At 33.9% G+C, this 144,179-nt stretch overlaps 8 protein-coding genes, 3 long non-coding RNA genes, 1 other non-coding gene and 3 pseudogenes across 23 annotated transcripts; 6 read left to right on the top strand and 9 right to left on the bottom strand.

Annotated features, from left to right (window-relative positions):
* Positions 1–22,008: 22,008 nt before the first annotated feature.
* LOC148763998 (uncharacterized) lies at positions 22,009–23,634 on the bottom strand. The gene is made up of 3 exons (XR_016024766.1): positions 23,291–23,634; positions 22,546–22,634; positions 22,009–22,377 (listed from the first exon to the last, which is right to left on the bottom strand). It is a non-coding gene; the product is annotated as an uncharacterized LOC148763998 (long non-coding RNA).
* Positions 23,635–25,926: 2,292 nt separating this feature from the next.
* LOC108660631 (cytochrome P450 81Q32-like) lies at positions 25,927–28,276 on the bottom strand (annotated as a pseudogene).
* A 4,450-nt stretch (positions 28,277–32,726) lies between these two features.
* LOC148763997 (cytochrome P450 81Q32 pseudogene) lies at positions 32,727–34,420 on the bottom strand (annotated as a pseudogene).
* Positions 34,421–37,891: 3,471 nt separating this feature from the next.
* On the bottom strand, positions 37,892–39,030 carry LOC18608542 (GLABROUS1 enhancer-binding protein-like; annotated as a pseudogene).
* Positions 39,031–41,846: 2,816 nt separating this feature from the next.
* LOC18608541 (formin-like protein 3) lies at positions 41,847–48,580 on the bottom strand. Of its 3 annotated transcripts, XM_088804098.1 has the most exons (8): positions 48,267–48,580; positions 47,923–48,110; positions 46,322–47,132; positions 45,755–46,226; positions 45,455–45,654; positions 44,375–44,610; positions 43,208–44,108; positions 41,847–42,383 (listed from the first exon to the last, which is right to left on the bottom strand). In XM_088804098.1, the coding sequence occupies exons 2-7, from the start codon at positions 48,073–48,075 to the stop codon at positions 43,224–43,226; spliced, it is 2,757 nt and encodes a 918-aa protein (XP_088660224.1). In that variant the 5' UTR covers positions 48,076–48,110; positions 48,267–48,580; the 3' UTR covers positions 41,847–42,383; positions 43,208–43,223. The 3 variants fall into 3 exon arrangements, with proteins under 3 accessions (XP_088660224.1, XP_017971234.2, XP_088660223.1); XM_018115745.2 differs by having other exon boundaries at positions 47,923–48,580; XM_088804097.1 differs by lacking the exons at positions 41,847–42,383; positions 48,267–48,580 and having other exon boundaries at positions 42,913–44,108; positions 47,923–48,090.
* Positions 48,581–49,838: 1,258 nt separating this feature from the next.
* On the bottom strand, positions 49,839–53,993 carry LOC18608540 (agamous-like MADS-box protein AGL66). 5 transcript variants are annotated; one of them, XM_088804079.1, is made up of 12 exons: positions 53,733–53,991; positions 52,432–52,556; positions 51,914–52,150; positions 51,748–51,798; positions 51,588–51,606; positions 51,434–51,495; positions 51,265–51,271; positions 51,110–51,171; positions 50,845–50,944; positions 50,717–50,770; positions 50,529–50,596; positions 49,839–50,372 (listed from the first exon to the last, which is right to left on the bottom strand). In XM_088804079.1, exons 1-12 carry the CDS (start codon positions 53,853–53,855, stop codon positions 50,231–50,233), a joined length of 1,050 nt encoding a protein of 349 aa, XP_088660205.1. In that variant the 5' UTR covers positions 53,856–53,991; the 3' UTR covers positions 49,839–50,230. The 5 variants fall into 5 exon arrangements, with proteins under 5 accessions (XP_088660205.1, XP_088660206.1, XP_088660208.1 ...); XM_088804080.1 differs by lacking the exon at positions 51,914–52,150 and having other exon boundaries at positions 53,733–53,993; XM_088804082.1 differs by having other exon boundaries at positions 51,914–52,540; positions 53,686–53,816.
* TRNAA-AGC (transfer RNA alanine (anticodon AGC)) lies at positions 53,947–54,019 on the top strand. The gene has a single exon. It is a non-coding gene; the product is annotated as a tRNA-Ala (tRNA).
* Positions 54,020–72,410: 18,391 nt separating this feature from the next.
* On the bottom strand, positions 72,411–79,574 carry BAM5 (beta-amylase 5). Its single transcript, XM_018115761.2, is given in 9 exon segments — positions 72,411–72,614; positions 72,726–72,965; positions 73,309–73,346; positions 77,307–77,478; positions 77,567–77,830; positions 77,954–78,118; positions 78,830–79,018; positions 79,020–79,229; positions 79,324–79,574. Coding segments are annotated over 9 exon segments (1,557 nt in total). The 5' UTR covers positions 79,399–79,574.
* Positions 79,575–81,099: 1,525 nt separating this feature from the next.
* Positions 81,100–82,386, top strand: LOC18608536 (proline-rich family protein). The gene has a single exon (XM_018114881.2). It carries the CDS (start codon positions 81,623–81,625, stop codon positions 82,115–82,117), a length of 495 nt encoding a protein of 164 aa, XP_017970370.2. The 5' UTR covers positions 81,100–81,622; the 3' UTR covers positions 82,118–82,386.
* A 6,576-nt stretch (positions 82,387–88,962) lies between these two features.
* LOC148763996 (uncharacterized) lies at positions 88,963–91,117 on the top strand. Its single transcript, XR_016024739.1, has 3 exons — positions 88,963–89,330; positions 89,980–90,063; positions 90,919–91,117. It is a non-coding gene; the product is annotated as an uncharacterized LOC148763996 (long non-coding RNA).
* A 5,682-nt stretch (positions 91,118–96,799) lies between these two features.
* On the top strand, positions 96,800–99,014 carry LOC148763995 (uncharacterized). The gene is made up of 3 exons (XR_016024712.1): positions 96,800–96,968; positions 97,618–97,701; positions 98,557–99,014. It is a non-coding gene; the product is annotated as an uncharacterized LOC148763995 (long non-coding RNA).
* Positions 99,015–104,003: 4,989 nt separating this feature from the next.
* On the top strand, positions 104,004–105,966 carry LOC18608535 (transcription factor ILR3-like). The gene is made up of 5 exons (XM_007043291.3): positions 104,004–104,283; positions 104,714–104,776; positions 104,909–104,986; positions 105,068–105,230; positions 105,482–105,966. Exons 1-5 carry the CDS (start codon positions 104,159–104,161, stop codon positions 105,746–105,748), a joined length of 696 nt encoding a protein of 231 aa, XP_007043353.3. The 5' UTR covers positions 104,004–104,158; the 3' UTR covers positions 105,749–105,966.
* Positions 105,967–106,153: 187 nt separating this feature from the next.
* UCC1 (uclacyanin 1) lies at positions 106,154–107,185 on the bottom strand. The gene is made up of 2 exons (XM_007043290.3): positions 106,934–107,185; positions 106,154–106,767 (listed from the first exon to the last, which is right to left on the bottom strand). The coding sequence occupies exons 1-2, from the start codon at positions 107,097–107,099 to the stop codon at positions 106,301–106,303; spliced, it is 633 nt and encodes a 210-aa protein (XP_007043352.3). The 5' UTR covers positions 107,100–107,185; the 3' UTR covers positions 106,154–106,300.
* Positions 107,186–130,924: 23,739 nt separating this feature from the next.
* On the top strand, positions 130,925–131,858 carry BBX31 (B-box type zinc finger family protein). Its single transcript, XM_088803469.1, has one exon. The coding sequence runs from the start codon at positions 131,017–131,019 to the stop codon at positions 131,392–131,394; it is 378 nt and encodes a 125-aa protein (XP_088659595.1). The 5' UTR covers positions 130,925–131,016; the 3' UTR covers positions 131,395–131,858.
* Positions 131,859–132,592: 734 nt separating this feature from the next.
* On the bottom strand, positions 132,593–138,447 carry BBX10 (B-box type zinc finger protein with CCT domain-containing protein). 6 transcript variants are annotated; one of them, XM_018115779.2, is made up of 8 exons: positions 137,198–138,447; positions 136,770–136,994; positions 135,727–136,073; positions 134,947–135,107; positions 134,030–134,104; positions 133,797–133,917; positions 133,391–133,643; positions 132,593–133,296 (listed from the first exon to the last, which is right to left on the bottom strand). In XM_018115779.2, exons 1-4 carry the CDS (start codon positions 137,783–137,785, stop codon positions 134,981–134,983), a joined length of 1,287 nt encoding a protein of 428 aa, XP_017971268.1. In that variant the 5' UTR covers positions 137,786–138,447; the 3' UTR covers positions 132,593–133,296; positions 133,391–133,643; positions 133,797–133,917; positions 134,030–134,104; positions 134,947–134,980. The 6 variants fall into 6 exon arrangements, with proteins under 6 accessions (XP_017971268.1, XP_017971269.1, XP_088659593.1 ...); XM_018115780.2 differs by having other exon boundaries at positions 132,593–133,290; XM_088803467.1 differs by having other exon boundaries at positions 133,579–133,643.
* Between the last annotated feature and the right edge of the window lie 5,732 nt (positions 138,448–144,179).

The following is a 144,179-nucleotide window of genomic DNA, read 5'->3' as shown; positions in this document are numbered from 1 at the left end:
CATTGTGATGTTGGAAGGTGACACTGCGCCGTTCGAGGATAATACTGCATGTGATAAGGGAAATGAGGATTTGTTCCTTGCTAGTGAAGATAGATTTAATGACAATTCGGATGATAGGCCTAATGAATGGCATGATGAGAGTGTAGGCGAGGACTAGCTTTATGACAATGACATTCCAATTTACAATAATGTTGAAGGCGAAACGGAACTTGTTGGAGGTGTTGATGTAGGAGATGTTCAGTGTGATGACCCCATATACAATAACCCCATCGCTGATGAGAACGGGATTCGTTCCCCTGGTACATTGCTCCATGATAGTTTTCAAGAAAGGGGAAATGCAAGGATATCTCGTACATGGGTAATTCCAGGTGCAGAAAGGTTCTCCTTCCAAACAATTGCAATTGAAGAGTCGACATATGCCGATGATTGCTTATACAAAGGAAGAATATTTTCCTCAAAGGTCAAGTTGAAACAAGCTTTGACATTTTGGCTTTAAACTCTAAAAGAGCAGTTTGGGATAAGAGTAAAAAGGTCATGTAAAGCTCGTTATGAGGTTGGTTGCAAGGACAAGGCATGCAAGTTCAATGTGCGTGCAAGAAAGTTACCTGAATGAGGAGAATATTGGCAAGTTCGGACGTTCCACAAAATATATACATGTATTGTCGATGGTTTGCAAAGGCAATTTGTAACCGCGAGTGCGAAGATAATTGGTGAACTTATGTCACACAAGTTTCAAGCTAATGGAGTAGCATTGAGACCTAAGGATATAATTGGTGAAATAAGGGTTTAGTGGGGATTGGAGTGCTTGTATGGTAAGGCTTGGCAAACGAAGGAGTATGCGGAGAGGCTTGCTTTCGGTCCCCTAGAGGAGTCATTTCAACTACTACTTTTATATTTTTATATGTTGAAACAAGAAAATCCTGGCACAGTCACTGCATGGCTACTGATGAGGCAGAAAGATTCAAATGTTGTTTCTGGGCATATGGGGCTTGTATTTAGGGGTTTAGGGATGTAATGCGTCATACGGTTGCAATTGATGCGACACATCTGAAAGGTAGGTTCAAGGGTGTTTTATTTGTCGTTGTATGCAAAGATGCGATCGAGTGCGTATATCCAGTTGCATTTGGCATCAACCATGTTGAGCACGAAGACTCGTGGACGTGGTTTCTTAGCAAGTTGCGTGATGCGATAGGTTGTCTTGAAAACACTATGTTCATTTTTGATCAGCATCTCGGCATTACGAAAGCAATTCAAAATGCATACCCTAAAGCGCACCATGGTTTATGCGGGTACCACTTGAAGAAAAACTTTAAAAACAAGTTCAAACGTGACGACGTTTCTATGATTTTCACCCTTGCTCAAGATTGCTATAAGGTTTCTGATTTCAACAGACATATGAACCAGCTTAAGTAGATTCACGCGGGAGCCCACGCTGACCTTATGAGAATAGGCCCTGAGAGATGGGCACATGCCTATTCATCGACAAGGCGATACCAAATGATGACATCCAACATTGCAGAATGTGTTAACTCATGGTTGAAGCATGCAAGATAAATGCCAATCACTATTTTGATCAAGTTCATCAGAGACATGTTCGAGCGTTGGTTCCATGACCTGTACGAGGAGGCTGTCAAGGTGACCACGCCCCTCAACCCTTGGGTTACGAGGCAGTTGAGCAAACAGTTCAATGATGCACATCGCTTTGTGGTTAAACCTATCAATCGAGTGGAGTTCGAAATTAAAGACGGGAAGATGGACAGACTTGTAAACCTGTCCACGAAGACGTGTTCATGTTGTGAGTTCCAAACAAATTGACTACCATGCAGCCATGCCATTACAGAAATAAGGTAAGAATATCTTTATTTTTTATTTGAACCCTAATTGACATAGTATTTACATTGTGCTTGAAGATTGAGTTCATTGTATTTTTCAGTAAATGCAAACGTGAAGCCATTGAAATCTGCGCTGACTACTACAAGACAACCGTTTTGGTGGAGGGTTATATGGGGTCTATTCGCCCAATAAGCCATCCTAGTGAGTGGGACATCCCCCCTCATGTGAAACAAATTGCCGTCTTGCCACCACCTTGGCGAGGCCAAGCGGGAAGACCTAGGAGGAGAAGGATTCCATCGGTCGGTGAAGGCAGTCGAGCATTGAGATGTTCTCAATGCAAGAGGTATGACCATAACAGACAGAATTACCCATCACCATTTGCAGTTCCATCCACAAATTTGGCACCATCTCCAAGTCAATCGGCGCCTCCACAAGTGCGCCAACAGAAAACATGTTCAAGTTGCAGACAAACTGGTCACACACGCAACAAATGTCCAATACGAAGGACAATGTCTAAAAATGTAGGGTGCCTTGTGGATGAAGACAGCTTGTCGGCCTAACTAAATGTGTAACTCATGTGCAATACCTTTGTCACAATTTGCTCTTGCAATATCTTACATTCATTCATATTTGGATTTTGTGTTTGTTAGTTTCCTGTTGTAAATGAGTCTTTATTTTTTTCATTAATTTTGTAGATATATTATTTTATTATTTATTTCATTTTGTCCATAGTTTTGAACACTTAATAGACTTGCGAAGTCCCTATATTGTTACCTCCATATAAAACTTTAAGCCAATCAATTAATAAAATAATAATAATAATATTATACCAAGGAGTTTACTTTAAAGGATGCAAGTCTAGAAAGAGAAAATTTTGGACTCATTAAAAACATATGATATGAAATTTAAGATTAAAACACATGACTTGACCAAACAAATCATCCAATCAAATTTGATCTATGAATCATAATAATTAATTTTTATTAAATTAAAACATTTAAAAAATAAAATTGAAATATAAGGACAAAAATTCCTAAAAATATATTTTGCTAAGCTAACACTCTGAGTGCATGCAGATTTTTGTGGTGACACACTAACTTCTTGCAGTATTGTTGGGTGACACGGCACGCCCCATCTTGTGATGACACGCTGAATGGAACCAGATTGTTGACATGACACGCTGAGGGCATGCAGATTTATGTGGTGACATGTTGACCTCTTGCAGTATTGTAGGGTGACACAGCACGCCCCATCTTGTGGTGACACGCTGAGTTGAACCAGATACTTGGCATGACACATTGAGTGCATCCAGATTTCTGTGGTGACACGCTGAATGGAACCAGATACTTGGCATCACACGCTGAGTGCATGCAGATTTCTGTAGTGACATGCTGACTTCTTGCTATATTTTACGGTGACACGGCACGCCCCATCTTGTGGTGACACGCTTCAACCGTTATGCTTTTTACATCCCGACGGCTCACTGAGGGGTTGATGTATGGGCTTGGTTTGTATTTGCTCGCCATTTTCACTCGAGCCTACTCAGTTGGGTTTGAAATTTCTACTGCACGATGATGGACATCAGATGACTCTAGTGACGACAACCGGGAGCCACTGGCTTCAGGAGTGCTCTAAAGAATATGGTCCCCTCCTGCTGCTGGCTCCACTAATGCATCGGCTTGAGGAAGATCCTCTTCTTTCGCCACGACTGAGTGAAAGTCCTCCTTCCCTCCTATAGATGCATCGATAACCGGATCGACCTCAGGAACAAGGTCTCCCTTAACACTAGCAACGTCATCATGAATGTGCACACCAGGTTCATCATCGTGCCTATCATCAGCATCATTGTGGTTCTCACCAGCACTGCCAGATGAAGTACCGCCCTACATAACGAGACAAATGGAAAAATTCGTTAGCTCATTTAATACCACAAACCATAAACCGAGAATAAAAAATAGAACTACACCTACTAAACGTAAACGACCAATATATGAGCGAAGATAGAATAACGTACTTGTGATTTGAAGCTGTTTAGAATTCAAGCAACGACACGGTCCTCAAACATTTGCATCACCAAAGTCAACGACTAAATTGAAGCCTTCAGCTCTGACATGTCTTTTCATATTGGTGCATGATTCGTCGCAGCTGACGTTTTGTGACTACTCCGTCATTGACTCTTGTCAACTAGGTCAACTGTAATAACATATATTATTGTGTTATTCAATAATCATATATGAAATTGTTGAACATTACTCGTTAGAACTTTAATATCCTTACCAGCGGCTCATTACCACTTTGCGGTTGAGCAGGACCGATTGGTGGTCGAGGAGCTATCATCGCATCGTCCAACTGCAAACACAGATATGTTATTGGATAATCACATATGAAATTTTTGAACACAAACCGTTAAAACCATCCTTACCGGCTCCTCACTAGCACCGTGAGTTTGAGGAGGATCTATCGGTGGTTGTGGAGCTGTCGTCGCATGGTCCAACTGCAAACACAGATATATTATTCAATAATCACATATGAAATTATTGAACATAAACCTTTAAAATCGTTCTTATCGGCTCTTCATTGCCATTTCCATGGTCGTCACCTTCCCCCATCAACTCAAGGACCGAAAGCTCATCGACGATAGCAGAGGCGGTGCGTCTCCGCTTCATGAAACCAGTAGCTCTTTTGTGCTTCAAGTTTCTCCTATTTTCCCTAGCACCTAAGCCCCAATTCGCCAGATCCTCCATGTGCCCTATTGGCACGTATTGGCGGCCCTTAGATAACGGGACATCAATGTCCACAAAATAATCCTGATTGGCCTCATCCAGGGTGGGCTCCAAGGTCTCCATTGCCCACAACTGCAAAATAGGGATTGTGATTAAATTTTAGGAAAAATTATTATACAAATTCATAGCAAAAATTAGTAGTTGTTCACTCACTTGCTGAGATGACTCCAACATCTCAACTGCCTTATAGAAGTCTTTTGGCTTCTGGTTGCATTGCCATCTGCACATGCATGGGTAGACATCCTTTGGAACAGAAGGGGCAACTATCTTTCGCAAGGCCGGAATTACCTTCATTGCCCAGAACTTCAAGTCAAATGTAACCATTATCAGACCGTAAATGATAAACGATTGCAACCATAAATTATTATGTCAAAAGAAAAATAAAAAATGTTACGTGGCAATACCTGTATCACCCACGCAAATCCGTAAATGTTATACTGTAAACGAGCTTTCTGCACGTTCGAGGAAGGCACTTCGAACCCCTTCAAAAGGTAGTCCAAAGTTAGCCTCCAAATGTAGTGACCCCATGGGAAGACATTCCAAGCGTCGATATCCTCCACCAACGTGAAGAGCCAAGGCATCACCTTTCTACGGTAGTCTTGACTAAACAAAATATTATTCGCGATCAAGATGAGTGCCATTTTGGTCGTGTCTCCCAATTGTTGAAAGTTGCCTCCGCAATACGTATCAAGTAAGGCCTACAGCTTAACGTTCTATTGCCCATTCTAATATCGAGCATGAATTTAGTCCGCAATAACCTCATACGGTTGTGTGAACACATCAGGCATTCGACCAAACTTTAGTCCGGTGATAAGGTAGAACTCCTGCTTTGATATCGCAAACCATAGCTCATGCTCCATTGAATCTGTCACAGTGATTCGACGGATCATGATGTTGTGCAGGAGACCAACGGAGAAGTAGCCTTGCCGATATAAGTTCAGCAGCAACCCGAAGCACATACGCTTCACTACATCATACTCCCCTTTTTCTTGTAGGGTCTTATTGATGTAATGAAGTTGGGACCACTTACAATGGGTGTTAATAGCGACATTGAATGCCCACTTCTCCCTCAGCACAATAATCAAACTGTCAAGATCCTCATACTGTTTGGACTGCATCGACAAAACATGGCACACATGCACGAGTGAGTTAACCCATAATGTGGCAACACGTCTTGCATATAACGTAAAATGTGGTAACATGCCATGCATATAACGTAAACTGTGGTAACACGCCATGCATATAACGCAAACTGTGGTAACACGCCATGCATATAACACAAACTGTGTTAACACGTCATGCATATAATGTGTCACACACTCTAAACCCTGCCGTGTCATGGATCTCCATGGAGTCTGACAAACTCTGAACACTGACGTGTCACAGATTTCCTCCATGGCGTGTCACGACTCTGAATGCTGACGTTTCACAGATTTCCTCTGTGGCGTGTCACTAACTTTGAACGCTGACGTGTCACAGATTCCTTCCATGGTGTGTCACCAACTCTGAACTCTAGCGTGTCACAGATTCCCTCCATGGCATGTCACCAACTTTGAACGCTGACGTGTCACAACTATGTCACACATTCCCACCATGGCGTGTCATAAACTCTAAACCCTGCCGTGTCACAACCGTGTCACACATTCCAACCATGTCGTGTCACAAATTTTAAACCCTACCATGTCACAGCCTTGCCACACATTCCCACCATGTTGTGTGTCATATTCCCAACATGTCGTTTCACAAATGCTAAACCTTGCCCTGCCACAGCCGTCTCACATATGGCCTGCTGTAGCATGACCATTTCGTGCCTTGGATTCACATCTTTCTCCTTTCGATTCACCACTGTATCACGGATTTTTGGTTTCACATCATTCTCCAAGCTTTCTATTCATCATGACCGGTTCCTCGCTCGATTTAATATCATTCTTTTCCTATTATCTGAATGTCATATCCAAAATCTCTGAAAAATCATTTCATACAACATTATTTTGTTTTGTACAAGCTTCGCGAAAAAAAATGGATATTTTTAAGGAAAATAATTATCTGTGTTTACAGTTGAACGATAATTCAAAAGATGGCTCAAAGAAGATGGCTCATTAAGGGCATTTTTGTCCAAAAATCTATTCTTTTGGCTAAAAACAGTTAAAATTATCTGAAGGCTTATTTACAAAAACACGTTATTTTTAAGGTCTAAAAAAAAAATTTCCCCTTTTTTCTTTTGTAAAGTTTGACTGACATGGGTTAAGAGATTGAAAATGTGACCATTGTCCTAACAATCTCTTGAAGTTGAACAATTTTGCCAATTTTATCAAACTTAATTTTAATGAAGAAGAAGAAAGGGAGAAGAATATAAAGGAGTTAGAGAAAGATAAAAAAAAAAATAATCAAAAAACATTGTGAGGCAGATAAAGAGAGAAAAAAAGATTTTTTTTTTGTTTTTAATTTAACTACTTATTAAAAACTTTTTACTATTTAAATTTAAGTCCTTAAAATTTTTAGGTTTATTTAATTAATGAGATGTCAGCATGTGGTAAACTAACAATGTATAGAATATATACATTGTTAGTGCATCAAATATTAATCTTAATTTCATTGTTAGTCAAGATCAATTAAATTGATTGGTGACTGATGGTTGGTGGAAAGATTAATTATAATGTGACTAGTAGGCTCATGTAATATAATTGATAATTGTATTATACATGTTTATACATGATAATTGTAGGTTGCCTGTTGGTTTTTCTAGTTAAATTATACAATTAGTCTTTATACCTTATAAAAGATATGAATTTAGTTTCTGTATAATAATTTGTGTAAATTGGGTTTTTATACTTTGTCAATTTGTTAATTTCAGTCCCTAACTTTAATATCGTTAAATTTCACGATTAATTATGTTGATGTGACATTTTGATTAAGCTGACGTGGTATCTCTTGCTGGCATGGCAAAATGCTGATATAGCATTGTTGATGGACAAACCCTGAATTTTAATCCCTAAAACACCCTAATCTTAAGACAAAAAGAATACATTTAACACATACGAACAAAAAAGTTAAGAGAGAAAGAATACTTTGAAGAGTTAACTCGCTCTCTTTTTGAATATTCAATTGGTTTTCAGTGAATTAAGTTTGGTTTTAAATTAGCATTTGTCCTATGAAAATTCAATTGAAAAGTAAAAAGATTTTTTTCTTTATTTTTGAAGGGTAGAGTGGTTTTGAAGATTTTGTGCTCTCTTTTTGCAAACACCATCCTAATTCCTACCTTATTGGAAGCTTCTACATTAGGTTTTGACCTTTGTGTTAAGGTTAGAAAAGTAAGTTAAGTATTTGAGATGAAGAAATATGATGTAGAATGTCCAGCATATACTTTCTTGGAGCAAGCTAAACGTCAAAAGCCAAAACAAAAAGCCCAAAAGTCATAAATGGGCATATTTATAATTTTAATATTTTTCTTATTTAATTAGAATCTTACATAGGAATTATAGGTAGAATTTCTTTTTTATTTAATTTACTTGTATTAGGACTTGAGGATAGTCATGTTCTAATTAGGAATAAAGCATTTATTTTATTTAAATCTTTTATTAATTATTCTAGTTATACTAGATAACTAGAGGTAGAGTTTTGTTAGGACTTGGGACTTGGGCCTATAATACTATAAATAGGACCCTTAGGCTTATTTTTTGAATCATCGAGTAATATTCTGAGTTCTCTTATCAAAACTTGAGTTCAAAGTTTCAATATTTGAAACTTGGTTATTAACCTTAAAGGCATAATCAGGTGCTAGCCTTTATTTCCATGCTAACTTGCTATGTCAGTTGGTATTAGAACAGGAAAAACTCGTCCAATGTAATGGCAAGTGACCAGTTATGGCAAGCGGCGGTTCTCATGGCGAAGATCAGGGAGCTGAGACCCTACGATCTACAATGCAAGATTAAGGGGTGGCGTTGAGGGCTTTGGAGCAATGAATGGATTTCAGATTCTAGTGTTTAGAACGACGCTTTGAAGAAATTATAGATCCACTTGATGCTCTGGGCATAGATGCCAACAAAAATTGGAATGACGAGAGGCCACATACCGAAAATGATGTAGCTCTCGGACAACCTGTCGGCAGACCTGTTCTTGCAAACATGAGTAAACCACAAGTCTACATGGAAGATTCAGAAGAGAAAGATGATTATGTTACAGAAAGATATGCTAGATATGGAAGGAATGATTATGGTGACAGAGATGCTCGCTATTTCAGATTAAAGGTAGATATTCCTTACTTTAATGGGAGTTTGAATATTGAAGATTTTTTAGATTGGATTACGAAAATAGAAAGATTTTTCGAATATATGGAAATTTCAGAAAGAAAAATGGTAAAACTTGTTGCTTATAGATTGAAAGGTGGGGCTTCTGCATGGTGGGAAAGGTTACAATCTAAAAGGAATCGTGAAGGGAAAACACTAGTTAGAAGTTGGTATAGGATGAAGTAATTGTTACAGAAAGATTTTCTTCCTCCTGATTATGAGCAGATTTTATTCTAGCAATACCAAAGGTGCCATCAAGGTAAAAAAACTATACATGAATATACTACAGAATTTATGAGATTAGCAGAGCAGAATGATCTGAAAGAGACTGAAAAATAATAGGTTGCCAAGTATCTAGAAGGGTTAAAGCCAGTTATCAAATACAAGATAGGGGTGTAGGTATTACGAAATTTATTTGAAGCACGAAATATTGCCTTAAAGGTTGAATTGAAGTTGCTGGAAAAGAACAGACTTGATTATTCTCGCAAAAGTTACAACAGGGATAATTATAGAGTATTCAAAGACAAAAATAAATCAGTTCATGATAGTCCTGCACGCAATGACTGGTACAAGGAAGAGAAGGCAGTTGGAAAATAGAAAGTGACAGATGCGAAAAAAGGGCACAAACCTACAAATCCTTATGCTAAACCAAATCCAAGGAAGTGTTTCAAATGCAATCAACCTGGTCATAGATCTAGTGGCTATTCTCTCAAGAAAGTAGTCCATATGGTGGAACGAGAAAAAGAAGATGATGAGATTTGTTGTGGTCCAGATGGGGATAATGACGAGTATGAGGATGATGAAGATGGCTAGAACTATGTGGTGAGAAGAATGATGCTGTCTCCAAAACAAAAGGATAATACTCATCGACATTAATTATTTCGAACTAGGTGCACCATCACCAATCATTTATTTGACGTGATCATTGATAGTGGTAGTTGCGAAAATATTATTGGTAAGGATGCTGTGGAAAGTTTGGGATTTAATGTAGAGAAACACCCTAATCCATGCACTATTGGCTGGATTAAGATAGTAGAAAAGATTTATGTAACAGAACGGTGTAAGGTGCCTTTTTCCATTGGTAAATACAGGGACGAGGTATATTTTGATATTGTAGATATGGATGCTTGTCACTTATTACTTGGTAGACCTTGGCAATTTGATGTTGCAGCGTAGCATGATGGAAGGGAAAACACCTATAAATTGAAAAAAGATGGCATAAAGTTTACTTTATTACCAATGAAAAGAAGTGCCAAAACTAAAGTTTCTAAAGTGGAAGGGCGTACTTTCTTTACCCTTGCTTATTTAAAGAATGATATAAAAACTACTTTGAAGGAGTCAAAAGATGTTCACACTCTCAGTGTGAAATGTGTATTGTTAATTGAAGAGGATCATAAAATAGTAAAGCATCCAAAAGTAGTCAAACCATTACTAGCAGAATTCAGTGAGGTGATGCCAAAAGATTTACTGGCTGCTTTACCACCCATAAGAGATATTCAGCACCATATTGACTTGATTCCTAGTGCTAATTTGCCAAACTTGCCTCATTATAGGATGAGCCCAGAGGAGAGTGAGATTCTCAAAGAAAAAGTGGAGGAATTATTGCGTAAAAGATATATCTAAGAGAGTATGAGTCCATGTGCAGTTCCCGCCTTATTAACCCAAAAAAAAGATGGGAGTTGGAGGATGTGTGTGGATAGCCAAGCCATCAACAGAATTACTATTGGATACAAGTTCCCAATTCCTAGGCTAGATGACATACTTGATAGGTTACATGGGGCTAAGGTGTTCATAAAAATTGATCTCCGTAGTGCATACCACTAGATTTGAATTAGACCCGGGGATGAGTGGAAAACAGCTTTTAAAACAAAGATGGGGTTGTATGAATGGCTCGTGATGCTATTCGGGGTTGACCAATGCACCTAGTACCCTTTTACGATTGATGAATCAAGTACTGAAACCTTTTATTGGAAAATTCGTGGTGGTTTATTTTGATGATATCCTGATTTATAGTGGATTAGAAGAGGAGCACCTTTTGCACTTACACGAAGTATTAATGGTCTTACAAAAAAAATAAGTTGTATGTGAACTTGAAAAAGTGCAACTTAATCACAAATAAGTTATTATTCCTAGGCTATGTAATTAGTGTAGATGGAATTCAAGTGGAAAAAGAGAAGATTCAAGCTATTAAAGAATGGCCTACCCCAAAGACAATAAGAGAAGTAAGAAGTTTTCATGGGTTAGCAATATTCTATAGGTGTTTTATAAAAAAATTTAGTAGTATTGCAGCACCTATTACAAAATGCCTGAAGAAAGGGAAGTTTTAGTGGAGAGAAGAAGCTCCAACTAGTTTTGCTATGCTAAAGGAAAAGCTATGTATCGCTCCTATTTTAGCATTACCAGATTTTGATACATTATTTGAAGTTGAATGTGATGCTAGTGGTGTGGGAATAGGAGCTGTCCTTTCACAAAAGAAGAAACCAGTAGCTTATTTCAGTGAGAAGCTCAGTGATGCAATGCCCAAGTGGACCACGTATGACAAAGAATTATATTCTATTGTGTATGCTTTGAAGAATTGGGAGCATTACTTGGTTGGGCGAGAATTTGTTTTGTATATAGATCATGAGGCATTAAAGTACTTGAATAGTCAGAAACGGATCAGTAAAGACATACATGCCAAGTGGTTTCAGTTTTTGCAGAAGTTTCCTTTCAAGCTAAAGCACAAGGCTGAAGTACAGAATAAAGTAGCAGATGCATTAAGTAAACGTGTAGATCTGTTGGTGACAATGAGACAAGAAGTTATGGGTTTTGATAAAGTTAAGGAATTATATCATATAGATGAGGATTTTCATGATACATGGGAAAAATGTATCACAAAGCAACCTGTTGGGGATTTTTACGTTCATGATGGTTTTTTAATGAGAGGCAACCAACTTTTCATTCCTAGATCTTCACTGAGAGAAAAGTTGATTAGAGACTTGCATAGTGGAGGTCTTACTAGTCATTTAGACCATGATAAAACGATTGTTGCTGGTGGAGAGAGATATTATTGGCCACATCTAAAAAGGGATGTAACAAGATTTGTATAGCGATGTTACATATGCCAAACTGCAAAAGGGCAATCCCAAAATACTGGTTTGTATATGCCTTAACCTGTTCTAGAAAATATTTGGGAGGATTTATTTATGGATTTTGTGCTTGGATTACCTCGAACACAAAGGGGTATGGATTCTGTTTTTGTTATTGTGGATAGATTTTCTAAAATGGCCCACTTTATCCCTTGCAATAAGACTTTAGATGCAAGTGGAATAGCCTAATTGTTTTTCAAGGAGGTTGTTCGTTTACATGGTGTGCCTAAAACCATCACTTCAAATCGAGACAGTAAGTTTCTTGGTCATTTTTGGAGGACTTTGTGGAAGATGTTTGATTCATCCTTGAATTACAGTAGCACAGCTCATCCACAAACCAATGGCCAAACTAAATTGGTGAACAAAACCCTTAGTAATCTAATTTGCAGTATTTGTGGTGATAGACCGAAGTAATGGGACTTCGCATTGGCACAAGTAGAGTTTGCTTATAATAGTGTTGTTCATAGTGCCACAGGAAAATCTCCATTTCTATTGTGTACACAAAGTCACCATGGCATGCTTTTGACTTGGTTAAATTGCCTAAAGTTCTTGGATTTAATGTAGCTACGAAAAATATGGCTAATCAGTTGCAAGATATTCACGCAGAAGTGAAACAGAAATTAGAACAAGCTAATACCAAGTACAAAAAAGTCACAGATTTACACCGTAGGAAGCAGATTTTTGAAATGGGAGATCAAGTGATGGTGTTTCTGCGAAAAGAAAGGTTTCCAGTAGGGACTTATAGTAAGTTACAGCCTAAGAAGTACGAACCATACCAAATTTTGAAGAAGATCAATGATAATGCATATGTTGTGGATCTACTAGACATAATGGGAATTTCCAAAACATTCAACGTGGCGAATATTTACCCATTTCATTCATCAGATGAACCCTTGTATCTAGATATAAAAGTTAACTCGAGGTCGAGTTTTTCTCGATAGGAGGGGACTGACGTAGAACGTCTAGCAGATACTTTCTTGGAGCAGGCTAAACGTCAAAAGCCAAAACGAAAAACCTAAAAGTCATAAATGGGCATATTTATAATTTTAATATTTTTTTTATTTAATTAGGAGTCTTACATAGGAATTATAGGTATAATAGAATTTTTTTTATTTAATTTACTTGTATTAGGACTTTAGGATAGTCATGTTCTAATTAGAAATAAAACATTTATTTTATTTAAATCTCTTGTTAATTATTCTAGTTGTACTATACAGCTAGAGGTAGAATTTTGTTAGGACTTGGGCCTACAATACTATAAATAAGACTCTTAGGCTTAGTTTTTGAATCATTGAATAATATTCTAAGTTCTCTTCTCAAAACTTGAGTTTAAAGTTTCAATATTTGAAACTTGGTTATTAACCTTAAAGGCATAGTCAGGTGCTAGTCTTTATTTCCACACTAACTCGCTGTGTCAAAATAAGAGGACAGTATTTATATTTTGTTGTGTGTATAGGAATGAATATTAAAGTCTTTTGTTTTTTTTTTAATTCTTTAATGAGGAAGGACCATGAATCACACCAACATTAAACCTTTTCTTCAAGTGCAATAACTTTCTTTGTTAGAACACTCGAACGTTACTATATGATTGCTGGTAATTAGGATTGTTTTTGCTTACTTCTATTATATCTTAATTACAATTTTGAATCTCACATAGCATGACCATTTTTGTTCTCAGGCACAAAGAAAGAAAAAGATTGATAGAAATCATAAGGAAGCAAATGTGATATCTGCACAAATCTCAAAATAAGAAAGTGTTGCCAAGTACATTAATACTAGGAGAATTTTGACTGTGAGAATGTTATTACCAAGTACATTAATACTGCTGCGTTTTTTAATTTTCAACAATTCAAAATTGAAAATTATAGATATTTGATTTTTTGGTAGTACATAGATGTAGCTAATGGCGATTTCCTTAGTTTTGTTTTAATGGCCTCTAAAATGCATTGTGGTCCTCTTGTTTCTTAAATTTAATTATGCTCTTGTGCACTGTCTTTGATTTTGTTATTGACTGGTAAAACTACTTGGTATCATGTAAGAAGTTTAAACATCTCGAATACAAAGAGCAATAAGTACAAATATAGTCATTGTTTACTGACCAAATATATATATATATATATAGTCATTATTTAATTTACTAAGTTTGGTCATTAGGCTAATTATCATCACCTTGATTCCTGCATGTCAATATTTTTATAGGCTTATTTTACCATGTCAAGTTTAAAAGGAAAAAAAATGATGTTTCAATGTAAAATAGTGGTTGCAACTTGTAAGGTTGCTCTCGATTTTCCTTTTTGGGTTAAAAAAGTTTGCCACATTAGCAATTGTTAAGCCAACATTATATCACGTCAGCACATAGTCAATGCAACGTCAATTTGATCAAAATATCATATCAATATATTTAATGGTAATATTTAATGGGGTTAGAGTTAGGGATTGAAATTAACAAAAGTATAAGGATTTAATTTACACAAGTTATTGTATATAGATTAAATTTATATTTTTTTATAAAATATAAAAATTATTTATATAATTTAACTGTTTTATCTTTTATCTATAGTCGTAGTCTTTTTTTTTTATAATTTTAGTATAATTAAACATTAACAAGATATATCTATTTCTTATCATAAGTTACTTTCTTCCCGTTTTTTATCTGCAAAGCTAAGACATGGCTTGGCACTAGTATTATTTAGTGACACCTACACCCAAGAATCCAAGGTAGAGAATCTTTATTCTTGAAGCCTCCTCCCGACTTCCATTTTTGACTCAGCCGCTTCTATGGTTAAATGATGAAGGAAAACGAATAATAAATGTGGACTGTCTTTTGCTTATTTTACAATATTATTCATTGGTAGCCATAATACAGGGGCTATTTTATTGTTTATGTCATTGTTTATATATTTTCACTTTACAAAAAATATTAAAAACTTTTTTTAAAATATCATTCGATGAAATGATGAATAATGATTTATTGGTAGACGAAGAGTTGATACCTATTTGATTTGGTTTTGGGAATAGCTTTACTAAAAAAAAAATTATTGAAGTTGGTTTAAAGTTCAAACAAAAGTAGCTGATTGCCGTTGCTTGGCTTCTATGCAAAAGGGCTTTGAATTGATTGTGAAAGAGTGAAGTAATCTTGATCGGCCTAGCTTTCTCCCTGTTGTAATCCATGGTGAAAACAAGTTTCTGGGGCAGTCAATTACAACAGAACAAGGAAGAGTGGAGGGAGAAGTAACTAGCAGTTGTTTCATTGATGCGTTGATTTGGCTTATTTAGAAGCATTTTAGAGCAAACACGATTTCCATTCGTACACAAATTCGTCAAAAAGAAAAGTATACACTGTCAATTTTTAATTACTATATCATCTTATGTTGTAAGTGTTTTGGTTTTATTATTCTGAGTGCGAAATGCACTTTTGTTCTCTTGGTTTGGCTTATTGGTTGACAAAAATGAGATAATTTAAAATTTTATTTATTTTTTATTGTTTTTAGAGAGCAGATGAGATTATTTTTAGTTCTGAAATAGCAACGTGATGAGGGGCCTGCCGGTTGAGAATTGTCATGGTGCAGTTGCCATAAGTCAGCATGATTATGCTATGTCGGCCATTTAGACCAACTAGGCAAATTGTGCAAACTAGCAGATATTTCCTAATTTCTCCATGACGTTGAAACGGGCATCCAAGGCATTCCAGCTTCGTGGTGTTAAATGGCTCGAATGGCATCAGTTTGCTCGTGGAAGACTTCTTTGGGCATGTTTGCTGAGGGAAAAACTATAATAGTTGTGTGGCGGAGTTTCAAAGTGATTATGGGGCTATGAATCTTGGCATTTGGCAAGCTTGGCAAAGTTCTTATGAGGTTGGTCATCAAGCTAAAAGAGTTTCCCGAAAATTGGAATTGTGGCTGAACCTGGTGCATGAATGGAAGACTCGAACTAAGACCTAGAAGAACACAAAGCATGGTAGTAATTAACTAAGTAAAGAAATTCATCTTTGCTTGTCCTTATCAGCTTGGAGTCTTTCAGGATAAATTATCCTACATTTTTAGGGACTTCACCCTAATTCATCTCAAGTGTATTTGTATTTGTAAAGGGATTTCTTGTGATAGGAAAAGGAAGCATTGCAAGTAAGTAAAAGGATGCACTAAAGGTAGTGGAGAGGAAGATCAGAACAGTTTTTGAAGTACTAAGTATTATGGTAGGTAAAGATAATAAGAAAAGAATTAGAGAGAGAAGCTGTAGGAGGAAGAGAAGATCATGAATGAATTGTAAAGACTTTATATATACTGTCAAAAATTGTAGTTACAAGAAAAGGCTTTAATGCATGTAATGAATGACATTATTAAGAACAATTTTAATATTAGGTACTTGTTAATGGGAGTTAATGTCGAGTAATGGTTACAAATCCATTATGTGAGTATTGAAGTAATTAAGTGTAATAAGACTTGTTTCGAGTAGAAGGTAACAAAGAAGAGGGTATATGTAAAAAGGCACAAAAGAAAAAGCTGTACGTGAATAGGTACAAGAGAAGAAGTTGTATGTGAATAAGTGTTAGAGAAGGTGTATGTGAACTAGTAGACAAGAACAAGGTAAGAGGAAAAACACTTGTACTTCAAGAAAAAGTTAAGAAGAAGACTTCTTAATTACCTTCACATTTGAGCCATCAAGTCAAACTTTCCATAACATTTCAAGATGAAAGTAACTAGTGAATCCTACCACTTATTCCAAGTTGCTTTTACTGTTATTCGTGTGAAGTGGTTATTCCGTGCAAAGTAGTTGTTCACTAGTATTAGTTGTTTTGTATAAAGTGGTGCTCCACTTGCTTAGTTGTTCTGCATGAAGTAATGCTTCACTTGCTCTAGTTGTTCTGGTATGAAGTAGTTCTTCACTTGTTCTAATTGTTCTCATTATTCTCTATAAAACATTACGCTTAGTACAACCATAAAAAAGAATAAGTAGTAACCAAAATCAACTATTTAAATTTTACGCTCTGCATAAGAATTCATACTTAAAAACAATTCTTATGTATTGATTTAGAGAAAAGTTTTATTTTGTGCTATAACATCTTATGTTGTAACACTTTGTTTTGTAACAGTTTGCGCTGTAACACCTTCAGCAATAATAACTTAGGCAATAACACCTTAGACAGTAACGCCTTAGGCAATAATGTCTTATACAGTAACTTCTTAGGTAATAACACCTTAGAGAATAATGCGTTAAACAACAAAACCTTAAATAGTAAAACCTTAGGCAATGACATGCTATTGTCTTGTGTAATAATTGATTTGTAGCATAATAATATATTTTTTATGCATAAAATAGAAAAAGGATTTTCAAGATTTAAAAAGTAAATTAATTGTACAAGGAAAGTTAATATTTTTCATAAAGAAATCTTGATTTTCTGTGTCTATAAATAGTTGAGATTAAGTATTATTTTGTGTGTGGTACTATTTTACTACTTGAAATTTCATTTCATCTATTTTTTGTTTCTCAATTTTTGCTCCCTTTTAAAAAGAATGTAATTTTTTTTTTTTTGAAAAAGAATAACACAGCGAAGAGCACAACTTGTTGCCCCCTACATGAAAAAGTTTTTTTAATTGAAATATGAAATCAAAATCTTTTCATGCATGAGATAAACTTTTTTGATTGAAAGATGATTTTTTTTTTTATGAAAAACATTTTTATCGATCTAATGGCATAGAAATTGGGTCATCACAATGGAAGACAGGTGATATATGGTTTGATTTTTTATATCCATAAACCAAGAACAAAAGTTGCAGATCTGATCATTTCCAAGAGTAGTGGGTCAAGTAAAAGAGTAGCCATTGCCCATTGACATTCTCCCACTACATTTTGATCTGTGTCCTATTTGGAAGTAGGTAAAATTCTTATATATCCATTCTAGCTGTATAATTACATTTCTTTGTTTTTGTTTGTTCTGTACAAAGTTACGTCACTTAACCAGTGCCTTGCCTCGGATGCTTAAAAATGGGCACAGCCTTACCACTATAGAACAAACAAATGATAATCTAATAAAGTAGGGAGCTTTACACATTCTCAGACTACTTCTAATCTTTTGTAGTTTCCCTTCAAGTTGCATACTTTGGTTGCACTGTTTACTAACAAAATATTTTCTACTTTTCTTGTGATATTTGGTTTTATTCATTTTGGGAGTAGCTCCTCAGTTCCAATGGAGGAACTTCAATCTAGCGCCAGCTTGGTCAGTGCTTCTGCACAGTGTACAATAGAGCAAGAAGTGAAGGGAGAGAGTATTAAATGTCATTGCTAAGATTGCAGCTGAGTTGCAAAGAGGGAGAGAAAAAAATGCAGAGCTTATGAAGAGAATATCATCAATTGAAGCCCAAATACAAGAAAAGGATAAGGAATCTCTTCTAACCAATGAACAACTGAATCCAAGCAAAATTGCCACGCACTATATTGATTTATGAACAACATTACGCTTAATACAACTCTAAAGAAAGAATAAGGAATAATCAAGATCAACCATCTATAGTATTTAAAGTACGCATTCTATCTCAAAGAATATAAGTTCTACCCTTACTCCACCATTTCAGTTTCTATTAACTTAATGAAGTGCTGTGAATTTTATATCTATTTTACTTTTCCTAGATCAGAGAAGCAACAAAGTTATATTCAGTACTCCCTAGACAGAATCTAAACAAGTTAGGTAAAATAAATGGCAAAGGGTGGACCAAACACATGCATAGAAAAAGGAAAGAAAAAGAGGAAAGCGAGGGAGGGGAGTGACGACAGCAAGAGGGTTTGGTGGAGTCGTCGGCGTCGACAAGGCTAGGTGGACTGGGAGGAAGGTTGTTGTCTGATGGAAATTGATGGAAGATGGAGGAGAGCGGCAGAGGTTAGGGATTTTTCAAAATGGACTGCCTAAATCCCGAAAACATGATTTTTTTTATGTTTAAACAAAACAGAAATTCCAACGGAAAATGATTAATTGAATAAAAAATAGAAAATATTATATTTTTTCCTACAAAATTCTGACATTTGATTGGTAAACGTCTTTTTTGATGAAAAATTCATCAAAAACTTTGATGCAATTTTATTTCATTTGATAGCAAACGTAAATCCAACAAAAAGAAATTAATTTGTTGAAATGTTTCGTTGAAAATCCATCACTAATTGGGTGAGAAAAAAAATAATTGATTTGGTTGGAATCGAAAATCTGTCGATAAAGGGTTATCATCTCCAACGAAATGAATTTGGTAAAAAAACAAAAATCAATTTCTTTTATTACCGTAAGTAATTATTTTTTTTTTTTGGGATACGGATGATAGTAATTGTTATTTCAATAAGATCTTGCAACTCTCAAAGAATATATAATTAATAAAAAATAAATATTTTAATAATAATAAAATTATTAATGTGATAAATTATTAGAGATATTTAAATCAATCAAGTTAATTGATTTTTTTTAAAGAAAAGCAAAGAATGTTTTTTCATAAGAGGGAAGTAGATTAACTTAAAATAATTACATCATCCTTGGCCAAATAATACCAAACATATCTCTAAATAAAAGAGTAGAAATGCTAGGTGAGGGGCTACCAAATTCATGTAAGCCCAATGATAGATTATCATGATGCGTTGCCATCCAATCTACATACTGATTACCTTCACAATGTACGTAAGTCACAAAACAATCCTAGCTTCTCTGTAGCATGTCTTTGATCCTTCTCAGTATATTAGAATAGGGATCCAAATTTGAGATCTCCTTTGAAATTTTCTAAATCACCAGCAGAGAATCAGTTTCTACTAAAACCTTTCTATAACCTTTGTTCCAACATAATTCTAATCCTTGGTAGAAAGCCCACAATTTTGCTACTAGTGAAAAAAAGATCCCTATTTTATATGTAAACCCAGCAAGCCATTTTCATCTTTAACAATACCACCTGTAGCCGTTAAACATGGTTATCCTTGAGCACTACCGTCCACATTGAGTTTAACAAAAGATGGATTTGGCTTTGCCCAATTTAACAACACTTCATGCTTGATTTGGTCTCCTTGTTTCCCCAAGATGTCCCATGCTTTTTTTGCTTTTGTCCAAATTTGTTACCAATCATCATTTGGCCAAACAAAAGATTTATTGAACAAATGCAAATTTCGCTAGTACCGTAAAAGCCATACTCCATATATGAAAATGATGTTCCATGGTATACCTTCAACCTCTACAGTATTCAATGCATTAGACATCACCCACTGTTTCAACTCCATTTGGAAAAATCCGATCGAATGGATAAAGGCTTTGTGCGATTCCACAAGCTCTTTACACATCTGCAGTCTCTAACCGCATGTAAAATAGTTTCCTCATGGAGATCACATCTCGGACACATACTTGTAGAACTCATATTTCTTCTTGAAAGCCAAGACCCAGTTGGCAAAGAATTATGCAAGACCTTCCATATGAATAGACGTGCTTTCCTAGTATAAGGCAATTTCCAAACATTTTTCCAAAAAAAAAATTAATACCAATGCTTGTTGGCATTTATAAGCTGAGTTGACTATGAAAACCCTATTGCTTGTGAGTGTCCATATAGTAGCATCATCCTTGGCACTATTGGGGTCGATGAGCACTACTGCAATGCTAAGGACAATGTGGATGGGCAAAAGTTGGTTAAGGTACTCTAGATCCCGTTGTTCACTTTCATCACAAAAGCTTACAACTGGTAGGCTAGCTTCCATATTTGATATGTCCCTACTAGCATGATTAATCAAAGGTCCAAAATCAAGCCAAGAATCAACCCAGAATCTCATTGTCAACCATTATTGATAATCTTTCCCAAGCCTTTACCTAAGATAATTCTCCCTTTCAACATACTTCTCCTTGCATAAAAATTCGACAATTTAGCACACACTGTCATGAAGTTATCATCTCTTAGGTATTTCTTCTTTAAGATGTCCACCCAAAGATGATCTTTGTCCATTAACAGCCTCCACCCAAGTTTCACCAGTAATGTTAAGTTAAAGAATCTTAAGTTTCTAAGTTATAATCCTCTTTCCTCTTTAAATGAACAAAGTTTTTCCTAACTGACACCATGGCTCTTTTTGTTACCACCAAAATGTCCCCATACAAAATTTTTAGTCATCCTTTCAATCTATTGTGTCATGTCTTTTGGTAAAAACAAGGTTTGGATCAAATATGCAACCACTGAACTTGTTACAAACTGTACTAACACCACTCGACCTGCCATTGATAGCTCTTTATTACTCCAATGTTCAAGTTTAGCCTTTACTTTAGTGATAATTTCAGCATAAGTGTTCCTTGATACTCTATCGTGAAAAATTGGGGATCCAAGGTATTTTCCAAAATCCTTAGTCAATGAAATTTTCACATTGCTGCTCAAAACGCTTGCTTTTAACAAGGTAACATTCGAAGACACCTGCATTCTAGATTTCTCTAAATTGACTTTTTGACCTAAAGCTAAGTTAAACTTATCAAGGACTCTCCTTATAACTTGAACTTGCTTCATCGAAGCTACCCCAAATAGCATTAAACCATCCACAAAACAAATGTGCGAAAAGTGAAGACCATGGGTTGTCATTGCTAATGGCTTTCAACTTTCAAGTCTTACTTCTTCATTGATCAATTGTCAAAGTTTTTCCAAGCACAAGATGAAAAGATAAGGTGATAGATGATCTTCTTGTCTTATTCCTCTCATAGGATTAAAAGTTTCAGTTCACTACAAAAAATTGCCTATTTCCAATGGAATTTTCTGTTAGAAATAGGCTGATTTCCGTTGAAAATGTCTATTTCTGATGAATTTTCAACGAAAAATCCGTTGAAAACTCCGTCGGTAAAAGCCTCGTCAGTAATACTTTCCGTTGGAAAACACTGCAGAAAGAATTTCATTGAAAATTTCTAACGAAATTATTTAGGAAATGAGAGAAAATTAATTGTAAAGATGGCATCTAGAGATCAAAAAGCTTCATTAAAAGAGGAATCTTCTTCTCCAATTTTCTACAAATCAGTGGACATAACTTACGCTCTTCATCCATTACTAACCATGATTATAAGTACAGGTATCAAACTCAAGTAATAAACACATGGACAATGATTATAAATACACAAATAAAAGTCCAAGTATTAAACACAATTAGATTACACATCCAAATACAAGAAGGAAGTGTGACAAAATAGCATACATTTTCTTCCTTACGAGAATAGATCACTTCCCAATTTTCTCCTTCTGTAGCAAACCAAACTTTTATATTGCAGTCCAGTGAGCATGAAAACAAACACCCGTTACAGTGAAGAAGAGACATCACAGCATCCTCATGTCCATTCAAACTCTTAATGCACTGTAATGTGTCTGTATCCCAAACCTAATCAAGAGAAAAAAGAATAGCATATAATAAAACAGAAAAAGCAAAATTATTTATAAATTGTTCGAATTGCATAGCCCATGGAGCTGTGCAATGAGTCATTTAGTTCCAAAAGGATGATAATTTGTTTGCTATTAAAAAGTACCAAGTTTTAGCAAATCAGCTCACCCTTAAAGTGTGATCCACATAACCAGAATATAACTTTGTATCTCCAACAGCTAAACATAGCACAACACCAAAGTGGCCCTTGTAGACACCTATTCCCCAAATAAAAATATATATAATAAAAATTAATTCAAATAAATAAATAAAATAATTTAATAAAATTAACAAAAAGAGAAAAAATAAAAAAAACGTTTCAAAAAACTGACCTGTCAGGAATCAAAAAAACCAAATTCAAACAAAATAAAAAAAAAATCAGATCTTTCAAAACCAAAAAAAATCAAAAAACCAAAATATCATAATTTTCTACCAGCAGACTACCCTAACCACAATAAAACAAAATAAAAAATTACAACAAAAAAAAACAAAAAAAATGGAAGAGCCAGATCTTAAATTTTGTCATAGGAGTTAGTGGTAGGGAAGGAGAGTTGGAGGTCACGCTTTTGGGAGTTTGAGAGAGAGAGAGGGGGCGTGGATCGGTGGCTGGAGGTGAGAGAGAGGGAGAAGAGAGGAAGGAAAGTCAGTGCTGGCAATGAAGAGGGAGAAGAAAGGAAAAAGAACCAGAGAAGAAAGGTGCGGCGCCGGTGGGGGAAGAGAGAGAATGAAGGAAAAGAAAAAGAAAGAGAGGGAGAAAAGAAGAAGAAGAACGACCCCAGTGGGGAAAGAAAGAGAGAGAGAAGAGACACTGACCAAAGGAGAGAAAGAGAAAAAAAAAAAAGAAAGAGGAGTAGAGAGAAAGGAAAGGAACTACCTGAGAAAGAAAGCGAGGGAAGAAAGTGTTCTTGCCAGTCTTCTCATCTGGTGAAAGTACTTGATTAAAGTCACCCACAACCATCCATGCTAGATCATGCAGCTCACTAGCTAGTTTTAATGAATGCCACCACCATTTATGTTCTTCTAACTTCGGACTGCCATAAATTGCTATTAATAACCATTCATCATTATCTTACTTAACTGTCATATGCTAGCTGAGATGAATATGCCAAAATGTTTATCTCCACAGCTGCCGAATCCCATAATACCCATAGACCTCCTGAAAAACCTTCCGCCTCCAGTCGAAAGAACTTTGGTAACCTAATACGTTTGCAAGTTAAATCTGCCTTTTCCCCTACAATTCTCGGTTCCAAAATGATTACAATGTTCAATATATGGAATCGGATTAAGCTTTTAACATTCCTGACACATTTACGAAAGGAAGCTCTTCTCACATTCCAACTTAATATTTTCAGCATAATTATTAAATTGATAGTCTGGATATGAATATCAATACTCGCAGAGTTACATCTGCACAATTTTTGTCACTTCAACTTCCTGCTCTCTGTCATCATTGACATGAACAATATCCATTCCAAAAGAAAAATCTTCTTTCATACTAGTTGTGCCTTTCTCTCATGCCACCCCATTTACACCTACTCCCATTTGATCCATTTGACAATCTTGATTGTTTATTACAGTGCTGTTAACCAAATCATCTTGTTGGAATGGTTGGTGGATCCTAACATTTCTATCATCTGACCCCACATTGTGAATCTCCATTGCCAAATTCGTTTTCTTTATAGTTTTACCTGTGACTGCTCCATCCTTTTGTCTAATTAAAGGCTCCAAATAAACTACACGAACTGCACCTAACACCTTTCCTTTGCTCTTAGCACTAGATGAAGCTATATTTCTATTAGACACCTACACCGCACTCTGTAAACTCTTTTTCAAAGCTTATTTATTCTTACCCCTCACTACCTTCTGCCATGTTTTTGTCATATTATTTTCAGTTGATATATGCTCTAGTGTTTCAGGTACCACTTCTTCATTGTCTGCATTAAAGGTATTTTCTTCAGGGATTGTAAATCATGAACTAGAATTCTGCACCTTTTTTAGAGTCTCTTCCTGATCCACTATTATAACTCTTGAACTAGTTGCCTTTCGATAATTCTTTCTGGCAATCATCCACGGCCCAAATTTCAAGTTTTCATACTCCTCCCAAGTTTTGTTTTGCTCCACCATGTTTAATTCTTTATCTTCACTCTCATTTTCCTTATCCATTCTCTTAGCAGGGTAGACTTTGGTATTGTGACTTAATCACCCACATTGAAAACACACAATCCGAAGACCTTCATACTCAAGTCTCTGCCAACGTCCACCTATAAACACTTTGGTACCAATGGTTTTCTAAGGTCCACCTTTAAACATAACCATGCAAACTTACCTCTGGAAGGTTCAGATGTTGTGCGATCTATCTTCAATGTTCGGCCTACAGCATTTCTGATCCTTGCTAGTACAACGCGATCGTAAAACTCCAATGGCATTCCTAGCAAACGGATCCAAGCCGCAACTAAGTATACTGTTCCTTCTTTTAACCTAAATCTTGGAGACCACAGTTTAATGGTGAGGTAATGCCCTACAATGATCCATGGCCCATCAGTTAAAACATGAAAATAATTAGACTTGTTGCTGAACCGGAAGTAGTAATAGCCCTTGTCCAAGTCTACTGCTGGAAACTCTCCCTGCAATTACCATAATTGCCTGACTCTGTTACACAGATAGGTATAACTAATATCATGACCTAGCAGCTTCATAATCAATGTATGATTCCAGGGCTATCAGATACGTTTCTTTTCCTCATTGGTCAAGTAAATAAAGCATCCCTTTGATGCCAGATCCATAGCTTCATCATCAGAATCAAATTCACAAATAAACTCTTCATCCTCCTCAACATAATTGTTCTCCATGCCGAGGACATGACCTCCACTAACAAGCATATTACGATATGAAGATTTCACGTTTTCTTCTAATTCAATATGTGGATTTTGCCCAGCCTCTGCATTTTGGCCAGATTGTTCAGAGGTTTCTCCCATGCTCAATCGTACTCGTTTAAATCTTGCTTTCTCATTTGATAAGGAGTCATGAATACTGGCTAGCGAAGGAGAATCGCCTGCCAAATCAGCCTTCATGGAGGGATGGAGGTAGGGTTTTTCGTATAACAACATATTCTAGTGTATTTCCTTTATCATGTGCCTGAAGAGATATTAATGCTAAATTTAATGCAATAATTTAAAAAAAAATTAGAGAAAAGAGAAGATTTGAATTTAGTTTTTAAATTAAAAAAATAATATACATACATCTGTGTTGATAAAAATTTTGAATGTTTTGAATCCTATTTTTAAATAAAAAAATTCAGTGTAACAATTGTAAAATCAGGCCTAAAGTAGGCTCAGTGAGATTATTTATTCCTACAGTCAAATCTTGCCCAAAAGAAGTAACTAAACTTTAATAAAATTATGATTATAAAATGATAATCTATTGAACACAATATATACCTAAATTTTGAAGTATTGACACAAAATGTCACTAAAATAAATCAAGAAGAAGACATTTGTACAAGAAAACATTTTAAATAGCATCAGCTAGAACCTTGTTCATGATTGGGTGAGCTCTGCACATGGCCACTAATGTTTGAGCTTTGGGCGTTGTCAACTCATGTCCTTCAGTCATGTCAATTTCTTCATTACCGACTCTCTTCCAGTCAAAGCACTGAATCAAAGAACCCAAGGCCAAGCCCAGCACACACTGGGCATGACTTGCCCCTGGACACCCCTCCTTCCCAACCCAAACGGCATGAACTTGTAGCTCTTTGTTTCCCCATTCTCAAACCTTTCAGGTTTAAAAATGAGTAGCTCATCCCACGAGTTTGGATCCCTATGGCCCATGCATTTATTAATACAATTGTATTACGGGGCACATCGTATTCAGCAATGGTTCAGTCATGAGATGCCATGTGCAGAACTAAGAGTGGAGCAGCTGGATATAATCGGGAAGTCTCGGATATGATATTTTGAAGGTAAGGTAAGTTAGAGATGTGTTGTTCAGCAATCAAGATTTCTTCACCAACTTTAGCATCCAATTCATCTCTAGCCTTCTTTAACACACCAGGGTGATTAAGCAAAGCAGACAATGCTCATTCTAATGTGCTGCAGTTGTGTCAGTTCCTGCACGCACTAAAACCTGCACCATGGCCAAATTCATATACACTAGAAATATAAGCAATATGGATACGTGAAGGCAACTTATATCATATTAATGTAGTAATAATTTGCAATGGTGTGGGGTTCAAGGGGATATGGACAGGATCTTATGACTCCGAAAAATTTTATGTTCATTAATTCATTGGACATTATGATTTTTTTATTTTAAATTAGCAACATATTAAATGCAATGAAAAAGAATATTTGATTGCCCCTTTTCTTTTGGTGAATCGCTGGAGCCAAAATAAAAAAGTTATATATAGTAACTATAGACTTTTATTTCGAAAAACTGAAAACTAAAAAACATTATTAAATTAAATGCCAAATGGAAATAAAGAAAGAAATAAACTTAGACTAAACCAACTTTTTTCTTTCAAAAGAAGAAATAAAGCATTCCTATCTTTTTCTCTGTTTTATATTCCTATTAAGCTTTAATCTCTGTTAAATAATTAATTTATATATACGTTTTTCAATGATCTAGTGCAAATATATTCATCAATTAATGGAAATGTACATATTTTTCTGGGTTACAATATTTAGATATTGGTTTTAGGTTGATAATCACTGTATAAAATTGCTGACTCTGTCCATTTTCAAGCCTACCTTGATTTAACTATACATATATATATATATGCTTGCTTTTCTTCGAAGTAGAGTTATTTTTTTCGTTTGTTTTACGTCTATTTCAAGTTTAACCTCATGATTATTAATCGAGAGTACTTGTACTTCTTTTTCACAAGTAATATGATGGGGACATGCGCACGTTTATATCGAAAGAGAAAAGAGGATTTAATTAGTAATAAATAAAGATAGCCAAAGACGAATGAATTGATCTAACCAGTATAAGCCCTTTGGTTATCTGATCAGTGTAGTATTGAGTTGTGATTTTTGCAAAGGAAGTAGATGATCAATCATAGTGTTTCCTTCTTGCTTGCTTCGACTTTCATCAATCATTCTTTGCAAAAGCCCATCCATCGTCTTAGCAAGCCATTTCACTTTCTTTTCGTAATTCCCATTAATCCAATTGAATATGGGCACAAAATCCCCTGCATTGGTTGCTCCACTATACTCAAAAACCTCTGCTATAAGCTCTATAACTTGCCTTGCCTCTTCCTCATCAGCCACATCCTCCCCATAATGCCGCTTCCCTGCTACCATTCTTATGATATTGTTAAACCTCAAATCTCAAAGTGCTGACTTAAGCTCTACTTTGGCAAAGTCTTGAAGCGAATTGCGAGATAGTTTTTCCAACAACTGCCTGATTTCATCTTTTCTAACATTGGTGAACATATTCAGGCGGGTTAACGAGAAGATTTCAATGGCGCTGATGCAACAAAGGATGCGCCAATGGTGATCGTAGGGTGAGGCCACAATGTTTGTGTGGTTGTAGCCCAAGTGCTTGCCCATCAGTAACTGTGGACGGTTAGCCAGAACAATGTCATTCTTGGTGAAGAATTCTTCAACAGCTGATCGCGATGAAAAAATGACCACTAGTCGAGATCCAACTTGAGGGACATTATTGGACCGTGTTTTTTAGAAAGGTCGAGGAACGCGAGATGAACAGGCAGTTTTATGAGATGGAGGTGGCCAAGAATAGGAATAGAAGTTGGGGGTAGGGGGAGGTTTTTGTTGCCTGCTTTTGACTTGAACAAAAAGTTGAAAGAAACGAGTAATAGAATGGCTGACAGAGCTGAGTACAGGACTGTTATGTCTTCCATAGCTGACGAAGTTCAATTTCGTGGTGACTTGTCATGTTTCGGTTTTGCATGTATGATATATATATATAGGCGTCAGGTTTTGCTGGACGTATTGGGCAAGAAGCTAATGAGTAGCAGATTCTAGTTTCGTGGTTTTAATGGCTGATTGCCTCGTTTTGACATTAGTTATCATTGGCCAAATTCTTCTCCAGGAAAATTATATTTTATTCTCCACGAAATTATTTTGTTTGAACATTGACATGCACCAAGAGAAAAGGTAAAATCGCAGCTTTGTTTTAAATCTTGAGGTTACGTTTTAGTTGGCGGAATAAATAGGAATAGAATACAATAGTTATTATATAAAAATAAAATAAAATAGTTATTATTTAACTTGGTACAACAAAAGGAATAGGATAGGAATAATTATTATGACTTATTGTAGTGTTTGGTTGGTAACAATAATTTTAAAATAAAAAATAAAAAGACAAAAACACTCTTTATTATTTATATAACTATTTATTTTTATTAGATTTTTTAAATATTTATAATCTAGAATTTAATTAAAATATTAATAATTAATAATTTAAATATTAATATTTTATTTAATTTAAATATTATTATGATTAATATTTATCTTATTTTTAAAATATTAATAATTGATAATTTATTTAAAATATTAATAATTGATATTTTAAATATTATTATTTTATTTATAATTTAATTATTTATATTTTAAAATATTAATATTTAATTTAATTTAAATATTATTATGATCAATTATTTTATTTTATTTTATTTTTAAAAATTAATAATTGATTATTTATTTAAAATATTAATAATAGATAATTTAAATATTAATATTTTATAATTTAATCATTAATATATTATTTAATTTAAATATTATTATTATTAATTTTTTATTTTATTTTTTAAATATTAATAATTGGTAATTTATTTAAAATATTAATAATTGATTATTTAATTATTAATTTTTTATATATAATTTAAATGATATTATGCTTATTTATTTTTAATTTATTTTGTTATTAAATAGGAATAATTTATAATTTATTTTATTAATAATTGATAATTTAAATATTAATATTTTATTAAAAATTGGAATCAAAAGAGAAGAGAAGGAGAGAGAAAAATAGTATTTTAGACAAATAAAGTTGTAATTTTTCAAACTTATAAGAGGTATTTTAGTCTTTATTATTTTTTGAATTTATTCCTTAAACATGGAATAACTAATACCATAGGGGAGGGTGGTATTAGTTATTCCTTAGTTTTGGAGGATTTTGAAGAATAATCATTCCTATAGAATGGCTATTCCTTGGACTATTTCTCAACCAAATAAAGGAACCAAAATTCCTTGAGAATAAAGGGGGAATGGCTCTAACCAAACATGCTATAAGCATACACACACCGCGCTATTAATTATTGGCCTTTGGTAATGGATATAGTGAGGTGTTGCATGATGCAATGTCTCATTAAAGGTGTTTTGCGTCAGCACATGCGTCACTGAAAAGAAAAAAAACAAATGTACACTTTGTTTCTTTGTAAGAAGAACAGCTAGGAAGAAGAAAGATAATCAGTATCGACGAAATTCATGTTGTTGGGAATGCAATAGCTTTGGAGGCGGCCTGTCAATTCAAAAAGGATTGTTCAACTAATACTAATAGAGTTGATGAAGCACGCATACTATTCTTTGTTAAAAAACTATGTTAGAGCCTAATTGTTTTATACTTGTATCCTTCCAAAACCATCAGTCGTTTTTCTTTTTAAGATCCAAAACCAGTAGGTCTGGAATTTAAACAAATTAATGAAAGGGCGCTTAGTATTCTCTATTTTCGTTTACCCAACATGCACACACTTGCTTCGAATAGATTGCATAAACCTACAACGGCCTAATGCCATGGGTCTGTTTTCACTTGTCAGCATTGCTTTCAAAACTTCATAACATGTGGGCATCGGTCCGATTGGCCACTCAACCCAACTAGTTCAGTACAAGGATTGAGCTAGGCCCAACAATATGTCCATTCTGTTTGAAAAGGCCCTCGGCTATCATCTTGTTGTGAAATTATTGATACTTGTATGTAAAATCTTGTACTAAAAGAAATGTTGGAGTATTGTCTATAAAATCTTATACTTAAAGATATCCTTATTTGAAAAGAATAGTATTCGAATATATTTTTTTTCAAACTAAAAAAAAAAAGATATTATAAAAAAAAGGAAAAAAGGAAAAAAATTTAAAATCGCAATTGACGAAGCAAAATCATTAGTTCCCTCAGAAAACATAGAAATCCTTTTGATCACATGTGAGGTGGTTTTAGCCTGCTATACCAACTAAACTCAACTCTCCTTATTAGATGCAATTCTAATTTTTCAAATTTCTATATAGTTAGAATCAAAAGAGTTACAAAATTCTACCCTGATGTAATAATATATATATATATTGCTCAGCCAATCATAAGAATTTTATTAATAACATTTAAAGACAGTACATGGGAAACTCATGGGGTCCTATGAGTAGAAAATGCCTCCAAAATCACCTAGAGAGCCATATCGTTTTAGCTTACAAACCCCTACACATAAGCATACATAGGATCACGACAGAAAAGGACTACCATACATCATAGCACAAATACTCAAGCAAAACAGTGCATACGTATCACCACCAAGCTGAAAATGCAAATGCCTTATCCATACTCAATTTTGCTAAAAGATATGCGAAGTTGGCCTCTCTCAAGGTATGCATAAATGTGACCATAACAATCATCTGCTTTAAGACATCAATCTCAGTGAAAATGGACCATTTATCCCATGGGTTTTGATAATATTGTTCACTTAAGATAAAGCCACCATAGAGTTAGATTCAACAATTAAATTAGCTTCTACAAAAAGAAAGGATCAAAAAAATCTAAGAGCATGCAAAATTTCCATAATCTCTACATAGTTCGAATCTTGGATGCCTAAAGGCCCACAAAATACCCCAACAACATATCCATCAGAGTTTCGAAGCACTCCACCACATCTTGCTTGCCCAAGTTTACCTTTAGCATAACCATCAATATTAAATTTGAACTCCCCTTCACCCCGGGGCTGCCATGGAATACCAAATCTGTTATGCAATGGTATTCTTCTTGTGTTAGAACACCATGGATCCATGTACCAGCCAATATCATCAATTGAGGACTTACCCTCACAAGGATGAGATCCAAAACATAGAGCAAGTCTTAATAAGAAAAAAATATTTCAGTACCATTCCATACCTTATTGTTGAAAATGGACTCATTACATGCAAGCCATAACGACCATAAGGTTGCTCCACAGACAATCATCCACCTTGGGCGTAAGATCCTTGAGAAAGCATTATTAGCCCAAGATTGTAAAAAAGAAGGTATCGAACAAGGGTTGACCCATGAAAGCTTTCACCATTAAAGTACAAAGCACCATACAATCCAACTGAACTTGCAAGTAGAAGAATATGAGTACATGACTCCTCCTTTAACCCACACCACACACATCGTATCTAATCACTATTGAAATTGACGCCTCTTGAATGTAGAAAGCATTTTGTGGGAATGGAATCAAGAACTATTAACCAAAGGAAGCATTACACCTTAAGGGGGATAAAAATTTGCCACAAAGATGAGAACCATACATTTTGGTCACTGTCACTCGAATCAAGGTGTGAACAAAAAGATTTCACTGTGAAGGTCTCTTGAGGATCATGTCTCCATATGAGTTTGTCCATTTTATTCGAGACTAACATAATCCTTGCCAACATTTGGAGGAGTTCATTAAATGTTTCTCTCCTAAGAATAAAGTGCTCGTCTAAATGGAATTGTCCAAATGCCATTGTTAAATATGTCAAGAACTCTTACCTCTTTATCCACAGCTAAAGAGAAAAGACACAAATGCTATTAGCATAATGGCACATTGTCAAGAAGCCATGTGTCCATCCAAAAATATACAATGGCACCATTACTAATAAACCATCTACAAGCATCAAAGCCAACCAAGTTCTGTAAGCCACTACAAGAAGGGAGTTTGGCAATGTTACGCCATATCATGGACATTCTACTGGGTTAGATGTCGAAGGCAACCATGAAGTTAAGCTTGGGCCATACTTCTCTAATATTAATTTGCACTAGAGAGCATTTTCTTTATTACCATATCACCATCACCATTTACCTAGGAGAGCCAAATTCTTGTGACAAAGTGAAAAGATACCCAATACTTCATATATATATTCTTGTATCAAACATTAGACAAATATAATGAAAATTCAATCTTATAACAAAACATATAAAATGCATTACAATTATTACTACTAGTACTTTTCAAAATAATAATAATAATAATAATGATAATAATTACTATTAGTATCTAAAACATCATAAATATAGTGGCAATGGGCATTTTAAGTATCTTCATTGAAAATTATGTTCATGATAAGGTGAGCCTTTCACTTGACCACTAATGGCTTAACCTTTGGCATGATGAGTCCATCTCCTTCAGCCATGTCAATTACTTCTTCACTAACTTGCTTCCACTCAAAGCACTGGATCAATGACCCCAAGGTCAAGCTCACCATACATCGAAATAGATTTTCCCCAAGACAAGACCTCTTTCCAACTCTAAAAGGCAATAGCTTGTACTTGTAACTTTCTGTTTCTACATTCTCAAACCTTTTAAGCTTAAAATTTAATGGGTCATTCCAGAACTTTGGATCCCTGTGTCTAGCCCATGCATTGACCATTACGATGTGGTACATGGTATCCATTAATATTACAGTCCTCAGACGCCAAAAGTGAAACCAGAAGAGGAGTAGTAGGAAACAGTCAAAGGGTCTCAGATATGATATTTTGAAGATAAGGTAGCTGAGAAATGTGTAGTTCATTAATCAAGTTTTCTTAGCTAACTTTAGCATCCAATTCAGCTCTAGCCTTTTCAGCACATCGGGATGATTAAGCAAAGCAGACAATGCCCATTCTAATGTAATTGCAAATAAGTCAGTTCCTCCAAACACCATAGTTGCAGTGCAAATTGATTTCGTTAAGTTAATCAAAGTACTTTGTTTCTTCAAAATGGTCATTTCATATAGCTCTAGGGAAAAGCTGGGTAGATGTAACCTCTTAATAATTAAGTTGAACGAGCAAAAACAAGCTGACAAGGACGTACGTATTTCAACTTTTTTAAGACTCAATAATGATGCAACAAGCATATCAAAATAAACTAGGAGAATTTAAACAAATAATTAGAAGAATGAATTCAACTAACTAGTATAAGTCCTTCGATGATCTGATCAGTATAATAGTTAGGTTGTGATTCTTGTAAAGAGAGTAAATGATCAATCATAGTGTTTCCCATATGTTTTCTTCAATGTTCATCAATCAATCCTTGAAAAATTCCATTTAAAGTAACACCAAACCTTTTCAGTCTTTTCTCGTATCCATCGATCTAATTCAAAATGGGCACAAAATCGCCTAGATTGGTAGATCCAACACATTCAAAAACCTCTATTATAAGCTCGTTAAACTACCTTGCCTCTCCCTCATCAGCTACATCCTCTTTATAATATTGCTTCCAGCTACCATTCTCGTGATATTGTTAAATGCCAAATTCATAAGTCCCAATCTAAGTTCTACTTTTGCAAAGCCTTGATGTGAATCACACCATAATTTTAGAAGAAATCGCCTAATTTCATCTTTCCTAATGCTCAGGAACATGCTAAGGTGGTTTGATGATAAAATCTCCGTGGCACTGATGCGACGAAGGTTCCACCAATAGATCACCATAGGGTGAGACAGTCATGATTGTGTATTTGTACTCCAAGTGCTTGTCTATAAGGAACTTGGGATTGTTGGCTAGAACAATGTCGTTTATGGTGAAGCATTCATCGACACCTAATGGTGATGAAACTAAAACCACGAGGTGAGAGCCAAACCTAAGGGAGATTATTCAAACATATATTTTTGAAATGTTTAGGAAGGAACGGTGGATTGGAGGTTTTATAAGATGGAGGTGGCCAAGAATTAGAAAGGAATGTGGGCTTAGAGGGAGGTTTTTGTTGCTAGCTCTTGGTTTGAGCGAGAGCTTGAAACAAAGTAGCAAAATGATGGTTGAAAGAGTTGAGTAAACAACTGTGGTATCTTCCATATTGGTTTTCTTAGCTAAGTTTGATTGAATTTGACTTTATGGTGAGTACTGACTTTTAATACTGAACATATATGGATGACAACCTGATTTTGAGATGGTTGACTTAATATGGATGTTGTTTGTGGACTGTCTTTATCCTGGGTGTGGCTGTTAAGGTTATTGGTTCGCCTAACATGGTGTTTAAATGTGATTGTTTATTACAATGTCTTTTGTATAGTTTGTGTCAAAAGTCAAAAACCAGAGAACATTAATGTATATAGACTGGGGGTTTTTAAAGTATCTTGTTCTTATCAGGGCTATTGTCCAGGTTCTGTTCATACTGATTTTCTAAGTTTGGGATCTTTTTTTTATAGTTGGGAGTTGTTTTTTTATAAAAAGTAGGATCATTTCTTAAGAGAGGATTTTGACATGTTATTATCGAATTAAGGGAAAATAGGGCAAAATCATCTTGTTTTTTTCTAGAGAAGCATAATTGTTCCTTCTATAATAAATATATTTTGAATTTTCAAAAAAAATACTAAACATATATAATCTGTAAAGAAAATATTGGGAAAGTTTTTCTCGTGGTTATAAATACCGATAATTCACATTTGATAATTTTGAATCAATTTGGGTAAATTTTCCTTTAAGGGTCCATATAGTCAAGGCTAGGAAAATTTGCTTTCGAGTTATGACTTTTTCTAAAGTTGAAATAGACATTTAATTTGATAGTAAGAGACATCCACTGGTCATAGTTGAAATGAAGTCACGGATGAAGTTTGAGGATTTTGAAGCCATTGTATTCAGCACCCCACATTTAGGCTTTTAGAAAATTCATACAAGTACAATTTTCCTTGGATGGGTCCAATTGAAATTTGATTTGATGGCTTGGTATGTTGAAATTTCATATGGGTGTGTATGTACTAAATAGGGAAATTAAAGTCATGATGCACAGAAGTTGAAGGTTGTGACTTGTGAATTACAATTCATACATATTATTTATGGTATGAATGGGTTTGGAATTGGGTCTGTCTCAAAATATCATGTTCATTTTCTATGATTATTGTCTTATTGAGGCGTTATTCTAGTGGCCATGGCCTTACTCCTAAGACCAACTACACTAGTAATACTTTCTTTGTTTTTCAAAATTTTACTTACAAGAATGGAGAGCCTGTAATTTTAGAATTTATGTAGCATGAAAACTATTTAACACGATGTCATTGCGTCACCACCTTCGACAAGATAATAAAGCGACAAACGGTATTTTGTTTCTCTATTAATATATAATGTTTATTTATTGATTGACATTTATAGTTGTTGTTGGCTTTACAGAAAGATAAACTGCACCTTATTGCTTATCTAACAACGTAATTTTTACATACAAGATTCTTTGAGTATCTGAAGACAACTATGAAAAACTTAGAGTGGTTTTGATAAAGCATCTTTGTTACATCAAGACAAATAATTAATCAGGGACATAAACTATATAGCACTACAAAATTTTAAGCTCAAAATGCAACATGAAGAATATCAACATCCCAATACAAAACCAATACAAAACCCCTAAACTTGGACCATTTCAATGAAGGCCACTTTAGCCTAATCCCAACTTAAACTCTTTTTAGGTAAAGTAAGCCAATAGCAACTTCCTCCTCATTACTTCACCTTCCCTCTTCTAATCTTAGAGTATAATGGCTTTAAGGATAATTTTACAATGGAACTGCAAGTGATGTGATCTTGCATCAATAGCAATGTTTAACTTGCTAATATTTTAGAACACTAAAAAGGCAACATCACTTATGCAACTTGATAAAAGATCTCAATAATCTACAAACACATTCCGATGACAACATGTAATTAAAAGATAACATTAGACTAGTGATGTGTCTACTTGGTTGGTCTCTGGTAAGTTCACTAATAGGGGAAACCACCTATTCTATGTAAGAATCAATCTTCTAAAACTTATGTAGCCTTATAGACTAGATCTTAATAATCTTAAAACATCTTCCCATAATAGCATGAAACAAATAAATAAGATTGGAAAAGATGAAGAAGAATAAAAAAGGTTACAAGGGAGAGTGATGGATCTACTTGCTTGGTCTTTGGTAGAGGTGTCAATATGGGCTAGCCTGACCCAAGCCCTTGTGGGTTGAGAAAATATGGGTTAGGCCAAGCCAGCCCATTTTTTACATGGGCCATCAAAACCTCAACCTAACCCACCCCTTGCTAGCCCATGGATCAGGTTGGGCTAGCCCATTTATTTTTTTTAAAAAAAATCATTTTTATAATTTTACCTAACAAATTTTCTATCAATAAAATTGTTCTCTGATTTAATCCATAAATTGAATAATAAAAACATATTACAAACAAATAAATTACACCAAATATAAATAAACAAATAAATTACATAAATAAAATTTAAATCTTTAACACAAACTATCATCCCACAAACATAAGTATATAACCAAATAATAAAAACTTCAAGACTCATTTATATCCTCCTCAATCCTCATCATCAAGCAAAACTTTTAAATCTTGTTTAGATAAGAATGTCTCAAGTCTAAATCATTATCAATTTATCATCTAATATTTATTGCCATAAAAGAAAAAGAGATAATAAGTTTTAATTTAAATTAAAATTATTAATTTGACAAGTAAAGATTAAAGACATTGAAATATATAAAATAAGCAATACCATTGGTAACTAAATTATCAATTTTATATAGTTAAATATATAAAATTATTAATTTTTTTTTTTTGCCCATAAGGTTGGCCCGCCCCAGCCCACCCCAACCCACTGATCTGATGGACTGGCCCATTTAGGCCTAGTTCTAATATGGGCTTAAATTTTCAAGCCCAACTCACCCCATATTTAATAAAAATGGACTGACCCAATGGGCTAGGCCCATTTTGACAGGTCTAGTCTCTAGTAAGTTCACTCATAAGGAAAGCCACATATTCTAGGCAAGAAGTAATAGTCTAAGGCTTATTAGGGATAGAACAATTTCTAAAGATCTTCTAAACATGTACCAAACATGCCTCTAAAACAATGGACTAAATATATGGTTAAACTCCTCTAAAACAAGTCTATTCTCTATCATATTTTTAAATCACATGTTTATTTCAATGCTTCTGTAACAGATATAATTTAGAAAGATAACTTCTCTATGTTGATTTTAAGTTCCTTGTTTGAAGCATGTCTTTTCAATATACAACAAAGGTTGAATTCTTGTCCTAATAATGATATGCCCTAAGATATTGCTAACACATAACCTTTTAAATATGATTCAAAACCTCACTGCTTTTAGAATAGAAAATTAGCTACAAATTAACTCTTAAACCATATCCTAAAGTCAACTATACAACTTGTTTTCAAGTGTTTGCATGAAGAAATAATTAAAATCATACATCACAGATTATAAACAAAGCATAAACAGTTACCACAAAAATTCCCATAATTCATCACCTTAAACCAAAAATGAAAAACTATACCTAAATCTCAAACCCCTTAAGAACATTTGGATGTCGCTTGAGCCTGTTCCTGAATCAACACAACCCTATTCAAAAACAACTCCAATTCCATAATTCTTGGATTCTTGAACTTCTTCTCCATGTCCCTCAACTTCTCTCTTTTAATCACGCTAACCATTTCCTCCGTCAGCTTTTTCATGAAAACCCCCACATGCGCCCATTGTTCCAGCTCAAAAGACTCTTCAAAGCATGGATAATCCTTCCAAAATCTACCTTATCTTCTTCACTACCATAACTAACTTGAGTAGAAACCTTAACCTTGACTTCCTTATCTTTTTTAAAACAAGGCAATCCCAAAGTTATTACACCATTAACTTCAACCTTGCCTTAATCTTCACTGCCCAAAGTCTTCATTTTTGTCTGACTCTTATTAATCTTTTCATTAGTTTCATTACCCCAAATCTTTTTTGACAACTTGAAAGATTTATAATCATGGGGCATTGAGAAAAAAGAATTATTCCCATTTTCCTTTTTTCAACATTGTTTTCATACTGCTTCTTGAGTCTCCTGATTTTCTCCATCAATTGATTCTTGGACACATTAGCTTGGATCGATTGTTTGATGAAATCATAAACTCGCTCGAATCCTCATAGGGATCAGATCCTTTCTTTAACTTGTACTCCATTATACCTTTCAAAAGAGCGATCTCATCGGCAGCACTCCAAAGCTGCGGGGTCTTCAGTATCTTCACATTACCAGCATCACCGTTGGATCCTGATAAAGGTGGCTTCTTTCGCTTTAAGCTTGATTCGATGGAGGCAATAAGCTTGGGCTTAGGAGTGGACTTCAGGGTGGATTTCTGAGGCAATGTGAGGATGGGCTTAATGGTGAAGTCGGATATGTTAAGAGACGGGAAGGACTTGTTTGAGTCAGACTTGGAGTCTGAGCCATCTTTGTCAGAAATAGTCTTTTGTTTTTTCACAGGTTTTCTCTACCTTCTTCTCCTCGTCTTTTTCATCTTTTAAGGTGTCATTTTTGGATTCATCATTGTCTTCAGTAGAGTTGTTTTCTTAAGATGATTCTTCTTCTTCATTATTATCATTTTCATTTTCAGAGGAAAAAGCAGGACGTAGGTTTTCAATGGGCTGCTTGCCAACCATTGTAATTTTTTTCAGTTTTCAAAGAGTGATAGAAAGAAAGAAAAGTAAACAACTGAGAAGAGAAAAGGTGATGAAGGTTTATAAGGTTATATATACTCTGATTAGTAAGGTTTTGACTTCTAACCACAAAGTATATGCTTGTTGATTCCATATGTTTTTTAACATTCCTTATTCATTAATGTATAACTTCATTATTTAAGTGTGCAAGATAAAATAAATTCTCTCAATGAAATGAATGATTAAAAGGAAGATCATATAATAGATAGATTAATCAGTTAAAGTGAGAAAGATGGAAAGAGTTAGTGAAGACAAGGCTTTTGCAATTGATTATCAAAAGGCTTTAATCATGTATGGAATGGGTGGGCTACAAGTTTAAGCGAAATAGAAAAATCTTAATTAGTTAGCACTAGGCTTAATTGATTAAAAAGGTGTTGGATAAAGGAAAATAGAAATGTACTAATTGGTTAAGGCATAGGGTTAATCGGTTAGAACACAAGACTCGAAGAATCTTCAAAGTGTCAAAATTTAAATTTAAAGTGAAGATGACCATTGAATGGAACCGAATGAAGAAGTGCAAATTCGAAGAATTTTTAATTAATTAAAACTTATGTTAATCGGTTAAGGCTAAAGGAAGTAAAGCTCCAATCAGTTAAGGAGAGAGTTAACTAGTTAGAAGAAGTCTGTTGAAATAGAGAAGCTTAAATATAAAGATCTCTTAATCGGTTAAAGTCTCCTACAATTGATTGATGTAGAGTACTTAGCAACAAGACAGTGCAAGATAGAAAAGCTATAATTGATTAAAGCTGCTTGTAACCAGTTAGCCAAACTCTGTTTACTCTTTTGAATTTAAGCACTATGGGACAAAATAATGGCTAGAATGGCATCAGAGTTGTCCCCATCGACTAGAAACTGTCTCCCACATAAAAATCTGACTCCTTAAGTATAAAAGGAAACTCCAATAGTGAAAAAAGGTGATTGAATGAGAAGAGAGTCGTTTTGAGCAAAAAGCCAAATATCCTTCACTAAAAACACTTGTCCTTTCATTCTAATTAAAAAAAATAGGTGTTTGAGCTTGATTGTAAATCTTTCGAAATTCTGAAGAGTTCTAATTGTACTTCTTTTTCTTCTCTTTCTTGGAAAATTAGAGTGTGGGAAGCACTCTAAAGCTTATTGTAAAGGAATAGAGCTTGGTTTAGAAGCTCACCTTGTAAAAACTTAATGGACGCTGTTAATTCCACTGGTATAGTAAAGTTGGATTAAAAATCTTTGATTGGGAGATCAATGTAGTAGATGTAGGTTAAAGGGATCAAACCATTATAAATAGTCTTGCATTATCCACTTCTTTCTCCCCTTCCTTACTTGGTATTTTTTAGCTATCACAAGTTTTACATCCATCTCCCTCTAATTGGTTAAAAGTTCTATCACTCGAAAAGGATTGATCCTTAAAATTTTTAATGCTATTCACCCCCTCCTCTAGCATTCCAACAAAACCAACAATGTCAGCTTTCTTTCTTTTATTTTTTCAAAAATAGCTACATGCAGAATAATAATTTCTTTTTCTTTTTCTTAAAGCAGCTTAAACCATTGCCTTTAAAATGAAAAAATAAATTTTGTCCATTTCATTGGATATCACAATTTGTAAGTTGAAAATTTTGAAGGAAAAATGGTTAAATTAGAGGAGATTGTTACACTTTGGTTTCAAATTACTTGAAAAATATTTTTTATTAATTAAAAAAAATTCTTATTTAAAATTTTAAATGCAAGATTCGTGAAACTTGCACCAGTCTACCTCTAATTTTTAAAATGAACCAACTTAGACTTCAGAGTAATTTCTAAATTCACACATTACAGAAAAATCTTACCTTCAATAAAAATTTAAAATACATGTTCATTATTTTTTTCATCATATATCCTTTTAAAGCAAATTAGAAATCGTGATAACTCAAATAGGCAAATTTCAAAATATTAAAATAATAAACATTTAAAAACAATAATAATATTTATCCAAATAATAATCATACAAAAACTTCTTACAGAAGAAAACCTAGAGCTCCCAAGTTCCACACACAAAAGAGAAACAATTTTTAGATAAAAATAAAATACAAAACAACTTGACCATTTGATGCTTCATCTCCAACTCTCATGAGAATAATAATTGAAGGAAAAAACAGACAACGCCAATTCTATTACTTTGGAAAACAATCTTTGATCTCTTTTGAAAAAGTATTTTATGTGAGAATGCCCATTAGTCAAATTAATATTTATTTAAAAACACCTTCGTATTGTTTCTTTCCTTTGTTTTTTTCCTTGTATTTTTATAAACAATTTTTTTATCACTAAACTTTTTTATCAAACTAATGATAATTAATTTATTTTAAGTACAAATAATTTAATACATTCATCTCAAAGTTGATATATAATTAAATTAAAAATATGTAACATGTAATTGAATTAGAATATAAATTAATTAAAATTTAATTTGATACCAAATAAAGATGATCTTAAAACTAATTAAATCTCACAACTAACTAAATTTCATAATTCTATAGTTGAAAAAGTCTTGTGCAAAAAATAATAATAAAAAAAGAAATAAGTAATTAATAAAGCATATATTTGTCTTTTCATTTAAAGTTAACTTTAGTAATTAACACCATTACTTTTTCACGGAGAAGAGCTATTTTGTACTAAAATAGAGAAATAAGTAATTAACAAAGAGAGTATTTTTCAGACAATAGGAAGGTAAATTTCAAAAGGATATTTTAATTTTACCCAAAAAGAAAGAGAAATTTAAAAGGATGGAAGAAATATATATATATATATATATATACACACACACACACACTCTTATGTAGTAATGGAGAAGATCCCATGGTTGAACGACAAGACCGAAATGGAGTGTACGCCCAACTGCGGTTGAATCTTGTCCTTACCAGCATATGGAGTGTTCAAGAGGACGGGTGCATCTCCATAATATCAAGACATATTACTCTACCTAATCACCAACAACTCAGCCCTCATAAAAGGAATACTGGGATTGGACTCATGAAAAATTAGAGATGCAGTTTCTCATCTTAAAAAAAAGGCAATAACTATATTGATGTATTTGCATGGATATTGATACAGTTTACTGTACAAATGGAATCTGTTCTTCAGAAAATCCTGATTCCTTGATGTTCTTTCCCTCTTTGGCTCTTATCCATTCTCCTTTCTATTGTATTTTTCATCATTGTATCCTACAAGATAATGAAACTTGAAGCTTTGCAGTCTGTTCCTAAAATGCAACTTGAGAGATGCCCCGCTTCTGCAATGTCTATCGGATCATATTTCCACTAATATCTACTGTTTTAAACCACCTGAATGAGCAACACAGAGCAGAGATAACAATTAGAACCATGAAATTATGTTTCCGGAATCATGTTTCTGGGTTGCGGAACAAAGTCTGAGTCATGGTAAATGTTTTGTGTGGTTTTGCTGAGATATACTTTATCATAGTGAAATGACCTGTTGATGACTTAAGAACTCTTTTTGGATATGAAAATGTTTTTGGTGAAATGTTTCTGATATAGATTGGAATTGTACAGGGTGGGCTTTCATTTTGTAAGGGAGGTTTCAGGCAGTGGTTGTATAGGGTGGCCGGTTTATATCAGTCAAACTCTGTTTTTCCTATGTAAGGTTGCAAATATATGTAACCCCATTGAATCATGGAATCAATGAAATAATTCGTGGCTTATCAAAACAAAAGAACCATGAAATATGAATGGTTATTAAACCTCTATGCAGCAGTGAATAAGAACACTCAATAGTTCATAAATCTCATGATCAATTCCTATATAAGCTTCATGTTGTTCTATAGTGATGGATCAAATTTAACAATAGAAAGTACCAAGATCAAAAAAACCAGTTTCTTTTTTTTTTCTTTATTTGGTTACAATCAGGGTGTGGAGAGGTGTTGGGGAAAAGAAATCCCTCTCGTTGCTTAGAATGTTTCACTTGTCATAAAACAGACTGACATAACTTGGAAGTCCTTCACCAAAGTTTGATATCTATGGTAACCAAATTAGCTTCATCTAGAATCACTATCTTGTACACAAGTTCATGCAAGGTAATATATCAAAAATCAAGTGTAAGGGAAACAAAAGGAAAGGAGTATATGCGTCCAATTGAAAATATCTTATACCTTTCTAAATTTACAGCTATTGAGAGGAGCTTTCATCATCTGAACTGGAACTGTCCATCCGCCGGTCAGAAATTGCTGGAAATAGTCGTTTACGAATATCTGAGGATGGTTGCTGGTTTTCCAAAGAAGAAGGCTGCTGGTTCTCTAGAGAAGATGACACTGATGCACGCTCTTTTCTGGAATTCCTGAGTGGCTTTGCTCTTGTGTCCCTAACTTCTTTACATGCCTTATCTAACATTATCAAGAAATCACGCACAATTGCAAACAAACGCAAGCCTTCATTTTTCCCTGCCTGTCCATGAAAGTAATCTGCTGTGCTCTTGACCAGGTCCATTATCCTTTTTTCTTCCTCTGAAAGCCATCTAATATCGGCATCTGCACGGTCCACAAAACTAGACAATGAACGAAAAAATTCACTGTCCTCATCTGTACTCTTCAACTCAGAATTCAAAAACTCCCTAGTTTTTGTCAAAGAATGATTAAGTTTTGACACGGTAGCTGTCAGGGCATCAGCATCAATTACTGCAGCCTTCTTAACATCTTCAAGTTCACTGCTTACACCTGAAACCACTTGAAGACCAAGACTGCGGTAATGTTCCTCCTTGTCTTGGTTGTGATCTTCAGCGAAGTCCTCTGAATTGAAACTCGAAAGGCTCCGGCTTGATAGTTGTGCACGAACAGCTCTTATGCCCTCAGAACGTATGATCTCCTGAACTACAAAGTGGAGGAGTGTGGTCTTACCATCTGTTCCTTTGACATCAGACAGTTTCAAGAGTGTGTCAAGCTTGAATGCCTGTGCACCACCTCGGTAGGTACCATCATTCATGCGATTTCCAGTTTTAAGCACTGCTTCTAGAAGTTTTAGGAATAGTCTGCTACTTTTGAGCTTGGAGCAAGCTACCTGCCATTAAGACAATAAAAATTCTTATCTTTATTTAATAAAAATTCTTTGATGTAGGAACTACATTCATGAACATAAGTTCCCAGGACATGTGTTTTAAGAACATCATTAGATTCTGTGGTCCTGATTAGTGAGAATCAGAAGATTCCATCGACCAAAAAGTTAGTACACAGCTTATGAGATATACTCTTGTTTTCATTTCCTTCTAGCCTCTAGGGGAACCTGAAGGCCTCTCTGGCATTCAATTCTTATATCTAGTATCTCACCTCAAGAGTTGCAAAGGATTCTTTAATGCCAGTGACTTCCTCACGGAGAGTACTCATGAAAATCAATGACTCAATTCGTTTGAAGGCAAAAGGTATTTCAACCAAGATTTTAAGGAACCTCTCTGGAGGACCCAGTTGAGAAACATCTCCAGTGAATAATCTAAGCTTTAGTTCCTCTTCTGTTGTTGGTGCCATCTTCTGCAATGTTTGAAGGAGCTCTGCTGGAAGCTCGTTACCTGGGTCATTTTAATTTTGAAGAGTTAGCTGTCAGATGTATTTAAGAGTGAAGAAGGTGTATCTGAAACACCCACCAGCATAGATGAATAAGAATTTAAATCTTGCTGCCTTTGCAACCGATGTATATGCACCAAACATCTCAATTACTGTCTGTCTTTGACATGCTTTTCTCACTTAAGTAACGAGAAAGTGTGTGACTGCTTTGATTTTTTTGCCAGTAAGATATTAGAAAAACCAAAACAATTCTATTTCAGTCGAGCTTAAAATTATTGAAAAATATTTGGAAGCTAATATTTAGGACTATATCTTATTCAACAGTCCAGGAGACTTCAATAGCCAGACAATTGATCTGAGAGAATCCTTCATCACTTATTCTCCTCTAATAACAGGGTTATGAACCGTCAGAAAAGATTAATAACTCAAACTCTATGCAGCAATGAACAAATAAAACAACAGAAAGTAGTAACTTACCAAATTAGCCCAATAAGCACAAATAATTACTTGAATTCCTATTACATTCAACACCAAATTATTCTCTAAATAGTGAAGTAGTTTCCTTATGTGTCTAAAATCTAAATTACAAGGGAAATTTAAACATTTGGCATTAGAAATTCTATTCACCCCAAAAGTAAAACATCAACAGGTAAGGGTTGTTTGGAATCATTGAGTGGTAGAAAATATTTGCATCGAAACGAAGATGACATTATCAATTTTACCAATTAATTCTCTTTCTTCAATCAAATTTTGTGCATTCTAATTGTCTGTCAAACCAGAAAAGTAAATTCTGGTTACTAGCATGATTGAGTACTTCTGCCAGCATTTCATTAAGAGATAGAGAGAAACCTTCTCGAAGAGCATCAACAACTTCCTCTGTTGTGACATTTAGTGCACGTAGAAGAATAGACAAATTTTGTGCTTTTCTGGTGTCAATAATCTGAATGTACTGGATTGAAGGTTCTGATAGTGAATCTTTCTTTTGATCATTTTTTTTATTAGTCCCATAATTATAACCAAATAAACTCTCCATCATCTCTTCATTGAACCTGTAAAAGTTACTAACACGATTTAGAATCAAAGAAAATTTTGACAAAACATTGTTAGTGAGAAAATCTAAATTGATAAAAGTTTGAATTATTGTCTTACTGGAATGATCCAGCACTGATCTCATGCCAAACCATCATCTGATCGGAATTAGCCATAACCTTGTCCCAGAAAAATGGTTTTAACTTGGCTTTTGGAGCTCCAGATTCACCATCAGTCTCATCTCCACTACCAGAAGCACTATGTCCTCGACGATGTGGTCCAAGGGGTGAAGGTTTTGATTTTGGTGGCATAGGTGGAGGACGAGCAACTTTAGGTGGAGGTGGGGGATTAGGACGAACAGGGGGAGGTGGTGGTGCTGCAGGAGGTGGAGGAGCTGATCTCCCAGGAGGAGGTTTCAGGGGAGGAAATGGTGCACCTTCAGTTGCTTCTGATGGTGGTGCTTTTGCAAGTGAGGCATCATGATTATCTTGCTTCATGGACGAACTACCAGCCAAAGAAGGGTTCTTTCGGCTGCTAGTACGATATTCTTTGTCACTGGAACTGCCTAAACTAATAGACTTCTGTGAAGAATCTGAAAGATCGTAAAGTTAAAATGCTTGTGGAAACATTAACAAGAAAATGAAGATGATAACAACTCAATGACAAACAAACACAACAAGCACATACCACAAGAGAAATCACTTAAGTAATCACTCAAGCAGAGAAGAGGCTTTTCATCTTTTTTTCGGCTAGTTCCCTTCAGACAACAAAAGAAGACCAATGCAACAAGAGCAAATGTTGTGGCTGCAGTCACAATAACAGCAATAACAGTTTCCTTCATGACGTCCTTTTCTTCTGGTGAATGCTGAGCCCTATCATGGGCACCAGGTGATAAATCTTTATGTGTTGCTAGTGATGGGTTAGTACGAGAATGTTTGAGATCTGGTGGTGGTGAAGAAGTGAAAATCTTGTTTGATATGAGAAGTGAATTAGCTAAAGCACCACCAGGCGGATGTGACCTTAGATAGCGTGCATGAGCTTGATTGGATGGTGCTGGCACATAACTAAATGGTGTTGGTGCAGGACCATAACTAAATGCTGCAGGTACCGGTGCAGATATTGGTGCTGGTGCTGGTGTTCTCTTAGGAACTAGAGCTGGAGAAGGGCCTGAGGTTATGTGTTGATTTGATACACTAACCAGATATCTTCTAGGGGCATGTGGCAATTTAAAAATAAACTCAAGACACTTTCGAAACCAGTGCTTAAAGGTAACCTCTGGATTGGAAGCATGAAAGATAAGTCCTTTCTTACTTAAGCAATCAAAAAGTGTTTCTCTCACTTGAGGAGGCAAAATATCAATAGCTTTTTCTATGTTTCCTTTCGCCAACAATGCTGATATCAAGTCATTGGTTGTTTGTGGCATATACAGGTCAAAATCTTTAATAGCATCTCTTTTTTCTGCCATCTCTTTCGTGCAATGAATCCATGCCTCCTCTGCCTGCAATTAGAAATTTTCATCAAGCTTTTATCAGGTCATATTTTCAATCCCGAACCTCAAATTTGACTAGATTTAGAAGAAGGTGGAAATTTTAAATATCCATATTTTACCAGCATCAAGGCTGGGAGTGGTAAGGAGAGGCAGAGGAGGCAACGACAAAAGAAACTAAACATGGAACTATACAATATGAAAGAATTTGACATACATAACTTGCAATGTCAAACAAAATTGAAAACTATAACAAGTAAATCTTGTTTTTTCATCTTCAAACAACTTCGTAGATTAGTAATTGCTGTCACATGTACCTCAGATCAACTTTTCATTTTGCATTTGTTTGCATCAAGCATCAAAGATACTCAGGCTAAACCTTCTTCATACGTGAATCTTTGCTATAATCTGCCTCTAAACCCCTAGAAAGGGAAATAACTAATGTTATAAATCAGAGAATAAGGACACCTTTTGACATAGCTTAGAAGCCTGCATAACTATTTCAACGGCTGAACCACCTCAGAAGTCAAACTGATTTGTTCCCCATAACAAGAATTCAACAGAATTGCCAAGGATTTAAAGTTATTCTTTCTTCTTATTTTCAAAGCATATTTGTTCAATTCCCTTCATCAGAATGCTAAATACGCTAAAGTACCAACTCAGACTGGAATCTTCAAATGCATTCATTCAAAGCCTTGGTAAAAGAAATGAAAACACATTTTGCTACTAATGATAACCATTAACAACATTTCAGCTCCAAGAATTCAGGAAATTAGAGCAGGTGATAGAAAAATCATCATACCATTTCTTCATTTATCTTCAGGGATGTAGTTGTCCAGCCTTGATTGGCAAGAAATGTTTCAGGCATCCACCTCTTACCTTCTGAGCTCCCCATGGCCAAAGCGCAAAGCAATATGACGACAAAAATGGCATAACAAGCCCTTCTCATTTCCATTGCTCCTCAAATCATTACGCCATTCACGTGTTTTTCTTCTCATTTCATCGAAAACACAAAAAAAAAAAAAAAAAAACTTTCAAAACGAAAAGAACAGAAAGCAATAGGAAACGCCCAAAAAAGAAAACAATCTTTTCCTTTTTCCTTAGCCTTCAAGAAAAATGCCACAACCCCAAAAAACTTACTTTTACCTTGTAAAATTTTGCTTTGCAGAATTGCATTAATCAACTTTGCAATGACACAACACAACAATATGTTCAATGTCTCTTAATCTTAATTACCAAGAAAAAGAAAAGGACACCATGCGTTACGTGTTTGATGCAATATATCTATGCAACTTTCGCAGAACCAATACACCGAAAAAAACGAAAAAGACGATTAAGCCTTTGAAAACGAACCCAATTCTTGGTTTTTTTTTTATTATTATTATTATTTACGTTTTTCTTTTCTGTTGGGAACTTTGTTCATCCGAATGTTTCTCGTTTGTCGGGTGAGGAAAGAGAGGAAAGCGAAAGAGATTGAGTCGTTTAGGAGACGTGAGGAGGACGATGTGGGACATCTCACGACTCTTTGCTTCCTTTGTATTGTCTTTCTTCCTTTTGGTGGTAATAAGGTAAATGAGGTAATGGTACCCCATTAATTTCCAATTTATTTATTTTATATTATACTTAGTTGTTCTCCATCTTATCTTTTTCTTATTCTTAATTAAATTTTCCACAGGTCGTTACCTTATGGAAAATTCAGAATTATAGTCTTATATTAAACTAAACTTTTTTTCCCTTTGATATTTGGATAAAGAAATATTTTCCAATTAAATTGGAAACTTCAACTTTAGAAAAATGAAAAGGAGCATTAAACTCTTATACTTTTAGGCATAATACTTAAAACAATATTAAATTATTAAAAAAATTTAAATAAGTCTTTATTTTTTTATTATATCTAATTAAACTCTTTTACTTTTATGTTTAAGTTAAATAGGTTTTTAAGATTAATGGTTGACTAAATATTGTTAGTTAAAGTACCATTTATCACTTTATATCATATTGGATTGATGTGATACGTCATATTAAATGATGACATGGTATGTTAATATAACATGATGATATGATCATATGATATTTTCACCTTTCAAGTCAATGTCACATGGCATAAAAAAATGACTAATGACATTTTAATTAAATCCAGTTAATTATCCATTAATCATAAGATCTTACTTGATTTAAAATAAAAATAGAGAGACTTAATTGAACGCAATAATAAAATAAAATAATTTTTAAATTTTTTTTGAACAATTCAAAAGTTTTTTTAAAGTATTATGCCTAGTTTTTACTTTGACTAAGATATATTTAATGCTGATTTAATGTCTTAGTTTGAGCGTTTAAGCACTGCATCAATTGAGTAATCCGAGGGTCAACTTTCAACCAAAAAGAATAATAGTTGACATTTACTATTGGTTTTCGTCAATCCCTCAAAATTAAAATTTGTCAAAAATTTCATTACTTTTTTTAAGTTCGTTTTTTATTGTAAATTCTAGACATTGATGTTAATATAATCAAATTTATTATTGTAATAACGTGTTTGAAAAATGAAGTAACTATCATAAATATGATAATGAAAATGTCTCTCAAAATTCAACACATAACTTGCATGTTTTAGCAGATTTCAATTAATGATAACAACAATGAAATTAATGTTAACTGAGGCGAGCCAGCACTACCAACATTTGCGTGGGACTGGACCAAAGCCATCTTTGGACAACGGCCTAATAGAATAATTAATGTTATCTTTCGACAGACTGGCAATTGCTTGCTATTGTAACAGAATGTGTATAGCAAACCATATTCATAGTAACCACAAAACTAGGCATTTTCAGACTTCAGACGAGTATTACATCACACGATTGCTAGAGCTACTGGCAAACCCTAGAACCAACATCCTGTTTATTTTTTGTACATTTCAACAAGTCTTAAGGAAGGAGAAAGGGAATTTTAAACCTTAGACCTCACCACATCAGAGGATGGTAACAACTGCTTGGCGAAGCCCAAGATGCTGACAGCATGAATTGCTTTTATGAATACCATATAAGCTGCTATATCTATTGAAGTCTGTATCCAGTCCGCAACACTTCTGTGCTTTTCATTGACAACTTACACCTCTAACACATGTGACCTTCACTTGATGTAATGTCCTCCGCATTTTGAAGGTTCCAATTCTTCTGGGTTTTGAGGTAGCTAATGCTTAGATGCGGTCCGGTGGGTAGCCGAGTTTCCTCTTTCTGATCATCAGCTGATTGATTCCTATAAGAATACAACAGCAAAACTCAGCAACCAAAAATTTGCCTAGACGAATAAGATCCCTTGATTCTTCATACAAGTTTATAAGATATTAGGCTGAGAAATCCAAATATGATTTTGAATTTACACACAACCATATGCAAAAGTCAAAATCTTTACCTATTTCTTTTAGAATTTACGGATTCTTCAGTTGTCAAGTCTGAGTCCTTCACCTTAATGATAGGTATCTATTCATTAAACATGGAAGGAATTACTGCATGCAACAATAATAGCTGTTTACCATAAATGGAGAATGCTTTTATGCTAAAACAGTCCTTCCTGTTTCTCCCCCATTTTCTTTACGTTACCTCAACATTGTGGGGCTTTGAAGGTGAAATCTCTTTTTCAAGCAGCTTTGCCTTCTGAGGAGAAGAAATATTGTTGATATTAACCTTCATTAGATCAGGTGCAAATTAACTAGGGAAAATTTACTCACTTTCAACTTTTCTATTCGTCGAATTGCATCCATAACAAATTGCTGGTGGAGATGAGCTTCAGGAATCGAGAGGATCTTTGTCATATCTGGATTATAAGATCTGTTTTTTTTTTTTTTAATTTAATAATAGGAAAAGCAAGAATAGCATATGTTATCAAACTATCCCAAGTTGTCTCAAGCAACAGTTAAAATTATCTGCTACAACTCAACAAAAATTGATAGCAATCATGCAGAAAACAGTAATTGGAAAATGAAAAAAAATGACCTCAGCTTGTCCTGCGCTTCATATTTTTGCCGATTGAGATCACGAAGTTTTCTCTCAAGAACCTAGGAAGTCAAAAGAGAGAAGAAAACTAGAAAGTTATGGGAACTACCATCATTAGGGAGCAGCAAACAGCAAGTTATTGAGAGTTTGTTTACCTCCATGCTGAAAACATCATTGCGTTAACAGCCGATGAATTATTCACAGGATAAAAGAAAAAGAACGCTTGTGAGAAAGAAAGGAAATAAAATAAGCATAACTGCTTGTGCCTGAGTATAAGCAAACATATCTGCATGTCTGGAGTGAGAGAGAGAGAGGAAATAACACCTTCCTATTTTATCCAGCATTTCTCCTTCATATTTCAAATGCTTCAGGCTTTGGTACAAGAACTGTAAGCACAGGTAAGAGACAGCAGAGTCAGAAGATAAAATCAATCTCAGAAAAGGGGTCAAAGGTGAGATGAGAGAGAGAGATAGACTACCTCTTCATTGTCAACAGGTCTGATATATGGAGAACATTTTGGGGATAAAACAGGGGTGGAAACACAGACAAGGACAGATACAAACTTATCAGTAAACCCTCAGCTTGGCTATTTGTGAAATCTTTATGAAACAAAAATAGCAAAGATGACCAAAACACACCCCTTGAAATCATCAGGTTGGTCAATATAACGAAGAAAGATATCCTCAATCCTATAAAAGGCATAACAAAAATTTTATAACAAGATGCATAAAAAACTTAAGAATACAAGATAATGGAAACCAGAACATAAATAACATTATTATCAATTAGATACTCTTCATCCACCTTCCCTTGTGAGCATAGCTGGTCAATCGACCGGTAGGAGAAAACATCAGAAGGCCAACATCTGTATCACATAATGCAGATAATTCGTTGGCCTTCTTGAGAATGCCTTCCCTGCGTTTGGAATATGTTATCTGGCGAGAGCAAGGATTATCAATTCTCTTCATCAGGAGCCTCTTGCGACCCATGGTCAACGAAAATTGGATAAGAGAGTGAAGAAGGAAGAGATCTTGTTGTAGGCTACTCAAAGAAATGGAGTTAGTTTACAGGATAAGAAGGGAAGAATTTGCATTAAATTTTCAGGCCATGCAAGAAGGTACAATAGTTATGGTTATATGCCAATTGTCAAAAATTCCCTCAATCATAATCACAAAGGGATTTTCTTTGGCCTGAATAAGGGTATGGAGAAAATTGTAGATATTCTTGAACTTAATTATGACAAACATAAAATTAATTACTGTAAACCTAAAATTAGAAACTAATTAAAATGAACGTAAAGTATCATCGTTAGAATGGTTTACAGCTTTAATGAGAGTTGTCTGAGAAGAAGGCGGCAAGCACGTCTGCCGGCCACAACCAACTGATTGACATTCTCCGCGTGGCATTTCCGTAATGAAGTCCGTACAAAATCTAAAAAAGATTCATTCTTCATGAAGCAAGTACCATTTAGAAATCCAAGGGAGTCGGTAGACAGTACCAAGAGATTGGAGGCAAGACAAAACACTGTAAGGCCATAAACAGTAATTTCCTCATAGGAATTTTAGAGATTTGCATATAAGTGATATAGATTCTAACATATCAGATACAGTCTGGAGTTTAAGAAAAAAAATGTCAAAGAATTAACATTAAGCTAACTCACCATTGGAGGCAGAATAATTATGTGCTGGAATAGCTAGATGAATTGTGATCTCTATCGTGTTTGGGTTCCAATTTCAACTGGAACTCCTTGTAATCGGTACACATGCTTAAGTTTCGAGAGTCCACTGTTCTAGAATTTCATTTCACATATTTCATTGACTCAGATATAACCTTCTTTGAATGACAGACTTTCTCTTTAGAAAATCTGGTTACTAATCCAACAGAATGCTTGGTGCTAGACAGGTAAATAGTATTTAGTAGCACGAAGAATCCAACTACCTAAGCTCCTAGTTGAGATTAATTCGCTAATTAGAAACTGTCTGTTTACTGAATTTTCACAAAGGTATTCATGATAAAGTTCTCTATCATAGGAGAAAAAAGAAGACTAACTCACTTGTTAAAGATATAGAGTCAAGATGTTATTATTGGCTTAATTCTACATAAATCACTCATCCAAGAAAAATGTAGAGATTTTTTGTTCACCATATTGAGTTAAAGAACAGATATTTCATTAGTATGTGCTTCAACCTTCCAGTAAAAGGACGAAAAACAGAACTGGAGCAAACCCAGTTTCCCGATGCCTAGGATATTAGAAAACCAGGATCTAATTATGACCATCACCATACAACACAATCATCTTTCTTTTTCCATTAAAATGAGACAGTTCTTTAAACTCCCCCCCCCCGGGGTTTTCAAAGAGCAATCTCTCCTTATTAAAACAATCTTGGAATGCATTTGCAGGCTCATTGCACTGGTAAATACCATATATCAGAAAAAAAATTAAAAGGAAATTATTGAAGCAAGCAAACAAGAAACAGAAATTATCATGAAACAGACAGAAAAAAGAAAATTCACGTGGAACAGAAAATAAACACAAAGCAACAAAAAAGAGAAAATTGTTAAATGCACCGACCCACCTAATATTAATTGTCATTTTGCAAAAGGGCCAAGTATTAAAACTCACAAGAGCAAGAACCAATGAATAAAGCAAGTGGGACACCAAACTCAGGAAAACTCCAAACATTTCATCAGATAACTTTGAAGTTGGATTCCCGTCTTCTGATTCCCTCCAGCAAGTGTCTTTCATGAATCAATGATTCTCCAGCGGCAAACGAATAAACCCCAACCGCCAACGTGCCTCTGCCCAGAAAAGCTGCCAAACTTGACGAATAAGCCATGGGGATGTAGCTCAGATGGTAGAGCGCTCGCTTAGCATGCGAGAGGTACGGGGATCGATACCCCGCATCTCCATCTGTAATGCTTTTAGATTTGATGCGTTGCTGGGGTTCAATCTAATTTTGGGACATAAATTTCCTTATCGTTTATATTGCAAGCTAATTAATGAAGTTTTTTTCTCTTAAAAAAGGTGTATAAATATACAAACCAAAATTTTTATTTTTAATTTTAGAAATCACTTAATTGAAGATTTTTAATTGAAAAAATAGTAGAAATTTTAAGCAGGTAAAAAATAAAGTAAATTACACCTTGTTTCTTAACATTTGAAATGCATATTATTTTTATTTTTTATAATTTAAAAATAATTTATTGATTTATGTACTTTTAACATTGTGACCAAATGATTTTTCATTAATTTTTCAATTAGTTTTGAAGTTAAGTACACATGTGTCACAATGGTGTCAGACATTTGTGTCAAACTCTTATTAAATGTATGTACCTTTATATTGAAATTTTTTATTTAATCTTATTTTAAAAGAAAAGCTTATTTTTTATATTTTTAAAAAAAGAAAAATATTTTACTTATAAATCATATTATAATAAAAACAAAAGAATAATTTTTAATATTATAATTTAAATCAATTAATTTTTAAATTTATATTTGATCAGACACGTGACATCAGTTAATATTTAACGCTAGACTTAACACAAACATATTAATGGAAGCATCATTACGTTATAACGTTGACAGTATAGAGACGAATAAGTTATGTTCTAAATTTTAGAAACCAAAAGGGCATTTACTTCAAACTGGATAACATGGATGTAATTTACTGTAAAAAATATTAGTGATAGACTAATACAATTATACATAAATTAAACTCTTGAAATGCTTCTTGTATAAATTGTCATATGTTTCAAAATACAGTGTATTAAACATAAAGTTCATTATTTTTTCTAACACAAAATACTCCCACTTCTTAAGTTTTAATCGAAATTTTAAACGAGTCTATTAATTTTCGAAATGGATATTTCGTTTTAAAAAAATATCTTCTCCTAAACAAATAGGTTCAACCGTTAGTCAACCGTTAATATTTATATTTATTTGATGACGTGGTAATATTGAATGGATAATTTTATTTTTTATTAATTTTAAAAATTACTATTATATAATTTTTATTAATTTAAAAAAATGGTGCTCCTTGAATCTTTTTAAAAAGTATAATAATTTTTTAAATTAATAAAAAAAGAGCACTTTTATCTTTTCAAATTTTTTGTTAACAGTGTTTACATTTTTTAGACGAAGTGTACATTTTTTAGACGAAGTGTTCATTTCGAAAACTAATGAACTCACTTGAAATTTCGATTAAAACTTAAAAGATGAGGTATTTTACCCTTTTTATCAAAGAGCAATTAGCTAATTCAAGGAGATTAAGTAAAATTAAAGAACTAAAGCATAATCGATAATTGCCTAGCACGAGTAGTTAGTATTGGTGTTTCATATTTGTGAGCGGTGTATTAAAAATGTTTTTAAGAACATCTTAACATTTGATTCAGTGATTAATAAATAATTCTTTTACTTAAGAACAAATTTTTTTAATCCTCCATTCTCTAAATTAATAAAAAAAAACTTCTATAAAGAGTTATTTGATATATTGTGTGTGTGTGTGTGTTAAATAGCTCCTTCTGACTAGTTAAAGCTATAGTTGAAAGTATGAACAAATGAGAGATATTTAAAAAGTTTTATCAATTTCAAATTATTTGAAATAATTAAGAATATTTTGTCAACTCAAAATTTTATTCAATTTTTTTCTATTTTGCATATTAGCTCCTTTTAGAGTTTTACTTTGGCTAAAATATTAAAAAGTCCATATATTAAATTTTTTGAATAACCTACTGTCTCATGTATTTAATTGAGCACTTAGAGTATTATTTTTGTTTAATTAAACTTTTTTATTTTACATGAAAACTATTAAAGTTCATTATTTTTATCACATCAGCATTTACATGATCATTATATTTATTACATGTCAACATTAAAATTGTTTTGCCAAACTTTTGTTTGAACTTTAAACCAACTTCAATAATTTATTTTTTTAGTAAAGCTATTCCCGAAACCAAATCAAATAGGTATCTACTCTTCATACTACCAATAAATCATTATTCACCATTTCATCAAATGATATTTACAAAAAAAGGTTTCTAATATTTTTTGTAAAGTGAAAATATATAAATAAATGACATAAACAATAAAATAGCCCTTGTACTTTGGCTATTTATCCAACTAAGCTGTTCCTCTTTTATTAGATTCAGACAAGCTCTTAAACTTTAATTTAGATCTAAAAGGTGCTTAACTTTAATAAAAATTTAACTGCAGTTAGATTCAATATTAACTACCATTTTTGCTCATGTGGCATATGTGACCAAAATAATTCAATGCATTTGGCTACATCAGCTATCATATGGCCATGTTAACTGATCAAGTGATGTGTGCACCATGGGCAAAAAAAGTCAATTGACATTGAGTTTAACGACAATAAAATTTCTGTTAGGTTAAAGACTTGTTTGGACTTAAATTGAATTTAACGAATCATTTAAATACAATAAAAGATTAATGGTTTAGTTGAATATACATAATACAAGGATTTTTTTAGGATTTAAACTTAAATAAATTGATGGTGTATAAAGTTACATAAGTAATGATTTCAATATGATGGGAAATTCAGAAATGAAATATTATGACAGCCTATGCTTTGTTTTCCATACCAGGCTTGGGCCGGAAATAAAACTGCATGATAGGGGCCATACAAGAATAATATATATATATATATGAAAGAAATAAAGAAATACTGTAAACTGAGGAAAAGACAGTCCCCATTTACTTTTCTTTTTCCTTTGTTATTTAACCATAGAAGCAGCTGAGTCAAAAAATGGAAGACTTGGAAAGAAGCTTCCAGAATAAAGACGTTCTACCTTGGATTCTTGGGTGTAGGTGTCAATAAATAAAACGTGAAGAAAGTAACTTACGATAATAAATAGATATATCATGTTCATGTTTAATCTACTAAAATTATCAACAAGGTTAGGAATATATATATGAACTTGTTTGATTTGATTTTTTTCTAACTTAAAAGTTATTATGAAATTTTTATGAAACATAATAACTTTTAGAATTAAGTTAAAATTGTTTGATAAATTTTTTTTATAAGTTATAATTTTGATTAAAATTATCGTAAAAGGTATTTTTTTTTTTGAGAATGTAATATTGTAATTATTTTTAACATTTGAGAATATTTTTAAAATAAAAATAAAATTTTCTTATATTTTTAAAAAAAGAGAAGAAAAAACTTCTCATAGGAGTTTTTCTTTTTAAAAAAATTTTATTCTTTAAAAAAAACTACTTTTTTTTAAGAACTTTTCAAAATTTATATTTGACATGACTTTTACTTTTAAGAAGTAAATAAGCTGAAAAAAGCTAAGCCAAACAAACATTATATATAAAAGATAAAACAGTACGCAACCTATAATTTATCAAGTATAAACATGTGTTATACATGAGCCCACTAATCACCTTATAATTAATTAATCTTCCCATCGTTCACTTTGACTAACATTCAAATTATAATTTTGCTAAAAAACAAAAAAACCATTGAATTTTAAGAAAGTAAATTAAGATCATTACATGGATAGAAGAGCAGTGAGTAGGCAACATGGACGAAACTAATCAACTTTTATTAGGGATTAAAGACGAAGAAGAATAAAGGTTAAAAATTTTTAAAACTGATACGTTGCATTTAAACAACAATAAAAAAATTCATAATAGACAATAATTTTATATAACATATAAATAAAAAAAATAAGAAAAGAAATACTTATAAAAAAATTGTACTCGATGATATTTTTTGGATTCATAAAATATAATGCATAAAATATAAATAATCAAATACGATATACAAAATTTCATACAATGATTAAATATATAAATAGAAAAAAATGAGATAAAATAAAATTTTACCTTCACACAATAGTGGTTAGTAGTTCTTATGTAAGCTCACAAGCTAACAAATCTCTTTTAAAGAATAAAGTGTGTTTCAATAATAAGTTACATAAGAAAAAGTAAAGTAAAAATAAAAAAACAAAAGAGAAGAGAATGAGAAAAAAAAAAGAGAGAAAGAGAGAGAAAGAGGTGTGAATAAATTTAAGAGTTAGGGTAAAGTTGATTAGGGTTTGTAAGGTCATTTTATTATTTTTTATTTATATTAATTATTAAATAAAAAATTATTTTGAGGAACATTGAAATATATATAATAAATAAATAATTTTAAAAATTTTTTAGGGGCCATGGCCCCATAAATATACTACTCTACAATAGGGTCAGCATCAGGTTAAATCGATTAATTCGATTAATGGAACCGACTTAACTGACTTTTCTAAAAAAATTAATTGAACCGAACCGATTTAAAAACTTTAACTGACTTTAGTTGGTTAAATCGGTCTTAACCGATTTAACCAAAATTTTTTAACTTTTTTTATTTTTTAATTTATTTAATAATATATTAATAATGTACTTTATGTTACCACGTATTACATTATTACTTATAATTTTACTAATATACTAATATAGTATATTATTAATATGTAATTTTGACAAATTATTAATATTGATTAATTAGTGTATTAATAAGTACACTATCTATAGTGTAATAAGATATATATTATATAGTGTATAACTGTAAACAATATATATTATATTAATATTTACTATATATAAATATGCAGTATATATGTATATTGTTTTGATATATATTATATATAGTGTATAACTATATACTAATACAATGTATTGTGTATTAACATGTTACTATATATAGTTAATATTTACTTATATAGTATATATGTATACTAATAAGTCACACAACATATATACTATATAATAGTATATTGTTATATATATTAGTAAATTGTTATTGACTAATTAGTAAATTAATAAGTATACTATATAATATATAATATATTGTTTTAAATTATAATATAGTTAATTATTAATATAAGTTATATTGCTATAGGATATTAATATTAATATAAGTTGTTTTAGTAATATAAGTTATACTATAGTAACATTAATATATTAATATATATTAATAAGTTACTACATTAAATTATTAATATTAGTTATATTACTATAGTACACTAATATTAATAATTTAATATAAGTTATATTATATTACTATAGTTGATTAATAATTTATAGAAAAATAAGTTACTATAGTCTGTAGTACTCTATATAGTATAGACTATATATTGTATATTAATAAATATACTATATATAGTATAATATATTAATAACTTACGATAAAAATAAGTTCATATAATAAGTTATATTAATAACTTAAACTTAGAGCATAGTTTTCATTATATTTTATAGGTAGTTTACATTAATTTTTGTATGATTATATTTATATAAATATTTAATAATATTAATTTCTAAATAAAGTGTATTTAATTTTTTATTTTTTGATGATTAAATCTAAGTCATTTATTCATATACAAGTTTAGAAAAAATATGTAAGTTAATACATGTTAGAAAATCCCTCTTGATGATTAAATTTAGCCCTTCATTCACACACACATATATATATATATATAAAATCAGTGTGAGTGCATACATGTAATAAAAACCTTTAAATATACTCATTTCAAAGTCGATTAATTCGGTTAACCAATTTCAAAATTTTTTAATCGACCCAAACTGACAAAACCAAAATCAAATTAATTGAATTCGTCGATTTATTCGATTAATTCGATTTTGACCAAATTTTACTCGCCCCTACTCTACATGGCTATTAAAAATGTATATATAATAAGTAAAAATTTTCAAAATTTTTGGAGGGTCATGGCCCTCTATAAGTAAATGACCCTCTGCCCTTGGTAGGCAATTAAGCAAGAGCTAGCCTCTCTCATCTGCTCTGCATAATTAATATCTTGCTTCAAGTTTGACAATGAACTCCAAAAATATTAATCAAGGCAACGCCATCAACACAGATTGGTTGATTACGCTCACACCATATATGGAACCTGAACTCATCAACTCCTTCACGGTAAGTTACGTTACCTTCATTTCATAAAAGAGCTTAATCTGACATAGACGTTTATACTAGTAGTTTTTAACTTGTACCTAGCCCTTCTTAATTACAGTACGAGAACCATAGCACTCGACTAGAAAAGCTGAAGCAAGATGCTAAAAGGTTGATTGTTTCCACTTCCACTAATAATACTCTTAACCAGTTAAAGCTTATAGATACCAAGTAAAGTTTAAGAGTGGCTTATCACTTTGAAAAAGAGATTAAGGAGGCTTTTCATCTTGTTTATCCTTATGTTCCCACTGATCTTTACCATTCGACTTTTACATGAAAATGGATTCTCTGTTATGTTTTTCAATGGGTATTGTTGTTTAAATGCCATATTTCTTGACAATGTAGTTAAATGGAGGCAGTTTTGATATTTGAATGCTATGTTTTGGGGTTACAATGCTTGTTTTTAATTTGAACTTGTTGATAATATTATGTGTTTTTGGAGTGGTTTTTGTTGTGATGGTAGCCATATTCGTTGTTATGTTGTTAAATGGCATATGGTGTTATTTGAAGATGTTGATTTTGTTAAATAGGTAGTTGAGGATTTAAGGAAATCCCTAAAGATGTTATTAGTCATGCCCATTTGGGTTGAACGTTGTTAACATGGCATGTAACATATCGAGACAAAATGGGAATGGCATGTAACATATCGAGGCAAAATGGGAATGGCATTATTGTTTTTTGTTGTAAATGGTTTTCACAAGGTACAAAAACCTTGAAGCTTTGCTTTTTTGTTCAGAGGGACAAATGGGCCTTCCATGTCACCATTAACACCTGTTGTAAGTGGGTGCACCTACCATACATAATCAACATGCTCCATGAGGTAGATGAGTACAATGTAGTGAAGGCTACATGCTTCAAAAGGTTGTTGAACGTATATCCGCAAGGCTTCTTTTATGCCGGTCTCCTGCACAACATCATGTTGCATAGAATCAATAAACCTAATGCAACAGAATATGAGTTTTGGTTTGCCATAAGCAAAACAGAGGTGCACTTATCCAAGCGTGAGTTTTGCCTTGTAATAGAATTGAAGTTCGACCCAGTGATAAATGTTTTTTCACATCCCTACGAGCTCATCCTTGAAGGAATTCATGATAAATACTAGGGAGGGGACAAGAAGGTGTAGCTGATGTAATTGCTTGAGAGGTTCCAGCTTGACAACTTTGAGCATCAGGGAGACGCAATAAAGATGGCCTTTGTCTTACTCATGAATAATATTTTAATTGGACAAGACTACAAAAGATGGGTGGCACTGTGACTGTTGGCATTGGTTAAGTACATGGAAGCATGGAATGCGTTCCTGTGTGGTCACTATGTGTGGAGGCTGCCTGCGAACTACCTATTAAGAGGGTTTAAAGTTTCTCCCATAATAAAGACCGAGGCCATGGTTTTGAGAAGCTTAAGCCTTTTTACTACAACATACATAGATTTACATGACCAGTACAAGTAATGTCACCTAACGTTTTCCATTTTCCTTTTCACATAACATTTTATTAAGGCATGTTGTGTAGCATTTAGGTGATTATAATTGTTACAATTGACTTTGCAATTTTGGGTGATGGAGGTCATTCCTACTTTTTAAACTTTAATAGGCTCCCGCGTCAGCGACGTTTATCCACAAATGTGTAGATGGGAATGTAGGCAAAAGCCAAAGTTGTTCCATAAGTCATTGGTAGAATTGAAGTCCATTCAGAAGGTAAGTGAAGCGCTACAAATTTTTTGTTGTCGTATGTCAACTATCTTTCAAACTAATTGCAATGTATGTTTTGTGCAGTTGTGCTAACACCATACCTTGGAGCCCACAGTGGAGGAAACCACAATGCCATATTGGGTTGACATAGATGTCCTTTTATCTAAGGGGCATCAGTACGTTCCACTATGGCATTTAAAAGAACGAGATGCATGGGATTTCAATTTAAGACAGAAGAGGAGAGCGCTCAAGGAAAAAAGAGCTGATGGCTCTGTTAAGCAAAGTTGCACTGGCACATCTAGAGACGACAACGAGTCACGCCCTCATTTGATGAACGAAGAGGATGACGAGCTCAATATTACCCAAGCTGCTTAATCCCAACCCAATGATCAAAGACATAAGTCGCCACCTTCTCAAATGTATATGTCATGTCCTCAGATGCATACGCTACGTCCTTAGATGCATACGCTGATACTACCTCTTTAGATACACATTGCAACCCCAACAACATCGATTGCCTGTCATAGTACATTAACGCGAGTGCCACCTCATCATTTTGTTGACATCGCCTAATAGTCGGTAAGGATGATTCTTTGTATACCTAACAATACCTTGTTTTACTATCGACTAACGTCTTATTCGCTCTTATTGCAATTACACAAGGGAAGGGTAAACAATGACGATATGGTCACAATGCATCACTTGAGACAGGTTGAGGGCAAGTTGAAGTCGGAGTGGCAAAAGAACATGCACTCACTAAAGGACCAACTTGCATGTTGACTTCTTGACATCTTCTTTGCACAGGTATGATTTTCTAACTTCTATCATTTTTTTCATATAGCATTTAGGAAGTATTTGAGTTTTTTTTACAGTGTTTTTTGTGGGTTTATATGTTTCAATGCCATATTGCTTGAGATTAAAGTTACATGAAGAGGGTTTTTATGTTTTAATGTATTTGAGTGGTTCAATCAGTGGGTTTTGTTCGAAATTGTTAATAAAAATATGTGTTTTTAAGTGGGTTTTGTTGTTCACTTTCCATATTCATTGATTATATTGTCAAATGGTTGCTTGTCCTGTGCAAAGTTGTTCATTTTGTTAACTATAGGTAGTTGAGGGTTTAGAAAAATCTCTAATCTTGTTATACACCATGCCCATTTACTTCAAATGTTGTTAACATGGCGTGTAACATATTGTGATAAAATGGCATGTAGTATCTTAGTATTTGTAGGCATGGCGTGTAGTAACTTAGATGGTTAGGCATGGCATGTAGCAACATAATGTTTATAAGCATGGCATGTAGCAACATATCTTTTTAACATGGTCTATAACAATGTAGGAATTTGTACATGGTTTGTAATATCATTGGTTTTAAAACATGGTATGTTATAACTTAATTAGGCATGGTGTGTAGCAATTTTTGTATTCTTAGTCATGGTTTGTAGCAACATATTTTCTAACCTATTTGTGGTTCTAATTTCTCTCATTGTGTAGGGTTGGTCTACCTGTTAACATGATGATGCATCTAATGATGATGGCGACACCTACAAGGTTGATGGTAGTGGTGGCAGTGTTGATGGTGGTGGCAACAGCGATGGCCGCGAGGATGATGTTGATGTCGACAGGGATGATGTTGGTGGTGATGGGGATGATGTTGGTGGCAACAAAGAACACAGTGATGGCGATGGCGATGGCAATGGCGATGGCCACGAGGTTGATGATCATGGCAACGAGGATGATACTAGCGGTGGCGACAACAATGATGGTGGTGGCAATGAGGATGTGGAGCAAAGTGTGGGAGATATTAGGAACTTTGACGTAGTTGGTGAAAAGATAGGTGATGAGGAGCCAACTAGTGCAGATTCACCCATGGGTGTCGAGCAGTGGCAAATGGTCGTGTACAATTCTCTTACCCAAAGCACACATCTTCCTTAAACCCCACCTCTTGTTTGTATCACACATCTAGTTCACATTACACAACCAGTTCATACCACACCAGTGAGGTAGTCTCACAATAGCATGCCATCGACGTCTACAATAGACTTGCCTAACGTATAGCAATGAGTGACTTTAGATGCAGATGAGACTGAAATGGCATGGATCATCATGTTCAATAAATACATTGGCAGCCCGTATGAACCCATTCTTACTCCCGCTCAAGGACAAGGTGACAATCAAGAAAGAGTACGTAGAGTTCAAGAAAGACCTGAACTCAAGGTAAGTTGAAAACATTACATTTTGTGCATTTTTGTTTCCCAATAATTGAATCCAATGACCTTTTGACGTCCGTATTTTATATGTGCGGGCGTAACATCAACATCAACGGGGAGCAAGACCCAACATTTTTCAATCCCTCAAATTTTGTCATATAAATTTCTTTTTCTAAATCATTATTTAAAAAAACTATTTTAACATCCATTTGATGAACAAGTTTGTAAATTGAAGCTAAGGAAAATAAAACACAAATAGATCAAATTCTTGTTACTGGAGCAAAAGTATCAAAATAGTCTATTTTGTTTTTGAGTAAAACCTTAGCAAATAATCTAACTTTGTATTTATCAATAGAATCATTAGGATTACATTTTTTTAAAAAAAAATAATCCATTTACAACCAATTAGGTTAGCTTCAACTGGTAAATAAACTAATTCCCAAGTTTGATTTTACAAAATAGAATCAATCTCATTTTTTATAACTTCTTTCCAAAATGAACTTTCTTTTGAAAAAATTGCATCAACATAAGTCAAAGAGTCATTTTCTACAAGATAAGTGTAAAAATCATTACCAAAAAAAATTTCTTTCCTTGGTCTTTTACTCATTCTCGAATCATCATTTTGTATTTTAAAATCATTTTTACTAAAATGTGCATGAGGAATTGTATTAGTTCTCAATGGAAAATTATATTAAAAAAATTTAGCATTTTTTCTTTGAATAATTGTATTATTATCAAGAACATTACTTTTTAATAAAAAAAATCTTTATCCAACTGATAACTCTATAATATAGAGTTATTTTGACTTAATTTTGATAGTAATTTAGCTTAGTTCTTGTAGTAATAAATAGAAATTAGTAGGTTTTATTTAATTATTTTAAATTAGTTAATTTAGATGAGTCATTCTAATCTTAGTTAATTTTATGCTTAATTTGGCGTTAATGTGGTTAAGATAGGTTGTTGTTGATTTATTTGTGCTTTTGTAGGTGTTTGATTAAAGAAGAATTTTAGTGAAAGAATGAAAGCAATTTTGAGGTGCAGACTTTCACTATATATATTTTGATATTTGGGCCATAACTTTATCTAAAGTGCTCCAAATGAAGAGATTCTTAAACCATTGGAAAAATAAGAGAAAACCATACAACTTTCATGATTACCACTTTGCCCAGTTTGGCATAGAAGATGGTCAAAACTCTTGTCGAAGTTGACATATTGTAGCAGTCCTGGGGCAATTACTATTTTTTTTAATTAATTGGGTAAGACTGCGACTCACATAGTCTGATGAGGAAATCCTTATTGGAATTGACTTCTTTCTTTACTCAACTTAGCTTAACTTCAATGCTTATAAAAATAACCTTTCGAAAGATTTTTAAAAATGAGAGAACGAAACACCAGATTGAAAGCTGATAGTCAAGCCACAAAGTCATTGAAGCTGAAAAGATTTTGAAAGATTCAAGAAGACTTGGAAGATCAAGATTATAATTCTTGAGTTTTATCTTTTTTATTATTCTTTTATTTTCTTAGTTTGTTTTTATTGTTTAAACTTAATTTGATGATGATGTGTGACTTGATGGGGAACTAAGTTTTTAATCTAAGATTATAATTGAACTCAAGATGTAGTCTAAATTATTTATCTTTCTTTTACTTATGTTTGACGGATTTAAGTCGTTTATTTTATTCTGTTCTTATTGCTTATAATTGTTTGATCACCAATTAGATTGAATTGGAAACCTAAGTTAAACCTTGAAGAAGGAAATTTAGGTAGACCTTGAATAGAATAGCGTATAATCGAATACACTTAGTTGATTAGGTGGTTTGATTTGCATATAGGGTAGACATACATCTATAAGCCATACGTAGCTAAGATTAGAGCACAAACTTAATAAATCTTTCTATAATATAATTTGCATAGACATATAGTAAATTAATTAAGAGATGTATTTTTATAAGAAGCTCGACAGAGACTTGTAAATAATTTAGAACTCTAGGTTAGCAACTTAATCCATTAAACTGAGCTAAGAGAGAGAGATAATATTCAGATGAAATAATGAGGGATATCATAATTTTAGGTCTAGTAGTCACTCGAATTTAATAAAGTAAATTTGCTAATAGATTTAAGATTAGCTTTATTTTTAGTTTATTAGTTTATTAGTTTTAATTATATTTTTAATTGTTTGGATTAGATTAAGGTGTGTCAATTTTAGTACTTAACAAAAGGCGTTAAAACAATTTTTTGTGGGAACGATATTTTACTCATTATTATATTATCTTTTCAATACGTATACTTGCATGAGTAAAAAATTGAACAACAGCAGCACTATGTTTAGCATAACCAATAAACATGTACTCAGATGTCTTAGAGTCAATTTTTCTTTTCTTAAAATCAAGAAGCATAACCTTAGCAAGACACCCCCACACTTTTAAATATTTTAAGTTAAGATAATAGTCTTTCCACAATTCATAAGGTGTCTTACTAGTTTTCTTATAAAAAAATTCTATTTTAAATATAGCATACAAATAACAAAGCTTCACCCTCACAAATTTTTATGTGCATTAGAACTAACAAGTATAGAATTTATCATTTCTTTTAATGTTCTATTTTTTCTTTCAACTACACCATCTGATTTAGGAGAGTAAGGAGGAATTTTTTCATGAATTATTCATTTCTTTTTATAAATATCATTAATCGGTATATATTCACCCCTTCTATCTGATCTAACTCTTTTTATCTTTTTATCAATTGATTTTCTACCTTAACTTTATATTTAAGAAACATGTCAAAAGTTTCATCTTTATGTCTAAGTAAATAAATTTTAGTAAATCTAGAGTAGTCGTTAATAAAAGTAACATAATTTTGTTTACCTCCTCTAGTCATAATTTGTTTCAAATTTCCCAAATCAGTATAAATTAAACTTAACAATTTAGATTCTTTATTTACTAAATACAAGTTTTCTTAGTCATTTTGTTTCAGCATATGTTACACATTTACTAAAGCATGCATTTTTAATACTAGAAATTAAACCCAATGATTGCATTTTCTTAATATAAAGAACACTAACATGTCTTAATCTAGCATGCCATAAATCAATTGAGTCAATCATGTAAATAAAAGATCTAGCATTTTCATTTATGACATTTGCAATGTTAAGTACAAAAAATTCTTAATTACAATATCCCTTACCCACAAACACATTATTTTTTTGTCATTATGATCTTGTCATATTCAAATGACACTTTTACCCCAACTATGCCCAATAAGCCACAAAAACCAAGTTTGCCCTTATATTAGGAACATGTAGAACATTATTCAGAGCTAGGGTCTTGCTAGATGTGAGCTTGAGAATGACTTTTCCTTTACCAAGAACTTGAGCAGTTCAAGAATCACTCAGATGTATTGTCTCTTATTCTTCCCTTATTGGAGTATAGGAGGTAAAAGCATTTTTGTTTGCAGAAATATGCATGGTAGCACCTGAGTCTACCACCCATTCCTTCACACTGGCCACCGTATTTGCTTGAGAAATGACCGCAGTAATTATATGATCAGATTTGTCTACTTTTACTAAGTTGACTCTTGGATTAACAGGTTTGTCATTTCCTTTTGCTCTTTTCCTATACTATGCTGCATGATGCCTTAGTTTTCCACAAACATAACAACTACCCTTGTTTTTTAAGGTGGGATAAGGAGTTTTGGGTTTATAATCAGGTTTATTAGTATACCTTTATTGACAATGCTAGATTTTGCCTTGTATCAGATTGGCTTTAGTTGTAAGCTCTTTAGCTTTGGAGGACTTAATCTTTTTTCAAGTTGTATTTTCTATGATGATGTGCACAATAAGTGACAATTGCTTTTCTTTATGCTTCAATTGTTGCTTGTAGCCATTCTAGGATTTTGGCAACTTCTCAATCATTAATCTAATAACTAACTCTTCTTGCAAGTTGATATTTTCTACTTTCGAATCATCCACCAGCTTGTGATATTCATTAATCTAACTCTTGATATTTTTGCCATCTGTTATCTCCCAATGATAGAAGTTTCCAATCACGAACTTTTGTTTCCCAATATCTTTAGTAGTATATTTGACAACTATTAAATCCCATATTTGCCAACCATTAAATCCCATATTTGCCAAGCTTCTTTTTAAGGACTGTAAACATCAAATAGCTCATTAGAAAGTACACTAATAATTGTATGCCTGCATACCTTATTTGCATGCGTCCATTGTTCCAGCATTTTGACATTGTTAAGTTTGGAATCAAGCAATGCAAAAGCTGCTCCATGAACATCAACGATGGACAAAATTCTTTCTTGCCATCTTTTGAAATTATTGCCATCAAACACCTCGATTTTGGATATGTCAGGAAACGGTTTTGCATAAGACACTAAAGACATGTCAGTGCGAGCTGAGGTAAAACCATTGGCAAAGGTGGTGGTAGCAGGGATAGCGATAGCAACATTATCAGTGTGAGAATTCATTATCTTTAAGATTGTTGGAAAAATATTGAAGCACAAAAACAATTCAAGAAAATCTAAGACGTGAAACACTATTGTTAAGGATAATTTTTTTAGAGTATTAAACTCGACGCAAAAGGACGGAGTATAGCAGTTATCCCCCAAGATTCAACATTCTTCCTGATTAGTTTGTACAAACTATTAAGGATGCCATGAACAATAAGAAATTCAAACTAAGAAGTAACCCAATAGAGAAAAGGAAAAAATGAGAGGTGTGTTGTGAATTGAGGCAGAGACTAGTATTTATAGGTTGAGAATTGGCATTAACGTTACACAAATTCAGGAAATTCAACATGAAAATCAGATACATTACAAAACTCAGTCAGAATTCAACATTAAAATCTTAGATTATTAGTAGCTATAAAACTCAATTAGAAGACAGTGCTCAAGACTGTTTCAAAGGTTGAGGTAAAAAGTAAATAAAACCAAGATATAAAATTTCACTAGGGCCTAACCCATGTGTAAGATAGTGTTTGAGACTGTTTCAGCCTTCTGAGAAGTGTGTTGTGAACTGAGGTAGAGACTGGTATTTATAGGTTGAGAATTGAAGTTAACGTTGCACAAAGTAAGGAAATTCACTGTCAAAATCAGATACCTTATAAAACTCATTCATAATTCAACATTAAAATCTCAAATTACGTTAGCAGTTATAAAACTCAGTTAAAAGACAATGTTTGAAACTGTTTCAAAGGCTGAGGTAAAAAGTAAATAAAACCAAAATACAAAATTTCACTTGGGCTAGTTAAACTCAGTTAAAATTCAAAATTAAAATCTCAAATTACCTTAGCAGTTATAAAACTCAGTAAAAAAATAGCGTTTGATATTATTTCAAAGGCTAAGGTAAAATGTAAATAAAACCAAGATACAAAACTTCACTTGGGCTAGTTAAAAGATAGTGTTTGAGACTACTTCAAAAGCTAAGGTAAAAAGTATATAAACAAGATATAAAATTTCATTTGGGCCTAACCCATGTGTAAGATAGTATTTGAGATTGTTTCAAAGGTTGAGGTAAAAAATTAATAAAACCAAAGTACAAAATTTCAAAGGCTGAGGTAAAAAGTAAATAAAACCAAGATACAAAATTTCATTTGGGCCTGGCTCATGTGTAAGATAGTGTTTGAGACTGTTTCAAAGGCTGAGGTAAAAAATAAATAAAACCAAAATAGAAAATTTCACTTGAACCTAACGCATGTGTATACTCGCGTGTAAAGAAAAAGAAAATTTGCATTTTCTCAAGACCTTTCCTGATCTCGTTTGCACGTGAATCTACTCTTTTTTCTTCTTTGCAACAAGTTTATAATAAATTTACTTATTTAAAACACTCACCTCTTTTTGTACCTTAACAATATGATTTTTGTACCTTAATAATATGAGATATTAAAAAATTATAAAATACCCCTATAAAAGTTTATATTTTCGTCTTCAATAGCCAACGACAATTGTATAAGACTAAGAACCAAGTGTTAACATTAACTAAGACATTAGCCATGCAAGGCAACACGTAAGGCACGTAGAAAAGGATTAGCTGCAAGTTGATTAATGTCAAAATCATGTGAGCAAGTTGTCCACGTGGAGTCTTCATCGACATGGTGGAGGGACTTGAATTTTAAGTAGGATGACTTTGTCGGCGTTCAAACCAAGACCAACTTAGATTGCGTAACCATGTTATGATGTTACTGCTTAACTCCATTCCCATGAAATTAGATTGATCATGAAGCGGCGCCCAGAGTCTAATCAGTAATCCTCAATGTTTTCTTATGATATTTTGATCATTCAAAGCATATTAAATTCATTTATTATATTGTAAAATATAAAAACTTTGTGTAATTTCTATTCTCTATAAACGGGGTTGAATTTCATATTTAATAACTTTAGTATATTAGATCAAAATCCGTGTAGATTTGTGAGGATTTAGACTTGAAGAAGAAGAGCGAGGCATTGAGCAAGGCTGCCTGTACTTAATTACTCTTGAGCCTCTTTTATACCAAAAAACAAAAGGACTTTCGAGGTTCTCTTTTGCTTGTTTTAATCTGGTTTTCTCATTGTTTTTTTCTTTTAATGTTTCAATATGAATCTTTTATTCCTATCAAAGAAAAATTATAGATCTTCATTGTTGAGGTGTATTTTCATGGCCAAAGTGCAAGAGAAAGAATATATATATATATATATATATATGACTAAGTAAATTTTTTTACCTGATTAAATATTAAAATTAAGTTTGTGCATTTATTTTGAAAGGCCTTTGAAATTTTGAAAATCACTGCAAGTATACAACACTTACACACTGGGAGTGTATCAAATTATTATTTTTAAAATATTATTACATTTAATATTATCTATCATATAAATTTAATAATTTTTTAAGTGTATATATGATCTTGAGATTATGAAAAAAGATTGACACGTGTTATTAAAATATATTTTAAAAAATTAATAAATTAATATAACAATTAACAGGCTTGTGGACTTCCTTTTTCCTTGTCCCACTTTTTCATTTTGCTCTCCTCGATTTCAATAACGAGAGTACAATCCATGGGCTTAATTAGGGGATCAACGTGAGAGAATACCTTCCATTCCCTCAGTGCTTTCCTCTAATTTACGGATATAGGAGGGCCATCATTAGGGGTGATTAATCGTTTAAGTAGGTTAAATAGGTAAGTAAATTCCATTAATTGACTTTTACATGCATATTAACCGAATCGAATGATTTTACTTATTAACTGATTTAACTAATTAATTGACTTAAGTTGATTAATTCGATTTTAATCAATTTAATTGAAATTTTTTTAAACTTTTAAAATTTTAACTTTTTAATTCACTTAACAGTTAATCCTAAAATAGTATGAAAGAAAGTAGTATGAATATATCAGTAGGGAATAACAACAAGCATAGATTTTTTACCCTCTTATTAGAAGCCATGTTATAGCATAATTTCATGTTTACCTGCTATTATCCAAAAAGAAAATTTGTATAAATCACAATCAATTGCAATGCTAAATTCTTTACTCATAATCATATTGACATTTTTATTTTAAAACTATTTCAATATGATCAATTAAATTTGTTTTTGAAGGTTTAAAACTTTTTATACTAATGTATAAGCTAAAGATGCAATCTGTATGTACTTACTTAGGCATATTAAATTGTGGTCCTTAACCTCTAAATTAAAAACCAAAACTCTTATTTGAAATTCTTAATTTTTCAAATTATTAAAATTATAATGAAGGACATAGTTTTAATTTTCAATGTCTAAATTAAACAAAATTAACATTGTTTTGAATTTAGGGTATTCTTTTCCTATAATTTCTTTATTACATTTTCATTCCTTATTTATCAATCTCAAAATTTTCAAAAGAAATACTAGTAGACTAGCAGTAGTAGATAACAAAGAAGACAATAAGTATCAATCAACTATATATTCAACTTATAATTTATTAAAAATTGAATAATACTATTTTCCCATTTCTATTTTATAAAGAACCTGATTAATAGAAGTTTATAAGCATTAACCAAAATTATTTAGATTTATTTTTTTATAGCAATATCTTGTTCTTTTATATTCAAGATATGTAATATCAATTAAGTACAAGATATATAGGATTTTTTTTTAAAAAAAATATTATAGATTAATCATTTTAATTAAATTAATTAAACCTAATTAACTAAATTAAAACTGACTTAACCAAGCATTTAAATCAAATTAATCAAATTTTATCGATTAAATCGATTACGTTCAATTTTAGCTAGCTGACTTTTGCTCACCCCTAGCCTTCATCCGGATTCCTGGCAATGTATACCGATGGTATTATCATTCAAAAGGTTGATATGAAATGAATGCAACAATGGAAGGTCGACGTTTATTTGGACTGCTTTTCCATTTATTTTGACGCTTTAGCTATTTATGTTTTTTCCCCACGAAGCCCAGGCCTCACTTGAACATGGAAAACATCTTTCTGATGAAATTAGTAAGCACAACATCAAAACCATCAATCTTCATGTCTGTCTGCTTACCCCAAGGGAATGGCCCCATTGGCTTGGTTGCTTCCAGAAGATCCTCCATCAGAAACTTTGGCTTCGACCGCTCCAAAGGACCTATTTGGTGATTGTATATTCCGAGGTCTGGACAGGAATCCTGAAACGAAAAAACAACTTGCTAAGCAAAAATATGAAGTATATATGTTCTATTCCCATCCTTCCGATGGATTCTTGTTTGAGAAGTATCTAAATGAATATTGTTGCTTACTTGATCAGCGTTCATTTTCTTCACAAACGTCTTAAATATGTTGAAGTTCCTTTCTTTCAATAGATTATCTGATAAACGGAGATATGTGACCCCACACATCATCAGCTTTGGCCGACCGTCTCTGTTGATACCATTTGGCCTGGCGTTTAACAGGATCTTATTATAACCTTTGCTGTCATATCTTGATAATGCATTCTCTCCTGCAACTTCAAGGTGCTCTCTCCAACCTCCACTCAGAACCTGCTAACAGATGTGCCATGGATGAGTTTTATCTTCCTTCTAATGCCAATGTGAGAGTGGTAATAAATAATTTTATATTAGGTGACAAAAAGACTGCAAGCTAATGTTTCATTAAGATAAGAGCTCTTGTTCCTGATGGCAAGTATCTGACAAAAACATTTGATAAAGAAAATGCTTACCCTACTTCCCATTGGTTTGAATAGGGAAATTATCATTTTCTTGTAAGAAAATATATTTCTATCTCTATGTTGCATAGGTAGATTTTCCCTAAGAGTCTGTAGCAATCAATTCAGATTTAAGGTCTTGAATAGGATTATTTCCAATTAATCTTCCAAGTATTTACCTGTTGAATAAGTTCCTGAGTCCCACATTTGGCATCAGCTCTTTTGTTAGGATAGTCTTGAATTGTGATTTAATTAGGATTGTTTAATTCTAATTAAATTAGTATACCTTATAAAATAGTCTTTAAATCTAGTTAGACTAGAATAATAATTCTTAATTCTATTAGGATAAGATTCTTAATTATATTAGGATAAAGTTATTATATTTGGCACTATAAAAGGACCTTATGAGTTAAAGAATAATCATCACCTAAATTTAGAGAGAGTGATTTAGGTGTACGTGGGATAAGGGTTATGAGTTTGAGACTGTTCTTGTAATCTCCTGATTTTTCTCTTAGTGAATTTTTCTCTGTTGCTGTGCTCGTGGACGTAGGTCATCAAAAGACCGAACCACGTAAATTCTTGTATTCTTGTGGGTGTACTTGATTTCTTTCTTTCTTTATTCTATTGATTGGGTTAGATCTTGGGCAATTCTTTCGAGATAATTCTGTAATTTCCCAACAAACTGGTATCAGAGCTTCAAGGACTTGGGTCAATCTGAATCTCGTTATGGCAACTTCGTCGACCAAGTATGATATTGAAAAGTTTAATGGAAAAAATGATTTCAGCCTGTGGCGTGTTAAGATGCACGTATTGCTAGTGCAACAAGAACTGTTGAAGGCACTGAAGGGAAAAGAGTATCTTCCTTCGAATTTATCTGATGGTGAGAAATATGACCTTATGGAGAAAGCACATAGTGCTATTCTCCTAACTTTGTCTGATGAGGTGCTAAGAGAAGTCACGGATGAAGAATCTGCTGCTGTAGTGTAGTTTAAACTCGAAAGTATTTATATGATCAAATCCCTGACGAATCGGCTTTATATGAAGCAACGATTGTATACTCTCAAGATGAGTGAAGATACGTCCGTTAATACCCATATTGACGAATTTAATAGAATTATTCTTGATTTAAAGAATATCGATGTTAAAATTGAGGATGAAGACTTAGCCCTAATTTTTTTATGTTCTTTGCCTTCATCGTATGAAAACTTCGTGGATATTATATTATATGACCGAGACACTCTCACTTTCGAGGATGTAAAGGCATCTTTAAATTCCAAGGAATTGAAGAAGAAAGTTGGTGGTATCCAGTATGAAAATCAAGCAGAAGGTTTGGTTGTGAATAGAGGAAAAGATAGAGATAAGGGTATAGACAGAAAAGGTAAATCTAGAGCAAAAGGGAAAACTTGCTGGAATTATGGTCAAAAAGAGCATTTTCGTCAAGACTGTACCAAATTTAGGGATGATGAAAAGTTCAATAAGTCTGAGAATACTGCAAACGTGGTTGGAGATGACTTTGATACTTTTGAGGAAACCGATAATGTTCTTGCAATTACTAATTGTAACCTGATGGATACATGGATCTTGGATTCGGCTTGTTGCTTTCATATATGTCCTAGGCGTGATTGGTTTACAACTTATCAATCTGTTGATATAGGCACTGTACAATTAGGAGATGGTTTTTCTCTCTCAGTTGTTGGGATTGACACAATTCGAATCAGGATGTTTGATGGTATGGTAAGAACACTTGAGGTAAAACATGTCCCTGACATGAAAAAGAATTTAATATCCTTGAGTTTGTTAGATAAGAAGGGCTACAAATATAGTGGCCAAGATGGTGTCTTGAATGTATCTAAAGGAACCTTAACTATCATGAAGGGCAAGTTATCCGGTGACCTTTATTATCTAGTGGGAAACACGGTAATTGAAACTATTTCTGTGGTCTCATCTAATGATCCTGAAGATGATGTAACATATTTATGGCATATGAGATTGGGTCATATGAGTGAGAGAGAGATTAGATAACTAAGTAAGCGTAGTTTGCTATGTGGTCAAAAGAGTGGAAAGCTAGATTTCTGTGAGCAACATAGAGTAAAATTTAGCACTAAAACTCATCGAACCAGGAGTACAGTAAACTACATCTATTTAGATTTGTGGGATCCTTCTTCGGTGGCATCAAAAGGAGGATCATTATATATGTGGATCTTTATTGATGATTTTTCAAGAAATGTGTGGACGTATTTTCTAAAGGCTATGAGTGAAGTGTTAACCACCTTTTTGCATTGGAAGGTATTGATCGTGAAGCAAACTAAGAAAATGATCGAGAGCTTTCGAACAAACAAAGGTTTGGAATTTTGCAAAGGTGAGTTTGGTCTATTCTACAAGAATGAGAAAATCGTTAGACATCGCACTGTCGACAAAACACCATATCAAAACGGTATTGTAGAATGGATGAAGAAAACACTTCTAGAGAGAGCAAAATACGTGTTCTCAAATGTTGGCCTAACCAAAGTATTTTGGACAGAAATTATCAACATGGCATGCTACTTGGTAAATCGGTCTCCATCAACGGCAATTGAATTTAAAACTCCCAAGAAAGTTTGGTCTGGTAAGCCCGTTGATTACTCTATATTGAGAGTATTTGGTTGTCCTGTTCATGCTCATGTGAGTGATGGTAAACTTGAGTTGAGGGCGACGGAGTGCATATTCCTAGGCTATGCATATGGGGTGAAGGGTTATCGGTTGTGGTATACTGATTGTAAGTTCTCCAAGTTTATGGTGAGTTGGGATGTTACCTTTGACAAGTCTGCATTACTTTATGGGATAAAGTCTAGAATTGCAAACACATCAGACCAAGAAGTTGGCAAGCAGGTGGAGCTTGAAATCAATGCTTTTGTGACAGTGCGGGATGATAGTGAAATCTAAAAAGAATTGCAAGAGGTACAAGAATTGGTATCTCAACGAAGCATTACTTGTATTGATGGTGATTCTGATTCTTATGTTTTATTTGTGGAAGTAAAGATTGATGAGCCTTACTTTTATCATGAGGAAATTACATATGTCGAGTCTTCTAAGAAGATTGAGTCTCTACACTGGGATCAAACATGGGAGCTTGTAAAAACACCTAAAGTTACTATTGAAGTTGGCTTAGTGTGTGAAGGAGGTGCAAACATTAGTCGTAATGTGGTTGGCTTCTACAAATCAGATTTTGCTGGCGATCTAGATAGTAGAAGATCTCAAACGGGGTATGTGTTCACTCTCTCAGGATCTGCAATCAGTTGGAAAGCAGTTCTTCAATCAACCGTTGCTTTGTCTACAATTGAAGCTGAATATATGGCTGTGACCGAGCAGTGAACGAGGCTTTGTGGCTTAAAGGCTTGGTTAGTGATCTTGGTTTTGAACAAGCACAAACAGTTGTGTTTTGTGATAGTCAAAGTGCTATACATTTGACTAAAAATCAGATGTTTCATGAGAGAACCAAACACATCCAAGTCAAGTGTAACTTCGTTCGAGAGATTATTTCTAAAGGTGACATTGTAGTAAAGAAAATAGCTACAAATGAAAATCCGACAGATATGCTAATTAAGTCAGTTTCTGGTATAAAGTTCAAGCATTGCTTGGACTTGATCAGTGTTCATAGTGCTTGAGGCCCTTTGGGGCATTGGCAATGTCGATAGAGATTGGTTCGTAAAGTGGAGCTTGGTGAATTCAAGCCTAAGGTGGAGATTTGTTAGGATAGTCTTGAATTGTGATTTAATTAGGATTGTTTAATTCTAATTAAATTAGTATACCTTATAAAATAGTCTTTAAATCTAGTTAGATTAGAATAACAATTCCTAATTCTATTAGGATAAGATTCCTAATTATATTAGGATAAGGTTATTGTATTTGACACTATAAAAGAACCCTATGGATTAAAGAATAATCATCACCTAAATTTAGAGAGAGTGATTTAGGTATACGTGGGATAAGGGTTATGAGTTTGAAACTGTTCTTGTAATCTTCTGATTTTTCTCTTAGTAGATTTTTCTCTGTTGCTGTGCTCGTGAACGTAGGTCATTAAAAGACCGAACCACGTAAATTCTTGTGTTCTTGTGGGTGTGCTTGATTTCTTTTTTTATTTTATTGATTGGGTTAGATCTTGGGCAATTCTTTAAAGACAATTCCGTAATTCCTCAACATCTTTGTTCTGAGTTCCTCATCTCGAGACATGTAAAATTGAAAATAGCATAATGTCTTGACAGCATCCTTGCAATGGGTCGATATCCATCTCTATCTTTCAAATTGTAATATCCTGAAGTAAGTTCTGCAGCATGACTATCAGATTTATACCACCAGTGTATCCCAGCTACCTGATTAGAAAATTAAAAAAAAAAATGAATAGACTGACAGATATATCCATCGTTAGATAAAAATGTTTTTAGGTTGTGAGATATATACTTTTGCTGCTAACTTCACTTTACAGCCCAAGAAAGCTTTATTAGCTTCATCAAGGATCTCATCACCATGGTTGAGTAACTTGCTGGAATACCAAGTCAAGAAAAACTTCCCTTTCTCAGTAAGGTATGTCCCATTCAATCCAAAGAACTCTGTGGATCCAGGTGTGTCATTGTATTCCCCTGCGTTATCAGGCAATTCCCATTCACAATGGCCTGCATTTGTTGCTGCCTCTTTAAATTCTGCTTTGAGGTACTTGTCATAACACTGCAGTAATATACAAAACTTTTTAGAGAATTGTACCTCAGCATATGGCCAGATTTTATGGCTTATAAGATCTTAAGGTTGTTGAAATCAGTAAATACCTGAAACTAATAAATGACTATTCACCTGAAATTCTCCAATACCAGGGAAAACCCATCCTTGACTTTCTGGGTAAGAGGGATATCTTAGCTCCCCTGCAGGACCAAGGCCTACTTCAATGTCTATTATGAGTCCTGCTTCTAGAAAATCTGACATGTGCTCCCTGAAGCTCTTCATGTAGTCACTGTACATCTACAAAAATCAACAATCTGTCTGAAGCATCAATGAAGTATAGGAAAACATTTTCCCCCAAAAAGATTAGAGATGAATATTGCTTAAAATAAAAGATAACTAAACTTAACAGTTGAAATTGATAGATCAGAACCAGAATTTAGTAGTTAGAACCTCTTGAAATTGGATTCTGCATTCATAGAGTGATATTATTTAGGATTTGTAGGTCTTTAAGTGAGAATATTAGCACTTCTTGAAATCATGGAATCATCTTGGTGAAAATATTCTCGGTTCATCTGGTTTGGGGATAAAATATAGGCTGCCTGAAATCCTATTTGTTTTAAAAGCTGAGACATATCACAGCTTCACAAGCCAGCAAAACATGCTACCACTAAGGCCAGAGGTGCAACAAAAATGCAACATTCCTTCCTCTGCTTTATGGCATGAATAAACAATTTCACTAGCCAAAAAGTGCAAAGCAATAGGCAGAGTTCCTCTGTACGATGAAAAACAGTACAAGAACTAATATAAAGAAAGCCAGACTAGGCTGTAGGACGAAGAAATGAATGTCAAAAACAGTGTCATTCACATGTAGCTAGGAAGAGATTTGTTTTAACTTGTTTCTTCCAGAGAAAAATAATGATCTTCAGCAGTAGGAACTAATTTATTTGTTTTGATTGTCCCAAAAAATTTTTGTAACAAAGACTTTAGAAAAGAGCTCCTGAAACTAACCTGGACAGCAGATCTTCCATCAAAAAGAGGCTGCATATCCACTCCAATAGTTAGGTATTCCTTGTTTCTGTTACCTTTCCGATTGGTATAGAAGATGTCAGGGTCTGTTTCTCCGATGTCGAGTACCCACTGGGGAAGTCGGATTGTAACTTCATCTCCTATATTGCCACCACATTGATGAAATGACATTGATGGCTTGTAGTTTTAATCCACATTCTTGAACAAGTGCGAACAAGCTCCTGTAAGCACTCCAATCGTACTGTTTAGGGTCCTTTGATTCCACAATCCCCCACCAGACATCTACCATTATCCCATCAACGCCTGCTGCTCTCAGCTCCTTGAGCTGTTTTTCCATCCCAGTCTTATCTTTAAAAACATTATCATTCGAAACAACTCCCAACTAATACAATGGAAAAAAAAGATGGTAACAGAGTCATTAGCAGATGATAATCTCTGCTTGACATGCAAAGGCAGAAAGACATTTTGAAACTTACTGGGAGCATTACATAGACCGGCGCATAGTTTGCTAACATCTTTTCATTGTATGTGGGAGCAGTTGGAGCCTGCATGTTTTTATGAACAAGAGAAATGATCTGATTGCTCTGATTTCTTCGTTTTCTTTCTAAGTTGGAGATTGCACTGATCACGCCCCTCTTTCATAGAACAAATAAAGAATCAAGAACGATACAATCTGGGTTCGGGCCTTATCTTTGCGTGAAAAAGAGTGCATATCTTAATCTGATTTCTCAGGGGCTTTTTGTCTTTTTCTAAAATAAAACCAAATGTTTATCTTGCTCATAAAATTGCATGCATTGCCACTTGTGAGACAGCTTGCAATAAGCTAAATGCCAGCATCGACGAACTTTTGAAAAAGATGGGATTAGAAACATATCAGATATCATGGACATTACAGTCATTTCAATCACCATGGATTAAATGGCCTTGATAACCATGGTTTTGTAAATCACAAGAAAAACCCTTTAAATTACAACATTGTTTTAAGCACGTGCGAGGCTAGCTATAGTCAACTTATATAACTGGGCGTCCTTGGCCACAGCTTGTGGTATCTGACAGCAATATAGATATATTCCAAGAAATATATAGTTTCCACTCACCTCTGGCATTTCAGTTGTTGAAAACTTTGATGCCACAGCTTTGGGATTTTTTGATATGTTAGCAGAGTTGGATGAACCTGTTTGACCGAGAGCTTCTATTCTTCTAACGTTCCTTACTCCTTGTAGGCTCTCGACTCTATCTATCGATGGCATCTCCTGGTGGAAAATGCCGCTGTGAAGCTGAAGCCTAACCTTATCTCCCCATCCACCTTGTGTTGAAAATATAATGCTTATCATATTGACGATCACTTCTGCTACTGTTTGGAATAGAATCGCATCAGCTTCTGGCAGTCTTTTGCGCAAGAAAAATCAGGTTTGTTGTAGGCTTCCTGATTGATCTGTGAAAAGTCGCCATGTTTTTGGAGCTTTAACGGGCTCCTCTACTTGGGAAGAGAAGAACATGCGTCCTTGTAAAACGCAAACCGACGTTTTATCAGGCCTTGAAGTTGAATAAGTCCCAACTAAAGTGTCCAGTTAGAGCAGGCCCAACTTGAATGAACCAAGCTAAAATGCAAAAGCCCAACCAGCCGGTTTGAGTACAAATCAGCCATTGACAATTCTTCAATAAATTTTAAAATTATATTCTCAACATTTTGCTATCATTTCTAGTCCCACATTTAAGTACAGCTTTTATTTATAATATCTACCCCTTCCTTATGTTTTTGCTTTTTATTTTTCTCAATGATGCTGATGGCCAAACATCATGAAGAACTTTTGGCCAGCAAAACAAAAAACACATCATGAAATAACTAACTTCTTCAAATTACACTTTCATTATCATTTTTGACATCCATATTTTGAAAAAAAAAAGGGAAAAGAAAAAGAAATTTGCAATAAAGTGCTATTATGCAATCAAAATTTATGCCAATGACCATTCATATAAACAATTTGACATTGACAAATACCATTTTACACCATAAAAAACACATGACAACCATGGGATTTGCCAAGTTGATGGTACAAAAATAAATACTCTTTAAGATAAATTTATGGAATTATAGATAATAACAATAATAATGTACTGGTACATGGGTAGAACAAGTAAATGCGAAAAGGAGGAGAGGAGCCATTTATGTAAATAAGGGGAAGTTTGTGAAAGGGTGGCCCCATGACTACAATCCCTCTGCAACCTGCTGCATCCAGATGAGTGACATGGCAGACATGCCTGTCAGGCTCGACTCCGAATATATACTCCTTCAACGGTTCACTGTAATCCTTCATTTTATCGGATTAACTCCGTAATGCCATCTAATATTAGGGGCACATTCGATATTCTAAACCAGGATTCAGACTCTCAACTCTCAAGCAAAACTACAGCTAGAGTTGGTTGAGGAAACAGCTAAAGAGTGAGCAGCATTTGGAACCATTACAAGCCCATTTTTCTCTCTTTAATTGGCCTTCACGTGCACTCACTAACCCTTTCCCCTTAAATTCCCCAAGACCCTCCAAAACAGAAATCCCACCCCCCCTCTCTCTCTCCCCAAATGCACCTCCCTTTTTAATAAACTCACCATGAAAAAAAGACGAAAAAGAACCAAACCAAAATCCTATCTTCACTAAGCCAAAACAAAACAAAAACAAAAACAGAGACAGACCCCGTTTCAGATTTGCAGGTTTTTGAAGGTCAGTCTTGTTTGTTTTTCTTTCAGTACGAAGGGCCTTTAAAAGAAAAATAAAGATGTGTTATGTGGGGAAAGCAACAAAGATCTTCATCTTCGTAGTGACAGTGTTGGTGGTTTTGGGTCTTGTCTTGGGATTCGGACTGTTTCGTCACGGCCTCCAAAAGTCGCACAAATGCTCCGGTGACTCTTGCCCTTCTCCCACTAATGTCTTCCCTGACCCTATATCCAGCCCTAATACACCACCAGGACCAGTCTCTTCCTCTTCCAACCCCCCTCCTCCTACCACTGGGTCTAACCAGCCCCCGTCACCTACATTCAACCCTAGCCCTAACCCACCACCAAGCTCAGTTCCTACTCCTAATCCGCCACCCAGCCCACCAATTGGCACCCCTACTACTACTACACCCCCGCCTCCTAATACTAACCCAAATCCTCCACCACAATTTCCTCCTCCTACTCCTCCACCGCCTGTTTCAAGTGCAGTGTTGGCGGTGCCACCCTACAATCAGCCGAGTCCGGTGCTGGTGGCTCCAGGCCCTGTGCATTCCTAGATTAGCTGGGTAGTGAGTTTCCGTCAGCCATTGTTCTTTTCTCTTTCTTTTGGAAAAAAAAACTATATGATGTTATTTTTGTTTCGATTTCCCATTTTCTTGACTTAAATAATTCTTTTTTGGATAGCTGTACAGCTGTGAGATAATGAGATTTGTATTGCATTTTGATGGATGGTGAATTGTGGTTTGCAGTACATTTTTTTCTATGGTCTGTAGTGGTGGATTATTGGCTTTGTTACCGATATCGAGACTTTTTTCTTTTTTTTTTTTTGGAATTTACTTACACAAACCTCTCTCAAAAGAATGGAATTCTGCATTGTCTGCTAAATTGTCAAAAAATTGTGTCTACTCCTTTGACTCCGATGTCTAATCCTAATTTCACCCCCGCTGCCCACCAAAGAAAAAAAAATTCTAATCCTAGTTGGATCTATTTAGCTAACAAGGACGTTGGATCCATTGTTGTAGATTAACTTTGGATATCCAAACGCGCTTCTAACATTCGAGTTATGTCGGATTCCAACAGTTTTGAGTTGGGTGGTTGGTGCTCACTGCTTTGTCCTGTTGCATAATTATGTGCTTGTTAGTTGAGAGAATTTATAGTTTAATTACTCACCGTTAGATCTTAGTTTTTGTTCCAAAAAGTTAATGAAATTTTCACTAAAATGTAAAAGAAAAGGAATGTCATTAGCATTGCGCTTAACAACCTAGCGGAACTACAGTTGGTGCAGAGATTGGTTGCTTGTGTTTTCAGGGCTCATGCGGCCATTTTAAGTAAACAAAATGAATAAATTAAAGTTCACTTCTGAGTGGTTAAGAATCCGATGAAAAGAGTTGTCTTGATTTGGGCAAGGAAAGAACTCCCGTAACGGAAGGGAACCGTGTGCGTGGTTTTTCATGGTCTGGTCTTCTGGTCACCGCCGTAGGAATCTGCGAGGCTGGACTGGACAAGTCGACTCTGCCAACAACAAAAAGAAACCGTAAAAATAAAATGGAAAATAGCCAAAATGCAAATGGAGTTGCCAAGGCATTTCATCAATCTCTTTTAGGAAAATTAATGTATAATTTCCTTGAGAAAAACATGGGGTTTTATTTTACACTTGATTGTAGTGTATATTTGGAGTGGAATTGAGAAACTTGAGCTCAGGCACATATAAAACTTTGCTTGGGAAATATGTTGGTATTGTGAGTAAAGGAAAATTTGTGGTTGGCTCTTTGTATTCGGACTTTTACTCAAACTTTAGTGTAGACTAATAATTTTAGATCTGCTTGACATTGTATTAACAGTTGAAAACAGCTTTAAATTGCTTAATTTAGGCGGCAGTAATATAAAAGATTTGTTAAGGATGATGGAATATGCTTTTTAATTTATTTATTATGAATACTTTTCTGCGTGCAGCATGGCACGTATCATACCAAAATTTTAATGATAATGAGATAGGCAGAATTCATGACCTACTTTAAACTCCATGAGAACTTATATTGACTTATGGTTGGCTGTTTACGGGACCCATACATTCCTCTTTGGATCTTTGGTTTTTTTGTTTTTTTTTTTTTTTTTTGTTATTTTCCTTTTGGGACATGTTTGGAAGCTTAAATGGTTGACGTCTTCTTTCGCTTGCTTACGTGTTTTATTAACACATTTTGTGGAAAGCAGGAATGAATTGCTACCAGTTCTCTGGCGAACGTCGATCTCAGACTTGCAAGTTGGTTGAGATCTCATCAGAAAGTCATTTCTGTTTCTATCACATGCTCATATTTTTGGCATGGTGGTTTCCGCCCCATTGGGTAACGCACGGCACATTCAAGTCCAGAACTTACTTCGCTCACCCCTCACCTCGTTCATTAGCAGAAGTCGGAGTTAGAAATTTTTAAAGAGGGAGTAAAGTAAAAAAAGATAGTTAAAAAAAAATTTATATATAATTCAATTCTTAATCATGTAAAATATTAAATAAAATTCATAAGATATTGAATATATAAAAAATATATATATTAACAATAATGACGATGTTGTGTGTGTGGGTGTATATATATATATATATATATAACTAAATAAAATTATAAAAGAGTTTCTCTCATTCTTTATACGCAAAAGTGAAAGAGAAAACAATTTTTTAAACTCAAATGAATTACTTTTTTACTTTGTATATTTTATACAAAATGTATAACTTTTTGAAAAAGCTCTTCTCTTATTTTCTATGTGTTTATTGAATTGCTAATTAACATATTAAACTATTAGATTGAATTGTTGATATATAATATGATATGATAAACTATTAGGTTAAATTTTTAAGATATAATATGTTATGATAAGTTTAAATTTATATTAACATTTAGTGAGTTTAGGTTAGTAGACTCATTTTTTTTTTAATTTGATGGGTTCAGCATATTGAGTTAGAATTTATATGATAACTAATAATATATTGGTTGACTCTAATTTTATCAAACGGTTGGAGTAATATATAGTAAATAAAAAATTTTAAAATTTTTAGAGGGATGAAACCTCATGTGTAGGGTCATTTTATTATTTATATTAATTATTTAATAAAAAATTATTTTAAAAAATTATTAAATATATATAATATATAAAAAATTTTAAAAATTTGGAGGGAGGAGGTGGACGCTCCGCCTCTGATCATTAGGAAATGGGTCGTTAGACTTTTCGACACATATTATGTACTATTTATCATTGTCATTCATAAGCTTATATGTATAAATTACATAACTTGATTTGTAACTTCCAATTCAAAAATATGAACAAGTCAATGATAATTAATTAAATAGTATATATATAAAGGAATAATGTTGACACAATTATCGTAATTGTACAAATTATAAGCTTAATTAGTGAAATTTGATATGATTACAATATTATTATATTGTGATTACCACATTGTTACTTTAATTCACTCTTATGGCACGTTTGGTTCACGAAATTGAATAGAATATAATAAAATAGTTATTATGTAAGAATAAAATAAGAAAAAATATATAATAAAATAATTATTATATTATTTAATTCATGAAATAGAATAGAGTAGGCATTGTTATTATAACTTATTTTAATAGTTGGTTGACAAAAATAATTTTAGAACAATTAAGAAATAAATAATAAAATAACAAAATTACCATTTATTATAATTTAGTAAATTAGACAAAATTATTCATTATTATAATTTAATAATATTTTTCCTTTTTTAATCTTTTAATTTTATTTTTATTAAAATTTTAAAATTAATAAATTATTATTAAATTATTAATATGATTTTTTATTCCAATTTCTTTTTATCTTGTCTCTATTTGTATTTTCATTTTTAATCTTTTAATTTCTATTTTCATTAAAAATTTAAACATTAATAATTTATTATTAAATTATTAATATATTTTTTAATTTTAATTTCTTTTTATTTTTTTATTTTCTATTTGTAAGTTGTAATTATTTTCAATAAATAGGGATATTTTTATCCAATAAATTTTTGACTTTTTTTCATAGTCATGAAATAGCCATTAACATGGGAGAGGTGGGGAACTAAACCAAGATTTTGGAGGATAGTTATTACTTAGAATGGCTATTTCCCACCTCAAAAACCAACCTAACTAAAGAATAAAAATAAAAAGGAATAAAGAGGGAACGGTTTAGCTATTTTTCATACCAAACGTTTTATTAAATTCTTGAAAATCCCTTCTAAATATATATATATATAATTGTAAAATTCACAATTTAAAATAAGATTTCTTTTTTCTTAGTACCATGTTCAAAGCCATCTTATCTATTTTGTCTTTCTTTGAAACCTTGTCTCGAAACCACTATCAACTAGCATCACAGCCACTACACCATCGTGACCCATTATTGAAAGAATAATCAACTGTAATCTCATCGCATGAAACCGTCGAAAACTATCGTTCGTGCTCTTACACCGTTTTCGAGTTGTGTTGAGTCCATGTCACTTTCGGTCACCGAATCATGCCATCGTCGCCACCTTCCACCTATCTCCTTTCGATCTGTCAACCATCGGTTACCAAAGTTTCATTAGATCTCTCGTGCACCCCCACACGTCGGACAAATTTGTTGCCCCTATCTCACGTGCCCTACGCGTTGGCACTTGCTGTCTTTGTTTTCTATTGTCCACATCATCTACTGTACAATTAGACAAGTACATGACATCTTGCCATGTCAGCACACTATAGTATCTCTATCACACCACTTGCCATGTCACTTTGCCAATCATTTACCAGTCAACTAACATATCATCTACCAGGCCAACATTTTAACTTTTTTCATTTTTGCTAATTTTGACTTCATGAATTCGAATTTGACCTTTACTAATTTTTACCATAACATGGAGAAATATGAAGTTTCTAGTCAATTGAAATCACTTTGATAGGAAATAATTACAATATGTGACTCCATGATATGAGTAGTTTTCTGATTAAACGTAAATTTTGGTACATTATTATCAGGAACATTGTTCAACCTGCTAATAAGACTGTTACCTAGTTTACATAATGCCTTTGAGATTGGGATAGCAAAAATCATCATAACATTACTTGGTTTCATAACACATTTTTTCCTAATATTTATATTTAATTTTTTGATTTTAAGACAACAAAAGAGATTTGAAATTTTCTTACATCCAAGTATAAAACTTCTGGATTGACTCACTATTATCAGTCGTAGATTACTCTATACAAACTCAAACATGAATCTATCTCGTTCGTATATGATTTTTTTACCCAAGTTCAACTTATTTGGAATCAACCGACTCAAGCTAATATTAGTGAAGATTATGTTTTTCTTACATAGGTTTTACGGCTCTTTCTCAAAAATATGAAGTTGTCAAGGCTTCATTGCGGCATGAAAATCCACTTCCAACACTAGATATTTTTACTCAAGAATTTATTTTTGAGGAGACATGCCTTGACCTGGATAAGTTTGTACATATTGATGTTGCTCTTGTTGCTACTCATTCCAAGTCATCAAACCGCAAGTCTGAAGCTAAGTTTTGTAAGAATTATTGCTAAAAATTAGGTCACAATTTTTAGCAATTACCTAACGATTAATATAAGTATTCTCATAAGATTGGACATATTATTGAAAATGGTCCTATGCGTCCGCTAAAACCTAAGGGTGGAACCTCTAAACCTAAGAGAGATCTCTCAAAATTTGAATCTTCATCCATTGTCATAACTGCATCTAAAGGAAATCCTACTCTCTCACATTGAAGCTTTTTGCTAAAACAAGTTATCTCTTCATATTCTTCTTCCCAGTAATGTAATTCATCTTGACTCATTTGACTCTGCTTATTATAATCATATAGCTCTTAATCTTTTTATCTTATGCGTTGCAATATCCACTTTCTCTCTTCCTCCTACCCATTTTGCTAATGATACAAAAATGAATCTCGCTCACATAGAAAATGTTTCAAACTCACATCTTAATCTTCTTGATACCTATCATATTCGTACTTTAACATTAAATCTTATTTCTATGGGACAATATGATATTTAGAACTCATTGTTATCTTTCTTCTTCTAATTGTCAAGTACAAAATTTGCAAACGAGGAAGATTCTTGGGACGGGTTGCAAGGTGCAAAAATTGTTTGAGTTTGTCTCTCTTAATCTTCTTGTGAAATACGTATCAAATGCCAGTTCCATTAACATAATTATTGCAATTATAGGTTAAATCAGTTAAATTACAATATTGATAAATTACGATATAATTACAATATTGTTAGTTTATTTTTTTCTTTAATATATATCTAATTTTTTTATATATAATTTATAATTCAAAACAAAAGATTTCCCCTTGGGTAACAGAGAGGATGTAAGATAGGATAATACTAAACATAAAGTAACAAAGGGGACTTGACCAGATCGACTCGTCAAAAAAATGACCATGCAATCACCTGAACACGTGTCTGTCAATAATTTTACTATGCGTTGTCGGAATTATACTGAAATACCCCATACTTTGATATGGTGATAAATAAAGTTGATCAAATGCAAATTGAGGTCAATTAAAATGTTTAGAAGTGATAAAAGACGAAAGGAGTAGTTTAGGATAAAATGTTTCGCAAGTGAGAAAATAATAATAAAATAATAATAATTTTATCGGAGGAGAATTTATGAGATAAAAGGCGATTTGGAAGTCAAGTGAGGCATAATAAGGTATTTTTGGTACCAAGGAGACAAGATAAAATTTTTGGAATAAAATAATATTTTTTTTATAAAATAATATTAAAATATTAATATTTAGCCGGATGTCGAAGTCAATCAAGAAGGAGGATCATATGGTTGATCTAAGTGGGGGAGAAGATGACAAGCCCGACTCTACAGAAATATTTGTGATGACATACATGTGGTGGATAGCATGTTTACATGCTAAGAGAGTCTTGAAAAATTTACAAAAGTTGGTATTTTACCTAGAGGTACAATAAAGTTGATTTAAGCCTCGAACTAGATCAAATAGAGAATTTACAATGAAATTAAGAATTTTAAAGTCCCAGAATGGGTTAATATGGTGATTCGGAGTTCGATGATCAATTTGGAGTCAAACTGGAATTTTCGCTATCTAGGGGCAAAATGGTCATTTGCCATCTGGGGACAAAATGGAAATTTTTAGAAAAGATTTTTGGCCCCATTTCACTTATTGGAGTAAGATTTGAGGTTTAGAAGTGAAAAATTTTAATTTCGGTATAATTTGGAGCAAAAGGGTAAAATGGTAATTTTACCATTCGAAATCGAAAATTTAATTTTTTGAAAGGATTTTGATCAAATTTAATTATTTGGAGTGTGAAATGAGTATGAGGAGTGAAAATTATGCATTATGGAAAATTTTCAATTTTTGGGGTAAAAATGTAATTTTTGAAAAGTTCGGGGGCAAAAGTGTAATTTTGAAAAATTTGCTCCACCAAAACTTTGGAAAAATCTGGAAATTTCACTTAAGACTTGGATAAGTCAAAGGGAATGCATGGTGAAAAAAATAGGACAAGTGGATGGCTAGAAAAAAAAATGAATTAATAAAATATTTAAAATATGAATAAAATAATATTATTTCATTAAACAATAAAAAGGCATAAAAAAAATCAGCCCACCCATTCTTCTTCTTCAAAATTCGGCCAAGCAAGAAACAAGAGAGAGAAAGGAGAAAACAAAACCCTAGAGAGAGAAAATCAAAGAAAAAGTGTGAATTTTCAAGGAAATTAAGTGAAAAAGGTGAGATTTTTTCTATTAAGCTTGAGTTTTCTTATTCCCAAGCATTTCTCTTTATTTTTCATGATTAAATTACATGTTTTCATGATGAATTCAATTCTGAAAAAATGGGTTAGGAGAGAGAAAGTTGTTGGATTTATTTGATTTTAATTTATGTTAGTGTTTTTAGTTAGTTTAGCATATTTAGAAACAAAACAACAAGAAAATAATTTATTTTCTCCTCCAACCATTAATGGCTGAATTTACCATGTAGTGAGTGAGGATGAGTTTGATTTTATTCTAGGAGAATTGGTTAAGGAATAATGAATTATGAGCCTAGAAAAATAATGAGAATTTTCAGAGCAAAAATACGAATTTTTACCCACTAGGGGTATTTTCGTAATTTGCTGTTGGGACTGATAATTTGCATCACACTGAGGGACATTAAGTTAATTTGGGTGCAATTGAGGTATAGAAATTGAAAAGAATTAAATTGGAGTTTAAACGAACCCGTTAGGAATTTAATCGGGTGATAAGACGAATTAGGCCAATACCGGGTTTAGATAGTTACCAGTGCATTTTTGCATTCCATATCATGCATTGGTAGTCTAAATTAGTTTAATTTTGATTTAGTACCAACTTAGCGAAATTCTCGATTTTGTACTGTGTCAAGGTGGTGAGTCCTCCAATAAAGGCAAGGAAATTGCATCCGAGGACCAGTAGACAGAGTGCTTCGAAAGTCTGCATTCTAGACATTGTGAGTAAACTTATTATCGTCTTAATTATCTAGAGTAGTTTTATACAACTATGTGATTTTATGAAAAATGGGTTTAAATGGTAAATTGTTATGTTTTAAGGGAAATTGTGATTTTATAAATTTTCTGAAAAATCGAATATTGGTTTTGAAAATAGAGTAATTGGAGACTGCTAGTTTGTGTTGCAAATTTATGGTTCTGAATTGAATGGCTTATGACAATAAATGAGCATGAATGGCTAAACTGATTTTGGTGTTATAATTATGTATACTGTGTATTCAGCCTTGAGAGGCTAGGTTGTGATAAATTGCCATGACATGCTAGAATGAATTTTATTGATTGGTGGATTATATATTAATTATTTACTGCAGAGGGGGTTCCGTGGACCAGCCTATTAGAGGGGCACGGTAAACTCCATTATATTATTACCTCGAACGGAGAGGCGCGTAGGGTATCTCCTGGGGTATAGCTTAGGGTTCACTTCACGCCAAACCACCACGTGAAGGGGAACTCAGCCAACGCCAAGGAACGGCTGTATTTTTCTCAAACAAAAATATATTTTAAGTGTATACAAAATTTTAACAGCCTTGGCGGACTCGGTTAGATGCCCTGCGCAAGGTATCACCGAGTATGAGTTTTGGCACGAGCCAAAGTTTTAAGAAATTCATAAGCCAAGTTGATTACTCGATTTTTATGGATTGATTTTATTTGGTTGAAATGAGTTGAATGGTAATGAAATTACAGTATGATGATTTATTTTAATTGTCTCTATTTACTCGACTTTAGATAGTTTAGATGGTATCTGTTTACTCACTGGGATTATAAAATCTCACCCCTTCTTCCTATACATTTTTCAGGCTCAGGGAATTTCGTAGTTAGCTGACTTGAACAAGGACCTTCATTTGGACTCGAATCGGTAAAAGCTGTAGGTTTCCAGCTTCCGATGCATTTTGGATAGATATGGGCCCACGTGTCACTGTAAAAGAAATTTTATGCTTTGGTTATTTACTTTATAGTATATATGAATATAATTATCTTTTACGCTATAAGAATTATGTACCGATAGTTTTATGAAAATTATTTTACAAGAAAATAGTTTATTTTATTGAATACTTTTATCATATTCAAATGGTCAAATTTTCACTTCAAATGAACGTTCTAGATACTTAATTTTTTTTTATCATTAAATATATATTTTCGGCTTACCTATTACATTTTTAGCAAGTTTCGAGGTTTTCGATAAAAATGACGAAAATGCCCTTGTGAGCAAAAAAAAAACAATATGTTATGTTATGATTTGGAAATGATTTGTAATCCTTCGTATTTTGATTATTTGATAACTATTGCTCACCGGGGAAGTGCGAAAGCTGATACGAGAGCCTTGCGAGGTTTCGATCGACATTCGGGGTGAAGAATGTTTGTCGAGGCTTCGCGGCGGTTGTCACGGGCTCGATGGGGAGAACTAAGCTCGGAACTGCATTATAGAAAGTAAGAGTTCACAGTCTTACATCCTCTTGGTCAATTGGAGCCCACGTGTCATTGTAGATCAAAACTTATATTTTGGTTATCTGTATTTCTATTCATATAATTTTTACTTTACTTTCATGTGCGAAAAATTATTTACGAATATTTCTATAAAAATTTATTTTATGAGAAAATAGAATATTTTATTTATTATTTTTGAATAGTACTAGTTGTCAACAATTTGCTTTCAAACGAACGTTTTAGATACTTAATTGTTTTTAAATCATTAAATATATATTTTCTGCTTACCTACTACATTTTTAGCAAGTTTTGAGATTTTTGACGAAAAATTACGAAAATACCCCTGTGAGCCAGAAAATAATATTTTATTGTTCTTATTTAAAAATGACTTATGATTTTTTTGAAATGCGAGATTTAATAACTGTTGCTCACCGGGGAGATGCGAAAGTTGATGCTAAGCCTTGCGAGGTTTCAATCGACATTCGGGGTAAAGAATGTCTGTCGAGGCCTCGCGGCGGTTGTCACGGGCCCGATAGGGAGTTCCGGGTCGTGACAATTTTATTGGTATCAGAGCATGGTTTAAAGATCAGATATTTTGATTTTAAAGCTTTGGATTTTAAAGTTTTTGATTTTAAGGTTGTTTTAAGAAATCTACACTGACACTGCGTGGCCCCAAGTCCAGTTAAGTTAAGATAAGTTAAGTTAAGTTAAGTTAGGTTCGATTGAATAGAATGTATGCATCTACATATAGAAATCTACTTACTTTTGAGATGCATAAATTATTATGCAATTACTATGTGATTGCATATAGGTTTTGAAGTGCACTAGTGACATACACACCATATCTAGGAGAGACGGTAGTCCTGACGCCTCTCATAGTATTAGTGAGGGATCGCTAGATTCTACTGCTAGGAGCCGATGGCAGCACGAACCGAGTAGTCCAAAAAGTGCAGATAGTAATAATATTAATGTAAGCATAAGAGGTTCCCTTTTGAGAGAATCTAAGGAATATGCTAAAGAAAGGGAAAATTAAGGATAGCCGAAAGAGGTATTCGTTCTAGGAAGAGTGTGACAGTAGTCCGACACTTTCCACCAGGCTGTGGGAGAAATGTAAGGGAACAACCAGAAAAGAATAAGGAGAAAGTAACAGTGGTAAGTAAACCCCGTAGGGGGGTGAACGTTGTACGATATTTTCCTCCTGGTTGTGGAAGAAATGTTGCACCGATAAGTGATGAGGAACGTAGGAGAATACAACAAGCCTGGATTGAAGAACAAAGGAGAAAATCTCAAGAGGAAGAGGATCCATTGATGTGCCTGGATCAGGACAATGCGAAACCTAAAGATGTTTAATACTTTAGTTGAAGTTGTATTGTCATAAATTTAGGCAAGTGTCGTTTAAGGGAAAATGTAGTAGTTACCTGTGTAAAAGAGTTAGGAGTGGCTTTTATTTTGTATGACTCGAACGGAATGTAAAATAGTAGTTTAAATAATTGGATATGTATGGGAATCTTTTACTATAACAGAGATAAATTGGTGATATAATTATTGAGGAAGGTTATAGAAAGAAGCAATAAGGTTATAAATGACATTCGGAACGGATAATGTGATTACGTTAATGATTGTAATTTAAGCATGAAGGGGATTATTCAGTGATGTTATGACACTATGAGGTAATAGTTGGGCACAAATATAACCTAATGAAGTTAAATTATGGAATATGGGGAATATAAAATTTTGATTCAGTAAGGATTGTGAGAATAAAGTAAGGAGGAAGCTGAGCTGTTTTCGTAGTTAATTATACCGAAAGTCAATAAGATTATTGGAGTATAAGACAAAAAAGATAATTGGATAGGGATGACAATAAATTTGAGGAAAGTTGTAGATAGTGAGCAACTTATGTGTGGAGTGGTATATGTATCATGAACTTATTACACTATATGGAAAGGATGTTATGAGGTGGAATTTTATGAATGTTGATAAAAGTCAAAAGATGACATGAGATGAAAGTATTAATTTGGCTTAGTGTGTATGACAAGAAAATAGAAGGTACCTATACTTATGGAACTCATGATATATATCTAGAAGGGAAACCACTGGTTGAGAATGATTGATGTGGTGACTTTGAAAGCAGACAAATAGCTTTGATGAGAAAATTTCTACTAACTACAGTGCTTCAACATTGACTGTTCAACGCTGTAATGCTCCGAATACCTCACGCTTATGATGCATGAGTAAGATGGGAGTGACACGATAATGAGCTTACAAATTGAATTTTGGTTGTTGGTCATTGTGTTTTGTTATCTGGGAGTCTTAAATATTCTGGAGAATGTTTACCCAAATGAATTGAAAAACTTCTTTATTGCCTTGTATATAGGCATATAATTAAAAGAAAAAAAAAATTGAAAGATTCTTGAAATGACTATATTGAGATGAGATACCAAATAATGAAAGTGTGAAGGAAGAATTACGAGACTGGTATAGAAAATCAGTTTATATAGAATATCATTATGAGAATTTGTAATATCTGTTTTGATACAGTAAAATGACAAGGGTTAGTAACAACATGAGGCTAATTGTGTGGCACCCTAGAAACTTATGAAGATGAGTTAGGAGTTGAATGGATGAGTATGTATTTATATATCTTTAAGAGTAAATGTTTTAGGAATACATAAACATCTTTGAGAAGAGATTCTAATCATACACAACAAGTATGAAACGTAAAATTTTTAAAACTTGCTGAGAAGCCTAATGGCAAAATCACAAGTTAAGGGATCACATGCTGTGAGACATAAGTTTAAGATAGATATTCCCAAGGAAATACTCAAGAGAAGTTTTGCTCTGGATCTCGTTAAAGCAAGCACTAAGTTATGTGATTATAAAAAGAAGTTGTAAGCTGAGAGTGATATTAGTATTAGTATTGAAAAATACTTGAGGAGAATCTAATTTAAAGTTTTACAATTTCAAGTACAAATTATAAATTAGTTAAGGAAGAATGATGTTATGTTCATATGAAGGAGTGGAACAAAGGATGATAGAAGTTGACCTTGAAAATGAAGTCAGATAATGAAACTTTCCTAATATATTATGGAAATTGGAATTCGAAAATGCTTAAGGCATACATGATTCAAATGGGTTTGAGTCTTAAGTGACAAATCAATATCGTAATGCAAGAAAGATACAAGGTAATATAGAGGCATGAAAGATGATTAAGGACAAAAAGGATGACTCTTAGGAATTGTGGTATTGCATGAGATGCAATGATCAAGTTGAGATAAATCTTTAAGGCATCAATAGGATTATAAAGCATACACGCATAATAGATTATAATTCAATGGAAATGACATTGTGATGAATGATATATAGTATAAGGAAACTCAAACATATGGTTGGAAATGATATGAATGATATGAAGTTATACACAAGTATAATAAGAAGGTTGACATGCACTATAAGAATTATTATATTGAAACTAGGATTGGGATACAGATGAATAAAGGGGGAATGTAGTCCAAAGCATGTGAACACATGGATTCCTATATGTAAAGAGAGATGTTGACATTTGAAAATGCATGTATATATGTATATATGAAATTGATAATTTTACTAACTGAAGTGAAGAATGGTTCTCGGTAATTGGGAGATTTTGAAATAGTGTCCAGAGAGGTTAGTGAGCTAAAGTGTTAACAGACATGTAATGAACGATTAAAGTTATGAATGACTTTGAAAGTAAACCTTAAATTGTTTAAGTTTTTAATGGAACTCCATTAAAGGAAGGGTTTGGACCAGTATAAGATGGATGAATCAAGGTTGAGAAAATTGGTATGGAGCAAATTAATAAAACGATGAATAGGTATACATAAGTAAGTATGATATGTGATCAAAATCGGTATAATTGAGATGAAGTTATGGTTCAAATGTAATAATGGAGATAAAGGCATGCTTAGTGTCTAGATATAAGAGATCATGGTTGTGAAAAGTATTACTGATCCGGTTCCAAAGGATGATAATTGCTTTAAATAAAGCATTTAATTGAACTGAAGGTGAACGAGGGAAATAAATTGAATGTCCCTATAGAAGGAACAAGGAGTAGGATCATAGAAGGAGATTGATAACGCAACATCGACGGGAATTCGAGGACGAATTCTATTTAAGTGGGGGAGATTGAAATACCCCATACTTTGATATGGTGATAAATAAAGTTGATCAAATGCAAATTGAGGTCAATTAAAATGTTTAGAAGTGATAAAAGACGAAAGGAGTAGTTTAGGATAAAATGTTTCGCAAGTGAGAAAATAATAATAAAATAATAATAATTTTATCGGAGGAGAATTTATGAGATAAAAGGCGATTTGGAAGTCAAGTGAGGCATAATAAGGTATTTTTGGTACCAAGGAGACAAGATAAAATTTTTAGAATAAAATAATATTTTTTTTATAAAATAATATTAAAATATTAATATTTAGCCGGATGTCGAAGTCAATCAAGAAGGAGGATCATATGGTTGATCTAAGTGGGGGAGAAGATGACAAGCCCGACTCTACAGAAATATTTGTGATGACATACATGTGGTGGATAGCATGTTTACATGCTAAGAGAGTCTTGAAAAATTTACAAAAGTTGGTATTTTACCTAGAGGTACAATAAAGTTGATTTAAGCCTCGAACTAGATCAAATAGAGAATTTACAATGAAATTAAGAATTTTAAAGTCCCAGAATGGGTTAATATGGTGATTCGGAGTTCGATGATCAATTTGGAGTCAAACTGGAATTTTCGCTATCTAGGGGCAAAATGGTCATTTGCCATCTGGGGACAAAATGGAAATTTTTAGAAAAGATTTTTGGCCCCATTTCACTTATTGGAGTAAGATTTGAGGTTTAGAAGTGAAAAATTTTAATTTCGGTATAATTTGGAGCAAAAGGGTAAAATGGTAATTTTACCATTCGAAATCGAAAATTTAATTTTTTGAAAGGATTTTGATCAAATTTAATTATTTGGAGTGTGAAATGAGTATGAGGAGTGAAAATTATGCATTATGGAAAATTTTCAATTTTTGGGGTAAAAATGTAATTTTTGAAAAGTTCGGGGGCAAAAGTGTAATTTTGAAAAATTTGCTCCACCAAAACTTTGGAAAAATCTGGAAATTTCACTTAAGACTTGGATAAGTCAAAGGGAATGCATGGTGAAAAAAATAGGACAAGTGGATGGCTAGAAAAAAAAATGAATTAATAAAATATTTAAAATATGAATAAAATAATATTATTTCATTAAACAATAAAAAGGCATAAAAAAAATCAGCCCACCCATTCTTCTTCTTCAAAATTCGGCCAAGCAAGAAACAAGAGAGAGAAAGGAGAAAACAAAACCCTAGAGAGAGAAAATCAAAGAAAAAGTGTGAATTTTCAAGGAAATTAAGTGAAAAAGGTGAGATTTTTTCTATTAAGCTTGAGTTTTCTTATTCCCAAGCATTTCTCTTTATTTTTCATGATTAAATTACATGTTTTCATGATGAATTCAATTCTGAAAAAATGGGTTAGGAGAGAGAAAGTTGTTGGATTTATTTGATTTTAATTTATGTTAGTGTTTTTAGTTAGTTTAGCATATTTAGAAACAAAACAACAAGAAAATAATTTATTTTCTCCTCCAACCATTAATGGCTGAATTTACCATGTAGTGAGTGAGGATGAGTTTGATTTTATTCTAGGAGAATTGGTTAAGGAATAATGAATTATGAGCCTAGAAAAATAATGAGAATTTTCAGAGCAAAAATACGAATTTTTACCCACTAGGGGTATTTTCGTAATTTGCTGTTGGGACTGATAATTTGCATCACACTGAGGGACATTAAGTTAATTTGGGTGCAATTGAGGTATAGAAATTGAAAAGAATTAAATTGGAGTTTAAACGAACCCGTTAGGAATTTAATCGGGTGATAAGACGAATTAGGCCAATACCGGGTTTAGATAGTTACCAGTGCATTTTTGCATTCCATATCATGCATTGGTAGTCTAAATTAGTTTAATTTTGATTTAGTACCAACTTAGCGAAATTCTCGATTTTGTACTGTGTCAAGGTGGTGAGTCCTCCAATAAAGGCAAGGAAATTGCATCCGAGGACCAGTAGACAGAGTGCTTCGAAAGTCTGCATTCTAGACATTGTGAGTAAACTTATTATCGTCTTAATTATCTAGAGTAGTTTTATACAACTATGTGATTTTATGAAAAATGGGTTTAAATGGTAAATTGTTATGTTTTAAGGGAAATTGTGATTTTATAAATTTTCTGAAAAATCGAATATTGGTTTTGAAAATAGAGTAATTGGAGACTGCTAGTTTGTGTTGCAAATTTATGGTTCTGAATTGAATGGCTTATGACAATAAATGAGCATGAATGGCTAAACTGATTTTGGTGTTATAATTATGTATACTGTGTATTCAGCCTTGAGAGGCTAGGTTGTGATAAATTGCCATGACATGCTAGAATGAATTTTATTGATTGGTGGATTATATATTAATTATTTACTGCAGAGGGGGTTCCGTGGACCAGCCTATTAGAGGGGCACGGTAAACTCCATTATATTATTACCTCGAACGGAGAGGCGCGTAGGGTATCTCCTGGGGTATAGCTTAGGGTTCACTTCACGCCAAACCACCACGTGAAGGGGAACTCAGCCAACGCCAAGGAACGGCTGTATTTTTCTCAAACAAAAATATATTTTAAGTGTATACAAAATTTTAACAGCCTTGGCGGACTCGGTTAGATGCCCTGCGCAAGGTATCACCGAGTATGAGTTTTGGCACGAGCCAAAGTTTTAAGAAATTCATAAGCCAAGTTGATTACTCGATTTTTATGGATTGATTTTATTTGGTTGAAATGAGTTGAATGGTAATGAAATTACAGTATGATGATTTATTTTAATTGTCTCTATTTACTCGACTTTAGATAGTTTAGATGGTATCTGTTTACTCACTGGGATTATAAAATCTCACCCCTTCTTCCTATACATTTTTCAGGCTCATGACAGTTTGTAGATAGTCGAGTAAGACGAGAACTAAGCTCGGAACTGCATTATAGAAAGTAAGAGTTCACAGTCTTACATCCTCTTGGTCAATTGGAGCCCACGTGTCATTGTAGATCAAAACTTATATTTTGGTTATCTGTATTTCTATTCATATAATTTTTACTTTACTTTCATGTGCGAAAAATTATTTACGAATATTTCTATAAAAATTTATTTTATGAGAAAATAGAATATTTTATTTATTATTTTTGAATAGTACTAGTTGTCAACAATTTGCTTTCAAACGAACGTTTTAGATACTTAATTGTTTTTAAATCATTAAATATATATTTTCTGCTTACCTACTACATTTTTAGCAAGTTTTGAGATTTTTGACGAAAAATTACGAAAATACCCCTGTGAGCCAGAAAATAATATTTTATTGTTCTTATTTAAAAATGACTTATGATTTTTTTGAAATGCGAGATTTAATAACTGTTGCTCACCGGGGAGATGCGAAAGTTGATGCTAAGCCTTGCGAGGTTTCAATCGACATTCGGGGTAAAGAATGTCTGTCGAGGCCTCGCGGCGGTTGTCACGGGCCCGATAGGGAGTTCCGGGTCGTGACATATACCAAACATTCTCAAAGCTTTTAATCTAAGCCTTTAGAATTCAAATCTATACAGCAATGAATTAAGGTTCTTTCTCCGTGATGAGTCGCAAAAAGATCTGATAAAGAACTTTTGACTTTGACCAGTAATCTCTGCTTTATAGAGTAACAGCAATTTTTTCACTTTGTATTTTGAAAAATAGTCGATAGCTTTAAATCCATTTTGACTCTTCCCGTCTATGTGGGGCGCATTCAAAGGTAAAATCATGACGCAGCAGAGAATTTCAGCAACATGAATTTAAGGGTTGGTTTTGCATCTAATTAACATGAGCCACCGACAATCACAGCACATAGGGTACTCTAGACCCACCTCATGGGTGAGTGTGCTCGAAATTTGGATTCATGCGGGAAATTCAGCACATGAATCCATAAGTACAAGTGAAAAATAAAAAATTAAAGACTGTTATGTGTGAGATCAATAATTCAATTCCATCTATTTTTTTTAGATAATAAGGAAATAGAAGCTTGGCTAGAACCCCATATGGTTGATGAGGTCGATTCACAATTCAAAAGACATACATAATAAGTAGTTAAATATTTATATTTATATACTCAAAATTTATTTCATTTTTTAATGATATAGGATCCATGACATTCTACCCACTTCGACTTTCTGATGTGAGATCCATGACATTCTATTCACTTTAACCCTTGTATCTCTCATCAACTAATAACTGGATAGAAAGATTCTTTTTCTCTAAAAGAGGTCAGCTAAAGTGGTTGATGGTCTACATCAATGAAAATCTAGGTCTACTTTGATACCACTTATCACGGATCAAAATTTAACCCGAATCTCATGCAGTCTTAAGCTTTGAAAATAGAGTTTATGTAAATCTATAAATCATGAATTTATATTCTCAATGAAAAAAATATACTTAATAAATAGTAAAAAATTAATACTTATATACATAAAATTCATTTTATTTTTTATTAATATGATATTCGTGACATACGAAAGGTGCCCTACCCTCTTTGCTTTGTTTTTTTTTTCTTTTTATTAGAGGAAATAGTGTGGGTGGGGTGGGCCTCTTTCTTAGCAAGAACACAAAACATTAACTCTAGAGTTTGTTTCACGCAACACATTTTGTTTTTCTTTCTCTCTTTTTCTTTTTCCTTTTTCAGTTTCTTTTATATTATACAAATATATGCAAGCAACCCTGCAAAAGATAAGGTATTAGCTTTCCGCCCACTTAGTGGTTTTTTTTTTTGTTTTTTCAAGCCATACTCTTGTTCTTTTCCTTGGATTATTAGTATGTCCTTTCTGCTTTGGTTAGCAAACTAACGATGCATGGCTCTGGATAATTTTTTTGTGATTGTCATTTTCACTGAGTGTAATTTTCTTTGAGATATATTATAATTAAATTTAAAACTTGTAAACAATGTATTATAGGAATCAATTAATTTATAAATTGTGAATTATTTTTGATTATTTATTGTTAAGATTATTGTATAAATTCAATGATACAATTAAAATACAATACCGTTAATTGGTTAGTTAGCTTTTTAACGTAAAGTACTATTAATTAGTTAAAATTAAAATATAAATAAAATTAATTTTATATTTTAACAATTTACATAATTCAAAATATAAAATATTTCTTTTTTAACGTGATATCAAAATTTATTTCATTTTGAATTTTATAGAAACTTATTGTATCTTCAATGTTTGGATTTTCTTCTGTTGTTTCAAAATCCAATATTCAAACGGATAAATCTTTATGGAATTCACATCACTATGTTCACCAAATCACAAAATCATCGCCGCCAACCATCTTGTCTCGTGTCTCATTTTGGTTTGCTAGTCAACAATTGCCTGAGCTTCATCGAAAGATTCAGGTGCTTCCATGCGCTGACCGACCTTGTTTGATCCAGACACGCACCTCCACGCGCCGCCACTCAATCTGACACGTTCAGTTCCAAATAGAATGACAAGCTTTGAATAAAGTAATTCATAGTGTATTAATCGTTTCCTTGCAGAGGTCTAGTCTTATACCCTCAACACTCCCCTGTTTGTCCAAATTAACAGGATCATTTGACTTTATTACATAACAATAATCAAAGCATTTGCATAGACTTAGCTTAAAGTCCAATAACAAGGAAATTATATGGTATAATTGGTGATACATAGATGTTATATTCAGTCATAGGTGGACCCACCTTGAGGAGAGTGGTGTCACACCACTCATTTAATAATAATTTTTACTCATTATATAACTTTTTAAAGTTTTATTAAGTTTTATGTAGTTAATAATACTAATGGAATTCATTAATTTTTTTTATAATTTTGTATATTTCAAGTTAAAGTAAACCTATCAAAATGTAATTTATATAGTAATATTTAAATATTACATGATAAGATAAAAAAAATTTTCTATAATTTAAAATTTTATTAAAAAAGTCAAAACTTAAACTATTCTCCCTCCTCATCTTACTCTTGAGGCCCATCGTAATGTTATCTCTTCTTAGTACTTAGTTGCAGTTTTCATCCTCCTTTTTCAAAAATTAAAATCTTATATTGAATGAGTGACGAGTGGACTAATGATTGTTTGATAATATATATTGAAAAAAATGTATTTGTTAATGTTTCTACTGATGTTATCATGTATAAATATTTTTACTTTAAAGTATTAAATGAATAAACTGAATTTATATATTTTTTAATTTAATATTAAAACTTTTAAATTATAAATTTTAACATATTTTATATTTTTAATTACTATTAATTATTTTAATTATGACACTATTAATTTATGAATCCGCCCCTATATTCAATTCTCTTTAAGCTTCGCTAAAATAGGTATGTATGAGCTGCATGGGCAAACCTTTAATTTGTATGCCATCAATTAGGAAACAAAAGCTAAAACAAACAAAAAATATGGAGACCGGGGCAGGGGGGGGGGGGGGGGGGGGTTGGGGGGGATACTAACTAATCGATCAAATTATTTTAAATTATTTAAAAATTCAACCTTTAGTTATTTATATTCAATGACAAAAGCAAAAATGAAACACAAGAATAACATAAAAGGAAAAAGTATTTCTTTAAGGTGAGATCGAGGTTAAATCAACAATTCAACTCCCTCATCTAACCTTGTATTATATGTACCAAAAACAAAAACAAAAAAATGTCAACCTAACTCCTTGTAATTAAATTTTTATAAAGAGAAGACTACATATGGTTCTGTAATCTCTTTCGAGCATTGCTTAAAAGGATAAGTATGAATGACCTATAGATGCATGATTGTGTTAGGCGATGTATATTTCCAGCAAGTTGCACAACTTAATCAGGAATGAAATAAGAAGACAAAGTAATGAAAACTGCATGGAATCCAAATTACATTAACAACAAAAGGAGAAGAAAAGAAAAGAAAGCTTAAGCTTACCTAAGATTTTCACTAGTCATCATCATATTCAACGAAAGTCGACTATGACAGCAGCCAGCCCTGCAACAGAGGGTCGATCCCAGCCATAAGTTTATATAATTTTTAGCATCTACACAATCTGATTAGACTTGCTCTTTTGCATATAATTTCTTCCCCATCACAGTGACTAAGTTAGTGTAAAACAATGGTACAGGGGGATTCTTATCTTGTTTTTTAATTAGGAAGAAATTGTATCATGGCTTGCGTAATTGAGTGGGAACAGCGGGTGAATAAGGGAATCTTGTCATCATCACTCACCCAGCTATTCCTATTCATACGCAGTGAGGACTGTGGATATATATATATTAAACGGTTAACTTTCCATGACGTCAGTATTGTTTGACATAGTTAATTAGCGGTGTGTTTGGATGCAAGTCCTTTTCATTTTGTATTTGACATTAAGTTGAAGCTTGGAAGAATTTGTTGTTGAGCATGAAAGATACCGCTTTTTACAAGAAAACGTCCGCCATTGGATAACCCTCTCCGCAAGTTCTCTCATTTGGAAATTGCTAGTGCGTTTTGTGATGACCTTTTCCCTGTAAATTAGGAGGGACGCGCCAACGCGGACCATTTATATAATCACAAAGATTTGTTATAAATCAGAATTGGAATACTAATAGCAGTATAAAAAATTACGAGGTTTATGAAAATTTTAAGGAAACAAATGTTATTGAGTATAGCATAAGCATTAAACTTGGAATAAATTTAATTTTATTATTTAATATGTAAAACATCTGTATATACATATAAATACATTCTGAAATTTTTATTTTATTTTTTGCAAGACTCATAGAAATGCATCAAGCAAGCTAATAGAATAAAATAGCCATGATATTTTAAAAATCCTTTGAAAAATTCGGAAAAATTCAAATAAATATTTATTCTCTTATTATATTTTATCAAATTATTATATTTTTATTTTAAATCAAATAAATTTATATAATTAATAATTAATTTACTATTACATATTAAAATATCACATGTTATTCTATATTCATGTGATTCTTACGTAATCTATTGATATGTTATAATGAATGGCGATATGACATGATGAATCAGTATATATGTTAACATCACTTTAAAATCTCATGAATATAAAATAATATGTAATATTTTAATTAATAATAATTAATTTTAAATGTCTATTTGATATAAAATAAAAATATAAAAATTTAATTAAATAACAAAAAAATCATAGTTCAAACCCTTTCTAAAAAATTATGTGAGTAAAATAATACTACAATCAAAGATCAAGAAACATTCAAGGTCGAGCGAGAGAATATCATTAAACCGCATTACACTATCCCGCTTGCCAAACAGAACTCATGGACCCACCAAATACGTACCGCTTACTCTAGTAATGTCACGCTCATCTCTCTGCGCTTTTTTTCTTTCCTTTTTTTTTTCACCGTTCTTCCAATTCTTTCCCAAACGGAGAAAACATTCTTTTGTATCTATTTTCCATACCATGTATAAATTCGGCATTCAAATTCGATGCTCTTTCTAGCAAGGAAACAAAAATTTCCATGGAACTGGATTCCTCTGAGAACACCAATTGGCTTCTTGACTACGGCATACCTGACTTCCCGCGTCCAGCTGCCGGCTATGGGTGGCCCCCGCAAACTACTCTCGATGCTCGCTCTAATCTAAGGTTTGAAATTTTCTGTTTGGTTCCGAGGAAGAGAATGAAAAATAGAAAGTACTGAAATTGTCAGGGAATTAGATATGGCAGCAAGTTTGTTGAGTTTATAGAGGTGCAATTTTGGTGGAAAATATTAGTCTACTAGTATTCTGCTGTTTACTTTGTTTGACATAATTCTTTCTATTTTTAGCTTTAAATTATAAGTAATAGTTATCAGTTTGAAGCAATGATTTTTTTCTCCTAATGTTTGTGTATAAAGGTGCTGCTTTGTAATTGGTTGCTAACTTATGAAATACTAGTAAGTTGATTCAAGGTGAAAGATTTGCACTGAGAATGAGTACTAACTAAAAATTAATGTTTTGGAGAACACGAATGGCGGTTATTGTTTTCATATTATGGTAAGATATCTCTTGACATGCCACTGCTATTTATTTTTCAGTGCTGCAGTTGATTGCTCATTTCCTGACTCAGATAGCTTGAAGGAAGTTGCCTCTAGGAAAAGGTGATTATCATGTTTCGTCTTTGTCCACTAGAAATTGCAAACTATATGAAGGCCCTTGTTGTACAACACCTTCCTGGTATGTTTGTTGATAAAGAGAGTAAAAACATGTTCCCTTATGAATGTTCTCTGTAGGTTGAAGTCTGAATCATGTTATGCATCTGGATCAAAAGCATGCCGGGAGAAATTGCGCAGGAATAAGCTGAATGATAGGCATGATACTTTTCTTTATTTTTTATGTTCTCCAGTGTTCTTGTGCCTTGTTTCTCACGTCAGAGTTGGTTAAATTTCAAGGTTCCTGGAACTGGGTGCCATCTTGGAGCCTGGAAGGCCACCCAAAGCAGACAAGGTTGCTATTTTAATTGTTGCTGTAAAAATGGTGCATCAGTTACGCAGTAAAGCCCAGAAGTTGAGAGAATTGAATGAGGAGTTGCAAGCAAAAATTAAAGAATTGAAGGTACAGCTTGTTCCTCAAAAGAAAAAAAGAAGATCAGATTGAATATTTTTAACTTACCATTTTGGAAGATAAACTTCAATTCCCCAAATGCTTCTTCTTATGCGTTTACGCAGAATAAGGATAGTCATTGTTGCGCATTTTCTAAGAAAAATGCTTCTTTTTAAGCATATTATTCCTTTCGCCTAAATAATAAAGATGGTTGTATAGCAGTTAGTGATTTTCTATGCTTGGTGGCATGTTAATCCATGCAGGCTGAGAAGAATGAGCTTCGTGATGAGAAGCAGAGGCTGAAAGCAGACAAGGAGAAGTTGGAGCAGCAAGTTAATGCCATGAGCACACGACCAGGCTTCCTGCCGCACCCCACTCCAATGGCAGCTGCATTTGCTTCTCAAGGGCAAGCTGCTGGCAACAAGTTGATGCCTTACATTGGGTTTCCTGGTGTTGCCATGTGGCAATTCATGCCGCCCGCTGCAGTAGACACATCACAGGATCATGTACTTCGTCCTCCAGTTGCTTAATTGAAGGATGATGATGGTTTGATTCTTACTGCCAGTCTCTTTATGATTGCTTGTTTACTTTATATTCTTATGGTCTTTGCTGTGTTGTTATAATGTTATGTGTGAATGTCCAGTAGTTGATTAGCTGGACATGCTGTCTAGAAACTAGCAATTTCTGTGGATTTCTGCTACTCCTAATGTAAAATACAATAATTTATAAATTTTAACTAGCTGAGTCACATATGAGTCTGCAACAGTGGTTTATTTATTATCTTCCCATGAGCTACAGTTTCATGTGTTTTGGAATGTTTTCCCCATATTGTTGTTTCTGGGAAAATTATAGAAATCCATGTTTGTCATTATTTCTCGTCATAAATTGACTCATAAATTGGGTTTAACTGCTCCTAGCTGTGCTCAACAACAATGTTGTTTGCAAAATGATGCAGTATAAGATTCTATTTCACAAATAAGCCAGACAATTGAGTGTTACAGAGTAGAGTCTAGAGAACAGAAAAATTTTCAAAAAGATAAAACCATTTGAAGATTCTTTCAAAGAAAAGAACCTTCAGAGGCTTAGAGGGCCAAAAGCATCATCAGCACAAGGCCAAATCCCAATGTGAGGCTTGTCTGGAAACTGCTTCTGTTAGCTGATGAGGGAGATGGTGGTGGTGAAAGGCCACTGGGAGAAGGAGAGGTTCCAGGAGATTCAGTTGAAGGAACATCAGGGGATGATGGACTGCCAGGAGCTGACTTTGGGGATTTTGCTGGCGAGGGAGAAGTTTCTGGAGCTGGAGAAGCAGATGGTGGAGGTGAAGGAGATGTTGCTGGTGGTGTAGATGTTGCTAGGGTGTCTATTTCAATCTGCATTCCTTGGCTACAATGTCCGGGGGTTCCACAGATGAAGTATCGCTTTCCTGGAGAAGAGAGAGATATGACTGTGTTGCCATTGTTATACGTCTGAATTGGGCTACTTGTCTGGCAGGAGTCATAGTCTGCCTTTCTAACTTCAAGCACATCATGGTTTGGAGTGTACTGGAAAACTGCAGATAATAGGTATGTCAATTTAAACTCATTCTTGATGCGGACGGTTCAAAAAATAAAGGAATAAAGCAACATGTTTTGAGCAATTATGCTTGCCAGTGTTGATATCATGAAAGAGACAAGCATAGTAATATATAGTTATATTGATATGTGCATACAACTTACTGAGATTATCGCCTACTACAAATTTTTGCGATGAAACCCAAGTTTGCAGGTCAGTGCTCGAATCCCAGCTTCCAGTTGGACCTCCAACTGTGTAATTTGCCGCCATGGCTAACTGGATGAGCATGGCTGTGGCAGCCAAACCTACCAATGTCCTCAGCACTGCCATTTTCCTGGCTGTGAAAGAAGTAATTTGAATAAAATCGAAGTATCAAACAGATCCAATGTGGCCTTGGAGAAAAGATCAATTTGTTTTAGTTTGAATTAGGAATTCTATATATAAAGCAAGATGAAGACCAAGAACATGCATTTTCAGAAAGAGAAGATTAGTTTATTATTTACCTGTTGGAGTTGGTTTAATGAACATGTAGACTAGCAATGCCAGCTTGGTTTTTCAAGGATACCAAACTCCTTTTCTTACTTTTTTTTTTTAAAAAAATAATTATTTCCTTTTCTTCTTCCAACTTAACCATTTTCTTTTGGATTTTGGGACGATTACTGTCTGTATTAATAATATTTTGCCGTCAACTAATCGCTGTTGATTGCTTTATGCATAGCAAACGACCAATCAGCAATGCACGCATCATTTGACCCAGACATACAGAAACTCCGCGAGAGAAAAAAAATAATAATGATGTATAAGATAAGCTTGATATATTCTCGTGCTCAGTGCCCGACCCAAAAAGTCAAATGTCGGATTAGGGAGAGAGCGATTCGTGGCTTCCATGTGAAAGAAGGGTATGACTCTTTCCTTTCCTCGAGGCGCACCTAATCCTCAGAAACCCAACCCAACAATGCCCGAAAGACGTGGATGAAGTAAGAAACGGTTTCGAACTGCCCCGAAAATGGAAGCTTTGTTTCTGTTAATTTGCGTTATTTATTTCTATAGAAATGTCGAAGAATCCTAGTTGTTGCAACTACCACACGCATCGTGGATGAATGAAGTGTTCTATTATTATTATTATTATTTTTTTCCTTTAGGAGAAAAGAGATGAAACAAGTGAAAGGAAATTAGAGCTGGAAGTTTCACTCGGATGGAATCATAGTGATATTTCCTCACTAGGTTGCAAGTTAAAATTTTCAAAAATGCTCTTTTAAGACAGAATTGAGAAAAGTTATAAGAGTAATTCATCTAATTACTTTGGTCTTGCATTCTTCGTCAATACCATCTTCTCATAATTGCCTTTATAACAATAATGAGACAATCAACACCTTCCATCAGATGAAGCCACTGTCGTTGGCCAAGTCAAACCTACTAATAAGGATTGAAAATTATATGAAGTACAGCTGAAATGGTATTGAACTCATTGTGTTGGCCATTTTTATGAAGTTTTGGTTTCAAGTCCAAACTCCTTCCCCAAGATTTTTACTTGATTAAAATGATAAACACAAACACAAGGAAATGGGGTTTAAGGCTAAACATTGGTACAACTCATAAATTAAATTACCAGTCCAGTAGGAAATACTAATGCAGTAATGCGTTGTACCATTACGAAATTTGAAGAGAAAAAGGAAAGTGAAAGGGTAATGGGCTGGCAGGACATCGCCCGCCTTGCGTATAACGCGGATCCAAATCTGTACAAGATTAACCATTAGAGTTGACCTTGTCATTAAAGAGATACCCATTATGTGTTAACAAGAAGCTGGAGTGGAATAATCCTAATTTCTTTATCCTTTATGTTTCAGTTGACTATCAAGGGATAAAGATGAAAAACGAGTATGACTGCTCTCGTCACTTCCTTTCCTTCTTCTCTTGTTATTTGCCCAATCCACGCTCAAGGCTCTCTCTCTCTTTCGTATTCCTTCTCCTTTTCGTGTTTAATTGTTTGTGATGTTTATATTTGATTAAATTATATAATTAGTTTTTGTATTAGGTAAAAATTATAAATTTAATCTCTATATAATAATTTATGTAAATTAAATCTTTATATTTTATCAATTTATTAATTTTAATCTTTATCTCTAATATCTTTAAATTTCACAATTAAATATATTGACGTGACATTTTGATCAAACTCACATGACACTAATAGAGATGACATTGTAAAATGTTTACTTAGTAAAAAATTACTAACTCCCCATGTGAGTTTAACAAAGAAATTTAAAAAAAAAAACAATTTAACCCTAAATTAAAAATTAGATGAGATTGCACTAAAATCTTTGTATTAACCAAATGAATTTTCAATAAAAATTGCCGATTTAAAACTAGTTGAATCTTTAAAAAAAAAAAAACCCATTATTTTCCCAACCTTCAATTCTAAATTCAAAAGCCGTTTTTTAAAAAAATGATCAAAATTTCAGATACATTTTTATTGTTTGAAGATAACTCTTACAAGTTACATCGCTTTTATATCCATCTAAAATTGAAAAACTAGCTGAATGTTCTCGGACACCTGATTTTATCTACCAATGTAGGGTAAACTTTTAGCACTGGCTTTATTAGATTATTGGCTCTAGCTCTTCAGAGAGCTATCTTATGCATTTATATACAAGAAAATTTTTTTGATACCTTAGCTTGTCAAGTTAAAGACTCGTAGAGCTGTACAAACCCCTATTCCCGCATCATCTCTTGCAATCACAAAGGTGGCACTCTTGTTTGGATATTTGGCAATTGGTAGGCCATCAATCAAGATTTGAATTCCCAAGTTGCCTTCTCAAAGTTAATGTCCCAAAATAAGGTTCCTTCTCTCATTTTCGCATTTGTGGCATGTCTCCCATCGGATGAAAATTGGAATATTTAGATAAAATATGTTTTAATCCTTGAATTAGCTTAAGTGCGTAAGCTTAGCCTGAGATGCACTCTTTTTGATTGCTATCCACCAGTTGTCATCTTCATCGTTCATGTTTTCCATGTCATTGAGCATCAATGAAGTTGATTCTCCTTCTTTAGCAATAGATTTTGTTTTCTTTCTCTCTTAATGGTTTTTTTTTAAGTTCTTAATCATTTTTTGTTAATCTCATTTATTTTTTAATTTAGGTTTAGGATTTTTTTTAATTTCTTTATGAAACTCACATGGAGAGTTAATATTTTTTACCAAGTAAATGTTTTGCCATGTCAGTATTATGTCTAGTCATCTCTATTAGTGCTATGTCAACTTTGTTAAAATGTCACATCAACATACTTAACTGTCAAATATAATGGTATTAGAATTGGGGACTGAAATTAACAAATTGACAAAATATAGAGACCCAATTAACATAAATTATTATACAAAGATTAAATCTATATTTTTTGCATGGTACATGGACTGATTTCATAATTTAACTTTATATTTACCTGCACCATTTCCTTTCCAATCATGAAGCAATCAAATCTACTAGCTTTTCATGTTACGCAGGTGCAACCTAAAAATCATAGTTTAAGTATATATTATGCATGATACTTAAAAAAAATTCTTAAATTATTTATAAAAATTTAAATAATTTTTTTATTTTATTATATTTAATGAAACCTTTATATTAATGATGGTGTTTGTACTTACATGGCATATTAAAATATGATAATGATGATGAAAAGACATGTTGATCTTATGATAGTTAATTTGGTATGTTCACCCTTTCACCTCATATAATATATAAAATGATAAGTGATAGTTTAATTAATGACAAGCAGTCAATCTTTGATCATAAAAATCTATTTGACCCAAAATACAAATACAAGAACTTGATTAAGTAATATTTTAATTAATGATAAGCAGTTAACCTTTGATCATAAAGACCTATTTGATTGAAAATACAAATATAAGAACTTGATTGAATGCAAAGAAGAACAAGAACTTATTTGAATTTTTTTTGAATAGTTGTGAGTTTTTTTTGAATATATGAGAATAAAAGTCATAGTAAAATCACTACATCATTCTAGGCCAAACAACACCTAAAATGTCTGCAAATAAAAGAGAATAGATATTAGATGGAGGAGAATCAAACATATGTAAACCTAGATGTAGATTCTCATGATGTATGCCCGTTCAATTAGCACACTGTCGTAACGTGCGGGTCTGGGAACCCGTCCGCCAGACGCGGGTGAAAATTAAAATATGTGTGGGAGTCGCCACCGATCTTTTTCTATAGGTGTGATTGGTCACCTATTAATCTGATTCTAATCGACGAAGTCCTAAATTAATTTTAGGTTCGTCGAAAGAACGAGAACTGGTCTACATTTTTAGAGATGGGTTCGAGAGTGCGGTTACGCACTGAGTAGGATTAGCACCTCCGTGGCGCCCGTTCCACGAACGGTACCATTTAATCTTAAGTTATCTTAATATAGCCTTCTCTTAATTTAATCCCTACTTTATTAATTAAATTTTATTGAATTGACAGATTGAGTTTTTCATTTGGTTTTACGTATGCACATGATGCAAGCGTAGGATGATGTCCATTACTTGTTTATTTTAAATAATGGGGTCGGTAATCTTTTATTGAAAAATCATTCGAAAACCATCCCAACGCTTTGGTGAAGTCTCGAAATTTTCCTCACCTAGAGATATCCCCGAAAAAACTCGTCTCTACAAGCTCCTCAGGGAAATCCCATCATCAGGACTCTCGCACCATTTGCAAGATAAATGTGGCATGCAATGACAGTATAAAATGATGAAATCTACATGATCATGTTTATTAATTAGTTAGTTGGTAATACTAATATGCTTAATAATTTCAGGTAATTTATTGACTTATTCATATATTTATCATTATTATTTATCATTATTATATACCATTTCTTTATACTATTTTAAACAACAATTATTCGGACTAATGGGTATAGGAGTATAGAATTCGAATTTATCCCGACGCTTCGGTGAAAATCCGTTTTGAACTCCGCACTTAAGTGACCCACCCGAAAGAGACAACTCTTTGCCCCTTTTAGGTGGTAATACTAAAATAATTGTTCCATTTATATTATGATTTTTTTAATTAATTTTTTATTTATATACTTGTATCATGAATTATTATTATTATTTTATTATTCGCAAGCCTCTAAATATATTTATAATATAAATATTTTTTATTCACTTATTATTATTATTGTTATTATTTATATATATTTTTTATTTTTTAAATTTTTTTTAAAAAAGGAGGTAAACTAAATCTATTATATATTTTAAAAACATTCCATAGTTTTCTTTTTAATTTTTACCTAATAATTAAATAAACTGGATAAGCCGAAAATGACAAGCCCAAATCAAGGAAGATGGGTTACCTTTCTGGGCTTGAATTAGCCTAACTCGGTGGCCCGCAAGAGCCCAAGTCCACTACACTCGGCCTGCCTTTTGAAGCCCACAAGGCAGAACTCAAAACGCACCGTTTGGTGCCTGTGGAGTTGCTTAAAACGACGTCGTTTGGCCTGGACCTTCCAACTTCTGCCTCTTCACTAAAACGACGTCGTTTTGCACTCTTACCTCTGAGTATAAAAACCCCTTTTTAGCTTTTTTTATTCATTTTCAAATTTCTTTTTCTCTCTCTAGCCGATCTCTCTCTTTGCCTTCTCTCTAAAACTTTCCCTCTCCCCGGTGCCAGTGCCGGCGTACAACCCCCTTTTTCTTCTCTTTGATCGGCGGCTCGGACGTTCCTCCTTCTCTCCCTCAAAACCTTCTTCCCTTCAGATCGACGAATCTGGCACTCCTTGCCTCGGTCGGTGGTGACCCAGCCGGGTTTATCCTTTCCCCCACCGATGGCCGACGCTCCAAAGATCTAATCTTCTCTTCGTAGGCGGCAACCAAAACTCCCTTTTTTTTGTGGCTCGGTCTTGCTGCTGGTAGATTTAGGACTTTTGATCTGTGGTTTTTTTTTTGGTTTTTTGGTTCCTTGTGGTTGGGTAGCTTGTGGTAGATTTTTTTTGATTTTCTCCCTTCCTTTTAGATCTTGCAGGTAGTCCTTAAAAAGCTGGGTTGTCCAAAAATTTGGATAACCCGGCGATGGGGTTCTGGCACCAGGGAGTTGGTGGCCAAAACCCCATCATGCGTGGTGGTTGGGGAAGGCGCCCAACCATCCCTTTTTTTGTTATATTATCCCTTTTTTATATTATTTTATATTTTAGTTTATTTTATTACAATTTAAATTTATTTATTTATTTATTATTTTTTTAGGTGTTTACAGTTGCCCCTCTTTGTACATTCTTGAGAATCAAGGATAGTGCAAAGACGTAGACACCACATTTGGCTTATCTCGAAGCCAGTTGGTTTAATCAAATCGATCTAGACTCGACTTATCTAAAAATAAGTTCGATTTAAACAAAAATGAAATTTCTAGACTTGATCTGGGCTTGACCCATGTTGGAACAAATTCGAATAAAATTCCTAGACTTAATCTTGGCTCGACCTATCTCACAACAGGTTTAATTTAAACAAAATTGAAATTTCTAAAATTGATCTGGGCTCGACTTATCTCACAACAGGTTCGATTTAAAATTCTCAGACTTGATCTAAGTTCGACCTATCTCACAACAGGTTCGATTTAAAAATGAAATTCCTAAACTTAATTTAGGCTCGACCTATCTCATAACAGGTTCGATTTAAAAAATTGAAATTCCTAGACTTAATCTAGGCTCGACCTATCTCACAACAGGTTCAATTTAAACAAAATTAAAATTTCTAGGCTTAATCTAGTCTCGACCTATCTCAAAACAGGTTCGATTTAAAAATTAAAATTCCTAAACTTAATTTAGGCTCGACCTATCTCACAACAGGTTCGATTTAAAAAATTGAAATTCCTAAACTTAATTCAGGTTCGACCTATCTCATAACAGGTTCGATTTAAACAAAACTAAAATTCTTAGACTTAATCTAGGCTCGACCTATATTAGAACAGGTTCGATTTAAAAATTTCCTTAATGCTAACTTAATTGGATTAAAATGAAATGAAAAGACTCAAATCCTTCCATTAAAGTTTTACAATCTCAACATTTTAGGTCGAGTGAATTTCGACCTTCAAAGCTTGGGACATGAATTAATTTTGATTCTTGTCGAGTGCATGGCTAGACATGTATGCATGATTGACATGATAGAATGCCTTTCATGTTTATGATTCATTAAGGCTCCAAAACCCTTCTCTTGCTTCATCCGATTTTTCGATGTAACTTTCGATCTTCTTTGCCTGTTTTCTTTCCTCCTAGAGAATTCAGGTAACTCCAGATTTTTCCTAAGTACCCTTTCTTTAGACATCTGACTTTGCCTTAGGTTCAGGGCTCTGCCATTCCTTTTTTCATCATTAAGTCTTTTACTGAACAATGAGTGTAATTTCTTGCTTAATTAGTTTATTTCTTTTACCTATTATCATTCATTTCTATGACAATCACTATGTGAATCATGGGATGGTAAATAACGAAAGAGTTAAAATAAAGAGGCGAAGAAGAATTTCATATATGAAGAATCAAATAGTTCAAGGCAAACAGAATTTACAGGGCAAACATTAGATCTTTAAGTAATGAACACTCAGACCACTAAGAGAAAACAATTTGATATTCGACTTCAAGAATTGTCCTTGATTGATGCTTTGAGCAAATCTGTAGGTTGCAGACTCCTTAACTTCCCCTACTTTACGAAATTGTGGAACTCCATTCATGGTGTATTTCTACCTCAATCTTGTGTTCCCTTTAGGCTGACATCCTCAAATTCCATTCTAACTTCCTGCTTTTCGGCCTCAAGCAGCCCTTTTCGGGTTTTCAGCATGAGCCTCCTCTTTTAGGTACGAGCTGCCCTTTTCGAGTTTTCAGCACGAACCCCTTCCGTTTTTTTTTTAAGCATAGTACTTCTTCACCGCATCCGCATTTATCGGATTAGGCAGATCTCCCCCATCCAAGTCAGCCAAAATTAAAGCTCCTCCTGAAAAAGCCTTATTTACCACATATGACCCTTCCCAATTCGGCATCCACTTTCCCCGAAAATCAGTTTGATTAGGGAGTATTCTCTTAAGAACCAACTCTCTTTCTCGAAATTGCCTGGGACGAACTTTTTTCTCATATGCTCGCATCATCCTTCGTTGGTACATCTGGCCATGACAAATAGCCGCAAGCATTTTCTCCTCAATCAGATTCAATTGCTCGTAGCGAGAGCGGACCCACTCAGCATCTTCCAATTCTGTTTCCATCAACACCCTCAATGATGAGATTTCTACTTCAACAGGTAGAACTGCTTTTGTACCGTATACTAATTAGTACGGAGTTGCCTCGGTGGAGGTACGCACAGAAGTTCGATATGCATGCAAGGCAAAAGGAAGTTTCTCATGCTAGTCTTTATAAACTTCAGTCATCTTTTCGATAATCTTTTTTATATTTTTGTTGGCTGCCTCTACCGCTCCGTTCATCTTCGGACGGTAAGTTATCGAGTTATGATGCTTGATCTTGAATTTAGTGCAAACCTCCTTCACCATCGCACCATTCAAATTGCTTGCATTATCAGTAATGATCCTTTCCAGCAGCCCATACCGACATATGATCTTCTTTTGGATGAACTTGCACACCACCTTTTGTGTCACATTAGCATAGGAAGCTGCTTCTACCGATTTCGTGAAATAATCAATGGCCACCAATATGAATCGATGTCCATTAGAGGCTTTCGGTGTAATAAGCCCAATCACATCCATTCCCTACATTGAAAATGGCCAAGGTGCTGTGAAAACGTGCAATGGGGCTGGTGGAGCATGGATTCTATCAGTGTATACTTGACACTTGTGGCATTTTCGAGCAAAGTTTATGCAGTTTGATTCCAATGTCAACCAATAATAACCAGCTCTCATAATTTGTCTAGCCAACATATGCCCATTAGCATGGGCTCCACAAGTTCCTTCGTGGACTTCTTTCATTATTTTGTTGGCTTCCGCAACATCCACACATCTCAAGAGTATTTGATCTCGACTCCTTTTGTAGAGCACTTCTCCATTAAGGAAGAAACCCATTGCTAATCTTCTAAGAGTTCGCTTGTAATTGTCTGTGACATTCTCAGGATATGCCTGGTGCTTGATGTATTGCATGATATCATGATACCACGGCTTACCATCAACCTCTTCTTTAACATTCAAGCAGTGTGCGGAGACTTCACGGACTTCTAAATCAAAAGGGCGTACATCAGCCGCCTCTTTTATTTTGAACATCGCTACGAGGGTGGCCAAAGCATCAGCAATCTGATTCTCTTCTCGAGGCAAATGGTTGAAGCTGATTTCTTTGAAATGTTTGCTTAATTATGTAACTAGCTTTTTATATGGAACTAGTTTAGAATATCTAGTTTCCCATTCGCCTCTCATTTGACATATTACTAAAGCCGAATCTCCGTAAACATTTATCGCGTCAACCTTCATCTCAATCGCTGCTTGTAATCCCATTACCAACGCCTCATACTTCGCCATATTGTTAGTACAATTGAAATTCAATCTTGCCGTGGTTGGATAGTACTTTTCATTTGGAGAAATCAACACTGTCCCAATTCCGTGCCCCAAAGCATTGGATGCTCCATCAAAATACACTTTCCATGGATTAAGTTCATTGGGACCACCCTATTCTATATGCAAGACGACCATCAAATCTTCATATGAAAAATCGAAACTTACAAATTCATAATCCTCATTAGCTCGATCTGCAAGAAAATCAGCGATGGCGCTCCCTTTGATCGATTTTTGGGACACATACACAATGTCATACTCAGACAATAGCACTTGCCATCGAGCTATTCTTCCAGATAGGCAGGGTTTTTCAAAAATATACTTGATGGGATCTAATTTCGCCACCAACCATGTTGTGTGATACAACATATATTGTCGGAGCCTCTGGGCTGTTCATGCTAGCGCACAACACATCTTTTCGAGCGCAGCATATTTGGACTCATACTCCATGAATTTCTTGCTCAAATAATATACAGCCCGTTCTTTCTTCCCAATTTCATCATGTTGTCCCAATACACATCCAATAGAATTCTTGTTCACAGTCAAATACAAAATAAGAGGTTTTCCAACTGTCGGTGGCACCAGTACCGGTGGATTTGTGAGATATTCTTTGATTTTATCAAAAGCTATTTGACAGTCTTCATTCCACTCTCCTGGGTCTCGTTTTCGAAGCAGCTTGAAGATTGGATCGCATTTGCAGGTGAGCTGGGATATAAATCGAGCAATGTAATTCAACCTTCCTAAAAATCCTCTCACTTCTTTTTGCGTTTTGGGAGGTGGTAGCTCTTGAATAGCTCGTATTTTATCCGGGTCCACTTCAATTCCTTTTTCACTTACTATGAACCCCAACAATTTCTCAGAAGTTACACCGAAAGTGCATTTTGCAGGATTCAACTTGAGCTGAAACTTCCGCAATCTCTCGAATAGTTTCTTGAGATTGACAGTATGATCCCTTTCTGTATGAGATTTTGCAATCATATCATCCACATATACCTCTATCTCTTTATGCATGATATCGTGGAACAAAGCTACCATTGCCTTTTGGTAGGTGGCGCCTGCATTCTTCAATCCAAATGGCATTACTTTGTAACAAAACGTTCCCCATATGGTTACAAACATTGTTTTTTCCATATCTTCGGGTGCCATCTTAATCTGATTGTAACCAGAAAAGCCATCCATGAATGAGAACAAAGCATGTTTTGTTGTGTTGTCCACAAGAGTATCAATATGTGGCAAAGGGAAGCTATGTTTCGGACTCGCTCTGTTCAAATCCCTATAATCGATGCACATTCAAACTTTTCCATCCTTCTTAGGAACTGGAACTGTATTAGCCACCCATTCAGGGTACTTAGCCACCTCTAAAAATCCAGCATCAAATTGCTTTTTTACTTCTTCTTTAATCTTCAGCAACATTTCTGGCTTCATCCTTCTCAACTTCTGTTTAATAGGCTTGCAATCTGGTCCCAAAGGTAACTTGTGGACAACAATGTCAGTATTAAGACCTGGCATGTCCTGATATGACCAGGCAAACACGTTCACATATTCACGGAGCAGTTCTTCTAGCTTCTGCCGTTCATCAGACGACAGCGAGGTGTCAATCTTAACCTCTTTCTTCTCTTCCCCATTCCCGAGGTTAATCATTTCTATGAGTTCCTGATGAGGTAAAATCTCATTTTCCTCCTGTTCCAACATTCTCGACAAATCAGGGGGTAAGCCATAGTCGTCCACCTCCTCTTCATTTTTCAATTCATCAACATTCGAAATCATTTCGAAATCGATATTCAAATTGTTGTCTAGATTGTCTTCGTGTTCATTATTTAAATACATGCAAACAGGTAAAGTTGGACGCGTGTATGGGCAAGTATTTATTGGCTAAAAGAATAGATGAAAGGAAATATGCAAAAAGATTGATGAATTATGAAACACATCATGCATTATCATTTATTTAAATGATGAAGGTAACAGAAAGCCCTACTTAAACAAGAAATTACTCTTAACACCCTTGGGTATAGGCATTTAGATAAAATTGTTCATTACATTTTGGAAGACTTAAAGATGATGGGCAGTTCCGTGGCTGTCCAATTGCGTAGCTCATCTTCTGGCCGTACTGGATACACCACAGGGATCTTCTCATTAGGTTCTTCATCTCTGATCATATGGATTGATAGCTCATCAAATATCCGTAGAACCTGATTGACCTTTGTTGGTGCTTCGAGATGAATGAAACCTGCAGAGCGAAAAGTCTCATATAAGTGTGGGATTGTCTGTTCCCCAAATTCTTCTTCCTTTCCCTTAAGTTGAGCCATCTTTTTAATCTTCTTTCGAGCTGCCAGTTTCCTTCTTTCTTCTTTGGTAGGCTTGTACTCCAAACCAAATCTTTCTTCATTCTTTATTGGAGTCAGAAGACGGTTAATTCCTTGTAAATTCTTTCCTAACCCCAAACTGACACGACATCTTTTACCCACTGTCTACTTAACCCCAATTTTAGTTGTTACTGACAAATGAAGAGTCGGTATCACTTTTCTTTCCCCCACATAAGTAGCATTAACAAATTCAAAAGATCTGAAAGAGCATTCTGGGACTTCTTCTGTCACCTCTACATAGGGAACAGATAATGGTTGAATAGCCAGTATGTCTTCCTCCGCAGATACACTTATCAGTTGGCCCTTAGCTATGAACTTAACTTTTTGATGAAGGGAAGATGGTATGGCTCCAGCCATATGAATCCATGGACGCCCTAACAAGCAATTGTATGACGGGACAATGTCCATGACTTGAAATTGGACCTAAAAAATGCAAGGGCCAATTTTTATCAGTAGTTCAATGCTCTCTACCACCTCCCTTGTGGTCCCATCGAAGGCCCTTACAACCATGTGACTGGTTCTCATATACGACACATCTACTGGTAACTTGGTTAAAGTAGAGCGAGGCATGACATTTAACGCTGAACCATTGTCTACCAAGACCCTAGGTACAACATGGTCTTTGCATTTGATAGTAATGTGCAGAGCTTTGTTACTCCCTTGACCACCCGATGGTATTTCTTCATCATTAAAGGCAATGAAGTTCCCCACTGTAATGTTCCCCACGATGTGGTCTAATTTTTCTACTGATATATCTTGTGCCACATAAGCTTGGTTCAAGACTTTGAGCAGTGCGTTCCTGTGTGCTTTCAAATTCAACAGTAAGGACAATAGCGAGATGCGAGCGAGCATCTTGGTTAATTGTTCTACCACGCTATATTCACTGTGTTTGATAAACTTGAGAAATTCACCCGCTTCTTTCTCGGTAACAGGATTTTTGACCTCATTGTTCGGAGCAACTACAGATTCGACAACTTGGTCCTTGGAAAAGGTATCCGCTTTCTTCAGGCCTCTCTCTCCCTGTGCAGGTTTCCCTTTTTCAACTCTTTCTACTATCTCAGGGGAATAAGATCGCCCACTTCGCGTTATACCCCCTACTCTAGTTAGATCTTCAAAAGATGCTTGGGGGGCGGATGAAGCTGTGCCCAAAATATTACACTCATAATTCCATGGGACAGCCTTATCACTCTTGTAAGGGAACGAGCTGGGGACTTTGATGGTAATACCACTTCTGATCATAGTAGGAAATGTATCATTCATCGGGCTCCTGTTTTCCTCATAGAAGATGGTGAGAGGTTTAGGTTTGTTCACCCGGAATGAACTCGATGCCACTTCAGCTGGGGTGTCTTCATTTATGGTTCCGACCAACTTCCCTTCGGCTTCTTCATAAAACTCAATTATCGATGAATCCATCAATTCTTGCAACTTACTACGAAAGCTATCACAATTTTGAATAGAATGCCCAGTTACCCTCATATGAAATTTGCAAGAATAAGCAAGATCATGCCTCAATTCCTTTGTGTCGATGGGTTTTGGAGTGATGACATTTATCTTGGACAACGCCTCAAACACTTTATCCATTGACGTTTGAATCTCATCAATACTTTTTTTCACCCTTCGAATCATACCTTCATGTATGGCATTTACAGTCGGTCTTCCATGATTAGGTAAAGGGTTCCCATCAAGACTTGAACTGTCTTTTTTGGCAAAATTTAAAAGTCCTGCCTTAATGAGTGCTTGAACTTTATGTTTTAAAACAGTACAATTCTCGGTGGAGTGCCCTTGAATTCCAAAATGGTAATCACAATGCGCATTCGGGTCATACCATTTCGAGAAAGGTGGTCGGAGTGGTTCTAAAGGGGTTCGAGCAAGGAGTCGATTTTCTATGAGTTGGGGCAGCAATGTAGTGTAAGGGACTGGAATAGGATCAAATTTTGGTTTTTCTAGGGTAGTTTTAGGTCCTCTTTGACCATGACCAGGATTATTGGTTGAAGCTACCAGTCTTGGTGGTGGAGTTTATGGAAGAACATTGGTTTGAAACATTGGTTACGGGGCAGGTTGGTACACATATGGGTTTTGTGTGATGTTGCCTATGTTCAGATAGAAGGGTTGGTATGGGGGGTAAGGGTAATATGGGTTAAAGTTGTGGGCTTGTTGGCTGTTGTGAGCTACTGCTTGTACATCCCTTTCTTTTTTCTTGGGCGTATTCCCTCTCTTTGAGCTGGCAACTTCATGCCCTTCAATTTTTTCACTTTTGATAGCTCATTCTATTATTTCTCCTGATAAGACCAAATCTGTAAAGTTTTTTGTGGCATTACCGATCAAGCGCTCATAGAATGGAGCTCGGAGTGTGTTTATGAACAACACAGTCATCTCCTTATCAGTGAAAGGTGGTTGAACTTGCGCTGCTGTATCACTCCACCTTTGGGCATATTCCTTGAAGTTCTCGCTTTGCTTCTTTTCCATAGTCTGCAATGACAACCGATTGGGGGTTAATTCAGCCACATGCTTGTATTGGGCTATGAAGGCTCTTGCTAAGTCTTTCCAAGTCTTAATACGATTTCGATCTAGCTGTACGTACCATCGAGCAGCTGACCCAGTCAAGCTATCTTGGAAAAAATGGATCAGTAACTTATCATCGTGAGACTGTGCAGCCATCTTCCGACAATACATGGTAATATGTGCCATGGGACATTTTGTTTCGTCATATTTTTCAAATTTCAGAACCTTAAACTTGGCAGGGATCAATACATCCGGCACTAAACATAGCTCGGTTGCATCTATGGTACCAAACCTATCAACTCTTTCGATAGCACGAAGACGCTCTTCCAATAAATCGTACTTTTTCTGGTCTTTTTCATTTTCTCCTGTTTGTGACGAGTCCTTTCTTAGTTTCTCTTACTCTTTTGGATCGTCTAAATCTGGGACGTGTATTGGTTCAGCAGGATTTAACCCAGAATATGACCCAAATTGCCCATGAGTCGGTTGATGGCCCAGTGAGGGTGGTGCATTGTAATAAACGGGTGGCATCACTTGAGGGTGGACCCTTTAAGAGGTTTGGGCATGTGGTGGAGTGAACCCTGGGGGATATGATGGATCATCCCTTTGGTTTCCATTGTCTTGTGCTTGTGGGTTTTCTGGCGGAGCTGGCTCTTCGATCGCTCTTTTTCCTTTACTAAAACTCATCATCAATTCTATCATCTTTGCTAACTGTTCTCTCATTTCTTCCTGAGCTCTTTCCATTCTGTCCATTCGCTCTCTTTGTTCTTCTTCCATGATCCTTGCTCGCTGACGCGTATTATGAACACGTTGGTCACTTGGCTTAGGTGGTCGAGCTATTTTGGAACCTTATTATTGATCATAAACATGAATTAAATGCGTATTTGATGCATGAGTGAACCCATTATCTTTATTTTTAGATGAAAATACTTATTGTCATGAAATGATGATTTATGCATGTATGAATGATTATGTACTAAAAGTATTCGTCACATGACACCCAACAACAAAGTCATCCATTGCATAAGATATTTGTCTTTGATTACAACTCAGAAGCCATCTAGAACTATTTGTCAATCTTATTATAATGGGTATACACCTCATCTAAATACTTAATCAACTGTTGCTCTTGTTTTCCAACTGGAAAGATCTGGCTCCTTAATATGTCTGTCTTCGAAGCCATGCTTCTCGCCTTGTAAGCCGCCTCTCTCATTTGCCAAACCAAGTAATCCATCTGGTCGTGTTTCTCTATATAAGCTTGTCTGTAAGATTCACCCCACTCTTGAATTCTGGTGCTCTGTTGCTTGAGGCGTTCATATTCCTGTTGATAAGTCGTCATGACCCCTTCGAGCTCTTCATACTCCTGTCTTAGTAATTGGATGGACTCTTGTTGGAATCGCACTTGTCTTCTTAGTCCATCATTGTGCGTTTGAAGTTCATTGCCTCGATTTTCTCTCACCTGTATTTCCCTTTGAAGTTCACTAGTTGTGGCAGAAAACTTATCATTCAGGCTCTCATACTTCCCTTCTATTTTTCGGACCTTCTTTCTTTGTTCAATTACCTCTTTTTTCATTTTCTAACACTCTTTTTGGAGGTCTTCATACCGTTGCTTCCAACTGGCATTTTCAGCTTCGGACTTCTTTCGAGCCAACTCGCTTTCGAGCAAAGCGTCTCGTGGTTCTGGATCAACTGGGCCACGCAGTGCATCTTCTTTCGGATATACCACATCCTTAACTTGTTGGTCATGCCATATCTGATATTCGATAGTCACTTCATCGGTGTACCTCCCTTGATCAACTCAGCTGATTTTCTTCTAAGCTTACGCAATCTCCTCAATCTTTTTCAGAAAACTCGACTCTCCATAAGCAAACTCCAAAGTATTAAGTCGGTGTGTCATCGGCACAAACTGCTCTGACCCAAATTGTCTTCTAACCATAATTGGGGCGTAACTGATTGCTCTTCATGGCCCCATTAACGGTACCTAAGGTTTATTTCCACATTTGTACAAGACCGGGTGATGCGGCATCCACGGAGCTCTCCATGTCACTTCCACACTCATGAGTTCCCGAAGTTTAGAGATCCATTGCTCTTTAGTCCTATTTTCTGGCCATTCACTCTCACAAAATTCTCTGATAGGAGCAGTTTGCGGATGAAATGGCTTTTTGAACTTATCGACCTTGCATTCAAAGTGACTTACTATCCAGATGGAAAGAAGCTGTACACATCCCACAAATCGTCCTTCTCCTTTTCTTCGACAGTAATTCAGTGATCTGAGAGTTTCCACAAATAGGGACAGTAAGCTGTACGCCCAACCATCCTTTTTTTTTTTATATTATCCCTTTTTTATATTATTTTTTATTTTAATTTATTTTATTACAATTTAAAATTATTTATTTATTTATTATTTTTTTAAGTGTCTACACACACTAATTAACTTCACGATGAACATGAAAAATTGAGTACTCCCAAGACAATTGAAGTTTTTCTTTTATACACATGATGAGATGAGCATTTGATTGCAAAGCAGTAAAATCCTGATTAGTTAACTTCTAATAAAGAGTCTAACTCTACTTGTATTCTCATGTAGCCTTTATCCCAACATAAACGCAAACCCCGATAAAGCGTACAAAGTTTTACTGTTAGAGAATACGATATACTTATTTTATAGGTAAATCCTAATAACCAATTACCAAGTCCATCTTGAATTACACCTTCAGTTGGTGCTAAGCTTGGTTGCCCTCTCGCACTACCATCAACATTAAACTTTACAAAGAAACTCGTAGGTTTTTCTCAAGCAACAAAAAATTTCTATTTTCTTGCAATCTGCGCTCTCTTAAAATTGTCCCAGGCTTCCTTAAACTTGGTCCATATGCGCCGCAATGATAGTTCATGGTTTTTTTAAACATTATCTGTAGTACTCACAAAGAAACATTAATTCTATAAAGTTTACTATCATAATTATATATTAATTTGAATCTGAATTTATATTTAAGGCATAAATTCTATACATTGTCAACAAATAATAAATCGCCACCTTGTTATAATACAAATATAAAAATTGTGAAACCCTTATTAATAATATTTATTTGTTTTAATTGTTAGCTAAGCAAAAATAATTTCTCTTTATCTTTTTGATACAAACTTAATAGCTAAGTCTAATTAAATCTAGACAAAGCTATACAGCGAGCAACTTTGATTTAAAAAAAAAAAAACTTAAAACCTACTATTTTGAGTCAGCTATTTGGATCTTTCCCATTGAAAACATAAGAGATGATCGGGAATTAGAGAACCTAATCGAGTGATCAGCAACCTGCAACGTCCTAGCATTAGCCCCCGATTCTTCGCGATCGCTACAAATGGAGCCTTAATATCCTCCTCAAATCCATTGTAGCATCATCTCACAATTGTAACTAATAACAAGGAGAATGACTTTCATAGCTTCGATTTCAAATCAAACCCAGAAAATTCCCAAGCACCGTGATCCATGAAAACCATAACCGCTCCAACCACCATGAACGCAGCTGCAAGAGGGCTTGCACCTTTCTCGCACCCTCCCCAACAACGATAGCCTTTGGTGACCATGAAATCCCATCAGCCAACAACATGATCAATATCTTCAGTCGGTGTTGTAGGCTTCATCTCCGTTACCACTAATTAGTAAAGGCCAAGACAGATTATTATTATTTAGTAGTATTGGTTATGCCAGTGGAGAGGAAAGTCTGTAAAGAAGAACAAAATATTGGAAGTTAATCAGATAGTGGTGGATGTGAATAATGGATGGAGTAGCTAATTAAAATAGGGACCCATATTTTCCAAATCAAACATAAAACATGCAAAGAATTAAGTTTTGAGCTTTGACATTGTGCAAAAGCATAAGACGGCTATGGTTTTAGGCATATATAAGAACCAAACCATTATGATCTGTGAATGGAAAAAAGGGTTACAGCTCATATATGATATGACAGCTTCCTCCCACTAACTCTAGCTTCTCGTTTCCCACTACAGCAGACTGGAAGTCTAGCTATGGCACCATCCAGACACGTATTAATTGCAATTCTGACTAGAAAGATCACGACACATTGGACCGAACCATCGATCGTTCTTGATCTATCAAGCTTTGAGTCCCCTGCAGGATACAGCTTTCACAATTCAAGGTGCTTTTCTGGCTAACCCACTTAACAATTCATTAGCCTTTTGACCAATGACCGCAACCTATACAACTTTAGAAGAATTTTGAAACTAGTTTTCAATTTTTGTTTTATAAAATATCTTATTAAGAAGAGCTATAACTTTAAAATTTTGAAAAATATTATTCCTTTTTTTATTTTATGAAAATTACTCCTATGAGATTTCACAACTTCAAACATGATGATATTATTTAATATTTTATTTAATTTTCAAAATCCTTTTTATAGAAATGGAATTGCTAGGATTGTTGCAACATGATGATAACCAGCATCAGTCTAACCAACTGTCATGCTTAAATTTCTGTTTTTCTGCTAGAAGATGTTTCCTTTGTGGTGCTGGGACATTTATTCTTGTTTTTGAGCAGCCTTAGATAACCAGCTACTGGTCTCCTTATCTCATTTATAGGACTCTTTTTTTTTTTTTAGGATTGATAAGAATAGGACTTATTTAATGGAATTTACTTAACTAAAGAAGAATAGCAAGAGCCTCAGTTATGAGAAATGTTGGGTCAACACTAACTAGAATGCTGCTTCCCTTTGCTATTGAGGATTGTTGGGAAAGGGGGGCTTGTTTTACCAACAAGCCTATACAAACTCAAGCTTGACCTCATGCATTAGTGATCTTAATTCATGCTATATTTGAGCAAAGGCCAAGCTGCCCCAATTTCTGTCAAGCTCAAGCGGCTTGTGAGCTGCTCAGCTCAGGTGCAGCCTCAGTGATGAGTTTCTTCTCTCATATCCACCCTAGCTCAAGTGGGCTTGGAGCTAGAAATACAAGAAAAAATCTTAATGCACATCCGTAAAGTTGGTGATCAACTAGATAGATAGCTGATGCTGATACTCTCTAGTCAACTTCTATTGGTCCCGATGTTTAACGTTCAAGATAATTAAAGAGAGGTCCACTTATCGGTCACATTCGTTCATCATATATATGTGCTTAGAATTAGATTACTTATTTAATCTTGAAACCTTTGACCATTGTTTTTATACTGCAAATGCATCAGATTTGGATATATAGGTTCTTGGTACTATTTTGTTGTAATCATTAATTTGTGGATTGCATTTCCATTGGGAATGGGTGCCTTTCTATTTGCTTGCCCTGGTGTAAAATGTCAGTAACAATCTTTTTTTTGGTGCTTACTTGCTCTCGCATTTGTTAATGTTTTCTTCTGTCTAAACCTCAGAGCATTGCCAGGCACTGCCTTAGCAACCAAGATTATAAAAAACTAAAAACAAAACGAAATCAACAAACAAAGATTCTCTCAAACATCAAAGCCAGACTGTTTTCCTTAAAACTAAAATTCAAGTTGCTTTGGCCGTTTGTTCGTTGTCAAAGATTCATGTTGCAACTTCAAAAATTTTGAAAAATATTATTCACAACTTCATTCTTTTTTTTTATTGTAAGTTACATACTCTGATGCCATCCGGTTGAGTAAAGTTTTGCTTCAAGGTGCTCCAAATCTTTGCTATTGAATCCATGAAGAATATTGTTACTGCTATTGGTTGGGAAATGAAATCAAGTAACCAGGCTACTAACAGATTGTTACAACAAATCCATGGGAGATAAAAAGAATACGTGACTGCAGGCTTTGGTATAAAACCATTAATGAAGAATGTTTTGTTTCTAATAGACATAGCAAGTAGAAAGGGTCTGCTCCATGCCATGTAATTAGTGCTATTCAGCTTAGGGTTAATGATTACTGTACAGAGGTTATCTGTGTGATGCTAAAAGTAGGGTGGTTGGGGATCTGTTAATGGTGAGATTTAGGTGATTTGAGTGTTGGTCTGTGTATTAGCTTGAGTTGTGTTTTGGGTTGATTCAGCCATCATCTATTAGCTTAATGAATGATTCTTAGTGATAATCAGCTAGTGGAGCAACCTGAATATAAGGATAAAAAATGATGAAACAGTAGCAAGAGTCCAAGGAAACGTTGCTGTAAATGGAAAATACAGATCAACAAGCAATGAAATGAACTCTGCTATTGCAAGTAAAATAGTACCTACCAGTTAGATTCCAACTCGGTCTAATACCATGACAGAAAAGACAATGAAGAAAGGAACAAGTGGCGTGATATTGAGAAGATTTCTCAGGGTTTTCATTGAATCAAAAAAAGGTCTGTATAGCTGATAAATATACAGAGCTTAAAGGTAAAGTAAGAGAAAGAAAACACTAATAATTACACTTAACCAACATAACTCAAATTTAAACAAAACTTAAAAAATGCTCCAATAAGTGAAACAATGCGTCTAGACCACTACTAATAGTCTTCCTTCTTCTATTCTAAACGGTGAGTTTTGCTTCCTTCTTGTTCTTCCTTATTTCCAAATCCTTTCTTCTTTTTTATCTGGGCAAGGTCTCCTTTTATTCTAGTACTCAACTAATCAATTCTGAAGCTAAGTTTATTCTCCTCTAAACCATCTAATAATATCTTTCATGTCATATTAATTGGAGGGTTCCTCAAATCATCTTTTCCTCATCCTGCTATAATAAATATCAAAAGAGAATTAGAATGTATACATATATCGTTTCAAAACTAAATTTAAATGGTTCCATGCCACTTCATCATAGAAAATACTCTTGCAAAACATTTTCCCTCGAAAATGATTTCATTTATTCTTTTCAAAAGAAGAGAGATTCTTAAGATATTGGGATGGAATTCTGTCTGGTGGGTGTTTTTGCATAGAAATGTGGGTGATTGGGACTTTCAGTTTCATTGGGTATACAAGTGCAACTAAAAGGAAAATCATGGCAGCCCCACATTCAGTTGATATTGCTCCAATGACTATAATTATAAAGGTAATCATATTAAAGATTCATAGGAACGGCAAATATAGCAACTTCTTCGGTAAACTCGAATTATGACATAGCTTGACATATTAGACGGGATTATTTGGAGGGCAGGTAGCACTTGGCAGTACTCCATATATTATCTCTATTTACTATTACTCTCATGATCCTATCCTAGATACTTTATTAAGAATCTCTCCAAAAAAAGGATTTTCCCTTCGTAGAAACCCAAAAACCCATATTTTATTACTTGGGATGCCAATTGAGATAAATTCAAAATAAATATACTAAAAAAAAGAAACAAATAAATAAAGAAGCTTTATTGAGGTTCTCAAAGATGGGACAATCTGTAATTGAAAGAGACTTCTCCGAAACACATGGTACGTAAGGAAATAATACGTGATTATCAAGACAAAGACGCGCACCACCAAAGCTGAGGTACCGCCATGGAATTGTCAAGGGGGATCAGGGCTTTCATTATTTATTTCCAACTTTTTTATCAAAAATAAAAATAAAATCCTTTTCCAATATGATAAGTTAGTGAGAAAGAGAGAATTTTTTTTTTTCAAATTGCTTTTTTAAGCAATATTATTTAGGAACACATACAAGCTGCAATTTGACATTATTTCCATCATTTGAAATAATATTGGTATGGCACAAATAATGCTTACACCAAAAAATAGAACAGGGACGACTTAATAACTTTGAAAGTTTAAAATTAAATATTTAAATGAGATCTTTTTTTATTAAAATTTAAAAAATTATTAAAATTTTTAATTAAATTTATAATTTAATAAATTAATTATCACATTAAATAGAGATAATATAATAATATAATATAAATTTTAAATTAAAATAAAAAAATTTACAAAGATTAAAATAATAATACCTAATTGTTGAATATATATTGTAAACAGTAAATGATAGAGCAAATGAGGAAAGAAGAATTCAAAGTGAATATTAAAAATTGAATAAAAAAATATAATTGATTTTATATATAAGAAAAAAATAATTATTGAAAATTATTAAATATATATTACCATTAATTGATTGTAAATAAAAAAAATGATTTAAAAAAAAAAAACTATTGAGATCATTAAATATATATTACCATTACTTGATTGGGAATAGGAGAAATAGTTAAAAATTAATCGTATTGGTGATAAAAAAATTTAAATTTATTAAGCATATAATTAAAAAAGTAATAAAATATATTATTTTATTAATTATTTTAATTTTTATATAAAAAATGAGTTAAATAGTTGAAAATTAATAAAGATGTGAAAGAGAGAGAATAAATATTTATTAAGCTTGAGAGATAGGTAAATATTTTAATAATTATTTTAATTTTTGTATATTTTTAATATATATAATTAAATATATTATTATTATAAAATTAAAAAAACTATTAAAAATTTGAGGCCTAAAGCCACCTCATTGTGGCTTTACCCTTGAGTCGGCATTGGGATAAAACAAAACAAAATAAAATAAGTTGGAGACGATAACTTGATCCAGAAATCAACAATGATTCCTTTTTCCAACGTTTAAATGGGAAGGAAAGCATTAACCAATGATCAGGACAGGAGGCATGTGGGAGGGAACACAAAGGATAAGTTCCCACTTCCCGACCTCAGTACATGACACACACCAGCTTTCTTCTTTTTCACATTGGACAGGGCTGGCGTGTTGGAAAGGAATGGATTAGCCTCGACTGCTAGCTGTCATGTATTGCTACCACAGTTGAAAGATGTGACGATTATCTTCTTCTTCTTCTTCTTCTTCTTCTTCTTCTTCTTCATGTTGTGTTTAGGAAAACTGGTTTGGAATAAAGAGGAATCAAACTTGACTTACTAAACCAAAATATTTAGTGTCTGGTCTTTTTCCACGTTGGAAAATGAATGAGTCGTTTTACAAGAAGTAAGTCCAACTGTGAAACGACTGGTTTGGGATAGAGGGGAATAAAAGCGCAGAATAAGTTGTAAAGGAAGGATTTTGTCCATTAATTGCTGCTGCTTCTTTTTCTTCTTTTGAATTTTCAGAAATGTGTCAAGTCCACAAACTCAAAAATGGACGGCAGATAAGAGGTAGAAGCTTTCAAGTTTGAACCATACAAGTGGACTAGTGTATCAGCGCTAAACCAAACATGTGGACAAGGACAATCCTTCGTTTCCACTCCTGCCCTGCCCTCTCCACATCATATCACTCTCAAAAACACACAACACCCAATTTGCGAAAATATGCAAGTTCAATCAGCTCCAACTGTTTTGTCCTCTGCATTACCCAAGAACTGCAGATGAGATGAGCCTTCGCTGGTGGGACCTCCCCCACAAGGGAGCTTTAATTCTTGGCCATACAACAAACTTGTTTCTTTGGTAAACTAAATTGACTTGGTAACCACTCAACAACAAAAATCATGGCTCATGACATCCCTTCAGAGCATCTCATAAAGCTTGGGACTTAATCATGCTTAGCTTTTCCTGTTTTTTCAAAATTATTGCACCCACAATTCTCTCCAGTCCTCAAGTACTGTTGATTACCCGCTTTTGGTACAACTGATCGAGGCCCATCCTAAGATTCCTTGATGATTTTTTTCTGCAAGCGGGGGGGAGTGGCATTGTCAAAAGCATTTTCTCAACCACAAGTTTAAAATTTTCTTAGCTTTACTATATCACCGAACTTTCGAGGAAAAGGACAAAAGATTAAGGAAGAAACAACAGAGACAATTTTGTCATCTAGTGGCATTCATTCATGTCATGGTGCAAAATTCCATCTACATAAAAACTTGCATGCTTGTGTATAAATGCCACCAGCCTTATTATATATGGCTATTTTCTCCCAAACTTCTTAGCCATTCCATTCCCACTCTTGATCGTCAGAAAAATGTGCAAGGGTCTACAGCAAGGAAACCCATCAGGCTTTTGTCTGAAAGAGGGTGTCTCACCTAATGCAACGAGGGTTTCGGGCCTGGTGAATTGTGAGCTGTGCAGCTCCAGGGCTTCGTTATATTGCCAAGCTGATGATGCATTCCTCTGTCGGAAATGCGACAAATGGGTTCATGAAGCTAATTTCTTAGCTCTCAGGCACATCAGGTGCTTCCTATGCAATACATGTCAAAATCTAACGCAGAGATATCTCATCGGAGCTTCGCATGAGGCGATGCTACCAACGATGGTGAGTTGGTCAGAGAGAAGGCAGTGTAATTCTAACATGGAAAGAAAGCATTCAACAACGCTTAAAACACCTTTTCTTTTTCTTTGATTGTCATTTTTTTTATTATTATTATTTTTAGTTTCGCTTTTCCCTGTTATGCAACTTTTGTTTATGGGGATCTTGTCTGGTTACTCTTGAGGTGTTTCATGGTGGAAGAAGTGGAAGAAAGAGATTCCTCGATGGATGCATACACATGTAAGCTACATGGCCAAAGTCGGAGACAGGAACAACTCGAATTGCAGAAAGAAGGAGAATTGGATACAGCAAAACTGCTAGGATCATAATCTTTGATGTAATCCTCAGAATTCTGTAAACCAGATTGAGTCTACCATTAATGCGTTTTTCTTCTTTGTTCTGTACAACCTCATGATTAGCTTTCTCTTCTCTTGGAATTCCAAGCACCGGGAGAACTTTGATAGATTCTGTTATTGTTCCTTAAGTATTTTATCAAGCTTTAGGCTCTTGGAGCAGAACTGATCATCTATAAAACAATTCACTCGTTTTCACAGTTAGGAATCCAGTTTTTGGGAATAATAGCAATATGCAGTTTATTCTTTAGGATCTAATAAAGTATTTTCTTGGAAGCATGGTTATTGTAATGATCTCTTCTCTTCCTCAAATCTGTTGTCAAACAAGGAGAAAAACTAGAAAGTTTGCCCCAGAATTTGTATTATTGCTGGTGCTTATGGCTAGAGGGACTCACCTACCTACCACCAATACTATCAGGTCTAAAATAACCTGACCATTAGTCATTTAGAAAAGCCAAAAAACCATCTGTCCATATCTATTTTAAGGCCTCACTTATTTCCGTGATGATGTACTACAATTGATCTATTGCCTCAAATATTGGGAGATGCTTGTTGCAACAGCTAACCTCAGGTGATGTGTTTATGTCCTCAAATACTAGGCTAAATATAGATTACAGAACTATTCAAATTTACATGTGTGGTCCAAATTATGATCCTGAGCACTTGAGCAGAAGCAACATTTCCAACTAAGCGCTCACTGTCTATGGGGTTCCCAGTAACAATTAACGACAAAAATTGCTTTACATCACAAAGGGGATTACGGAGTGAGGGGTGGGCGCATCAGCATAAAGGTTAATGTCCCATGTGGTTCATGATTTTATCGGATGATGTCCGGTTGGTGGTCCAAATGTAGATAACTCAAGTTCCTGACAAGTTCAAATCATGAGCCATGCTTTGCTTGTGCCATCGTCTTTGTGGTGCTAAAGGGGTCATCACTATGACAACATCCATGATTGATGCTAATTGATGAAAAATGATAATTACAAAATTTTCTTAGAAACAGGCTCATGATACAAAATTTACTTTTCCCTCTTCGGCAGATGGAAGTTCTGATCATCACTTCATATCCAGACCAGGTCCTTCCTCGCCATCACAAGCAGGTCATTTTAGCCAACCGCACTAGTAGTTCCCCTTAAAGCTCTAATCTCTTTTTCATCACTTCTCTCAGACACGCTTATGTTATATATATCTTTGCTAAAAGCCATCCAGAACAAAAGAAGGGAAATTATTAACGAGGGCACTGTTACAGTATTCCACTCGCCTAAAACCACCACATCCTCTTCCTTTTCCAGGCGAAACATTTCTACTTTCTAATCATAGTAGACCTGTTAGCCAAAGCCAGCCAGCAAAAGAGGTTGTATATGGAACATCCTGATTCAAAGTACAAAAGATTTGAGGGGTTCCAAAAAGTAATGGTACATTTGTGCCCAATATGTGGTTTAATTTGATTCTTTTTGTCACAACTTCACTGTGTTTTATTTCTGCATTGGACCATTATTTGCTTCCTTCACGTACATGGTACCTTATCCTCCTTTTTTCTTCCTTCTTGTGATTTAAAGGGAGGAATAATTGCTTCTGTTGTTGACCCAGCCACTGAAGCAATCTCCGTTTTTCATTTTTTTCTAGTTCATTTCATCTGCAGCTAGAAGATATAAGGCATAATAAGAATATAAAATACTCAAAATATGCAACAAATCCAAGGGATAAATGATGATTTATTTTTGTGACAGTACTACTTCTTATTTCAATTTGATGACTGTGGATCGATGCTTATTACATGGAATGGAGCTGGTGCACCATAGAATTAAGCACACATAATATAACCAAAATTGACTTGCAACAAGGATTTGTGCAACAGAGATGGAGATGGTGACGAAAGCAAGAAGAGGGTCTTAGTATTTGGGAAAGGCAAAAGAATATGCACCAAAGTTTGTCACGTCAAGGTTCTTCAACAGTTGGACATTTGGTTTTTGTGTCATTTATAATTGCCTGCATAAAAACAATCAAATAACATACTCAGTGAAGTGTATATAACTTTTTTCTTCAGTGTAAATGAAGCATCAAAAGAATCATGAAAATTTTATTAGGATGGCATGTAAGCAGTGCATTTACAGAATAATTTATTCTTAAGAGCTCCATTACCAATCATAAGGAAGTAGAACATAAGCATAATTGAGGCAGTTCATAGATCGTAAGAGATGAGATCAGTTAGCTGAAGTGTCCACAACTCAAATAATTTGAGGTAGCTACCAGCACAATAGATCTGCCATTGCACATATAAACAGGATTAAATAAAGAAGCCATATAGTCCTCATAAGAAATGCAAACAAAAAGACCTGCACATGCAGAGGGAGAAAGAGAGAGAGAGAGAGAACCTATAGCAGCAGTAACTATAAGTTGGAATCGGTTGTTTACTGCCCCTCTCTGGAATCAAGCAAGACTAACTAAACCTGCAATAATTAGTACAATTAAGAAAGTCTAAGTTGAGCATGTGTGCAAGGAGATGGCACACTAAAAATATTCTAAGATAGGAAAATTATAAAAGTGGCATAAGTTAATGCATTTTCATCAGCTATTGTTATCAACATCTACAATCTGGCATTAAGCAAAAGAAATGATGATTTTGTCAGCTATTGAGCCATGAAATTAAAGGGTTAACACCTGAACTTTTGAAGTGCATGCAATATGCTGTGATTAATCTGTCTGTGTTCCATATTATTGCAAGTTGCCATTGTAAACTTCGCAATAAGAAAAAACATTCTACAAGATCTCCTGCTCTATCAAAAAACTTGATCTCTACAAGATATCCAATCTGAATTTCCTTTTTGCCTTTCCTTTACAAGCTACTCTTGAGAGCATTGTGGGATGCCTATGCTTTTTATCTGTTTATTTCTATTTTCTTCACTCTAACATTACTGATTCTTAATTTGTTCAATGCACTATTCTACATAAGCTCTTTAACTCAGCAATTTGATCCCCTTTTAGTTCTTTGCTGCTAAAATAGGCTACAGTTTCAATGTCAATTTGCCCAACCTTAAACATATTAATGAACCATAAGACTTCAAATAAAGCTGAATCACAAAGCACCATTTACTACGGCTGACCAAAGTAATTAATATTTTGACCTCACTGAGTTTGCATATACATGCCATATCTAATTCTAAATGATAAGATGAAATTCTTTTTATATCTGCATCTTTAAAATCTTCAATGCTATCATGTCATTACAAGCAACATTATTGACAAACATTTTCAGATGAACCTTTTAATATTTTATTTGAATCTATTGTACCTTAAAGATCAGGGACATGATTTCATAATCTGGCTTAGAAGTTTCGAGCCACAAGAGGATCATAATCATATGCTTCACCTGCTTTCACAAATCTACCTTTCACACGCTTCCTAGTATCAGCCCTGGCTTTACGGGAGGCATATCTTATTTGCTTACCAAATCTAAAATGACAAAAAATGAAAAACCAGTTAGGACTTCAATTTAAGCTGAATTTGTCATATGATCGGCTCGACCATGGGAATGAATAGCATTTTAAAAGTCTTGACTGAATATCAGCCAAAAAAATTGCAAACAGCCTCCTGTAACTAAATGAGAACTGAAAGAATGCAGAGATGTTATGTTTTATAGTCACACTAATGGCTTCAATGGAGTACGTTTGTCTGCCTTTCAGTAATTAGCCATTATTTTATTTGAGGAAAAGTAAAACAGTAACCATACATACAATTGATGCTTATACAAATGATCAATATATATATAATTCGTGGATGAGATCCTATATATGATGATTTCATACGTTAAAAAGACATCTATACTGAAAATAACAGGACAATACATGAATGGCATCTCATAAGAAGTTGATCTGTTGAGTATTCAGATATTAAAACACAATGCTGCATGATTTCCGGAAGACAGGAGATACTTAGATCATCTAAAATGAGAAAACTTCATTGCTGAATGCCTTCAAACATTTTTAACCTGAAACAGGATTCCTTATAATAGTATTAACTTAAAAATAGAATGTAAACATCACATTTAAGGTAAGAGGGAAGAGAAACATACGTCCGTGTTTTCTTTTTTTCATTGTATCTCATCTTTGCTTTGTCCCTTGCTAGTGGGCAACTAGCTTCCAAATTTGATTCCCATGGGGATTCACCAGTTAGAAAAACTGGTGACAATCCACAGTCTTGAAAATCAGCGGCGCCGTTTTCCCCTGCAATGTTGGATAGTGACAGGGCTATGGTTGAAGGAATTTGACCAGCAGGATATTCTAGATTGATGTTTCTGTTACAACCACGATTCATAAGCATGCAATTGGAAGTGCCAGTCATGGCAGCCATCACACTTGCTGATCCACCAACTTGTGAGCAAGGAAAAGCCATGCAGTCCTTTTGTCCTGATGATGATGCCTGATAAGATACACAATAGCGGTTTCTCAACCATGAACTGGACAATCCACTTCAATAATGAAAAGTAGATAAAAACAAGAACATTATTAAGTTCGTAGTTGCAGGTTTGTCATTACTCCACGATATTGGCAACAGTAAGTATGCCTGATAAGTGATAAACAATAAGCACGCAACAAAGTAAAATGTCATATCAACACAATACCATCGACTATCATATCCAGTTTTGTTTCTTATGAAAGTCAATGATTAGGCCTGAGAGGTTAAAGCATCTAAGAATGGATCATGGAGCTAAGTCTTGATACTAACAGCTATTAACTTTCATGTCCTGAACTTTTGTAAGCAATAGCTTATTCCCTTTCCTTAGCATATGTTTGTTAGTGTTTGATCTTATGGAACAGAAGATAGAACTAAAAAGTACAATTTGCATATAGAAAGTAGAAACTAAAGCAGTAAAATTAGTCCGTTGTTTCGAACAACTGCAGCAAGTGGAGGTGACTGGGGACACAGATTGTTGGTGTTTTATTAAAGCACAAGGCTTCATGTTCCAGATCCTACCGGGGGATCATTACAGCAACATTTTATATATGTACTTATATCATAAACAGACTAGATTAGAGAAACAGGAAGAAAGCAATAGAATATATAACCCTAGATGCCTTTATAAGATATATTTAGCAATTGAATTTGGAGAAAAACCTCTAATGTATGCTCAATAGGAACATCAGATTCCGTGAGTGTAATGTTTTTCTCCATTACTAGGCCTTCTGTTCCAACATTATCAAACTGGGATCTGTTTTGACCTTGCGAACAGCCAAATATCTCATCAGCAGTTTCAAAGTTCAGTTGAACATCATTCATGTTGATACCTTCACAGAGATCATCACCATCAAGGAGTTTGAAATCTTTGAGGTCAGAACAGCCCTGCAACAAAGGAGGCAAAAAAATGAATCATGTAGTGTCTGAGATATAACAGCTCCAAAATCAAACGTTCAAGAGGAATCAGGACAAATGTGGCAGTTCACAAATTACTGCGGCATCTATCCATGACAAAATAAGAAAAGATCCTCCACACCAGTAGAACCAAGTTATTCAACCTGAATAAATTCAGAAGCAAAAAGCATTACCTTTGGGATATTCGACTCCTCTGAGAAAAGAGGTTCTTGATTTCTACAATAAGGCATGTAATTTGCATTTGTTGGAATCAGAGAAGATGGCCCCATCCAAGGCTCTAGCTTAGGACAAGGACCTGGTTCATTCAACTTGGTACCGACCAATCCAAATGCTCCCTCTGGTTCTCTTTGATTCAAACAGTTAATAACGCAATTGTCATTAGCAGGCAAAGAACCGACTGGCAAACCCGCATCAAAAGCACTGGAAGAAGAAGCATCAAGAACTGAAGACCAGATTCTTCTAAACTCAGCCAAAGAGGGACAACCTGTATAACAATTCAAGGCCTCTCGCCTATGCCTGAAACTTGAGCAACTATTGCTATTCCAATCACAAGCTTGACAGAGAGATAATTTCTCATCCAAGCATCGAACTACTGCAGGCTGAGAATTGCATTTCTCACACAGAAGTGAACGAGCATGTCTACGTGACAACAAATTTGCTGAGTGAACACATCCATCACAGCTCAAGCAAAGCCGAGCTGCATCTGATTTACAGTAAACTACTGCTCTTACCCCTCTACAAAAATCACATAGAGGTTCCATACTACCCTCCTCTGACCTTATTATCTTACCAAAATACACCTCCTAACCCTCCTTTGACCTCATTACCTGACCAAAATACTCCTCCTAACTAGTACCTCATTGCTGCTTCCATACTACCCTCTGACCTTATTACCTTACCAAAATTCAATGGTGGGAATTCGGCTTTTTTGATTTCTCAATCCTAACAAAAACTAACATTCACCATTATAAATAAAAATAAAAATTAGCAAAAACCCATCAAAACTCTCTCAATAATATGTATAAAGAACAGCTGAGTACATTGAGCCTAAGCTTTACCTCTTCAAAAAAAAGGCCGAATTCCCGCCTCAGAATCAATGTTGTTTGGATCAGCCAATGTCAAGAAACACAGAATCCATTAATGGAAGCAAACAGTGATAAGGTTGATTAAAACAAAGCAAATCTTTTCAACAGAACAACAGAAAACAGAGTGGAAAAGTGAACAGTGAAGAGCACTAAGCTTCGGTGGGTTACCGCAAGTCAGTTTTTCACAAATTTCCAGTTAGATGGGGCTGTTTATTCATCCAAGTTTGTCCTAGGTTTGCTGGGCGAGTGACACGCGGCACGATGCGAGCTTTGAGAAAGTGATACTTTTTGTTGCTATGTATCATTGTCGGGCGTGTAATATATTGCGGTCAGCCGTTTTAGTCGGGCGGTGGCAGAGATGATGAATTGGTGGAAATATTGAGGTTGGTCACAAACTGATCGCCATGTCAGCACCGGGTTTCTTGATTGACTTTTGAGGCGAGTACGTAGCCTCGTATCTCGAGATCACAAATGGACACATGGCCATTGTGGCTCAACAGCTTTTGATTTGTGGTGAGAGACAACGCTGATGTGGCTACTACTTCTGCTAATTTGTCTTTTCCCATTTAAGTGTATCGCGAGATCACAAACCGACACATGGCCATTGTGGCGGAACAGCTTTTGATTTGTGATGAAAGACAACGCTGATATAGCTACTACATGTTTGGTCTAATTTTTTTTAATTTATTTATTTTTTAAAAATAAAAATAAAATCAAACATAATTTTTTATAAATTTTTTTAAAAAAATTATTTTTTCATAATAATAAAATTTAAAAAAAAAATTTAAGAATGAGCTTTTTTTTCTCTTATTTTAAAAATACATTAATTTTTAAAAAATATCTCACTCAATTAATCTCCCTCTCATCTCCTTCCCTCTACAAATTACCATTCTTCAACGTAAATCACGATTTCTCTCTTCTCTATCTGTCTCTACAAAAACTAATAAAAAAAATAAAAGACCTAACAATAGAATATCAAAATCTAAATTTTTTTTGTTCTTACAAAGATTACGAAAAAAAAATCTAAAATTCAAAATTACATTTAAATACTATTTAAAGATTTTTTCTCTTTTTCATCAAAAAAGATTTCAATATTAAATACATCGTTTCCTCTTTTCTCTTCTTTTTTGAGAATTGAAGCATCATGGTCTAATTGTTTGTTAGATCAACAAAAATCTAATATTATTGTTACTATACAAGTTTGAAAATTATTCCTTTTTTATTGATTTATTCGATTTTAACATCTAAAATTATATACAAACTTGAAGCATTACATTATAGTTTATTAGATGATTGAAAATAGTATGAATACCCTTTATGGTAATTTTAACCGAAATTAGAGTTTCTATAATTTATTTTGTTAAACGGTTTACCAAACAGTTTTAGCTTAATTTTAAAAGCTATTATTTTTCATAAGAGCTTAATAATAGTTTTTAAGTTAACAAAAAGTTAGGTCAAACAGGCTATACTTCTGCTAACTTGTCCTTTCACATTTTAGACTACGGATTTGTTTTGATAATCGAACACTAACATGAAAAAGGACTTTTTAATGTAAAATATTTTATAAAATATTTAATATTTTTTATTATTTGAATAATTTATTAAAAATATTTTTTATTATTTGAATCATTCTATAAAAAATATTTTTCGTTATCACTAGTGGAGTTATTTGAACTTAAAATGATAAAAAAGATTGATTATAAAGTAATAGTATTATTTGATTTTTACTAATTTAGAATAAAAAATAAATATAAATATGAGTAAAATTAATTATAATATTTCTCAAAACATGTAACTACATATCTATACATCTATAACTATATATAAAAAGAAGCATTTATTTTATTTTTACGTCACGTGATAGTTTTGTGTCGTGTAAAGCTCTAGTTGATTGACATGTGAGCTGATTGAGTTTGGAAGCTTCCAAATATGGGTTTGGTCTTTTTAATCTTCTACTCTAAGTAGGAGAGAGCACCGGTTGGTTGCAATCGTGCAATCGACCAAAACCGACATCGATGGTCACAGTCGGCTCAGTTATTTGGTGTTAGTTTCGAAGGTTGGTTTTAACTGCCGATTTTGAGTATTTGACAATTCGGTCCGATTACACTTCTTCCCCACCCGAGCAACTCAAAAAACTGAGGGGGAGTTAACCTCTTTAATCCCCTTTTGTCTTCTTTAACATCTTTTCCCTTCCTCGATTTTTGTATTCACTCATCAAATCAACCCTTTTTTTTTCCCTTTGAAACCTTAAAAACCTTTTTGGTTTCTTCCTTGATCCTTATCAATTGCTATTGTTGACCTCTTGCTATCGTCACCGTCCTCCTCGTTAGTCGTCGATTGTCTCTTGTAGTTGCTAACTTACTGTCATCTTCCCTTTGTTCAAGCCTCAAGGTATATTCAATGTTGAAGAATTGAGTAGTTGACAGATTCATATTTTTGTATTTTCATGGGTTTTATGATTTGTGGGGATTTTGTTGTAATTTTTCTTTTTTGTGTATGTGAATTGTGAACACTGATGACTGAACAATGAAAGCCGGTCTTCCCTGTCCCGATCTCTTGGTTGTGCTCCAGCTTCTACTCCAGCAATCCAGCTTATTTAGAGAAAATTGATTCTTGTTTCATGCCTATTACAACATGAATTAGAGAAAATTGAACCTAATTTTTAGTTATTTAGTTTATTTTTTTATTAAATATTTTTTACATTAATACTTACACAATGAATTAGAGAAAATTGAACCTGATTTTTAGATAATGAAATATACATTTTTTAATTTCTTTATGCAAAGAAATATAAAGTTAGGATTTAGAAATTAATTTGGATTTTATATTATTATTCCTTTTTAAACTCTTTAAGTAACTATTATTTTTTTATTTTATTTATTAGATCATAAATAACAAAAAATTTTATTCATATCTTAAGTCTCTATATAATTCATAACGTACTATCATTAACCAAATTTAATTCATAACATACTATCATTGGCCAAATTGATGCTTGCATTGATATTTTTTTCTCCAAGAAAATTTATTTTATTTGTAAGTTCCTAAAAAACTTAATCAATAAATCATAGAAATGTTTAGGTTTGACAAATAAATTCATGTCACACCCTCATTAAGTTAAGTTCTATGTATCCAAAAATTAACATGTGTATAAGAGTAAATTTTTTGGCTAATTAATATGACCCAAAAATCACATGTTCAACCTCTTATAATAGAAAGGAGACATGGGTTATATAAAGGGCACATCAATCAAAGAACAAATTGAAAATATCAATCCAAAAACAAAAAAAGGATATCAACCAATATATTAATTTTTTTGTTTTCCATATTCATAAATCAAAATTGATTTAGAAAATGTCTAAGGATTTAAATAATTCATATTACGCTCCATTAAAGTATGAGAAATTAGAAAATGACATGGTTTGGGTTAGAACTTAGAAAGACATTTCTAATCTTCATGATTAATACTATAATATTAATATTAATAATGAATATACATTTTTTCAATATTTTTGTGCTTTTTTTTTGTTTATGCATAATACTATTATTCTTCTTCACTTTGACATATCAAAGTTACTTATATGATGATTTTTTTTTTGTAGATGTCAAATGCAATTGAGGAGAATATAAATTTGGCAACTAATGACTCAACATCTACACCTCAAGTTGATGCAAGTGTTACTAAAGGCATTGCAAGAAGTGAAGCAGTAAGCTCTAAATTGCAGAAGCAAAAGGAACCATCAAAGAGGTCATTGCTTGTGTGGGATCACTTCACAAAATTTATTGATGACAAAGGTAATCATAAGGCTAAATGTAGTCGTTGTGATAAGGTTTTATCTGCTGATACAAAAAAAATAGAACATCTTTAAATTATCATATTAAGGTTTGTTTGAAGTTAAAAATACTCTATGCTAGTGAGGAGAGTAACCAAATGGAATTAGATTTTTTCATCAGAAGGAGATGGGTCTTTGGGTAGTTGGAAGTTTGATTAGGATGCAATTAGGAGGAGTTTAGCTGAGAGTTTAGTTGGAAGTTTGATGAGTTGCCTTTTAAATTTGTGGAAGCGAAAGGGTATAGAAAACACATGAAGGAAACATGTCTTAGATTTCGTATACCATCACGATGGACCGTTAGTAGGGATTGTTATAAGGTTTATGCTGATGAAAAAACTCATATGAGAAAATTTTTGAGATCATGTCCTAGTAGAATATGTCTCACCACAGACACATGGACTTCAGTACAAAAAATTAATTATTTGTGTCTGACTGCTCATTTTATTGATAAAGATTGGAAGTTGCAAAAAAGATTTTGAACTTTTGTCTCATCACTAGTCACAAAGGTCCAACTATTGGGAAAGCAATTAATAATTGTTTGGTTGATTGAGGGATTCAAAAGATTTTTTCTATTACTATTGATAATGCTAATTCCAATGATGTTGCAATACGACATTTGAAGAAAAAATTTAATGTTGTTGGAACTAGCATTTTAGGAGGTAAATTTTTTCATATGAGATGCGTTGCACATATTGTTAATCTTATTGTGACTGATGGGTTAAAAGATATCAATGACTCAATTGCTCGAGTTAGATCAGTAGTGAGATATATTAAACATTCTCCTTCTAGATTAGCCAAGTTTAAAGAGTGTGCTACTAGTGCAGGAGTAGATAGTAAGTGTTTATTGAGTTTAGATGTGTGCACTAGATGGAATTCTGCTTTTTTGATGTCAGTTGTGAAATTTGAAAGGGCTTTTGCATCATTTGAGTATTGTGATAGTAGTTACAGAAATGAACTACTGAGGAATGGAGATGGGGTGCTTGATGATAATGATTGGGCAACTATTAAGAGAATTTCTCTTTTCTTGGAAGAGTTTTATGATATGATTATGAATGTTTCAAGTACATCTTATGTCACTGCCAATTCTTTTCTTGATTCTATTTTCGATGTGTATGGCACTTTGATTGAATGGTAAGAAAGTGATGGTGTTGATTTGAAGTCTATGGTAATGAGAATGAAAGCTAAATTTGATAAGTATTGGGAGAATGTGGAAAAAATGAATTTAGTGTTGTACATTGTCTTAATTCTTGGCTCAAGAAAAAAGCTTGCTTATGTTGAATTTACTTTGCAAGATATGTATTCTTCCGAGCAAGCTTTGTTGATGTTTTCTTTGGTGAGATAAATAATGGATGAGGTCTTTCAATGTTATAAGAATATGTTGCAACCCCAACCTCAATCTTATGATGGTGAAAGTGGTCAAAAGTCTCAAATGTCAATGAGACAAGTCACCGGTGGTGAAAGTGGGCATGGTAGTGTTATTGTTTCGAATGGCAAGGACCCAATAACTACTAAGAAAAGATTAGGTGTTTTTAAAAGACATCGGTTAGATAGTGGCTTAGAGGAGCAAAAATCGAAATTAGATAAATTTTTATTTGACCCATTGGATGATGATGCTAGTGAAGATATTGACTTTGATGTTCTCATATGGTGGAAACTCAATCAATATAGGTTTCCAATACTTGCTGCTATTGTTCGTGATGTATTGGCAGTTCTCATCTCAACAGTTGCTTCAAAATCCATTTTTAGTACCGATGAACGTGTGTTTGATGCATATAGGAGTTCTTTGACTCTTATCGTGCAAGCACTTCTTTGTGCTCAAGATTGGCTACATGGAAAAGAACGTGGTGATCCAGAACAGCTTAAGGATGATTTGGATGAGCTCGATAAACTTGATTTCGGTAATTATTTCTTTGTTTCTTTAGTTTTTTGTTTAATTTACCATAATATAGTATCATATTTTTTCTCAATTTATTTCTTTGTTTCTTTAGTTTTTTGTTTAAAGATTTTACCATATTTGTTATTTTATTTTTAAGATTTAACAAAGATCACGTTAGAGCCCATATGTGAGACTGAGGCTAGGTCTGACTCTGACTTTGAGTAACGTGTTATTCCTATTAACTATTTTCACTTTTCAGGTAATATTATCCATAGTGTTATGCATATTTGCATATATAATTTATTTATATTATCTTAACACAATCATTTATACTAATTATTTTATATTTTAATATTTTTAG

Source organism: Theobroma cacao, chromosome 2 (assembly GCF_053813885.1).
Source record: "Theobroma cacao isolate CCN51 chromosome 2, ASM5381388v1, whole genome shotgun sequence".
NCBI lineage: Eukaryota > Viridiplantae > Streptophyta > Magnoliopsida > Malvales > Malvaceae > Theobroma > Theobroma cacao.
This window is presented reverse-complemented; position numbering and strand designations above follow the sequence as displayed.

Excerpts from the sequence above, each read along its gene's own strand:
- LOC18608536 (XM_018114881.2), top strand. The coding sequence starts at position 81,623 with ATGTGTTATGTGGGGAAAGCAACAAAGATCTTCATCTTCGTAGTGACA.
- LOC18608535 (XM_007043291.3), top strand. The coding sequence starts at position 104,159 with ATGGAACTGGATTCCTCTGAGAACACCAATTGGCTTCTTGACTACGGC. Across the intron at positions 104,777-104,908 it reads GAAGTTGCCTCTAGGAAAAG|GTTGAAGTCTGAATCATGTT; the intron begins GTGATTATCATG and ends TGTTCTCTGTAG. Across the intron at positions 104,987-105,067 it reads AGGAATAAGCTGAATGATAG|GTTCCTGGAACTGGGTGCCA; the intron begins GCATGATACTTT and ends TTAAATTTCAAG.
- LOC18608540 (XM_088804079.1), bottom strand. The coding sequence starts at position 53,855 with ATGAAAGACACTTGCTGGAGGGAATCAGAAGACGGGAATCCAACTTCA. Across the intron at positions 52,557-53,732 it reads ATTCATTGGTTCTTGCTCTT|AATGAATCTTTTTTAGATTT; the intron begins GTGAGTTTTAAT and ends TGCTTCATGAAG. Across the intron at positions 50,373-50,528 it reads GTAAATTCTAAAAGAAATAG|GAATCAATCAGCTGATGATC; the intron begins GTAAAGATTTTG and ends GTATTCTTATAG.
- LOC18608541 (XM_018115745.2), bottom strand. The coding sequence starts at position 48,075 with ATGGAAATGAGAAGGGCTTGTTATGCCATTTTTGTCGTCATATTGCTT. Across the intron at positions 47,133-47,922 it reads TGAAGATAAATGAAGAAATG|GCAGAGGAGGCATGGATTCA; the intron begins GTATGATGATTT and ends TTCTAATTGCAG. Across the intron at positions 46,227-46,321 it reads CTTAAGTGATTTCTCTTGTG|ATTCTTCACAGAAGTCTATT; the intron begins GTATGTGCTTGT and ends ACGATCTTTCAG.
- BBX31 (XM_088803469.1), top strand. The coding sequence starts at position 131,017 with ATGTGCAAGGGTCTACAGCAAGGAAACCCATCAGGCTTTTGTCTGAAA.
- UCC1 (XM_007043290.3), bottom strand. The coding sequence starts at position 107,099 with ATGGCAGTGCTGAGGACATTGGTAGGTTTGGCTGCCACAGCCATGCTC. Across the intron at positions 106,768-106,933 it reads TGTAGTAGGCGATAATCTCA|TTTTCCAGTACACTCCAAAC; the intron begins GTAAGTTGTATG and ends TATTATCTGCAG.
- BBX10 (XM_018115779.2), bottom strand. The coding sequence starts at position 137,785 with ATGGAACCTCTATGTGATTTTTGTAGAGGGGTAAGAGCAGTAGTTTAC. Across the intron at positions 136,995-137,197 it reads AGGAGTCGAATATCCCAAAG|GGCTGTTCTGACCTCAAAGA; the intron begins GTAATGCTTTTT and ends CCTTTGTTGCAG. Across the intron at positions 136,074-136,769 it reads CTATTGAGCATACATTAGAG|GCATCATCATCAGGACAAAA; the intron begins GTTTTTCTCCAA and ends GTATCTTATCAG.